Source organism: Mytilus trossulus, chromosome 2, assembly GCF_036588685.1.
Source record: "Mytilus trossulus isolate FHL-02 chromosome 2, PNRI_Mtr1.1.1.hap1, whole genome shotgun sequence".
Classification (NCBI taxonomy): domain Eukaryota; kingdom Metazoa; phylum Mollusca; class Bivalvia; order Mytilida; family Mytilidae; genus Mytilus; species Mytilus trossulus.
Genome location: NC_086374.1, coordinates 83,756,487 through 83,871,309, shown reverse-complemented (window position 1 = coordinate 83,871,309; position 114,823 = coordinate 83,756,487). Strand labels below are relative to the sequence as shown.

Genomic DNA, 114,823 nt, shown 5'->3' with positions numbered 1-114,823 from the left:
ACAAAAGTTATCTACAATGTCAATTTTCCAAGAAACCAAAAATTCTTAGATCTTCCTCCTTGCAAATCTTTAAACTTATGAAATAAGTATTTGACCAATAATGGTTTACTTGTACAAATTATGACTTGGATTGAGAGTTGTCTCATTGGCACTCATACTAAATTTTATATTGATGATCATTTAAATATGATATCAAAGATGGCAATGTTGATATATTTCAGCAGTGGACATCTACCTGAAGAATGAATAATTAATGTTTATCATATAACAGCTAAATGTAAATGGAATCTAGGAATGTTGAAGGATTGAAGGTGGGTCTCATTGGGGTCTAAGCCTGACGCGGGATTGCCGATTTTTCGTAAGCGTGACATGGGAAAGTCAAATAATTATGCCGTGAAAACGGGAAATAATGTCAAGCAGGACACGGGAAATTACAAAAAAATGAGAATTGCTTACATACATAGGACAAGCCGGATACAGGAATCTTACAAAACAGTAAGTGAGATCCGGGATCAGAACCCCCCAATGAGACCCCCTTCAAGTACTAAAATAGGAATTTTGCATATTTCACACTTCACACAAGACCAGTGCACTTGATAACAGTTCTTATTTATTTCTGTACTTGATACAACCTATGGAAATTAAAGAACCAGACATGGTAAAATCAATCTTAGCTGATAATGAGTGTTAAATACTTTGAAAAAATCCTGCACTCAGAAGCTGACCCCTTTTCAAAAATGTGTACTATCAATATAAAAGTTGACATCATGCTTAACTCCATACTAGATTATTGAACTAAATTTAAAAAAAAGTTTTCTGCTTAGTTTGGGTTGTCTCTGACTCATTCTAAATTCCCATTTTAAAATTATAAAACACACAAGATTAACCCATTAGTCAGATATGCAGATGTGCTAAAGTCATATGTTTAATGGATGTTCATTAATCAGGTGTTTAGAAGGTGTGCATGAATCAGGTGTTTAGTAGGTGTGCATGAATCAGGTGTTTAGTAGGTGTGCAAGAATCAGGTGTTTAGTAGGTGTACATAATTCTGGTGTTTAGAAGGTGTGCATGAATCAGGTGTTTAGTAGGGGTGTGCATGAATCAGATGTTTAGCAGTGTGCATGCATCAGATGTTTAAAAGGTGTGCATGAATCAGATGTTTAATAGGTGTGCATGAATCAGATGTTTAATAGGTGTGCATGAATCAGATGTTTAGTAGGTGTGCATGAATCTGGTGTTTAAAAGGTGTGCATGAATCATGTGTTTAGGTGTGCATGAATCAGGTATTTAGTATGTGTGTATGAATCAGATGTTTAGTAGGTGTGCATGAATCTGGTGTTTAAAAGGTGTGCATGAATCATGTGTTTAGGTGTGCATGCATCAGGTGTTTAGGTGTGCATGAATCAGATGTTTAGTAGGTGTGCATGCATCAGGTGTTTAGAAGGTGTGCATGTATCAGGTGTTTAGGTGTGCATGAATCAGGTGTTTAGTAGGTGTGCATGCATCAGATGTTTAGTAGGTGTGCATGCATCAGGTGTTTAGAAGGTGTGCATGCATCAGGTGTTTAGGTGTGCATGAATCAGGTGTTTAGTAGGTGTGCATGAATCTGGTGTTTAGAAGGTGTGCATGGATCAGATGTTTAATAGGTGTACATGAATCAGGTGTTTAGTAGGGTGTGATGAGTTAGGTGTTCAATAGATGTGCATGAGTTAGGTGTTCAATAGATGTGCACGAGTTAGGTGTTTAGTGAATGTACAGGAATCAGGTGTTAAATAAATGTGTATGCATTAGGTTTTTAGTAGATGTGCATATGTCAGGTGTTTAATAGATGTGTTTGAGTCAGGTGTTTAATAGATGTGTTTGAGTCAGGTGTTTAATAGATGTGTTGGAGTCGGGTATTAAATAAATGTGCATGAGTCAGGTGTTCAATAGATGTGCATGAGTCAGGTGTTTGGTAGATGTGCAAGAGTTAGGTGTCCAATAGATGTAAATGAGTTAGGTGCTTAGTAGATGTACAAGTAACATGTTTCACAGATATGCAGATTATGTCAGGTGTTAAACAGATGTGCATGAATCCTATGTTCAATAGATGTGCATGAGTTCAATGTTAAGTAGATGTACATGAGTCACATGTTAAACAGATAATGGTGAGTCAGGTGTTCAATAGACGTAAATGATTCCGGTGTTAAATAGATGTGCATGGGTCAGGTGTTCAATAGATGTAAATGATTCAGGTGTTTAATAGATGTGCAATAGTCCAGGTTGCAATAGATGTAAATGATTTAGGTGTTTCACAGATATGAATGAGTCAGGTGTTAAACAGATGTGAATGAATATCAGCATAAAAAGGTGGACATTAATAAATATAGACTAGACCAACGGAATTTGGTATAAACATATCTTTATCATATAACATAGCTAGACTGGAAGCCAATTTTACAATAGTAAAAAGATGAAGCAAACTTTACCATGATTACACAAAACTTTCTCCATTTTACATCCCTGTTGAAACAGCAGTTTTATAGCATAAAAAATAATCAACAATACATTTCTGTTCATCTAATAGACTCATGTCTATGACAGCAAGCTACCATTAAGGAACGACAATTCTCAATGTGCTGAATCAAATGTCTGCAAAATATCTTATGTCTGAAGAAAATTCAAGCTGATGCTCTAAAAAGTGAGCATAATAACACTAATGGATACTCTTTGTTATCTGTGAGGAGCTGATAAAGCTTCCACTATCCAGGGGTCAGATTTAGAACCTTCTCTAAACTCATCTTTAGTTAATCTACCATCTTTATTCTGAAAGGTAAAATAAACAAGTTTGATCAAATTTCTAAATGTAGTTGTCTCCCTTTGTCTATGCAATAATTATCAAATTGATTCATACAATCGAGGGAAAAATAATTATAAAGTTCTGACATAAAATTGAGAATGGAAATAGGGAATGTGTCAAAGAGACAACAACCTGACCATAGAAAAAACAACAGCAGAAGGTCACCCACAGGTCTTCAATATAGCGAGAAATTCCTGCACCCTGAGGCGTCCTTCAGCTGGCCCCATAACAAATATATTAGTTCAGTGATAATGAATACCATACTAATTTCCAAATTGTACACAAGAAACTAAAATTAAAAAAACATGCATTTTTATTGTAAATTGATAAATTGTGATTAAATTTCATAAAAATCTTTAAGCGTACCTGTATTCACAAGATCATGTAACTGTATGTAATATTTATCTTTGTTTCTTGAGCAATTTTATTTTATAAACATGTTAGAAATCCTCAAATAGACATAATTATCATAATTCCTGCACAAAAGTGGTTTTCATATGGATTTTTATCAAGTCAACACACCAAGTCACATTTTTTAAACTAAAGTTAGAGAACGGGAACAAAAAATTGAGCAATGTTTTCCTTTTGTAAAGAAGCATAACTCAATAGATATTCAATGGTTCTTTGGTTCTTATCAGTGAAAATGATTCTCCAAATTCAAACTTGATCTGAGTTTTGTTGTAATAAGCAAGCACTGTGTATAAGTTTTAAACATTTGGTTGAGGCAAACTAAAATAAGAGAACAGAAATGGAATAGAATTAGTAAAAGTGATGCCACCCAAATTCAAACTTGATCTGTGTTGGGTGGTAATGAGCACTGAGTACAAGTTTAAAAGCATTTGGTTGAGTCAAACTAAAATTCAAGAATGGAAAAAAATTGGGGAAGTACATATGAACAGAAAGTATGACTTTAAATGACCCACCCCAGGGGTGAGGGCATAACAATTTTGTTTGCAAATGAGTTAAATAAATGCATGTGCATCAAAGTGCATAGATATTTAAAGCCTGTCAAAAAAACAATTTTACAGACATTAATAAACAAAAAAAGAACTTGTAAGATGACTTTATTGTTTACATCTTTGTCCCTTGGTCTTTGGTCTCTAAGGATAGTTGTCTCAGAGGCAATCATACAATATCTCTTTATTTTGATATCTTAGGAGAATAAGTGAAACACAACACACTAAAAAAATATCGTGGAATTGCAACTGTCCATTATTGATAACTGGAACTTTGTTTATGATAAATATATAATACAGAGTTTATAGATGTCCCCTTACAATGATTACACGGAGGACGTTTTTCGTGACAATGATAATTCTAACAATTACTGTATAGAAATCATCTAATGGTCTGTACATCATTAGACAACTTAATGTAAGGGATCATTAGTAATTTAACCTTGTCAGGGATATACCATAATCAATCACGGTGCAGACGTGAGAATGGAATTATGTCAGATTTATTGAAAATTTGGCAACATTATTGATGAAGGCTTTTAGAGCTACACTTATTTTGCCATCAGATTACTATTTATAAATAATAAACTTTCAGTGGAGAGATATATCTCTTCTGCGTAACATGTAATCACAAACTTAACACATGACGGCGCCACCAAAGCAGGGAAAAAATCAGAAAAGTCTTGCTTCAGCATCTCTTATCTTGAATGAGACCAAAATTCAATTTTACTATATTTTACATAGTATTCTGTTACTAAATCTGGCTATTATATTTTCAAAACAAAAAAAGTATATGTGTTGTCTTCTTAAAAACTTATTGCAAGTCTGAAATACAATTTAATTTGTATGACCTTGACAATGCATCATTTCTTTGAAAGAAAATATAATGATAAAATAAAAACAAGTTTAACGGTGATTAAAGTTGTCTATATTTAGTACAGCATTGTTTTTTAATTACAAAAGGGGTGTGTCCCCAACCCCAACCCCCTTTATACAATCCCTCTTGATTTTAATGCAATGACCAAAAAAGGTTTTATTTTTATTCTTCATACATACCACATCCATCTGAGCAAAAATCTTCTCTACACGTTTTAGTGGTGTGTCTTCCTCTTCTGGAAGATCTATCAAATTACCAACCATACTATATATAGCATCAACAATGTTCACCATCTCGTCCTTGGTAATATAACCATCATTGTCAAGGTCGTACAAACTGAAAGCCCCTGCAAAATACACAATTAATACTGTTTTGATTTATTCACATATATATATAATAGACATAAGACAACTTAAAACTTGACCTGTGTCAATCCCTGAATGCTGTATTGTTGCCCTCAAGATCTTTTTTGGTTATTTTTGTTGTTAGATTGCTGTCTCATATACATATACTCCACGTCTTCTTTATTCGTAACCAACTCCGTGGTTTCATGGTAGCATGCTTGACTCGGTCTAAGTCAAACCAAAGGCAGTAAATTTGGTATTTGCTGCTTCTTCTTTCAGAAACAGTATCATACCTGCCAACTGTCACTATTTGCGGGGGATTTCCCCCATGGGGCTCCCAAATTGAAATTTTTAAAGAGCATTTTTGACCACAATTTTAATCAAAACATATAACTTTACAATGCCTGGATGCTTATAAAAGTATGAAGAAGCCAAAAAACAACATTAAAATATGTTTGAAGGCCCCCTTGAAGGTTTTGTAGAACTATGACAGCCATCTTGCACACAAAACCCCCATGGGCATTTTGAAAAGTTGGCAGGTATGCAGTATTGAGAGGTCAGGGCAAAGACTGTTAAGTTCAGAGTCAAAATAATGTGTCTGGGTAGGATGACATGTCATCTTTAGCAGACTGTTTTCTAGTGAACTAGAATATTAACAAGAATGTGTCCATAGTACACGGATGCCTCACTCACTCTTTCATTTTCTATGTTCAGTAATCTGTGAAATTGGGATAAAAACTTGTATTTCTCATTAAAATTAGAAACATCATTTAATAGGGAACATATATGTATTAAGTTTCAACTTGTTCATACTTCAACTTCATCAAAAACTACCTTGACCAAAAACTTAAACCTGAAGTGAGATGAAATAACGAAGGGATGGATGAATGAACGAACAAATGAACGGACAAACAAAGGGATGCACAGACCAGAAAACATAATGCCCCTCTACTATCGAAAACATAATGCCCCTCTACTATTGTTGGTGGGGCATACAAACCAGTGTGTTAGTCTAGTACAAAGCAGGGTTCATATTCATATTGAACTAACATTGTTCTTGTTCTGAATATGCATTTAACTGCCACTAAACTTTAAAACAGTCATCTATGTATCACCAACTTTTAACTACTGTAAACCAACTTATTTTTGCCGATACTTGATTGCATTTTACCCTTTTTAGACCACTTTGTGATTTTTTGAAGTTCAATAAGGAATGATCCATGTATAACATATTCGCCACGATTAATATTCGCGTTATTTTTCTATTCGCAAAAGTAAACCCCTATTGCTCGCAAAAATAAGTTGGTTTACAGTAATTCAAATCTACATCTATTAATTGTTTCCTTATTGTTCTTTTCACTTTACTTTAGAATAGAATCACTTTAAACAATTTTAAACATATTTCATAGAACAATACGCCCAAATTCATCTCACTAAAAAATAATGATGTCTATTTTCTTGAGAAAAAAACAACACAACTCTGTAGAACAAAGCATACAAAGTATCAGCCTGAAAATCTCTGTTGCAGTCCTTAGGCGGTCAATTATATTTTCTGTTTGAATTGGAAGAAAAATCTATTATGAAATGTCTGTACCTTAATTGTGTTTTAAGATGTATATAATTTTACTCGAGGCTGAATATCTGTTATAATGACATAGTCAATATAAACATATTTATAGCATCTTTTGAGATTTCAAACAGTGTGATTAGTGCAATCGGAAAATGTTCTTATAACAACCAGACCAAAGAAGCATGCAGTGTATTACATTTGATGCAAATAACATTTGTTGTTTTTTGATTTATTTTTGAAATTTTATTTGATAAGAGGAAAAAACACAAACATAATTGTTTGTGTCAAAGTAAATAGATTTTGTTTGAATTCATTTGTCGAAATATTTTTTGATTTTATGCAATAAAAACAAGAGGCTCTAAAGAGCCTGTGTCGCTCACCTTGGTCTATGTGCATATTAAACAAAGGACACATTTGGTCTCGTGACAAAATTGTGTTTTGGTGATGGTGATGTGTTTGTATATCTTACTTTACTAAACATTCTTGCTACTTACGATTTTCTCTATCTATAATAAACATTGCTCTTTAGATACAGAGGAAAATATTAACAACTTGTGAAAAATTGACTATAAAGGGCAATAACTCACTAAGGGGTCAACCTACCATTTTGGTCATGTTGACTTATTTGTAGATCTTACTTTGCTGAACATTATTGCTGTTTACAGTTTATCTCTATCTATAACAATATTCAAGATAATAACCAAAAACAGCAAAATTTCCTTAAAATGACCAATTCAGGGCAGCAACCCAACAACCGGTTGTCCAATTCATCTGAAAATTTCAGGGAAGATAAACAGTTTAACCCCATGTCAGATTTTCTCTAAATGCTTCGGTTTCAGAATTATAAGCCAAAATCTACATTTTACCCTTATGTTCTATTTCTAGCCATGGTAGCCATATGGTTAGGTCAGGTTTGGCCAGGTCACCAGACACATTTTCTAAACTAGATACCCCAAAGATGATTGTTGCAAAGTTTGGTTAAATTTGGCCCAGTAGTTTCAGAGTAGAAGATTTTTGTAAAAGTTAATGACGACGGACACCAAGTGATGAGAAAAGCTCACTATGCTCTTTGGGCCAGGTGAGCTAAAAATGAAATGAAGTGAAAACTAAAAATTTCTTAAAATCATATTTATTGCTATTTAAATTTTTGCCTTGATCTTTGTGACTATTTTCTCCTAGACTGTTGATTAACATCATGTCAAAGAACCTTGTCATCAAAGTCATTGAAACTGCTTAATGAAAATGGACATATAGATAAAGATTATCCATGGTTCTTTATACTTATTTTGTGTCAGTACAAAAGAACTTCACTTGAATGTGACATGAAGAACAGCTATACAAGTTTTTTGTGTTTTTTTGCTGTGTATTTGTTGATTTTATGTCATGAATCATTAACCCTTATCTTTTTTCTTCTTTTATACTTATATCTGATTTGTTTTTTGCTTGTTTGCTTTATATTAGGAGGAGGGGGAGGAGGGGGAGGGGTAAGGGTAGTATGTTTTATGTATAAGTTTCATAATATTTGGTTTTGGCAAAATTTGAGAGCAATTTTTCCATCTGTAAAGGGCCATAACTCTATAACAGTAAATGACAGTGACACCACCAAAATTCAAATTTGATCTGTATTTTGTGGTAAAAAGTTTGAATTATTCCATCTGCCATGAAAAGTGAAACATTGAAGGCTCTTTAAAGGCAATCCTGCTTTGCTGAATACTTCTAACATTATAAATCAATAGAACAATGTCTTCATGCTGAATCATCATTTATAATGGTCATATACAAGACACTCAAACATTTAAACTAAGATGTCACCATTAAGATTGACATTAGAAAGGAATCTCATTCTATAAGATATCAGAGTTACATATTAAAACTATTTCATTTTAGTACATTCTTCAAATTTATTTAAACTCATCATCCAAACATTTTTGTCCACAATCTTAAGGTCGATTTACAAAAAATAAAATGGAAAGTTTAATCAATAACATATTTTTTCAGGAGTAATCGACAATCATATAAGAAAAGCACAACCTTTCTGTTGTTTGTATAATTCTTTTAAAACCAATCATTAAAATACAGCAAATATGCATAATATAAGAATATAATCCTTCGCCAACAAATACTTGCTATCATTAAGCTGATGTAGAAAAATATTAAGATTAAAACAAATTCCTTCAAGAAATCAACCACTTTTACAAAGTTATTGATTTGACTTTTAATTTTTTCTGATTAAAGCTGGAATTATCTTCCACGCTATGCAAGGATTATGGGGAGAAACATTGGTGATAATGATGTTTTATCGTAGCGATGAGGTCGCTGAAACGAACAAGGACAACGTAATCAGGTGTAAATAGAAGATTTTATGACACTTCGCCATCACGATTCTCATCAATACTCATCTTCTGGCAAATTAAATGGTAAAAAGCAAGAATATATTTTTTTTCATAATGATCAAAAACCAAAAAAAAACAAATAATTTAATTTCCTCTGGGATGTAAAATTTTTCATCTTTTCTTAATGTCCTTTTATAACAAGGAAAAAAATTCTGACACAAAATTTCTTTTGATCATACATTTACTTGACCACATAAAATTTTATTTCTTCAACTAAGTGTCATTTTATATATACATTTAAAAAAATATATAACATGTTTAACCCTGCCACATTCTGTATGTATGTGCCTGTTCCGAGTCAGGAGCCTGTAATTAAGTTGAAGGCCCTACAGTGACCTATAGCTGTAAATTTCTGTGTCATTTTGGTCTCTAGTGGAGAAATGTCTCATTAACAATCATACCACATCTTCTTTTTTTTATAAAAATTCTAAATATGCTAAAGGTGTCTTATTGATATAAAGAGCCACCTCTAGTAAATGTCCAAGTCCATCAACACTTAACTCTATTACCCTGAGTATACAGACAGTTTTAGCCTGGGCTAGGAAGTTATATTAGTGCCTTAATCTAATTTTCTGACCGATAATGGATCCAGGAAATGAAATTTCCACACTCCATTCTATGAAATATGTAGTAATGGGAACAGTTATTAGTTTCTATAGAGTCGACAATCAGATTGTGTTAGACAACTAATTTTGTGGTCATATACAAATGTTCGGCTACGATTTTTACTTGTATAATCACAGTAATAACTAATCTAAAAGAGCAAGCTGCAAATATATGAAGTTTTAACATGGAAAATGATTCATGTAGATTATCTAATGAAAATTATGTAATATTTCATTGTAAATGACCTTTTTTTATTCGTTCTTGTACTAGCATGTGTTTTGCCTCTTTAAGATTGTACTTACAGTTTTCAGTTATAATTATAACTTACAACTATAGATTTTATTCTATAAGGTTTTTCTTTGCAATGTTATAGATGAAGGTTATTATTTGTTCTTTTTGCAAATAAGCCATTTTCACCTCAATCCATTAAAACATTGATCATTTGGCATAATAAATATTGTTTCAATTGATTTAAACAAGTTCTATTTTGAAAGATTGATCTAAAATATATATTCCTACAATTGTCAATTATATGATTGGTCACATTATTCTATAAGAAAAGACAGGCTATTATTTGAACTTGGAATTATTTTAAATTATGGAAATTGCTTGATTGTTATTGAAATTTTTAATAAATTCCATGTTTATTCTGTACTGAAATGTTCTGTGCTGCGCACAACACTTTCTGTTCCAAAGAAAATAGTATATTGTCTATAGAATGTACTGTGCCGCTCACGACACTATCTACCAAAATACATTGTATGGAAAGTGTTATTACTTACCTCTCAAAAGATTATAATTTACCAAATAAACATGGAATTTAAAAAAAAAAAAAATTCAAAACAAGAAATTATGCAAATTCCATAATTTAAAAAAATAATTCCATGTTCAAATAATAGCCTGTTATTTAAGGCAATTCCTGGTCTGGTCTATTGAACCTGGCCATTTGTACTCCCATATAATTTATCCTGATTTTTACAATGGAGAAAAGTAATGCTAAAATAATCCTTAGGTTCTAGTAATTTACATTACAACAATTTATCATATTGTCTATATATGTCTCACATTAATCACAAAGAAGGATGTTAGACGAGACTGCTATAGATACAGAACATAAAGAGATTTTGAAGGCCTTTTTGGTGGAGTGCTTCCTAAAGTGATGACCTCTAGATATGTGGCACAGCTGTCTTGCAAACCATGCTTCTCCTGCATTTCATCTTGTAGACATAACTTGGGAATGCTACCAGTATAATTATGAAATGAATAGTGGTGAAATTGAATTCCAAGAAAGACCCAAAGTGAAAGGAGCTGGGGTAGTAAAGAATTTTAGTATAAGTTTAACTCTAAAAAGTTTAAGCATATAAATGTTGAACAAAATTAACATACTGCACAGCTTTATCTTTTAACCATTTAAAAAATAGTAGTGCATGTCAACTTTCCATTCTAGGAAATATCTAAAACTTAAAGTCAAGTGACTCCTCTAACAAACCTCTTGTTTATGACTTCAGGAGTATATCTACTTCTTAGTCAAGTTTCCCTTTATGAACCTTTGGCTATATAAATAATGCCATCACAAGTATATCTAATACTTACAGTTAAGTTTCTCTTCTTTTGAACCTCTGAATAACGCCCTCAGGAGTATATCTAATACTTACAGTCAAGTTTCTCCTTTACTGAACATCTGACTAACGCCCTCAGGGGTATATCTAATACTTACAGTCAAGTTTTTGCTTTAAAAAACCTCGTTACTAAGGCCCTCAGGGGTATATCTAATACTTACAGTCAAGTTTTTGCTCTAATAAACCTCTTGACTAAGGCCCTCAGGGGTATATCTAATACTTACAGTCAAGTTTTTGCTCTAATAAACCTCGTGACTAAGGCCCTCAGGGGTATATCTAATACTTACAGTCAAGTTTTTGCTTTAAAAAACCTTGTGACTAAGGCCCTCAGGGGTATATCTAATACTTACAGTCAAGTTTTTGCTCTAATAAACCTTGTGACTAAAGCTTTTATATAATACTTAGTCAAGTTTCCCCTCTTATGAACCTCTGACTTATGCCCTCAGGAGTATATCTATTACTTAGTCAAGTTTCTCATCTAATGAACCTCTGACTTATGCCCTCAGGAGTATATCTAATACTTACAGTCAAGTTTCTCCTTTACTGAACCTCTGACTAACGCCCTCAGGGGTATATCTAATACTTACAGTCAAGTTTTTGCTTTAAAAAACCTCGTTACTAAGGCCCTCAGGGGTATATCTAATACTTAGTCAAGTTTTTGCTCTAATAAACCTCGTGACTAAGGCCCTCAGGGGTATATCTAATACTTACAGTCAAGTTTTTGCTCTAATAAACCTCTTGACTAAGGCCCTCAGGGGTATATCTAATACTTACAGTCAAGTTTTTGCTCTAATAAACCTCGTGACTAAGGCCCTCAGGGGTATATCTAATACTTACAGTCAAGTTTTTGCTCTAATAAACCTCGTGACTAAAGCTCATATATAATACTTAGTCAAGTTTCCCCTCTTATGAACCTCTGACTTATGCCCTCAGGAGTATATCTATTACTTAGTCAAGTTTCTCCTCTAATGAACCTCTGACTTATGCCCTCAGGAGTATATCTAATACTTAGAGTCAAGTTTCTCCTCTATTGAACCTCTGACTAAGGCCCCCAGGAGTATATATATTACTTAGTCAAGTTTCTCCTCTAATGAACCTCTGACTTATGCCCTCAGGAGTTACGAGTATATCAAATACTTACAGTCAAGTTTCTCCTCTATTGAACCTCTGACTAACGCCCTCAGGAGTATATCTTTTACTTACAGTCAAGTTTCTCCTCTAATGAATGTCTGACTAAAGCCCTCAGAAGTATATCTAATACTTACAGTCAAGTTTCTCCTCTATTGAACCTCTGACTAGCGCCCTCAGGAGTATATCTTTTACTTACAGTCAAGTTTCTCCTCTAATGAATGTCTGACTAATGCCCTCAGGAGTATATCTAATACTTACAGTCAAGTTTCTCCTCTAATAAACCTCTGACTAATGTCCTCAGGAGTATATCTAATACTTACTTTCAAGTTTCTTCTCTAATAAGCCTCTGACTAATGCCCTCAGGAGTATATCTTATACTTACAGTCAAGTTTCTCCTCTAATAAACCTCTGACTAATGCCCTCAGGAGTATATCTAACACTTACAGTCAAGTTTCTCCTCTAATGAACCTCTGACTAACACCCTCAGGAGTATTTCTTATACTTATAGTCAAGTTTCTCCTCTAATGAACCTCTGACTAACACCCTCAGGAGTATATCTAATACTTAGTCAAGTTTCTCCTCTAATGAACCTCTGACTAACACCCTCAGGAGTATATCTTATACTTACAGTCAAGTTTCTCCTCTAATGAACCTCTGACTAATGCCCTCAGGGATATATCTAATACTTACAGTCAAGTTTCTCCTCTAATGAACCTCTGACTAACACCCTAAGGAGTATATCTAATACTTACAGTCAAGTTTCTCCTCTAATGAACCTCTGACTTATGCCCTCAGCAGTATATCTAATACTTACAGTCAAGTTTCTCCTCTAATAAACCTCTGACTAACGCCCTCAGGAGTATATCTAATACTTACAGTCAAGTTTCTCCTCTAATGAACCTCTGACTTATGCCCTCAGGAGTATATCTAATACTTACAGTCAAGTTTCTCCTCTAATAAACCTCTGACTAACACCCTCATTGGTATATCTAATACTTACAGTCAAGTTTCTCCTCTAATGAACCTCTGACTAACACTCTCATGGATATATCTAATACTTACAGTCAAGTTTCTACTCTAATGAACCTCTGACTAACACTCTCAGGAATATATCTAATACTTACAGTCAAGTTTCTCCTCTAATGAACCTCTGACTAACGCCCTCATGGGTATATCTAATACTTACAGTCAAGTTTCTCCTCTAATAAACCTCTGACTAATGTCCTCAGGAGTATATCTAATACTTACTTTCAAGTTTCTTCTCTAATAAGCCTCTGACTAATGCCCTCAGGAGTATATCTTATACTTACAGTCAAGTTTCTCCTCTAATAAACCTCTGACTAATGCCCTCAGGAGTATATCTAACACTTACAGTCAAGTTTCTCCTCTAATGAACCTCTGACTAACACCCTCAGGAGTATTTCTTATACTTATAGTCAAGTTTCTCCTCTAATGAACCTCTGACTAACACCCTCAGGAGTATATCTAATACTTAGTCAAGTTTCTCCTCTAATGAACCTCTGACTAACACCCTCAGGAGTATATCTTATACTTACAGTCAAGTTTCTCCTCTAATGAACCTCTGACTAATGCCCTCAGGGATATATCTAATGTTTCTCCTCTAATGAACCTCTGACTAACACCCTCAGGAGTATATCTAATACTTAGTCAAGTTTCTCCTCTAATGAACCTCTGACTAACACCCTCAGGAGTATATCTTATACTTACAGTCAAGTTTCTCCTCTAATGAACCTCTGACTAATGCCCTCAGGGATATATCTAATGTTTCTCCTCTAATGAACCTCTGACTAACACTCTAAGGAGTATATCTAATACTTACAGTCAAGTTTCTCCTCTAATGAACCTCTGACTTATGCCCTCAGCAGTATATCTAATACTTACAGTCAAGTTTCTCCTCTAATAAACCTCTGACTAACGCCCTCAGGAGTATATCTAATACTTACAGTCAAGTTTCTCCTCTAATGAACCTCTGACTTATGCCCTCAGGAGTATATCTAATACTTACAGTCAAGTTTCTCCTCTAATAAACCTCTGACTAACACCCTCATTGGTATATCTAATACTTACAGTCAAGTTTCTCCTCTAATGAACCTCTGACTAACACTCTCATGGATATATCTAATACTTACAGTCAAGTTTCTACTCTAATGAACCTCTGACTAACACTCTCAGGAATATATCTAATACTTACAGTCAAGTTTCTCCTCTAATGAACCTCTGACTAACGCCCTCATGGGTATATCTAATACTTACAGTCAAGTTTCTCCTCTAATCAACCTCTGACTAATGCACTCATGGGTATATCTAATACTTACAGTCAAGTTTCTCCTCTAATGAACCTCTGACTAACACTCTCAGGAGTATATCTTATACTTACAGTCAAGTTTCTCCTCTAATGAACCTCTGACTTATGCCCTCAGGAGTATATTTAATACTTACAGTCAAGTTTCTCCTCTAATGAACCTCTGACTAACACTCTCAGGGATATATCTAATACTTACAGTCAAGTTTCTCCTCTAATGAACCTCTGACTAACACTCTCAGGGATATATCTAATACTTACAGTCAAGTTTCTCCTCTAATGAACCTCTGACTAACACCCTCACAGGTATATCATACTTACAGTCAAGTTTTTCCTCTAATAAACCTCTGACTAATGCCCTCAGGGGTATATCAAATACTTACAGTCAAGTTTCTCCTCTAATGAACCTCTGACTTATGCCCTCAGGAGTATATCTAATACTTACAGTCAAGTTTCTCCTCTAATAAACCTCTGACTAACACCCTCATTGGTATATCTAATACTTACAGTCAAGTTTCTCCTCTAATGAACCTCTGACTAACACTCTCATGGATATATCTAATACTTACAGTCAAGTTTCTACTCTAATGAACCTCTGACTAACACTCTCAGGAATATATCTAATACTTACAGTCAAGTTTCTCCTCTAATGAACCTCTGACTAACGCCCTCATGGGTATATCTAATACTTACAGTCAAGTTTCTCCTCTAATCAACCTCTGACTAATGCACTCATGGGTATATCTAATACTTACAGTCAAGTTTCTCCTCTAATGAACCTCTGACTAACACTCTCAGGAGTATATCTTATACTTACAGTCAAGTTTCTCCTCTAATGAACCTCTGACTTATGCCCTCAGGAGTATATTTAATACTTACAGTCAAGTTTCTCCTCTAATGAACCTCTGACTAACACTCTCAGGGATATATCTAATACTTACAGTCAAGTTTCTCCTCTAATGAACCTCTGACTAACACTCTCAGGGATATATCTAATACTTACAGTCAAGTTTCTCCTCTAATGAACCTCTGACTAACACCCTCACAGGTATATCATACTTACAGTCAAGTTTTTCCTCTAATAAACCTCTGACTAATGCCCTCAGGGGTATATCAAATACTTATAGTCAAGTTTCTCCTCTAATAAACCTCTGACTAACACCCTCACGGGTATATCATACTTACAGTCAAGTTTTTCCTCTAATAAACCTCTGACTAATGCCCTCAGGGGTATATCTAATACTTACAGTCAAGTTTCTCCTCTAATGAACCCCTGGATGTGATGGACAAAGCAGTAATAAATTCTCTGAATGATATATAACCATCCTGAAAAGTAAATAAATAGGAAGTAAATTCTGTTATGGTTTCATCAGTTATACCTGTCACTGATGACAGAGTATAATTGGTTATGCTATACTATTGTCTGAATAATCAGTTGTTTTCTTACCATGGGAAAAAACTGATTCTTTTGAGTCTAAAAATTTGCTGAAAAATGATACAATCATGAATCATGAGTTTTACTTAAACTGTTAATGACATATTTTATTACACTAAATCCATTGGAAGTTGTATGTGAACTAATTGATATTTTAGTCTTAACATACATGATCTTTTGCATAGTTGCAATTGGCATTGAACTAGCTTGTATTATATACCTATATATGAGTTATTTACTTTCAAAACAATAGGTCATTCTTTTGAAGAAACAACCCAGAAAATACCAAGTTTCAATGTAAACTGAAGTACTTCAGAGAATTAAATATTGACCTGTGTCAGATCATTTTTTTTTTATCCCAATTATAATGCAAACTGCATGTTGTTTAAACGTCATTTGATAGTAGTTATGTGTTGTTGACAATTGGATGAAACCGTTTTGTATCTTAATTATTCTTTTGAAGGTTTTAGGAAGAAAGAATCATTTTCACTATTCATAAGATTATAAACAGCTAGTACCAGAACAAATCTTTAGCGCACAATTATGTGAGATATATCATTCTATTCTGATTTCTCATTTTAAAAGAAAATTACATTGCCTGGCAAAAAAGATAAAACATTTTTTGTACAAGTTCCTGTTAAATTGTTGAAAATTTTTTTTCTCTGTAAAAATGCTGTAAAACTAGAGAAAAATGTTAGGTCTTTCATATGAATAAACCTTACACTCCTTGGTGTGTTATACAACAAGAAAACCCTTTAAATATGAGATATATATCAATAAATATGAGATATCAATGACATTACAAACATATCCTTATGTGTTTTGTTGTCTCTTTGACACATTCCCCATTTCCATTCTCAATTTTTAATTACTGTGGATTCATTTATTTACGTGGGTACCAATTTTCGTTGTAAGGAAAATTAGCATGTTCGTGGATATTGAATTTTGTGGTTTGAAGTCTGCATTATTAACACTCCTATAGAAAATTTGTTATTCATTGAACATTTAATTTCGTGGTTAGACTCTACCCACAAAAGCCACGAAATTGGTATCCAACGAATAATAATGAATCGACAGTATGCTTTGTTTCATCTCACAAGTCATTTTCCTCTGATTTATTTTTGATCTCATGTTTGCCCCAGGTGGAATGGAGGGTTGGCATACCCAAACAAGTATAACTACACCACAATCTGTATGTCCAAAGTCAGAGCCCGAAATTGAGTGCTTGTCGTTTACTGCTGTTGATCATATTTGCTTTTTGTTTATTATTTTTTGCATATATCACGCCGTTATTTATTTTTTTTTTGAATCGTTTTGCATTTGTCAATTTGTTTTTGTAGCATTCTATGTGGTATGGATTTTGTTCGTTGTATAAGGCTGTGTATTTGCTTACCGTCTTATCATAAAAGTTCAAGACTTACCTTGTTTGCATCAAAAACATTGAAAACAAAGTTTGCAAATTTGCTTGGGTCACCATTTGGAAAGAACTGCTTGTAAATTGTCTGAAATTCCTGAATTAGAAAATAAATATGTTAGCAAAGAATTACTCTTCTTCTTCTTCCACTATCCTGATATCCACTTAAAGTGGTACCTAACACTACAGGGAGATAACTCTGTAAAATCATCTTAACGTTTTAATTACGTTGTGTTGTAAAGGGAATAATAAGCTTTTCAATGATCAAAATTGGTGTCTGTCAAACTACTATATAACCAGTGTAATTTTTCTGACAAAACAGTAAGTTCAAATTTTTTGAAATTTTTATATTTCTGTTAAAGGGTGTAAATACTTTTGTCAAAATTTTATCAAAATTAAACGAGCCAAATTGATTTTAGTGAAAGTGTTAGGTACCACCTTAAGTTCAATCAGATGAAATTTTAAAGTATCAACTAATTTTTAACAGATTCAACAGTTATTTTTCAGACACATAAATTTTGCTATTTGAAAAATTATTAAGTCAAAAGTCAAAAGCCAAAGTCATATCAAATTGTTTTCACGGAAAGTGTCGTGCAAGAAGCATGTTCTCTTCCCTCCCTGATGTCGCCCCTGCATTTTTTTCGTGATCCATGTTTCTATTTAACTTTTGGTTTTCGGAGTTGATGGTCTATTGTTTGTACTTCTGTGTCTCGGGTTTCACGGTCTTTTGTTCTTTTATTTTCCTACTTTATGACTATAGTCTGAGTGTTGATTTTCATTTCTAAACGTGAGCAATGTTGCATGTCCACCAATGTCCAGATATTGTGCAGGAAAATATTTTAAGAATATGCTCTACGATGCTACTGGACACAGAAAAAAATTGTCTTTTCTGTATCGATAATTGAACTTGATATCAAAGATAACAAAACTGCCTTTTTTGTATATTAAACCTTAGGCCTTAGGCATATGATACAGATCTATTTTTTTCTCGTTGATTAAGATATTCAATTTTCTATATTAATAATGAATATATATCACTTTTGTGCATGTCTCACCTAGAACCTATCGCACACAAAGTCAATGCATAGAAAAAATACAAATGATCAATGGTCAAAATTTTTATTCCTGTTCTTCATCTTGATAGTTTCTGAAGGGTACTCAATAATAAAATAATCATTAATACTGTAAAAGAAGGTCAAGATGGTCCCTAGTGTCGAATTAAGCAGTACTAGTACTTAAGGTAAAATACTGCACTGTCACTATATTTAAATCTAGTCATAAAAAAAAATCATCAAAGTCAGAACAATACAAGACAAGAGCAGACAGACAGACCTGGTATTAATGATTATGAGAAATAGGAATTTTACTTTATCCTACATATCGGTCTTTTATAAATTTGCCCCTAAAACCTAAAAGTCTTAAATTATAATGAATCAATGTTTTTGCATTGAGACCAGAATATTGTCGAAAAAAATAGCTAAAGATTATTTGCGTTTCAATGTAAGAAAGAGTCCGTCGAACGCTCAGAATGCACGAATTTGCGTTATTTTACTCAAATTTCTCGGGGCCTCATTATTAAAAGGGGCTAGTTACGGCCCTGCAAGTTTAAAATTAAATAAAACTAGTGTTTCAAGGTTTCCAGTGTTGTGGAATAATGTCAAAAGATTTTGTTGGAGAAAACTTTATCAAAAACAATAAAAATAATTTTCAACTTTTAAAAATTGTTAATAAAAAAATACTCATTTCCTCCAAAATATCTGGGTCAAAAGCTTTTAAAACCCTTTTGGCATAAAATTTATTAATTCTCATTATCATCTATATTTAATTCAAATACGACCACAATTCAATTTTTAATAGAATCGATATTTTGAATGAGAATTATTTGCATGGTGTTATAGGTAGGCAATGCATCCAACATTTGAATTTAAATCTATATTGCTGAGACCTTATCAAAAACATGCTGTTAGTTCTGGTAAATCAAAAGCCAATAATCCTGTAGTTTACAAAAGCAACAATCTAGGGGCCAGCTGAAGGACGCCTCAGGGTGCAGGAATTTCTTGCTACATTGAAGACCTGTTGGTGACCTTCTGCTGTTGTTTTTTCTATGGTCGGGTTGTCGTCTCTTTGACAAATTCCCCATTTCCATTCTCAATTTTATTTACCTTTGGACAAATGAAAATATGGAAATTGATTTAGCAAACCTTTTTTAGAATATCTGTATACTTTCTTATAGGTTAAATTAACTATATACAGCAGCACTTTAAACAAAACAGATTATGACTAGAATTGATTGTTATGTTTTTTTTATGAAAAAGAGTCGCAGTTCATATCCACAATTTAATTGGAACAGTACACATCTTTTATCTATAAATTCATCATTTAAACGATCATAGATAATTTAGACATGTATTTAACAGATAAATTAAAACCTTGCTCCTATTATCTGATTTCAAGGTACATTGAAGATTATGTCGCATGTCTTTTCTTAATTAACCATACAAGTTCAAATTAAATTCTACAAATACTTGTCAATAACAAGATTAAATATAGGAAATGATAACAAATCAAACGCACCTTTAATATTACTGCCAAAAGAGTGTTTATGACCGAATTATAGATATGAAAAATTCAATATTAATAATTTAAAGTTCATGATCTTTGCATGAAAAATATTTGATCTAGTAATTGATTATAAAAAATACTATAGATTATATGATATAATGTATTATATGACTGAGCAAATATCCTCATAACAAACATCAGTCCATTGCCTCACCCAGTATCTTCATCAAATTTTATTATAAGCCTTAAAAACTAATGTACAAAAAAGCTTTACTTAAAAGAACATCAACTAATAGTAAAATAAAAAGTTTAACATAAACATGAAAACGCTGACAGCTAGAAAAGTAAAGCCTTCATTTATTATGGCATTCCATTTTCATGACAAAGTCATATGACTTTGGGGGATATTAGAAAGATGTCTCTATATAAAGACTGCTGTCAGAATGAATTATTAAGACCATGCAGTACTGTGTATTGACCTCACATTGTGTCTTGCAGTGCTGGTTAAATACAGTCTATATAGATACAATGTATATAAGCTTATAGATTGTACACTTTTCTAGTAAGAATTTTGTCAATTATTTCATTGTTAAAATTCTGTTAATTGTCATCCCTGCAACCAATCAAAATGCATGAATCTGGTTGTTCCCCTGGTAGGTTGAGAACATTCTCATTTTACTACTATAACTTTAATGTTATTGACCTATTATCTACAGAAATTAATGACAACATTACTATTGCATAAATCCTTGACCACTAGCAAAATGTAAATTAATTAATCTAACTAAATGAGATTACAAAACTTGAATGAAGGAAAGTCACTACCTAATTTATGAATGCTAGTTAGTTATTGTGCACCTGAAAGTCTCATTTTTTGCATACATAAATGCCATACTAAGTTTTGTCTTGAAGCCTTATAGAGTTTTTTTTCTAATTTACCATATATTTTATTTAAGTTAAAAAGCAATTTTGGTCTAAAGGTTGGTGTACGATGCAAAAACATTTTCCTAGTGGGTCTCATTGGGGTATAAGCGTGACGCTGGATTGCCGATTTTATTTAAGCGTGACATGTGAAAGTCAAATTATTGTGCCATGAAAATGGGAAATGAAGTATAATGGGACACGAGAAATTACAAAAAAAATGAAAACTGCTTACGTACATAGTGTAAGCGGGATGCGGGAATCTGTCAAAACAGTAAGCGGGATCCGGGATCAGAACCCCCCAATGAGACCCCCGTCCTAGTAATGGTAAATGAGCAAATAACAGACAAGTAAAATTACAGTGGACTTGCAACTCCATGTCCGTGAAGTGCATTTTTCTGTTAATTGATTAAGAATTCTAACCATAAAGCCATTTCCTATATCTTTTATGATGAGAAATATTCCTTAATTGAATAGATTAAAACCACTATTTCTGCTAATTGCAAACAGAAAGGCTAACCACAAAAATTATAGAAAGCCTACTATAATCTTACAAAAGATACAAGGAACCTTATACAATACATTTATTGAATAGTCTTTGTAGTGCTGTATAATTATATATACTATATGTAGAATAAATTGTTTAGTTGGAATCCAAGTAGTAAAGTACTTATGTAAATACAGTACCATAGGGTTAAGAGAATGAGAAAACTGCAAATAGCCAAAATAAAATTAAACAATGTGTAGAAGAGAGGCGAAAGGTACCAAAGGGATTTCAAACTCATAAGTGAATAACAGACTAACAACGCTAATGGCTATGGCAATAGACAAAAAGACAAACGAATAGTACACAAAAAACATCAAAGCCAACTAAAGACTAAGCAGCATGAACCATATCAAAAATCTCAGGTGCTCCTGAAGGGTTAGCAGATCCTGCTCCATATGTGTGTTGCCTCTGTAAGTGCAATCTTGGTCAGTGACAGTCTTATTTTGTTCACACATTTCAGGGAACAGAAGACAGGAGGGTTAGCAGATCCTGCTCCACATTTCACTCCTGTTGTGGTGCCTCTGTAAGTACAATCTTGGTCAGTGACAGTCTTATTTTGTTCACACATTTCAGGGAACAGACGACAGGAGGGTTAGCAGATCCTGCTCCACATGTCACTCCTGTTGTGGTGCCTCTGTAAGTACAATCTTGGTCAGTGACAGTCTTATTTTGTTCACACATTTCAGGGAACAGACGACAGGAGGGTTAGCAGATCCTGCTCCACATGTCACTCCTGTTGTGGTGCCTCTGTAAGTACAATCTTGGTCAGTGACAGTCTTATTTTGTTCACACATTTCAGGGAACAGACGACAGGAGGGTTAGCAGATCCTGCTCCACATGTCACTCCTGTTGTGGTGCCTCTGTAAGTACAATCTTGGTCAGTGACAAGTCTTATTCTATCCACACATTTCAGGGAACAGAAGACAGGAGGGTTAGCAGATCCTGCTCCACATGTCACTCCTGTTGTGGTGCCTCTGTAAGTACAATCTTGGTCAGTGACAAGTCTTATTCTATCCACACATTTCAGGGAACAGAAGACAGGAGGGTTAGCAGATCCTGCTCCACATGTCACTCCTGTTGTGGTGCATCTGTAAGTACAATCTTGGTCAGTGACAAGTATTACTCTGTCCACACATTTCAGGGAACAGAGGACAGGAGGGTTAGCAGATCCTGCTCCACATGTCACTCCTGTTGTGGTGCCTCTGTAAGTACAATCTTGGTCAGTGACAAGTATTACTCTGTCCACACATTTCAGGGAACAGAGGACAGGATTGGGGTTAAGTACAACAATAGGGACATATCAGTCATCATCTGTGAATCAGATTTTTCATATTTGGTCAATCAACTTGTAATGACTTCCATAAAATTTACAAACAGATGTATAGAATGTGACATCAAGGTTTATAGATGACTTAATTATCAAGAGAAACCTTATCTTCTTTTTTTGTTTTCCATTTATTGACAAGACACAATTTGTCTTTAGTAATTCATTAACTGCTGGCCATCAAGACACAATCTTCTATTTTATATGTGCTGGTTAAATATCTTTTGCCTGAATAGATGTGAAAATAAAGATGAAAGTAAACACACAAATTAACTGGTATTTGAGTTGCCAATATAACATCAAACAATCTTCATCGATTTCGATATTTACAATATGTGTTCACCAGCCCATGGATCAATAATATTGGAACAATCTCAGGAATATTTAAAAAATTCTAAATTCACCTCAAATAAAAGAATAATTTACTCTGCAATTTCATCTCATGTTTCATCAACAAAACAGTAACCTAGCTGAACATAATTTTAATAATTTACCATAAAATCTTTCGAAACCGCTGTGTCTACAACAGTCAGCAGGAAATATTCATATTCACATTCATGTTAATAAAATAAATTTAAGGAATGACTGCAATATTTTTTCTGTCTATGAAGAAATAACATAAAAAAATTTGGTGCACACTGAATAATGGGCATAGCGGGTTATTTAACAGTGAGCACCACATTTTTAATGTTATTTCGAAAAGACAAAAAAAATATTAGTCATTTCTTATAATTTAATTCTAAATTCCATTTTAAACCGTAGAAAACCATGAAAAAACATGATGACGTCACAGTCACATGACTGAATTATGTCTATGGGCTCATAACAAAATAACGTCAGCCAGATGCGTTAATTCAAAATTAAATTATTATGCAATATGAAGATACACTGCTTTTTACTAGACATTTATAAACAGAGGTAGACTTAATTTAAACCACCATTTGTTCTTACTCAGATGTCATGCATTGTGCATTGGCACATTATAATGCTCACGTCACAAAAACCTGAGTTTGAAGTCTTTCATGCATGAGATAAAATGTGCATTATGCATTAGCACATGATATAATGCTGCAAATTCCCAAGTTTTAAAAGTCTTAGATATTTTGGTTGCCAAGAATGGGCTACAAAATCTCCCCTTAGACGAGAATGCATCCATATGCCCACCTTTAAGGAATTTATCCAAATAAGATCTTTAATCATTTCTAATAATCATAAATATGACATTTAATTGTTTGTATATATAAGTTATCTATATATCTATAAGTATATCTGTCTTGTTGTGAAGCTTGAAAACTTAGGATGATTTATTCTGTAAATTTCTACCATTAAGTTAGATAAGACCCTGTTATCAATTAACAAGGCAAGGTAAAAATGGTCTTACATCCACAATTCATTTGAACACTGGTGGATAACTTATCATTGGTTATCATACCACATCTCTTTATTTTTTTATATAAAAGGGACCAGTTCCAAACAGTCTTACTAGTACAAAACTTATCCATCATTTTAATTAAGTCCCCTAAATAGAGGTGTGTTCTTGAAATGATCAATCAAAATAATGATTATGTCTTTGAATGATTGATTCAAGTACAATACCTTAATTACATGTTATGATGAATGCATTTGATGCTTTTTTTGTTTTAGTTACTGTTAATTCAGAAATTATTGCGTGCATTTATTATTGCGATTTTCTCATTTTTGACTAAAATGCGATTTTAATTTTTACGATTTTGAGAAAAATCCTGTTTACTTCATATAAAATATTTCAAAATGTGAGTTTAAATTATTGCGTTTCCAACTCTGTCGCATTTTTCGCAATAATAAAAACCTCGCAATAATTTCTGAATTTACAGTACCTGCAATCATCCTACACTGCAATCAATGGAGTATGTTCTTAATGAGAAGGACAGCGTTGATTGTTGTTGATTTACCGATTAAGGCATTAAATGAGAATAGAGGAATCAATTAATATTGATCATAATATATTCATTTCAAAGGGAACCACAAAAAGATTCACATAAATATTCGGTTTTATTATAAATTTTTCTATGATGAAAAGTTTTCTCTACTAAACCAGTGGCTTAGAAGGGTCATTGCTTACTTCAAATCTTCAACATATATAGTTAACATATATCCTCCAGAGTCTACGAATTGAACTGATTTATCTTATTTAAAAGGTCTAACCAGACAAACAGTAATAAATGCAAGTCAATTTCATGTAACCATTTCACATAAATGCAAAATGACTGTCAAATGTGAAAAGTAGGCAGAAATAATTGACATCGCTAGCATTTAAAATCCATTATTCGCTATTACGAGTGCATTACATGGAGACAATAAAATATCATTGTGAATAATTCCTAACCCATGGAAGACAAAGCAGCCATTAATGTGGTATAGAAACTGACAGTTTCAACTGAGAATTGCTAGATTATGTACCTGTATTAACTACTCATTAATCACTGGCTATGGACAGAGTTAAATACTCGGGAAAATACTCTGTATTAGTTATATCTCTTGGGATTTCATCTCCTGTGTTTCACAGCTAATATAAATCCCTTATGCTGAGTCAATTAATGAATGTATATGTTACAAAAGAGCTTTTAATTCATGGATGGTATGTTCAATAGTTTGCGAGATAAGTGGCAGTTCTTCAAAAGAAGGGAATGAGGGAGGCTCTTCCATCAGATGGTTTATTTAGTGAACTGCTTAAATGCCATGTTAATGTTAATGCTTTATAGAAATAAGATGTTTTATGATTTCCAGTGAGACAAATCTTCTACCAAATTACATTGAAGTAAGCATTGTAGATCATTGCACTATACAACCTTCAACAATGAGCAAAACAGTCCAATACCACATAGAAGCTATAAAAGATTTCAAAATGAAGTGGTAAAGAATTCATATGAGAAAGCGTTGTCGTAAATTATTTTTTTGGTTTTTACAAAGAGGAGATTCTCCCACTCAATTTTATCGGTTTGCAATATAAGCTTCTCTATGGGTTTTGTGGGTTGTTTTTAGTGTTCTATGGCATTTGTTTTTTTTCAAAATCACAGTAATCAACAGAACTCATCTTGTTGTTGTAATTTGTTGAATTCAGAAATTAAAAAGGAAAATGATAAATAGGGAAACCAAAAGGGGGTTCTGTGCAATTCACAATCTAGCAAAGAGACAGAGATCACCAAGAAAAAAAGACAATATCAGAAGAATTTACTTTGCTTAAAAAAAACAGTTTAATAGGCAATGGACATATGAAGGATTATAAAGATGACAAATGCCTGTTAATATTCTTGAAACATTTATGTCAAGTATAATGGAAACTATATATCGGTCTCTTATTAATATGTAGTTGACCTCATGAAGTCTTTTACTTTTTGTGTGTTGTTGTTTAAGTCTTTTACTTTTTGTGTGTTGTTGTTTATGTCTTTTACTTTTTGTGTGTTGCTGTTTAAGCCTTTTACTTTTTGTGTGTTGCTGTTTAAGTCTTTTACTTTTTGTGTGTTGTTGTTTATGTCTTTTACTTTTTGTGTGTTGCTGTTTAAGTCTTTTACTTTTTGTGTGTTGCTGTTTAAGTCTTTTACTTTTTGTGTGTTGCTGTTTAAGTCTTTTACTTACTGACCTTTACCCTTTATAGCCTTCTTTTTAAGGAATATTTTTGGCAAGCTGTATAAAGGACTTAAGAGCAGTGAACTTTATAAGCTGCCTCAAAACACAACAGAACATTTACTCTATAATGCGTTCATTCATATCACAAAACGTTGACCTTGATAGTTACTTTTCTTGATTGTTATGTTATGATAATAAACCTGGTATGAAACAAGACATCGGAAAGGGATGTTCTGACCAAATTTTCTTCATCTTATTCTGTGGTTTTAGATAGAAGATTTTGAGTACCCGAGTAGATATTATAAGACTCCCTATTATGATTCTACATAACTGGCTGTTTTAACTTTGAGGGACCAATGCATGACATATCTAAAGTGTAGAGTTCCATCAAATATACCGGATATGTTCATGACACTTTTAGAAAAATACTTTATTGCCTATATATATGATAAGTTTGAAAATTCAAAAGGCCATATTCTAAATCTATATGCCATATTTGGACAAGACACCAAGGAACATCATATCTTGTACAAAGGGAAATCAAAGTTTTTATCCCCCATGTTTTGTAGTCATATGGATGTAACGATAAATTGTTGTTTTCTATCCTAAATACATGCATGTTCTTCTTTTGCTAACTGAGACCCCACATGTAAATTCAACTGCAACAACACAGATGTGTTCTGGACTAAAATGACTTGGGCAAGATTCAAACCAAACTTTGTTCCAAATGGCCCAGCTTATGGACACTGACATGAAGATTATGAAAAAGATGTAGATCAGATGAAGACAGATGGTATATCATTCACAAGATCTAACAAGTGTTGCCAAATATTAAAAGGTGTCTTTTAAACCAAATTCTAAATATTCTTTGTCCTTCCACTATGGTACAGTTCTTAAACAATTTCATAAACAATACTGGAAGGCACGCGACCAAAAAATGCTTAAACTTTTAAATGACTGCTTTGTAAATGTTATATAATTCTTACATCATTCAATTAAATCATAACTACAGCTGGGCTCAGTTTAAATTGTTTGTTTATTTCAAAATTGTTTTACCTTATAAGGAATTAGGGCTTGTTTTTGTCTTTATTTTCAAATATATTTACATTTAAAGGAATTTATTGTTCTTATTGTACATATTTTAATCTATCCGATTAACTGCACGATAAAAATCATTCAATTTAAAACTATATCAATCCTTAATTATTACTTTTCAATATAAAAACATTATACATGTACAATCCTTAAATATTTTCTATGTAAAATACATGTATCCTGTAATCCTAAAGTAGAACTAAGAACAGTTCTGTCAGTTAGGAAATTTTATCTAACATAATTTGACATCCAAAATGTAAATTTAAGTAATCTGATTAAATCAATGAAACAATTATATAGCAACAAATACTTTATAAAACTTCCATCTTTAGAATATCATGAAATAAAGTGTAGTGATGTAATCTCTAACAAAATAAATGTCAATCAAAATCCATAAAAATATGTATCAAATAAGTTAATTAATTTCTCTCTATTTCAAAATAAATTTAAAACTGCAAAATATTTTTTTTCTTCATTTTAACAGATGATTTATATATTTAACTTTATATTGTACCATTTAATTATTTATAACACATATACAGAATAGAGGTAAAATACTATCCAACTACAGTGAGTAGAACAAAGGAATATTTGATTTTTCATTCTTTGGATTTATGTGGCAGGATAGTTTTCTATAATAAAATTAACTGATCTTAAATTGCATAGTATTTTCAATCAGTTCAAAAGACGGAAGGAATTTAATAAAAACTTTACTTAAGTCCACTTCATTTGAACTTTTAAATTAGTGGATTATAGTGTCTCATTGGCAATCATATACCACATCTCAAAGATAAAAATCTTGAAATCAAATAGAAGTTTTCCTATATAATATTTCAAATCCCTTATAAACTATAATCTGAGAAATGAAGGATTAACCAAGTATAAATTTTGTATTATACCATACTATGCCACATTGACAGAAATAAATCTCAAAATAATATGCCTGACCGAAACCAACTTTACTTTAAAAAAAAATACATATATAAAGTTTTAACATTTTTTTTTAGTAGAAATGATTATACATAATAGTGTAGTTTAAAACTTCTAGTTTTGACAATTTTTATGCAGCAGCAATTTGTTGATTGAAAGCAGGTCCATAGCACGCATCATCCACCCATACATGGGGATTTTTAGAATATTTTGCCTTGTATGCAGGTGTTAATCTATTTAATCGTTCAACAATTTCTTGCATCTCACTTGCGGACACCTTCCTTGTTTTCATTAAACGTTGCTGTTTCTTTTCCAAATTTGGAATCTTTGGATTAGTCTTAGTAATTGGAGGAGTTTTGTAAATGAATGGCCTCTTTGCAATAGGTGCTCCTCCTTCACTTGCAACTGTTGGCTTGGTTAAACGACTGATTATGTTTGAAAATTCTGTTTTTGTAACAGTTTTGTCCCCATAAACAAAGTCTGTATATTTCCTCTGAACTCCAGCGCCCCCTGTGCTGGCCACTGTTGGTTTTGTCACACGCGACACAATTTTATCTAAATCTGTAGACTTTACTTGTAATGATCCATACACATAATCCTTATTTTCAAATCTCTCTGCTATATCAACCCCTCCTCTACTAGATACTGTAGGTCTTGTCATACGCTTGACTATACCATCTACATCAAAAGATTTCAAACTTTGACCTGGATCTGTTGGGGTAGTGCTCCAACTATCATATCCATAATCCCCGCCATTTTTAACAACCTTTCTTGGAGCAGCAGAACTCCTTCCTGACAATGCCGTAGATCTGCCGTAATGTTCACCATTAGTTGTTGAACTACTATATCCTGTATCCGGTCGGCTCATTGCGTAAGAATAATACTGGTTGTCCTCAGAATATTTAGCGCCAACACTATGACCTCGACTGCATGGTCTAAGTGTTGGAGTAGCCAGTCTATTTGCTTGTTTGTTTAGATATTTCCCGTCCACATGGTGCCAAGGACCAACTGTGCGAAAATTGTCTAATTTGGCACCAAAAATATATAACTTTTCTGTCACTTGTAAGTTATCTTCCAGTTTAGATGAAGTTCTACTATCTTCTGTCCTGTTACTTCTTGCTGTTAGTTGTTTTGGTCTACCATGCAGATCATTTAACGGAACAGTCTCAATCTCAGAAGACGGAGCACTACTACTGAGTTCAATCAGGTTGGAATCCTCGTAACGGCCCTGTTTCGTCCCAGAATGTGACGGGTGTGGGTACGGCATTATAAATCTTTATATAATTTCCTCCAAAAGTATTCTATAATCTTAATCCACAGTCACAAACAGTTTTAATTTCCTTTCTTTGTAATTCCCTGTGAGAATTATTAACTTATAAATATCTTTTTATCCTTATTATCCTTTTGTGGTTAGAATGTAATCAATTTTTTTTTACAAAAGCACTTATATTTGCAATTGTAAAAAGTTCATCAATAATAAATGTTTAAGTCAATTAGGATATAACTAATTTCAACATAATTCCAGTTTATATTACATAACAGCGTGTCTTAACATTTTCCATACTATATTGACTAAGAAAGAATTATGGTCCAAAACCACTTCTAAAAATCTTATATAAATAAAGGTATAGTTGTCACGTCCAATGAAAATTAACGAATGGTCCAAACTGTTAAATTTGTATAAACAAATTTAATTCAGTTAGTTTCTGACCATTAATGGTCGCAGGTAAATTTTTAAAATCAAACAATAAATTAAAATTATTTAAATCTGTCAAACTGTTAGTATTTGAAAGATATCCATTTGTCAGTTTGTTAAAGTTGTTTAAATGCTAACACAAAACTATGAATATAAATTTGCTTAATTAAAAGTTTCAAGGCTTTGATGTCCAACACCTGTTCCCAGTTCTATTGATTGATTGATTGTCGCTTGTTTAATGTTCAGTGGCATTCACAGTTATAACAACTCTGTTAATCCTTAATAATCTATCAATCATGCCTTAATCAACTGTTGTTTTTTCACATATTTTATCCATTCTTAAAAATCACAGTTAATATTCCTGCCCATTATTTAAAATCACATTTTTTTTGGAATTTGTGAAATACAATGTTCTTTGAAGTTAAATATTTTAAACGTTCAAATGCTTCAAATCCACTGTTGTTTTTTCACATATTTTATCCATTCTTAAAAATCACAGTTAATATTCCTGCACATTATTTAAAATCACAATTTTTTGGGAATTTGTGAAATACAATGTTCGTTGAAGTTAAATATTTTAAACGTTCATTAACCACAAAGTTCTTAGGGCTAATCCTTTAGGAACAGAAATGACTTTAGGAACAGTCCACCTTGTCAATCAAGAATAAAACCCTATGAAAAGATTCTATTTATGCATAACTGATCTCTTAATCCATTACAGAAAGATTTTACAAAGTTGATTAAAATAGTCTCGTCATTAACTTTGAACATCTGACCCAGGTCATCTAAATCTTGAATACATCGCCCCGTGCCTAATAGATCAGATTTCTCTGATATTAAAATATTTAATTGTTTAAATTAAATCAAATAAGATCAATTTACCAATAGAACAGATTTAAAAGCTTAAAACCAATTTACAATTTTTTGCCTTTTCAGCATTATTTAAATTTTTGGATATGGCCGTAGTTTTAATAAGTCTAATGAAAAACTCCTATATCATCAAAATCAAATGAATCAGGTTGAATATATTGAAAAACAAGGATTACATTCACCAAACAAATGTTTCTCTTCTTATACAAATTCTCTAAAAATCTATTTTGGTGTTAATTTGGTTTCTTATTTTAAAGCTCTCCATTTAATGGAAGTGAAATCTGAAGGATTAGACATAGTGTTTCAAACAACATAAATCATTTCTACTGACAAAATAAAATTTATTGATATGTCTTTCTACCAAAAATCAACAGTAAGTTCAATAGAATATTGAAGCCTTCAAATAAACCTTTACAAGTGTCTTTAAGTGTTTAGTAAGACGTCAAAATTTTCCTTCGTCAAACTTACTAGATCAAATTGTCAGAAAATTTCTGCTCAAAAGAAACAATCCATTAAAAAAGAAATGTTCCATTATGATGGAGTGACATGTTAAAAAAGAGCAAAATCTTATCCAAACAAGGGGGAAAAGAATAACTAAAGAATGTGTTTTTAATTTGCAATTGTATTTTAAGAACTTTTCAAACATCTGAATATAAAAAGTAGTGTTTTGGTACATACACATTTTCATTAATCAATTGTACCCAAACTTTTTTTGGTTATTATTTGTGTTGACAAACTTGTTCATTTTTAAACAAGCTTTAATTCCAAACTACTTTTTAATTGTTCATATGTGTATATATAGTTTAAATTATTATAGCTAACAAATCGATTTTAGAGACTATATTAAATATAAAACTATATTAGGAAATCAAATTCATTTCCGTTATATAGTATTCAATTCTTCTCTATATTGTAATACAGAACAGATAAAACAACGACTACTAAGAGCTATTTTTCTATTCCGGAATCGTTCTCCAAAAAAATAGTTTTTACTATCAAAGAATTGATTGAGAGCGCAATCATTCAGTTTTATTACAGTATAAAATTTCATTGGCATTTAAGTTTAATAAAATTCAAAAACTCTCCAATTTTTTTCAGTACAATTAGAAATCATATTATTATAGTTCAAGAATGTATCATTTAATAAAAACAAGGAAATATTGTATGATTGCCAATGAGACAGCAGAGCCATCAAAAAAGGTTCAAAAAGTTAAAATTGCAGGCAATTAGAGGCAATTGCATGTCCATAAGCCATTTTTCTGGGTTTGTTTTGTAAGTTTTATGTCATTTCGTTATAAAATCCTAGGTTCTCAATATACTATAACTGCAGTTTAAATATATCAAAAACCTATCAACAAGCCTCTTATACCAACATTGTATATTAAAGGCAGACGATATATGCTAACCTTACCAGATATTTAACTCGCAACAGAATAAATTTTATTTTATTAGCCTATTCAGTCACATAGCTGTATTTATTAGATCCTTCAAATCAGATAATAAACCTTATATCAGATATTAAAACAGGTTAAGGACCAGCTACAATCAGTATAACGTCAACATTGAAAAAAAAAAATTACAGGATTTTTCAATTGGTGACTGGATAATAAACAACACAGCAACCCAAGGACAGAAAAAAACACAACACAACTAGAGGTTAACATATGACCTTCAACATTAGAATCATGGTAAATTCTCAGTCACAGAGAACATATCATGCATGTGAAACAACCAAAGGCAACAGAATTTCATTCTTTATTAAGGTGGTACACTTTCACTAAAATCAATTTGGCTCGTTTAATTTTCATAAAATTTTGAGAAAGTATTTACTTTGACCCTTTGACAAAAATATAAAAATTTCAAAAAATTTGAACCAACCATTATAACAGAAAAAATACACTGGTTATATAGCAGTTTGACAAACACTAATTTTGATCATTGAAAAGCTTAATATTCTCTTATCAACTAAACGTAATTAAAACGTTCATTTGATTTTTACAGTTATCTCCCTGTAGTGTTAGGTACCACCTAACAACTGTTTCAAAGTACATTAATCTTAATTCCTATGACAAGATTTCAATGTTATATATATACTTCTTGTATTTGAGTTTTAATAACGATGTTACTCGATGGAATATTCATACTGCTTTTATTTGTGTTTTATTTTGAACAGAAAATCAAAATACAAGATATTTCTGGAGTGAATTACTTTTATGTTCTTTAAAAATGCCATAATTTTACACTGTTTACAAGGTTTGTATGAATGACAAATAAATTAATTCATGCAAATTAAACTACGGTTCATTATCCTATATGAATATTTTCTTTTTGTCCTATAAAACACAGAATGTTATATCATATTTCAACAAAAGATTCAATTCAGAGAAACTGCAACTTAATATGAAAACAATGTATGGGTTTTTACTAACATGGCAGCATTCTATACATTTATGGATTTGTTTCACAAATGTTTAATTGATTGTAACTCTGGAAGTCCAAACGCTGCATTTCCAATTTTATATTTAGATGTAGCTTCACAATTTTTAAATGCCTACTATGGTTTTATTGCCAGTTAGATATCATTATACATGGGACAAAAGTGAGTTCCCAGTCAAAAAATGTCCTATCATTTCAACTAAAATCTATATTTTTCAAAAAATTATGACGAAGTTACTGTATGAGTGATTTTCATAATATAGATACCAAAAGATGTAAAAATGTCTAAAGTTTTATTGTTTATTTAGTCATAATATTCTGGAGTTTTGTTTTCATCATCTGATGAGTTAAACACAAATGCAAATTTTTACGATTTAAATTTGGTTAGAATAATAGCAATCTTTTCTAGAAATATTTTTCTTTGTGTTTATCTCGTCAGAAAATTAAAAGGAGCATGAATAATATTATAACCAAATAAACAATAAAACTTCAGACATTTCTACATCTTTTGGTATCTATATTATGAAAATCGCTCAAAGAATTACTTTGTAATATTTTTTTGAAAATATTGATTTTAGTTGAAATGATAAGACTTTTTTTGACTGGGAACTCACTTTTGTCCAATGACTATATATATATTGACACCATATGTTTAAGGCATAACATCGTGGCCACAAGTTAAATTTTATTTCTGTTTAGTATTAAATTTATATTAAGATCCATTTTGTTACATCTTGTGATCAATTTTATTTGGCAATCGCCAATGGCAGTCAGCAGGGTAAAAGAACATCAGTTGTTCGACCTGTTATAGTCAAATACGTTTCGATTAAATATACTTTTTCACTTTTTTGGTCATTTGGAAAATGTTGTTTGCGCTGTTTTTAGACACATTACAACGAAATTTGTTTTACATGCACACGTACAAAAATTGAAAAATTATCCAACGCAATCATAGGTTTGAATGTAGATTTCAATTTAGACTCGTATATATGAATGAACGGTCATCGTAGCGACTACCAATGCAAGCCAGACCTCCCTCTTAGTCGTCATTTGAGATCCCCTGGCCACACTAAGGCAGATCTCAATCGACTGACCATTACTATCATTGACCACAACTCTGCTTGGTCTAGGGAGGATAGACTTACTCGGGAAAGATTTTGGATAAGAAAATTAACAACTTTGGCACCAAATGGGATAAATGAAAAGATGTAATTCGACACCATGCAGTGCTTCACAACTGGGTTATATTACTTATTATTACAGTCCCCGTTTTTATTTCTATCCTTACTCATTTCTAAAATATATCTGTTGAATATAACAATCTAAATTGCTTAATTTTTTGAGGGATGCATAAGTACCAAGCCACGTCCAACTATTTTACTTTAGTCAAAATTTGTTATTTTTTGAAACGGCCGTTTGTTTTAAACATTGCAGACTCTAATGTTACTACACTACAGTTGTTAAATCTGAAATATTTAGAAATTTAAACCGTTCAGTGCTGTTTATTTAGAAATAAGACCGTTCAATGCTGTTTATTTGGAATTCTTATTGACGCAATCTTTCTTGTAACATCATAATTATCGACACTGTTAAAGCTTTAGAATTGTGCTAGTTCATATCGCACATTATTAATTTTATTTAAAACATTTATTTGAACTCTCTGATGTAATTAGTCATATAACCTATTTCATATTCAACATATTTTTGCAATGATGCAAGCGTCTTAACTGATGTTCGGTTTGCCTTTTTTATTGTATAAATTTCAAGATTTAGTAAAAGTTTATAATCTAAGAAGACTTAAAGATGATTCATTTAACATCAGAATCTGACTGACGAAGGATATCTGTTATCCGAAATATTTATAAATAATTACATTTATAGTTCCTTTTTGTGTTATTGGTGTTGTTATCATAACATATATATATATATATATAAAACGTCTGAATAATAGTCAACGATTTTTCCCACGAGGGCGCTGGATCGTTACAAGTAACGATACATGTACACAATACAATAAATTATATAAACGCCTAAAAAGTGTACATAATTATGCTGGATCGTTACAAGTAACGATACATGTACACAATACAATAAATTATATAAACGCCTAAAAAGTGTACATAATTTATGTACACTTTTTAGGCGTTTATATAATTTATTGTATTGTGTACATGTATCGTTACTTGTAACGATCCAGCGCCCTCGTGGGAAAAATCGTTGACTATTATTCAGACGTTTTATATATATATATATATATATACAACAAATAGAGTTGTAATTTTCCTTCTAGTTTATGATAAAAGGACCTGGCCAGTGGCGGATGTGCCTATGTTGGCTATCGAAACTTAACAATGAGAATGAACCATGAAAATGAGGTCAAGGTCAATAATAATACCCTGTACTTTAATCACTTTTTTTTAATATCTATTACAAATCTATAATTTCTCAATTATCAGGTCTTACTTCCAAGTTTGTTTACATTTCCTTTCATCATGGTTTTAATATCCTGGCACTAGAGCTGTGAGGTAACCAAAGTTATATAATGCATGAGATTTCTTTTGGTTTAAGTTCACAGCATACGGAAAAGATATTGTTGAATTAGAGTACTGGTAAACAATAATTCAATAACAGTACATTTCTGACTATTTTGATAAGTGGGTCTCATTGGGGTCTAAGCGTGACACGGGATTGCTGATTTTTTGAAGGCGTGACACGTGAAAGTCAAATTATTGTGCCGTGAAAACGGGAAATGAGGTCTTGCAAGACCTGGGAAATGACAAAAAATTAGAATTGCTTACGTACATAGTGTAAGCGGGATAGGGGAATCTGACAAAACAGTAAGCGGGATCCGGGATCGGAACCCCCAATGAGACCCCCTGATAAGATAAAGGATCTTGTTTTTAAAGAAAGTCAATGAACACATGCTGTATATAATATATCAACTTCCTCTTTTTTTCAAAATTTGAAGAATCACATGACTTTAAGTGACAGATGATAATTAGAGTCAAGCTTTTATATCACACTCCCAACTCTTGTTCACACAGTTTAAAACTAATCACTATCAAGCTGTTGACCAAATATGAACATTACTGTAGCCAGGGGGGTCAGAACCCCCCCTTGAAAACAAAAAAGCACTGTTATAGTCAAGGTTCTGTTCGAATTGTGACTGTAAAAGTTGAGTTTGTGAGTCCAAATTACCCCCCATTGGAAATTCCTGGCTACAGGCCTGATGAAGTCATTCTGTTCTGTTAAATATTAGAGAAATGTGATCAAATGTGAGACTGAAACCATTGTTAATGAAACAGACATATGGATGGACTGACAAGGTGCAATCAAATATAGCCCACTCCTTTAGTGGCCATAATAATTCTGACCAAATCTTTGTCTTGAAGACCTATAATGGTTTTCTTTTTACACATTGTGAGTAAGATGGAGTTGTCTCATTGTCATTCATGCCGCATCTTCTTATATCTATCTACTTATATGGAAATGGAATTACTTTTCATAATTTGCTACTTCATATAAAGGACAACTCTAAGAGCACTAAAAGCTATGTAGCTTAATTAACCCCTAGTACTATTTTCTTCATCGAATAATTTAAAGATGGCACAACTCAATAATATGTAAATGAGGTAGCTCTTTATTTATCCTGTATTAAGTTCATACCAGTATTAATTCTGCTATGAATCTGCCATCAAACATCTAAATAATGGATTAACTAGTCACCATTGTCACTTTACTGTTTCATAAAGCAATTTATTCCAATATTTATGGAAAAGACACAATTTGTACTTGCACAATCTAAGCAATCAGGCTGATTTAAAATTCATCAATCAATTTCTATTGTTTCTAACACATTTGTTCTGTTTTTCATTTAGGTTTTATTTCTGTATTTTATAAGTTCTATATAAACAATCAACTTTATATTTATTTTGATATAAGATTTTTTAAATAAGTTTAACCAAATTGGTGTTAACTTTTTCTTTTAAAAAGTAAACAAGCTTTAGGGTAGATTTGTTTTAAATATTGCTACCAGTCAAGAGCATTTGCAATCATGAACGGATGTTGCCTTTTCTTTTTTCTTTGAGGGTGCGGGGTGGGGGGGGGGGGGAGGGGGGAAATCTTCACATTATAACCCTGTATGATTGCTGTCTGCAAACCAAAACAATGCAATCCTTTGAAAACCTTAATTTTATTTAATTGTAATCAAAATAACATCGATACCAAAACATGAATTAAGTTCATAAAAATTAATCATATATATCTGATATTTGTACAAGAAATAAAAGGACGGATAGCAGTAGAATGCAAAGTCTGTTAAATAATCACAACCTTAGAATTTGAAGAAAAAAAGTTCAACTTCAATGAGAAAACAATCAACTTTGTATTGGAATAATTTAATGGAAATATATCCACTAAGTCAAAAAGGCACTTTTAGAGAATGATGTCACACGTCCGATGTATTTCATGTAGTCTGGATGTGTCTATGTAAAATCATGGTCAAAATCCAAATTTGCCATATACATCAGCAAGTTCAAATCACAATTAATATGTATACCAAGTTTCATGTTGATGAGACCACAATTTCATGGAAAACTAACTTGGTCAAAAACTTTAACCTTATTATAGAAACAGGTAACTAGCAAAAAGATCAATGGAGGAATAGACGAATCAAGAGAAGAAAAATCCTTACTGTCGAAATCACATCATAAAAATATAAACTTAATCAGACTGACCTTATAGTTTCACATATTTTTTTATTTTTTTTTTTTTATTTTTTGGAGGGGGGGGGGGGAGGTAATATCTAGTTGGGCTTTGATGCCTGTACAAACTTAAAATACTGTTACAGTACATGTATATCATTTTATCAACTACTTTAACTTTCACTTTTCCTGAATAAGCCCAAATATAAACATTGCAAAGATTTATTGTAACAAAGAGAATTTCTTATGTAATTTTCTACAATGTACACATATAATATAAGAACAACATAATTATAACTAATGTATTGTTAAATGTTTAAGAAATAAATTAAATGAACATTTACATTACAACAAAACTGAGCAACAATTGCAACCTAATAAAAGAGATTGAAATTTAACAATAAAAAGATAAAATAAATTTGTTTACACTACAAAGCAGTTATAGATGCCTTTACAAATGTAATAATTGGGTAATTGGTTTATTATTTGGACATATTCTATACTTGACAAATAAATTTAAGTTTCTGTAGCTTATAACTAAATGTTGTTAAAATCAATACATGAGTTACTAGTAACATTAATAAGTTAATGCTATATAAATTCCTTACAGCCACTATACACATGTTGCTTAGCAGTTGCCATATTGATTAGATGTTTTTTTAATCGGCTGTCCATTAAAACAAAATCTTTCTTACATTAGGAATGTCTTATATTGCAATCTCAGGTTATCAACTTTCGAACCTGGCGAAGCTTTATTTGAATAGATGAATTATTCAGGTCTGTCAATAGCAAGAAAGTGCAAGTCTTAAAAGCATGACATGGGTCTATACTGCCACATAATATAAGCTGAATTATGAAATCTTTGTTTTCGGTATGATACTTATCTTAAATAATCACACGAATTTTTTTTTAAAGAGCTCCGCTATAAGCGCATGATACACCCGTTGCAAAAACTGGGAAAATCCCCCTTATAAAAATTCATAAGCAGAAAATGTAAAATCTGAAATTTATATAAATCAAAAGGTAGCTTTTAAGTCAACAGATATAAACAATCCATTAAAGTTTCATAAGAATTTTTGAAAGTGTTTATGAGTAATTGTCCGAAAACTGGAAAAATCCCCCCTTTTTTAAGCATAAAAATTTAAAACACGGAAACCTAAAATATGAAACTTATAAAAATCAAAAGAGAGCATACGTCAATAAATATAAACAATTCACCAAAGTTAAATTAAAGTTAATCGAAGCATTTTTGAGTTATGGGACGAAAATTGGAAAATCCCCCTTTTTTAAGGATTATAAACTTCACAATATGAAAATGAAAAATATGAAATTTTTAAATCGAAAATGAGCTAGCTTACGTCAATAGATATAAACAATTCAACAAAGTTTAATAAAAGTTGGTCAAAGCGTTTATTAGTAATTGTCTGAAGTGTGGACAACAGATGGACGGACAACAGTATACTATATTATAGCAATCCCAATGCATAACTATATATCTCAGATAGATATTCAAGTCTCATTTTAATTCTTATGAGAACACACATGAGCCTTCTCGATGAGATTTTCAAAAATTTTATAAAACTTTGATCGAAATCAATTTTTCAGACCAGTTTTAAAAAACTGTATAGATAAGAAAAGGCATTGAGTACTGTCAACATTTTCTGACTCAGAAATTTGAAATTATCCATAATTCAAAATTCCACGATTTACAAGTCTGGGACGATAGTGGTCCATTTTGCACTGATATGTTTGTCAAATCTCATTTTTTCCGCTTTTAACATGTAACAGAAATAACAAAACAATATATCCGTCACAGTTTATAATCAAAATCAAATAAATTGCATTTCATATTTCTGATATCTCAAAGATATATACAGGTTAACGAGACAGGTAACAAAGTAAAAATCAAGCATGTCAACCTTCTAATTGATTTTTCTTCCTCATTGACAAGTTTATGCTTTTAACTTGCATTGTAAGACAAGAAATAACAATTTTATTTCATATTTTTTGCAAATTATTTTGCCATTAAAAATAAATTGATTGAAATAAGTGATGAGAAAATGAAGTAAATTATACAGATGATTAAGCCACAGAAATATACGGATAAATTGTGGGGGGATTTACTAGGCAAAACAACACATAGAGTATGCATGGTATATCAAAGTATAACAAGAATGTGTCCACAGTACACGGATGCCCCACTCGCACTATCATTTTCTATGTTTACTGGACCATGAAATTGGAATAAATTCTCTAATTTGGCATTAAAATAAGAATGCTCTTATCAAAGGGAACATGTATACTAAGTCTCAAGTTGATTGGACTTCAACTTCATCAAAAACTACCTTGACCAAAAACTTTAACCTGAAGTGTAACAGACGGACAAACAAACAGACGGACGGACGAACGAAAGGACGAATGGAAGCACAGACCATAAAACATAATGCCCCTCTACTATCGAAGGTGGGGCATAAAAATAAGATGTGGTATGATTGCCAATGAGGCAATACTCCATCTGAGACCACATGATAAAGAAGTCAACAACTACGTATGGCTTAAAAAATTAAGCAAATCTCATACCACATTGTAAGCTATAAAAGGCCCAGGGATGACAAATGTACGACTATTCAAAAGAGAAAAATGTACAGTCTGATCTAAGTTCAAAACAATAACAGAAATACAAATATGATATAAGTAGACAACAAAGGACAAGTTAACTGAATAAGACTGGAGACAGGCAAATAAAGTGGCTGGGTACAATTGATTTGCTGACACCAAATCTCATCCCAAACATAGCACAGTGCAGGTGTAACTGGGTAACATAAGACTACACTATAACAAGAGTGCACACTCTGAAATGTCTCACCTTCTTTATTTATCATTGTAATAATGTTGATAGTCCTTAACATAAAGCTTTATTACAACTGTCACATAAACTCAACATTAACCAAAAAAACTAAACATTGATCAATGAACCATGAAAATGAGGTCAAGGTCAGATGAACCATGCCAGGCAGACATGTACAGCTAACAATTCTTCCATACAAAAAAGAAAGTTGACCTATTGCTTATAAATTAAGAAAAACAGACTAAAACACAAATACTTGACACTTAGCAATGAACCGTGAAAATAAGGTCAAGGTAAAAAAAAAACTGTGTGACTGACATATAGATCAAAAATATTTCCATACACCAAAAAAAGTTGACCTATTGCATATAGTATTCAAAAAATAGACCCAAGCTAAAAAAAATAACTTTGATCACTGAAACATGAATGATGAAAATGAGGTCAAGGTCAGATGACACCTGTCAGCTCAACATGTACACCTTACAATCATTCCATACACCAAATACAGTAGACCAATTGCATATAGTACAAGAAAAACAGACAGAAACACAAAACCTTAACCATTGAACCATGAAAATGAGGTCAAGATCAGATGACACTTGCCAGTTGGACATGTACACCTTACAGTCCTTCCATACACCGAATATACTAGACCTATTGCTTATAGTATCTGAGATATGGACTTAATAACACCAAAACTTAACCTTGTTCACTGATCCATGAGGTCGAGGTCAAGTGAAAACTGTCTGACAGGCATGAGGACCTTGCAAGGTACACACATACCAAATATAGTAATCCTTTTACTTATAATAAGAGAGAATTTAACATTACAAAAAATCTGAACTTTTTTTTCAAGTAGTCACTGAACCATGAAAATGATGTCATGGACATTGGACATCTGACTAACGGAAAGTTCATAACATGAGGCATCTATATACAAAGTATGAAGCATTCAGGTTTGCCACCTTCTAAAATATATAGCTTTTAAGAAGATAGTTCACGCTGACCGATCACTAATCCTATGTCGAGCTTTCTGCAACAAAAGTTTCAGGCTCAATAAAAATCAATTGAAGAGGGCTGAACTCATCAGATCAATAAAAAGCAGAAAACCAACTAACAAAAACACAGAGCATATGAGGCAAGGTATTTATCATTACGGACAGCAATGTTTCTAGTGATATCTTTACCAAAGATCAGACTGAACAATTCTTTCTTTAGAAATATCAGTTAAAAAATCCTTTATCATTAACAGAAAGTTGAATTAGTTATATAACTTTGCACTTGAAATCAATAATTGTTGACTGTTTCATTTGTTTCCCATGAATTTCTCGTTTTTAATCATGAAATGTCATTTATTTAACTTAATGAGTTATGAATCATGGAATACAAGGGATTAGCTTAGAAAAAATTATCATTTATTTCAATGTGAATTTTGTTCAAAATATCGACAAGAATAACTGAAACTTTAGAAAACAGTTTTAAGAACAAATTTGGAGGCTCAATAGATGTAAACCATGAATAGACTAAAATTATATCATAGCTTCATATGATAAAATGCTCTGCAGAGCTAAAACTGATATGGTCGCAGAGGTTGGACCTTTAACAGTTACTACATTCAAGCATGATACAGGCTCTGAATTTTTTTTTGTGATCAAATATTTGAAACAGAAGACTAGAGTTTCTATTGCATTTAAATGAATGTGGTAAAAGAACAGAAAAAAATGAATTTGTGAACTATTTGGGTCAAATATCCCAAATCTGAATGCAGTTACTCTAGAGAGTCAGCATTTCCAAGTACCAAAATATTTTCATTCATTAATCATTTATTTATTTATGGACAATATTTAAGTTAAGTTTTAAAGGGTTTCCTTCATAAAAAAATATATATGTAGCATTTTGATACTTAATTCATACAGAATACAGTTTTACTTACTTTTCAAAAAGGACAAACAGAGTAGACACAAGTTTTTCAATTTAGTAACATGTTCTCTAAACTTTTTCTGTACACTAAATATAGTTCACCTCTTGCTTATTAATTAGCATCTGAGAAACAAACTTAACCATGGAATCATAACATTGTCATATGAACAATTACAATAAGGTCAAGGTAAGATGAACCCTTCCAGATACATGTGTACACCATATAAATCATTTCATATACTAAATATAAAAACATTTTTCTAATGTTGTCCGAGAAACGGACTAAAGCACAAATTGGTTGCGTAATACTGACCAATGAAACAATGAACTAAGGTCATGGTCATATGAAACCTTCCAGACAGACATTAATTTCCATGTCAATTTGGCCTCTTGTTGAGAGTTGTCTCATTGGCAATCATACCACATCTTCTTTTTTATATGTAAACATAATCATTCTAGGAAATGACTAGTTAAAAGTCAATTGACCTTAAAAACACATCTCTTGAGTCTTGACCCAAGAAGCAAATAAATAATTACTATCTACCTTCACAATTTTAATAACCATTGCATTTATAAACATAGAAGATTCAACCAAATTCCAGTATTTGGCCCAGTTATTGTAACAACAGAAAGCAAAGGCAATAACCAGTTTCTAAATCAAATTTTAACATTTTCTATCTCAAGTATTATTAATCTTTAATATTTTCCTTCATAACTGTGTGAAATAAAATCATTAGAAATCTTGTCCTAAATGATTAGATAATGAAAGCTAAACATTTCTGAAATTTCTTAATTTCATTATGTTCTCTAAAATTGCAAGATTTTTTAAAGTAAATATTGATTATGACATTTTTTTCATATCCATGTCAGAAATTTGAGATTCTGTTGGTCATCATTATGATCTTTGACATTACACATGTGTACTATTCTTTATTTTTCTTGGTGTATTTTTAATCCTCAATGCTCTTCAACTTTGTATTTTTTTGGCTTTATAAATATTTTGATATGAGCGTCACTGATGAGTCTTATGTAGACGAAACGCGCGTCTGGCGTACTAAATTATAATCCTGGTACCTTTGATAACTATTTAACTATTCTTTAATTTTTGTCAGCACTTTTTGCCCCATTTATATTCTCTTTTCTGTAAACCTCAATAAAACCCTAATAAAACATCTCTTTTTTGTACAGCACCAACATATTTCATACAAATGAGTGCAACAAAAATTTACTGTGCAAGAATTTATCATATTGCACTAGTGCAAATAAATAAGCTTCAAATTAGCGACATCATCTGACAGTGACAAAAATATGCTTGTATATAAACATAAAGAGATGTGGAATGATTGCCAACTATCCATCACTGTGACTAGAGTTAAAATAAAGTGGTTGTAAGCTGTGACTATCAAAGTACCAGTTGTTAGCAATAAAAGGCCACGTACCATATCTAACATGACAACATAAACCTTTTGCTATGAGAGTGATAACGCAGCCTCCTACAAGCTGAATTTGATTTCAGGGACCCTAAGTATAATATGGCATGTCTTCTTCCAATCCTTTCTACCAAATGGGCAAAAAAAGTACATCAACACGAAATTGTCTTAATCATGAAAAATTCTCATATTGGGACAAGCTTGCAAACAATTTGTTACAACATTTTTTTGTATTGACTCACTAATATAATGGATAATGTTTTAAATGACAATATTACCAAGTCACCTTGTTTTACTCAAAATGTTAACATTAAATTTTCATGGAGAGAAAAATTGTAAGAAACTACGGGAAATATTATAATGCTATGCAATAAATTACAATATCTAGCTTCTGTCTGATTAACATTATTCCTATATTATCACATCTTTTCTGAAAGATTCAAGAAATATTGACTTTTCTATTTCTATTTCCATTTATATGCGGATAATCCTTAGGGATTATGAAAGGATTATCTTTTGTGATTCTTCTGAGTTTTAATAAGAGATTTTGGTAACTTTAATGTAATTTGTAAAATATTGCCTTTAAAATTAAGTTAATTGCAATTTCTGATCGTAAAAATTGAAGTAAGATATTGATAATTTTTCATGCCTAAGATATTTTACAAAAACAAAGTAATGAGAATGTATAAGCTGTTTATTAAGTGTATTTGTTCAACTCTTTCTTCTGTAGTTTGAGACTTAAGAAAAACATTTTTTTTATTTTTTTAAAAATCATTTAATTTGAAGTTTTCTTATTAAAATATTGATTCAAAAAGAACTTAATTGCAATTGAGCAAACTTCTATTTAAGATTAAATTGAAAAAATAAGCATATAATTTATTACAATAATAATACCCCACATGAATTCTCTTCACAATGCATCTGGAAAATTTAATGAAAAAAGGAGAGGACGTATCAAATAAAGTCACAAAATCCTAAACATGTTTGATTTCGATGCAACTTTCATACAAGGAGAGATTTAGCTAGCTATAAAACCAGATTTAATCCACAGTTTTCTACATTAGAAAATGCCTGTACAATCTGACAGTTAATATTCATTTGTTTGATGTTTTTGAGCTTTGGATTTTGCCATTTGATTAGGAACTTTCAGTTTTGATGTTTCCTCAAGAGATCATTATTTTTGTAATCTTACTTTTTGATAAAATGAACTTAAAGTCATATGAAAAGAGTGACCGATGAAAAATAATGTTAATCCAATTATTGCACCAATGCATACATATATGATAAACTTTGTCTTCTGTGCTCGATTTTATCTTTTTTTTCGACTAAATTTTGTACATCATAAAAAAAAATTTCAATCGGTCAGTTTATTGTCAAAATATTGCAGCTAATTAATGGTCGTGTTTTAAAGCCGAAGTTTAAGGATTCTCACCTGTTTGTTAACAATCAACAAAGAAGCATGAATATTCAGGTAAGCACGTTTATAACAGGTATTACAAGATAGAGTTTATCTTGGTGCCAGAGCAATGTTTACGTTTGGTTTTCCATACGCACTTGCCTATAATTGCAATCACTGTTTTTTTTATGAGAAAGGTCAAGCTGCATACAGAATCACGTCAGGAAATTGATTGAAGCATTTAAAAAAAAGTAAACTGTTTTCTAAATTTAGACATATGATAGATTTTTTTTGGAAAAAAAAGTACATGTACATAAGTTTTATAATAAAAAGTAGCCATTTAGTTATAAAAAAAATATGCATATCTTTTTACAATTTGAAGTTTCATTTGACTTTAACTTTAACAGCTGTATTTCTTGTCAAAAGTGACAGTCAACACCTTTACACTGATTAAAAGCATACACAGTTTTAATATTCCCCCAGTAGTTTGAGCATAATTATCTTATTGCAGATAAAGCTTCATTTGTGTACTGAAGAACACAAATTCAAGTCACATCTATCAAATGCACCTTGAAACTTCCCCATCAGTCAAAAATAAAATATAGCTGGTTTACAAACATTTAAAACAACTAATTCATCACATCCAGATAAATGTTATAAAAATAGCAGAAACAGAGATTAGATATAATTCAGAAGGATTGGACTACAATTTGGATAAAGTTAAACAAAGACAATAAAGCTGCCTTTACACTTGACATTTATCTACTGATTTTATAGATGTGATGTCATTTGAATACAAATATATCATGTGGACATAAATATTTAATGTCTTTTAGTTATAAATAGACTCACATCCTATTTTTATCCAACAATTTAAAATTGTATCATGTTTTCATGTAAACAGAGAAACACCATACTGTTTTGACTACTATCATTATGATATGGGTGTCTGATTCTCTTCCAAATTATTTTGAGAAGTTAAATCTATGTGTATTAAAACATTACCAAATTACATGACATGAAGTTGCTTTCAAGCTTCCTGACCAAATCTTGAGTGTTACAAACTAGAGGCTCTAAAGAGCCTGTGTCGCTCACCTTGGTCTATGTGAATATTAAACAAAGGAAGCAGATGGATTCATGACAAAATTGTGTTTTGGTGATGGTGATATGTTTGTACATCTTACTTTACTGAACATTCTTGCTGCTTACAATTATCACTATCTATAATGAACTTGGCTCAGTAGTTTCTGTGGAAAATGTTACCAGTAGTAAAAATTTACAAATTTTATGAAAATTGTTTAAAATGGACTTTAAAGGACAATAACTCCTTAGGGGGTCAATTGACCATTTTGGTCATGTTGACTTATTTGTAAATCTTACTTTGCTGAACATTACTGCTGTTTACAGTTTATCTCTATCTATAATAATATTCAAGATAATAACCAAAAAACAGCAAAATTTCCTTAAAATTACCAATTCAGGAACAGCAACCCAACAACGGGTTGTCCGATTTATCTGAAAATTTCAGGGCAGATGGATCTTGACCAAAAAATTTTTTTACCTCGTGTCAGATTTGCTCTAAATGCTTTGGTTTTTGAGTTATGAGCCAAAAACTGCGTTTTACCCCTATGTTCTATTTTTAGCCATGACAGACATCTTGGTTGGTTTGGCGAGTCATGCCACACATTTTAAAAACTAGATACCCCAATGATGATTGTGGCCAAGTTTGCTTAAATTTGGCCAAGTAGTTTCAGAGAAGAAGATTTTTGTAAAAGATATATAAAATTTTGAAAAACGGTTAAAAATTGACTTAAAATGGCAATAACTCCTTAAGGGGTCAACTGACCATTTTGGTCATGTTGACTTATTTGTAAATCTTACTTTGCTGAACATAATTGTTGTTTACAGTTTATCTCTATCTATAATAATATTCAGGATAATAACCAAAAACAGCAAAATTTCCCTAAAATTACCAATTCAGGGGCAGCAACCCAACAACAGGTTGTCCAATTCATCTGAAAATTTCAGGGCAGATAGATCTTGACCTGATAAACAATTTAACTCCCTCAGATTTGCTCTAAATGCTTTAGTTTTTAAGTTATTAGCCAAAAACTGCATTTTACCCTCTATGTTCTATTTTTAGCCATGGCAGCCATCTTTGTTGGTTTGGCGGGTCACGCCACACATTTTTTAAACTAGATACCCCAATGATGATTGTGGCCAAGTTTGGATTAATTTGGCCCAGTAGTTTCAGAGGAGAAGATTTTTGTAAAAGATATATAAAATTTACGAAAAATGGTTAAAAATTGACTTAAAAGGGCAATAACTCCTAAAGGGGTCAACTGACCATTTTGGTCTTGTTGACTTATTTGTAAATCTTACTTTGCTGAACATTATTGCTGTTTACAGTTTATCTCTATGTATAATAATATTCAAGATAACCAAAAACAGCAAAATTTCCCTAAAATTACCAATTCAGGGGCAGCAACCCAACAACGGGTTGTCCGATTCATCTGAAAATTTCAGGGCAGATAGATCTTGACCTGATAAACAATTTTACCCTTGTCAGATTTGCTCTAAATGCTTTGGTTTTTGAATTATAAGCCCAAAACTGCATTTTACCCCTATGTTCTATTTTTAGCCATGGTGGCCATCTTGGATGGTTTGGCGGGTCACGCCACACATTTTTTGAACTAGATACCCTAATAATGATTGTGGTCAACTTTGGTTTAATTTGGCCCAGTAGTTTCAGAGGAGAAGATTTTTGTAAAAGTTAACGACGACGGACGACGACGTACGCCGGACACCAAGTGATGAGAAAAGCTCACTTGGCCCTTTGGGCCAGGCGAGCTAAAAATGTATGGTATGATTGCAAATGAGAAAATTATCTATCTATCAGAGACCTAATGATGTTGATGATATGAATCTTATCACCTATATCATGTATATCATGTATATCATGCATGTATATCATGTATATCACCTATATCATGTATATCATGTTTCTCTAATTCTATGGAAATTTATCCCTTTCCGAACCCATTGCATAAAAAAAAATAATCAACGTGTGGTTGCTGGTGATCTCAAAAGATCATTGGATGATTTTAAGGGTCATGACCTTTTTAGCTAACTGGATGAATCAACATTTGATACCAGGTGTTAATGAAATTGACAACTTCGTGCAATGTGAAAGGCACTTGAAGGGGATTTTCGGTTAACAAAAAAAAAGAAAATGTCTTTTTAATCATTAGAGAAACAGATTCTTACATAGTTACTCGTGGATTATCGGATTTATCCAATCTCGATAGTTAAATTATAAATTTTAAAGTCCTCGCCGAGGCGGCTCGGACTTTAAAATTGATAATTTAACTATCTCGATTGGATAAATACGATAATCCACTGGTACCAATGTAAGAATCTATATATATCATGTATATCACCTATATCATGTATATCACCTATATCATGTATATCATGTATATCACTTCAAATCCTTACTTTTTTTACCAACCTTTAGATTCACAAATAACTTATATGTACATCTAAAAAGAATTGTACTAAGGTATTTCATATTTGTGACACTTCCTAGGTTGTTGGACATCAATAATACAATTACCCACATCTGCTTGTCTATGGTTAGTTGATTATAAAGGGCTTCCATCTTTAAAACTTGAATAAGTAGCCAGAAAAACCCGATCAATTTAGATAACAACAAACCCTATTCTGCATATATGGTGTAGTAAGTTATATAGTATCTATAACTTTGTTCTATTTGAATCAAGAAGGTATACATAAGCTTTACTGACCTCTTTTTGAAGTACACCACTTGGACAATCTTTCATAAAATCTCTATACCTAAAATAAACAGATACATAACATAGATTTAGTTGAAGAACATCTTTTTGTTTTTGGGCTCTTTTAAAATTCAGTTTTGATACCAAGATTGTTAGTAATATAAAGATGTAAATTTGGTATTTTCAAATGAAAAGTACTCTTTAGGGATGACAACTCTTATTTTTTCTTACAAGTCTATCATTATGGGTAGACTTTACATAGATAAATTCAGCCGTATAAGAAAAGCAAAATGAGAATGTTAAATTAATGTATGCCTTTTTGTGCTTCTTTGTTACATTTGTTGTTTATGTAGAGATATTAAGATGATAACACAATATTGACTGTTGTACCCCTATTTTTGACATTTTTACTCTTTGAGTATGTTTGTTTTGTTCATGCATCGTTGACAATTTAATGGAATTTGATGCGACTGTCATATAAGTGAGAGGTTTAGCTAGCTATAAAACCAGGTTCAATCCACCATTTTCTACATTAGAAAATGCCTGTACCAAGTCAGGAATATGACAGTTGTTACCCATTCGTTTGATGTGTTTGGACTTTTGATTTTGCCTTTTGATTTTTGATTTTCCTTTTTGAATTTTCCTCGGAGTTCGGTATTTTTGTGTTTTTACTTTTTTCTACTTTTTAGTTATTTCTTCTTATATCAAGTATAAAATGTTTGTATACATAAAATTGAGAATGGAAATGGGGAATGTGTCAAAGAGACAACAATCCGACCGTAGAAAAAACAACAACAGAAGGTCACCAACAGGTCTTTAATTTAGCGAGAAATTCCCACACCCGGAGGCGTCCTTCAGCTGGCCCCTAAACAAATATATACTAGTTCAGTGATAATGATTGTGCAGTTTCAGATACTGGATAATGTCAAAATTGGAGCCAATTAACAAAGGTTGCAAATTAAAATTGTTCAGGTGGAGAAATCATCCATATACATGTATGCAGATGGTGCTGCCATCTTTTGCCTTGTCGCTTTAGAAAAGATGATATTCAACATAAGTGTGAGGAAATAAATGCGTTCTTAATCCGTTTCCTAGTCAATTCACAGAATGATTTGTCACACAAGTATATTTGTATTCTAATCCTGAATATGCTGAATTATATACACTGAATTATTAATCAAATTCTACTATGCAATTAGTGATGTAGAGGTTTAGAGTCAATTCATTTTTTTTAAGCATGCAAACAGGCAAACTGCTACCGACTTAATTATTGAACCCTTTGCAGAATAAAGGACATAATTAAGATTGACATCAAAACAATTTTTTAAAAAGCAAGTGAGATTAAATAGAGTCCTTGAGCTATAAATGTTTTACTATCCTGCAATATAGGTACTTGGCGACAGGACAAATTTTTTTTCTAACCCTCCCCCTTTTTTCCAAAATCCGTCATTTTATTTGGGGTGTTCTTTAAATTTCAATTATTTTCACATTTTCTGTATTTTATGAACATAAACTACAAATAACCTGTAGTTGCAATGTACTGCATGGATAAATACAGCCACTTAAAAATGAAAAGGGGGGGTCTCTAAAAAATAAATAATTTTTATGTGTATCTGTAACTCTACAGTATAAAAGATTACGGTAAATACGACGGTAATCACAACACGTGATGGGTCAGCTTCGCCTTATTGCAGTCTTCTCTATCACCCTGTCAGCTATTTCGTGCTTGTAATTTTGTGTATATAGACCAAAATTCGAAGAAAGTTAATAGTGACTAAAATAATGACGAAGAACCGGGGCTGTCCCTTATTGCAGTTCTTCGCAAGTCTTCGATTTATTATTTATTTATTGGACAGTAGAATGCTTCTGCTACATAGATATGGGCGGTTTTTGACAATACAATGCACACATATCGGGTACCAGCACCATTAAGTCATGCTAAATTACTCAGTGAAATCTTCGCAATTCTAGCATTTTGTTTAAACTTTAGACGGCTTCCGTGTAAAACGAAAGTGGTCGCATTCGTGTTCCCTAATATTGACATGTAAGTTGTATTTGATGCTAATACATAACATATATAAAGGTTGAGGATGAACACGGATGCGGCCACTTTCATTTTTGACAAAAAAACATCTGAAAAGTGACATTTTTCGGTATATTTGGTAGATTTTTCATATTTGAGCTTGAATCGGGTCGTTTTTAATGACTAAATCAGTTAAAAGCTTTCACATAAATTTATTGAAACAAATAAAATAGACACTTAAGTGTGTAAAAAGTGGTCAAAATCTTTCGTCAGATGAACCTGAAATTTGAGGCCAAAATCGGTCCTTACCGGACCTACCGTAAGTCCTTTGTGAATTGACATGATAATTTTAAAAATATTTTTTTCGTAAACCGGTTATTGACTCCGTACATTCGAAAGCGTGCAGGCCGCAGTTACAGGCCATTCATTTCTAAAATGTAAAAACATATCTAGATCCAATGCGATCATTAAAGTTTTTTAAGAAGAAACAAATTGTGGACCCTCATCTCCAGAAATCCTGAATCCGTTTCTCACTGCCCTTCAAATGCAAGTTTTTACTCGGTTTTAATATACAGAAAAAATATACAAAAGATTTACAGCAATAGGTGCTACAGAATGTTCATTTGCATCCTGTCTTGGCCCAGATTCTTTTTTTTAAGGCAGGATATGAATTTCTCAAAATCTTCCTGTCTCCCTCTCTTCAAATAATCGCTCCCGCGTAGACCATACAAAAAAATCATATCTTTTATAATAGATAAAAATGTAAAGCTGAGTCAAAAAGGCACTACTTTATAAGAAACTAATTAGGTTGGGTTGAGGAAAAAAATCTTGAAATCTATACAAAAACACTTCCTGTATCCACTACTTATACTATATGGCTCAAGGCAAGCATTCTCATACTCACCATTGCTGCAACTCTTTCTTGTCAACTGAAACAAGATACAATGTCTGTATTAAAGAAAGGTATTATGCACATCACAGTCTATATATAGTGCATTCGAGTAATTAACATGTATAAGATGCAGTCTTCTCATTTCTAAGGGGAGTCAGCCCCGAAGTTATGAGATGACTACATGGTTTATTCACATAGAAGTAATAAAATAATTATTTTATTTTTTCTCTTGTTCTTGACAGAGCAATTACTTTTCATAAAACAGAAATAGTGTCATTATCTTAAATTTTCCAGATGCAGTAACACTTTCAAACGATGTTCCATAGTTATGGCTTTGGAATGAAATCTTAATTGCGTCTATTTTTCCGTCATCAAATTGATGCCTTATCACTTCTGTTGTAAGACAATGCGAATCGCTGAACAATTTTGTCTTTTTCTGGTTTAATTGTCAAAATCTAAACTTGCTGATAAATGATAAAACTTCTAAGTAAATTGAGAGACAGAAAATACATCCACCAAAAAAATAGGACTAAAACGAATATAACGTATATATATATATATATAATATACAACTCGTCTAAACATCAACCCAACAATGTTAGATCTGTAAATTTGCTTTCGCAAATTTTTGGATCTTCCCTCGCCGGGATTCGAACCCATGCTACTGTGATATCGTGACACCAAATCGCCTGCACTGCAGCCGTCCCGCTAGACCACACGACCACCTGGGCTCTACATATAATAAAGCTTTCGGTGGCCGTGTGTTACCTTTCCGTTTCGGTCGTAGAATCATCTCTCTACTACGATAAAATACCCACACTGAATGACATTCTCATTCATGTCAGTCTATGATACTATAGACTAATGACTATCGTCAGCTAGACATAATGTGATGTGGTATGCGTGAGTGCCAATGAGACAGCTCTCCATCCAAGTAACAATTTATAAAAATAAACCATTATAGGTCAAGGTACGGTCTTCAACACGGAGCATTGGCTCAAACTGAACAGCAAGCTATAAAGGACCCCAAAAAATACAAGTGTAAAACCATTCAAACGGGGAAACCAACGGTCTAATCTATATAAAATCGAGAAACGAGAAACACGTATGAACTACAAAAACAGACAACTGTACACCAAGTTCCTGACTAAGGACAGGTGCAAACATTATATTTCACTGCATACTTATATTATAGGTTTTACTCCATGGAAAGATGGTCTTCGGAAGATACATACAAGACAACGTGAAAGTGAAAGTGAATTTTTTTAAAGGTTGACAACTTTTGAGTTATTTGGCAACTACATGCATCCTTACATTCGATTGAACCACTTACAATTCCTTAATGGCTACCAGAATAGTTTCAAATGTATCTTTTGCACTAAAACTCAGAACTTAAGACTTTGTTCTTTGGACATGTTGAACATGTGTTCTTTGAACTTTGTCTTTGAACTTTGTCTTTCCTAGCGTAGTAATATCTTACTTATTGGTTCTATAATACTTACTGACTGTTAAAGAAAAACGGATATATTACTTTGTGAAACACTACCAGTCAGGCCCATAATACGATTGAAATATATGTGTAACCTTTTGACCCTGACTCTAGCCTGGACATAGCCGCTGTATCACTTAAATAATTGAACAGACGAGTCGTAAAATAACCAGACTGTTTGTATAGATCACGCTTTCCTATCCTCAATTAGCTGGAATAGAATAAGCGTTAAAACCGTCATTAACTGTGCAAGAAAAGCATTACCAAGTGAAGTGCAAAGTCTATAATTGGCAAGATATATGGTCATATAGCACCGGGGGTGTAAACTGTAAAAATCTATACAACTAAAAGAACGAGCCAAATTGTCAGCAAAAAAACCCGCATGGCTTAAACTGAAAGAGATGTTCTTAAAATGGTACATGTTTTCTCGATTTGCAAGGAAAAGGATCACTTATGATATAGAATGGTTAAACACGATTCTTTTTGTAATTTCATAGGATTGTAAAAGCATTGACCGTGCGCACAGTTTAGAATAAAGCGCAAAATGTACTTCGGTCAACGCTTTTACACCCCAATGAAGTTACAAAAAGAAGCATTCAATTCTTAAGTAAACTTCATGATTTATAAGAATAACTTTATTCATAGGACCAATATGTTAGCATGGATTGTATATATATCTTAAGTTTACGCGTATTGTGTTTTCGGTTATGTGTTAAGCAGTAAATAAAACGCAATATTTGAACTAAAGAACTCAGCATTTAAAGAATCATGTATAACCCCAAAAAAGTTCGTATTGATGTCCTTTTTAGATAAGATTCCATGAAGGATCGAATATAATATCATTTATCTTTTCCTAATTCAGAGCTCGCATGTGTTCAAGTACTTATACATCCATGGCCTTTAAATTTTGGAGTTTGCCGGAGCTTTAATTGTAAAGGTAACAAGAGTGCACACACTGAAATGTCTCGCCTTCTTTACTAATCCTTGATACTATCTTGATAGACCTAAATATAAAGCTTTATTACAACTGTCACATAAACTCAACATTAACCAAGAAAATGAAACATTGAGCACTGAACCATGAAAATGAGGTCAAGGTCAGATGAACCATGCCAGGTAGACATGTACAGTTCTTCAATACAACAAATATAGTTGACTTATTGCTTATAAATAAGGAAAAACAGACCAAATCACAAACACTTAAAACTTAGCAATGGACCGTGAAAATGAGGTCAAGGTCAAATAAAACCTACGTAACCGACATATAGATCATAAAATATTTCCATACACCAAATATAGTTGACCTAATGTATAAAGTATTAAAAAAATAGACCAAAACTAAAAAACTTAACTTTGACCACTGAACCATGAAAATGAGGTCAAGGTCAAATGACACCTGTCAGCTAGACATGCACACCTTACAATCATTCCATACACCAATTATAGTAGACCTATTGCATATAGTATAAGAAAAACAGACCAAAACACAAAAACTTAACTAAAACCACTGAACCATGAAAATGAGGTCAAGGTCAGATGACACCTGCCAGCTAGACATGCACACCTTACAATCATTCCATACACCAAATATAGAAGACCTATTGCATACAGTGTAAGAAAAACAGACCAAAACACAAAAAACTTAACTATAACCACTGAACCATAAAAATAAGGTCAAGGTCAGATCACACTTGCCAGTTGGACATGTACACCTTACAGTCCTTCCATACACCAAATATACAAGACCTATTGCTTATAGTATCTGAGTTATTGACATGACCACGAAAACTTAACCTTGTTCACTGATCCATGAAATGAGGTCGAGGTCAAGTGAAAACGGTCTGACAGGCATGAGGACCTTGCAAGGTACACACATACCAAATATAGTTATCCAGTTAATTATAATAAGAGAGAATTTAACATTACAAAAAATCTGAACTTTTTTTTCAAGTAGTCACTGAACCATGAAAATGAGGTCAAGGACATTGGACATGTGACTGACGGAAAGTTCGTAACATGAGGCATCTATATACAAAGTATGAAGCATCCAGGTCTTCTTCCTTCTAAAATATAAAGTTTTTAAGAAGTGAGCTAACACCGCCGCCGCCGCCGTAGCCGCCGCCGCCGGATCACTATCCCTATGTCGAGCTTTCTGCAAAAAAAGTTGCAGGCTCGACAAAAAAGCGCTACGTACGCACCAAATTATTTGACTGTTTTTTTTCACCGAAAAAAATCTTGAAAAAAAGAACCTAGTCATGAGATCAGTTAGAAATTAATCCTAATGTTCATCTTTTACGAACTACTGAAACATTTCTATATGTCAATGAAATTACACGACCCTATAGCTTTATTCTCGTATACATATAGTATTGTGACATTAAGATCGACTGTCAATTCAAAAATAAAATTACTCAACACGCATACCATATTCCTTGTGGGTAATATAAATATGACTGATAAAAAGTACATTACTATGTAAAACCGGATTGCACCATTATTCATACTCGGAAATTCCATAGCATTTAACTTATTCAAAATTGTAAAAATTTCTTATTTTCAGTTTTCCTCCATGTTGGAATTGGTGATGATTGTTGAAACCAGCTTTCTGGTTGCTTTTTAACAAGCCACAAAATCAGATTTCTGCTTGCTTTTTAACAAGCCACGCAATAAGCTTTCTGATTGCTTTTTAACCAGCTACGAAATCAGCTTTCTGGTAGCCTTTTAACAAGCCATGAAATCAGCTTTCTGTTTGCTTTTTAATAATCCATGAAATCAGCTTTCTGGTTGCTTTGTAAGAAGCCACGAAATCAGCTTTCTGGTTGCTTTTTGACAAGCCACGAAATTAGCTTTCTTGTTGCTTTTTTTTAAAACAAGCACGTCTTCGCTGGCAATTTTTCTACTTTCCCTAACAGTCCTCGTCTATTGCATGTTCTTCATATCTTTAGGGTTTTTATTTTTATTTTTACTAGCGTTCCTATAATTTCTACATTACTTTTTTAAAAGCATATCTTCAGTTATTATAAAATTTAACGTTAAACGTTACGGTTTTTTTCTTTCAAATATGCTAATTTTAAAGTTTGAAAATAATTCAGTCGCATTAGATCTTAGATGGATCAGTTTACTTTTATTATAAAGCTACTTTGGATTCTTAGCTTTAGTTTGTCTAAAGTCTTTTAAATACGATTGCTTCAAAACATTTAATCCGAAAATTTTAATTTGTTATACGGTATCGAATATTCAAGTCATCATCTAAACTAGAATTTTCAATTTGACAATTTACTTATACTTCAATCAAAAATTTCTTGTGATTATAACTTCTGATACTTCTTTGAGTCATAAATGAATTAACTCTTCCTAACCTTTCGAACAAAATGAAAAAAAAATATTTTGAATTAATATCGAATATCAATATTAACAACTGGCGTTTCTAGATGTCAATTGTTCTTCAAAGTTTATCGGAAAAACTCAATTTTTGTTTTTTAGTTAGTGTTTTAAATGCTAAGAAAAAAATATCAATAAAATCGTTTAAGAAATAAAAGAAACCATAAGTTTAGTAACTTACAATATGTGCAATCTAACAATTCCTTTAATTCATCAGCTGCAAGTTTACTCCCTTTCTTTCCCATCCCCATGCATCATTTAGAATCTCAGGTGTGTCACACTTATCTCTTAATCCTAATCCGTAAGTTATATTTTACTATGGAACTCCGCCATGTTTACAAATTTTCAACTTGTCACATGTCGCTCAAATACATCACGTGTGTGAAATCAGCATCAGATACAGTTAATACAATTAATTGAATTAATTACGAGTTGTGAGACATCATGTTCTAGACTAAACCTGTTCAGATTGATTGGAAATCAACTGTGATTTTTAATGGAAATTTAACCATATTTTGCCTTTCTGAAGAATATCAGAAGCTCTATAAAAGCTGATAGCGTAATCAACTAGAAACAATTATCGAACTTCTACATATACAGGCTAGCAGATTAGAAAGACATTCCATAAACGACACCTGAAAGTCTCTCTAAAGGAAGTGGCGGGATAACCTACAATTAAAAACCTGTATAACTTCAGTTTTTACTGTGAACAGTGGGCGTGGTTGCATTTGTATCCGCTACAACTGAAACTACGATGCTTTGAAGTAGTCTAGGGCTACAAGGGAAAAAAGGAAACAAATTCAGACAAAATTAATCAACCAACATTTCATTCTTAAAATGTCAATACATATATACCAAGTATTAAGCTGATTTTTTTTCAGATAAAGAACTGAAAAACGGAGCCAAATCTGTCTTTACTAAAGAAGCAAAAATATAAGACAAATAAGATTACAGTAGAAAGTATCTATAGAACCATTGACAGAAAACAATTTTGTTTTGCATTGGACATATCAGTCGACTATATTTGTGTTTTGTGGAGCAATTTATGGTATATTATGCACAAACATTTTTAAGAAATTTTACCAATTGATTTTTCTAATTTGCCGATTGCTCACTAACGTATATATTTTTTTTTTAAATAAGGGTGCACACACTGAAATGGATCGCCTTCTTTCCTAACCAATGATATTATGTTGATAGTCCTAAATAAAAAGCTTTACTACAATTACCACATTATCATAAACTGAACCTGATCCAAGAAAATGAGGCCAAGGTCATATAAACCAAACGAGAAATACATGTTCATCTTACCATCATGTGGCTCGTGGGTACAAAAATTTCAGCCAAAAAATAAACCGTTATTTTTTTATTACAAATTTTATTTATTACAACACTGATTACACTATTAGTTATTACTTTATTATATGGTACAAAAAATCATTAACCCAAAAAATTGATTCGGTTTGGCCGCAGATGACTTTTAAAATGTTTGTATCAATGAAAAAGATCCAAATTATCTCCCTTTGGTGCAAAAATGCCATTTTTTGGCATTAAATTTGAAATTTCTTTTTTAACTAATCGTTGACCTATATTTTTTATTATTGTTATCAAATAAGCTGTACATAAACTAAATAATTGTAAAATTCAAGCGATTTCTGTAATTAGGTTATTTTTGTTAATTTCGATATTACCTTTATTTCTCCTATTAGGGAGCTACCATTTGATTTTTATGGGGGGGCTAGGATGAAAAATTTTGTCCTGCTTTTTTTTAGTTGTAATCTCTGTCCTGCCTTTTTATTTTTTACTCTATTCGGTCCTGCCTTTTTTTTTACTAGTTTATCCTGACTTTTTTTACCCATATTGTCATCCTGCCTTTTTTTTTGCCAAGATGCTCATCCTGCCTTTTTTTTTTTACTCAAACTTCTGTCCTGCCTATTTTTTTCAAATTTCATCCTAGCCCCCCCCCCATAAAAATCAAATGGTAGCTCCCTTAGTTCAACAGAAAAAAGGACATAATGAACATGGAAATGAGGTCACGGTTAGAAGAACAATTCCAGGCGGACATGTTCAGCTTACAACCCTTCCATACAACCAATACAGTTGACATATTGCTTATAGTTCAAGCAAAACAGACCAAAACGTAACACTGAGCAATGAACCATGAAAATGAGGTCACGGTTAAATAAAACCTGCAAAGACTGACATGTACATCATACAATATTTGCATTCACCAAATATGGTTTACTTATTGCATATTTTGTTATAAAAAAAGACCAAAACTAAAAAACTTTACTTTGACTACTGAACCATGAAAATGAGACCAAGGTCAGATTTCAACTGCAAGTTTGACATCTGCATCTTACAATCAATCATACACCACTTAGTAGACCTATTGCATGCAGTATATAACAAGAGTGCACACGCTGAAATGTCTCGCCTTCTTTACTAATTATTGATCAGTATTAATTTGATATTCCTAAATATAAAGCTTTATTACAACTATCACATAAACTTATTAAAATTAACAAAAAAAAAACTACACATTGACCAATTAACCATGTAAACTGAGGTCAAGGTCAGATGAATCATGCAAGGCAGACATGTACAGCTAACAATTTTCCCATACAACAAATTAAGTTGATCTATTGCTTATAGTTTAAGAAAAACAAACCAAAGCACAAACACTTAACACTGAGCAATAAACAATGAAAATAAGGTAAAGGTCAAATAAAACCTGCGCGACTAACATATAGATCATAAACTATTCCCATTCACCAAATAAAGTTGACTTATTGCATATAATATTAGAAAAAAAGACCAAAACTCAAAAACTTAATTTTGACAACTGAATCATGAAAATGAGTTCAGGATCAGATGACGCCTGCCAGCTAGATATGTACACCTTACATGCAAGTCTTACTATCATTTTATACATTAAAAATAGTAGATATATTGCATACAGTACAACACTAACGAAAATTGTTAACAAAAATGACTATAAAGGGCAATACCTCTTTAAGAGGTCAATTGACCATTTTGATCATTTGTCTTATTTGTAGATCTTACTTTGCTTTGTATTATTGCTGTTTACAGTTTATCTCTATCTATAATAATATTGAAGATAATAATAAAAAAAATGCGAAATGCAAAATTACCAATTCAGGGGTAGCATAAGCCAACAACAGGTTGCCTGAAATGTCTGCAAATTTACAGGCAGATATATCATTATCTAATGAACAATTTTACAACACCAGATTTGCTCTAAATGCTTTGGTTTCAGAGATATGAGACAAAAACTGCATTTTACCCCTATGTACTATTTTAAGCCATATAGGCCATCTTGGTTAGCCGGCGAGGTCATCGGACACTAGATACCCTAATAATGATTGTGGCTAAGTTTGGTTAAATTTGACAAGGTAGTTTCAGAGGAGAAGATTTTTTTGTAACGGATTACAAAAATTTACTAAAAACTGTTAAAAGTTTACTATAAAGGACAATAACTCCTTTAGGGGTCAATTGACAATTTTGATCATGCTGACTTATTTGTAGATCTTACTTTGCCGAACATTATTGCTGTTGTCGCTATACATAATAATATTCAAGATAATAACCCAAAAACTGGAAAATGTCCTTAAAATAACCAATTCAGGGGCAGCAACCCAGGAAGTGCTTGTCTGATTCATCTGAAAATTTCTAGAGGCTCCAAAGACTTTGAGCATATGTCGCTAACATATCCTCTTCTTTTTTTTGGCGAGACCAAAAAGGGTCTATATATATTCGTCATTTTACCATGTTTACGGGGAAACTCCCATAAAAAAACATCTAACGAGTTCATTTATGCTGATTTAGTTGCAGATTTTGTCTTGATGATCATGTTTTTTGTTTGAATTTTCTATGTTTTCAGGATTGCAATATAAAAGATAAAGACGCTAATCAAATTGGTAAATAATAATCGTCAGTAAAGGGCAATAACTCTCATTCCTTTACAATTTAGCAATATCGTAAAATGACTGTACACCTTATTAACAAACCACACACACACCAAAATTAGTCTGTTTCTTGTAGTGTTTGAGAAACAGACCTACAAAAACACTTAACAATCATACAATACACCAAATAAAGATTCCCGATTGCTTACAGCGTCTGATAAATGAACAAAAGTTTAAAACTCAACATTGATAAATCAAATCATGAACATAATGTCAAGGTCAGATGTAAACTGCTAGACAAACATATGCACTTTAAAATCATTCCATACACCAAATAGTCAACATATTGCTTCATATTTATCTGGGATACGTTCTTATTACTGATCCATACAACAAGGTCGAGGTCAGGTGAACATTGTCAAACGGACATGTCGGACATGAAGACCTTGCCAGGATCCCATAGACCTAATATAGTTATCATATTACTCATAGTAAAAGGTAAAAATAAAACTAAATTCAAAACTCCGATGACCTTTTAAACTTTTTTTCGAGCGTCACTGATGAATCTTTTATAGCTAACAAAAGCGCGTCAGTCGTACAAAATTTTAATCCTGGTATTTTTTTATGAGTTATAATCTATCTACTCTGTATACTGCCCTACTACGGGGCGCCGAATGGGACTCTTGTGGTTTTGTACTCAAAATTCAATTTTGTACGGACAAAAGTGACTTTTGTTCAACAAAAATGAGTTCAGTTTAACAAAATTTGTATCATACTACTAATTTAAAATTTTGTCATACAAAATTATCTATCAGCGGACAAAAGTCACTTTTGTCATGACAAAATTCATTTATGTTACACAGACTTGACTTTTGTTACCTAATTTGAAAATTGACCAACAAAAGTGAATTTTGTATTCAAATTAGTTTAGTTTGGTTTCTGTGAACTAATTTGCATACAAAATCGACTTTTGTTACACAAAATTGACTTTTGTTACACAAAATTGACTTTTGTTACACAAAATTGACTTTTGTTACACAAAATTGACTTTTGTTACACAAAATTGACTTTTGTTACACAAAATTGAGTTTTGTTACACAAAATTGACTTTTGTTACACAAAATTGACTTTTGTCTCAACAAAATTGACAAAATTGACTCTTGTCTCAACAAAATTGACAAAATTGACTTTTGTCTCTACAAAATTGACAAAATTGACTTTTGTCTCAACAAAATTGACTAATGTGAGACAAAATTGACTTTTGTCTCAACAAAATTGACAAAATTGAATTTTGTCTTAACAAAATTGACAAAATTGAATTTTGTCTCAACAAAATTGACAAAATTGAATTTTGTCTCAACAAAATTGACAAAATTGAATTTTGTCTAAACAAAATTGATTTTTGTCTCACGAAAGTCAATTTTGTCTCACGAAAGTCAATTTTGTCTCATAAAAGTCAATTTTGTTGTTACAAAATTGAATTTTGTCGTCACAAAAATGAATTTTGTCGTCACAAAAATGAATTTTGTCGTCACAAAATTGACTTTTGACTCAACAAAATTGACAAAATTGACTTTTGTCTCAACAAAATTAACAAAATTGACTTTTGTCTCAACAAAATTGACAAAATTGATTTTTGTCTCAACAAAATTGACAAAATTGACTTTTGTCTCAACAAAATTGACAAAATTGAATTTTGTCTCAACAAAATTGATTTTTGTCTCAACAAAATTGATTTTTGTCTCAACAAAATTGACAAAATTGACTTTTGTCTCAACAAAATTAACAAAATTGACTTTTGTCTCAACAAAATTGACAAAATTGAATTTTGTCTCACAAAAGTTAATTTTGTCTCACAAAATTGAATCTTACCTCACACAATTGACTTTTGTGATTCAATTTCCATATTAGGTAACAAAAGTCAATTTTGTATGCAAATATGTTTATATTTGCATACCTTTAAGACAAAATTGACTTTTGTTATGACAAATATGAATTTTGTCTACAAAAATGAATTTTGTCATGACAAAAATGAATTTTGTCTACACAAATGAATTTTGTCATCACTAAATTGAAGTTCTCACAAAACAAGTCTGTAGCACATAGTTTTGTAAGACAAAAATGATTTTGTTATGACAAAATTGAATTTTGTACAAAACCATAAGAGTCCCATTCGGCGCCCCGTACCTACTGCATGTCTATTACAACAAATTTTATAGAATTTATAGTTGTCATTTATCTCCTGCAGTCGTAACAATTTCCTTTTAGAAATAAATTTAACTTGTATGAAAACACAAAAAACCCAAGCACGTATCGAACATGAAAGAGACATGATTCAAACGCCATTAGTGATTTACTGATAATATTTATGTTCGTTTTGTAGATAAAATATGTCGAGTTAATAGTATTCCAATAGGAAATAAATGTGCACTTCTTATCGCAGAGTTGTTTTTATTCTCTCTTCAATGAATCACATTTTTTTATGAATTTCTAAGAGACACAACGAAACATGTTGAAGTTCCAAGAAGTATTTTCTCCATATAATCTGAGTCTTTGAAGAAATGGATTTCCACCTGAAGTCACTAGCTCTTAACATCTCCAACGCTAAAAGTTTTGTTTTCTTTGATATCAGAATTTCTAGAGGTAATGATCACACCATCTTGTTTGACCACTATCCTAAGTTCCGTGATTCTTTTTGTACATGTCCCGAGTCACGGGCCTGAAATTCATTGGTTGTCGTTAGTTCGTTTTGTCACATTGTTTTTCGTACATTGCTGTTGTTTTCTCAATTGCATTGTTTCATATTGTTCATGACAGGGCCCTTTATAGCCGACTATATGGTTTTTCACATTGCTGAAGGATAACATCCACTTCATAATTATGGTGGACAGTTGTCTCATTGGGAATCATACCACAACGTCTTTAATATTTATTTATAGGAAATTTAGAAATTTAACATTGACAGATTGCTTTCAGCAGTCAATTGACAATTTTAGCCATGTTGATTTATTTGAAATACTTATTTACTGAACAATTTTTTATTTTACAATTTCTATCTATTATAGATTTTATAGCAAATCGTTTAGTAAAATAAGTCTTTCAAGTGCAATAACTCCTATTAGGGGCCAATTCAGGATTTGTCCATGTTGACTTATTTGTAGATCATATTTATCGAATATATTTTGTTTTATATAAAAAGAAGACCAGCGAGACACTTCACAATAGACCAAATGGCACAGAAAAGTCGGATCCAGAGAGGACCCCTTTTTGAGGGACAAATTTGGTTGATTATATAGGGAATCTCTGAAGCATGACTGGAACAACACCCCTCCCCCTCTTAGGTTAGTCAATGGGCCCAACTTATAAAAAGTTCTGGATCTGCCGCTGACAACTATAGGTCATTGTACGGCCTTTATCAGCAATAAAAAGCCAAAAATGACAAATGAAAAACAATTCAAATAAGAAAAAAAACAGCCTAATTTATATACAAGTGTCAAATTAAATACAGCGCACAGGCGTGCTTCAGAAATATTCTCTCTATCAATAAAATTGAGAATGGAAATGGGGAATGTGTCAAAGAGACAACAACCCGACCATAGAAAAAAACAACCGCAGAAGGTCACCAACAGGTCTTCAATGTAGCGAGAAATTCCTGCACCCAGAGGAGTCCTTCATCTGGCCTCTAAACAAATATATACTAGTTCAGTGATAAAAGTTTCCTGAAAAGAATAAAAAAGCAAAATGGCAATAAGAGGGAGTAGCGGATACAAAATGGGTACCTCAAAGAAAAACAATTCATGCTGAAGTTTGTGCATTACTATGGAAAAAAACCAAAAAAAAACCAAATAGGTCACAATTGCATAATGTACACAGGCATTTTTCTCATCTCACTTTTTTAGTCAAATTTTTCAAGAGACAAATACCTGTTAAATGTATATGTAAAGATTGTGAAAAAAAATCAATAAATTGCAATAAGGGAGTAAGGAAGAGTTGCTTCGGAAAATAAATTTTTCAGGACTTGCCATTAATATTAAGATATAGTTACTTAGTTGCCACTGCTCCAATGTATTTTACACACTATAAATTTTTCACTTAAAAATATCAGAAGCTTATATTATAACATCATGATCTTGTAGCACTAATGGAATAACAGAGACAAAGTTGCCGAAATACAGTTTTCATTATTTTGTTAATTTCAAAATGTCAAACGTGTGTTTTTAATTTGTTGGTCCTCTGCATACATGTACCTGATAAAGATGACTCCAGAAGCATGTGTGATCAGAAAATATGATTACAAAAGGGCAATTATTTGTTAGAGGGCAACCATTTCACTTCAAAGGGAGAGGGGTGTTATGTTTTATTTTTGGAGTAAGAAAATATTGGACACCATATAGAAATTTTTTATTCATTTTTTTCGACGCTATCAATCAAATTAATTTTTTGGGCAAATTTAACACTATAAGGTATGTGTGAAATATCTGGAATCAGAATATTTGTTTTTTTGTCATCTGCTAGACCAAAACATTTTTTTTTATCAAAAAGGGGATCAGAATATTGTTTTGGGGAAAAAAAAACCATAGCCCTTCATGGGAAAGACTTACTTTTTTAGTTCCTTTCAGTAGTTTATACATTTACATTAAATATACATGTACAGTACATGTACATGTAGTTTTTACACTTTATTAAGTATGAATTTCATTTTCTGGGATTTATAAGCTTTCAATAAAAGAAAAATTCAAAACTCCAAATTCCAGTACTATCGTGGGGTAAAAAATAGTAGTTTGTAAATCGTTAACAAATAATTGCACTATTATAACCATAAATAATATACCAGTACATTGTATTTAAAACAAGATAGCACAAAGGGAAATAACTCTTAAGTTATAATAATTTATTTTGAGCATATACATTCAAAACTTTAGTTAGTCACTCTAACAATGCACTTTTTGAAAATGAATACAATATTGGTAAAGTGATGATTTGTCATAAAAATAGTGAATAGTGTGCAGCCATTAATCTTCAATAACAAAGCATATCAATCCTGTTTTAAACTATTCAAGCATGTTCTTAATCGTACAAGCCACTCAACAACTCAACAATCAAACAATAATATATAAACAGCACCGTTTCTACATGTTTAACATATAACAGCAAACTTACAAAAACCTACATACACATTTTTCATACTATAGTACTGTATACAGCTTAAATCTTTCATCAAATCACAAAAACAACAGAATAATTTACTCAATAGTATATAAACCTATTTACAATCATCCTATTTATAATCATGATATATAGAACCAAATACAAATACACGATGAAATCCAGTAAGAAGAAGTCATAGTTAAAAACAATTGTTAACTTTATATAAAAATAAAATAATATTATAGGATTGCAAATGAGACAATCAGAACTTTCAACCTGGCATCATTTTATTCATTCTCTCTAGATTATTTACTGGTATGTGTGAATTAGTGGATTTTCCGAAACAAAGTGCTTTAAGAAGTAAGTGTGTTTTTTTTTTAAATATTTCAGTTTTAAAAAGGTCGGATCAAATACAATTACATGTAAATTTTATTGTTCTAATACAACAAATGATCAAATTCCAGTATCACCAATAGTTAAGATATTATAGAAGATATTGTACAGGAATTCGAACCAAATGCAAGTAAAAAGCCAAGAAAATTGTATTACAAATGACCACCATCATAAGACCCTAATCCCTTTATAATTACATAACTATTTGAAGTATTAACCATTTCCCTTTAACATCATTGTATAATGTTAACATACATGTATTCAAGCATAAAATATATATACATGATATAATATCAAAAATATTAAGAACAGATATCCATGAAGCAAGAAAGCAATTTGCTAATTCTCAGCACTACTCAACTTCACTATCATGACTATGGCACAAACATGTGTAGAAGAATTGAAGAATTGATACTAAGTGTTATAAATTATCAGTGGCGGATCCAGAAATTATAATTTTTTCATTAGTGGGGGACCACTGACTAATAGGGGGGGCTAAATATGCCTCCGATTATTTTTTAATTTCTGAAAGACAAAAGTGACCTGTTGACACAGAGACGTGTCTCATCTGTATGTGATTTGATAGCATAATGCAAAAGTAAAATTAAAATACTTTAATTATAATCATGAAATCATACTTTCATCTGGAAAATATAGAATCATACAGCTATCAAAATATAATTAATTGATGGGGTGGGGCTATATTTTCCAGATGAAATTATGCTGGCTTTTTCTGCTGCATACCAAATATCATTGACATACCAGTATTGATTATTGTAAACTGACTCTTGTGGATAGTTGTCTTATTAGTGTCATTAGATCATACCAAGGAATTGTATATTTAAATATACAATTCCTTGATCATACATTGTACCACAACTTCTCATATTTTTTTTTACTAATCACAAACTATTAACATGTACATTGTAAACTATGCACACTAATGGTTCCACTTGAACTGACCTCAACACAAAATAATACATTGTCGACTTGATATCTTGATGCTGCCACCAGAAACAGCACACATTAGTTTATCCTCCCCAACTTCATTGAGGAGAGACAAAAAAGGCATTTCACCTGAGAACTAACCAATATAATATCGTTTTAATTTATAATAGCTAAGCTGCTATATATTATATGACTATGTTATTTGAAGGATGTAAGAACCAGCAATATGATAAAAAGACAAAAGTAAAAGTCAATGAAATGAATGATGCATTGAGTGGGATTATGGACATTATAAATAGAACACTATGGCATAGAAAATATAAAGAATATACACTAAAAGTAATGAAAGAATAAACCAAACATATTACTTTAACAATATACTGTAGAAACATTAATTTTCGTGGGGTTAAAATTTCGTGGTTTTGTCTCTATATGAGATTTCAGGGGGATTTAATTTCGTGGTTTTCTGTTTAATTCAGTAAATGGAAGTGATATAATTATATATGTAGGTTAAATTTTCGTGGGTTTTTTAATTTCGTGGATATATTCTTTCCACGAAATAAATGAAATTAAATCCTCCACGAAAATTTCTGCTCTTACAGTAGGTCCTTGTACTAAGGTATGAACTTTGATCATATGAATTGCAAACACCCATCGATTTTATTCATGTGAGATCAGTGGGGAAAAAAGCACTTAATTTTGCCACATGTACATTGTATATATTCAAAACAGTTCTTTCATTCACAGTTTTTAATAATCAAACTGACCATAGTCATGTTTACTAAGTCTTATTTACTAATTATGGTGAAATTTCATACAAAAAAGTATACCAACCAAAACATGTCATGTGCTTATACAAATCAAATCAAATCATGTGCTTATACATACATTTGTACATGTACATCATCATGATCATGTACATGTACACAGATACATACATGTACAACATGTACAAGTTTTATACATTAAACATAGATGGTTATATAAATATGCTACTTTATTATTAAAATCTATCTTGATCTAATTATGTGCTGTAATGATAATCACTAACGAATGTGAACAATATTAATTGACAAATGCAACTGCATACAAAAGAAAACCATGCTATACTATGTATAGACATTCATAATTGTTACAATTCTCACCCTACAAAGAGGACATACTCTCCGATCAACATTTCTTAATCTTGCAATTGTATTTCCACAACTCAGACACAGACACAAATGTCTACATGGTAAAATTAAAACAGATTTATCATTGTCCTGACACACAACACACTTCAGTTTCTCCTTCTCCTTTTCAATTTCTTTTTGGAAATCTTCTGATGTATGTACGCCTCCATTACACGGAGTGGTTGATCTACGTAAGTTATAACTAGCACTATTTACAGGAGGCAACTGAATATCAATTGATGAATTAGAATCACTGTCTGACAACTCTTCATCGTCTGTTGTGAGGTCATCAACCTCATACTCTTCCACCTCTTCATCGTCGGCCTCAGATGATGCCACTGTGATGTCACTTTCATCTTCATTTTGTCCATCAGAATCATCAGAATCATTGTCTGAGAAATCAAATCCAAAAGTAGGTCTTACTCTTGCATATTGAGCGTCAAAGTTTTCCTGAATTCCAGGGAAGGTCATACCACGTTGCTTTAAAGATCTGACCACATTGGCAAGTATCCAAATCACAAGAAGGCAAAATATAAGGCCTATGTATGTTTCTCTCTTCAGGTAAATCAAGTCAATCATACTGTAATATATCGAATCAGTGACATATCTTACACCCTCAGCGAACCCCATCATTCCACTGTCTATGTTCAACCATAATGATGATAAACACCATTTCAATGTTTTAAATAAGGTAACCATGCCTTCAGAGCCACTTGTTCCAATCGTAGATATTCCAGCAGTTATTTGATTGAAGGTTATAACTGCATAATATGACGTTAAGTTATATATCTTTATAAGGATTTCTTTAAAACTAAATGCACCACTGGTACATAAGCGGAAGAGCCAAACTGCATTAATTGCAATAAAGTGCATCAAAATCTCAATGCATTGATATATTGAGTACAGAACAGACCCAAGGAAAACCATAAACTTCCATAGTACTAAAACTAGCGCATGCAGGAGTCCAAAAATTTCTACCAAAAAGTCGAATGCAGAGGATACGACGTTTGAGAGGATGCTGTTAATAACTTTAAAAATGTTCACTGTCGTTGTAATAATATCTTTGAAAGTTTCAACAGTAACTGTCACAGCCTTGAAGTTAAATTCCACTAAATTAATGATAAATGTATAAACATACAATGCAAAGCTTCCCAAGGAATCATAAATAGTTTGAATGTATGCCAATATACTCATCTTCAAACCTGAGGTCACGGATTCGGTGTTTAAATATGTTTACTTCATTATTTTGTACTAATTTGAAAGTGCCTTCATTTATTGACAGTTTGTTCTCGAGATCGGATTGGTTTATGCATTCTTTTTAGTATAGTGAGCAGTTTTCTGTTGTTTATACTTGCAAAGTTTTTCCATTTCTAACCGGAAACGTAAAATAAGAAGGATGAGTTTAAATAATGTCTGACTAAACCCGGACAGAATAGAATAGAATAGAATATTTTTATTTCCCAAATTACAGGGCCCATAAAGGGCATAAAATCAGATACAATTGATTTACATAATTAGTAACAACAGCAATAATAGAGGCATATACATATATAATTGGAATATAAGCATTGGTCAGAATCAAGCTAAAAACCACATATATATTGTGAATAAAAGAATAATAAAATTACATTATATATGCATATGTATATTTATTTTCAAATTATTTACTTGACTAAATGTCAGTGTTCATGCCTGATCTCCTTAATTCAAAACAGTCACAAATATAACAACCCAGTTTTTACATATGAGTAACATTTTCTTGGGTCAAGAGCCATAAAAATTAGAAGATTTATTTAAGTTTATAAAATTATAACAATTGTTAGAAATGTCTTTAAAAAAATCCATTTGTCGGCGTTTCGAAATTTTCAGACTAAATATGTTGAATGTATAAATTTGAAGTTACATTTCATTCGGTGCTTAGTGTTTTGTTTACCCATGAAAAGACCCACTTAACGATATTTCATGGAGAGATAAAAAAAAATATAGACTGATGCATTTTAAGACCGTGGTTTTGAAACAAATGAACCAAATAATTTTTCGGCTTTTCCTTTAGGAAATGAATAAAGCTGTGACAAACTCAAAATATATTTGTTCATTTAACAACCAGTGCAATTATTTTTCTGGATAGGTTGAGATTAGATGATGTGGCTTTATTCTAAGATACAATTAATCATAACATTTGTATACTTTTAATTTGTTTTATGTTTTATGTATGTATATATATATATGTAAATGTATATACCATTTTTTATAGTCTCTCATAACTCTTTTTAGAGTGGCTCTTGTTTTATATTGTAATATGTAAACTGTAATATTATGTAAATGTTTTAGAAGAGGTGAGACTCAAATAAAATATTGTCTTGTCTTGTCTTGTATAAACAATACAGCCCGCAAAATAAAAATAGCGCCAATAGCGCGTGTCCCCCATTAATTAAAGTGCTATAATTACACCCAATCAACATGTTTAACGTATAGCCAATACACACGCCCTAATATACATGCACACACGCCCTAATATACATACACACAAGCGCCAGAATATATATATATATATCTTTATTCTCAATAAACCATATACATAGGTATAGAGAAGACATGCAATTATGTACAATATTTACAAGACAGAGCAAACAAAATAGTTGCTAATAAAATATCTGAAGTCCATTTTAGCCAGGAGCACATACACCTGTGTTAATAATCTTTATGAATTTACATAATTTAATCAATACTGATTTGTTTTTTGAAGACATAATCTCTTTGTATTTGACAATATTTGCATTTTGTAAATAATAATGTGACAGATAATGTTTCCTGTTTTCTATAAAGTATTTACATTCTAATATATAATGCATTTCATCACCAATATCATTTTTATTACATAGAAGACAAATTCTATTGTTTCTGACTATATTGTTCCATCTACCCTGTTCAATAGGGAGCTTGTGATTTGTGGTCCTAAATCTACACAAATCAATAGACAGTTTGTTCCCAAGAATTTCAAAATAATCTTCTTTTCCAAAAAAATCTTTAAAAAGTTTGTAATTTAGTGCTTTTGGTGAGTTTTCTAGTAAAGAATGCCAGACTTGTACATACTGATCTTTAAGTCTAAGTTTGATGAATGAAACTAACCACTTGCAATTTATAAAAGATTGCGTTTCCCATACATTTGGGATACCACATTCGTTCAGAATAGTCTTTATTCTGTTTAACCATGAAAAATTCACATTGTCATTAATAGACATGTGATAACACAATTTATATAAAATATATGATAGTTTTGTCTCTTTACCAGAGTTTAATCTTCCCCAAAATGAAATCAATCTAGTTTTTATGTCCAAGTCTATAGGATATCTTCCAAGCTCCCCATAAATCATATAAGAGGGTGTAGATGTTTTCAGACTTAATAACAATTTACAAAATTTTAGATGTACCCTTTCAATCATGTCGTTATTGCCAATACCCCATACTTCACAACCGTACAGTAGTATTGGCTTTACCATTTTATCAAATAAATCTAGCTGGCTATATATAGAAAGACTATGTAGACGACCTAGTCTTAACACTTCGTAAAGACCCTTGGTAGCTTTTTCTACATTAAACTGTTTTGTTTTATTAAAATTGCCTGTTCTTGTTAGAACTATTCCTAAGTAGTTAAATTCATCAACAATATCAAGTTTGTTGCCATTAAATAAAAATTGAAAATCACATGATGGTCGTCTCCTTGAAAAAACCACGACCTTTGTTTTATCAACATTAACTTTAAGTTTCCATACATCTGTGTAATCTTGGAAACAATCTAAAAGTTTTTGGAGTTCAGTTTCTGATTCGGCCATCAAAACAGTATCATCAGCGTACAGAATGATAAAAAGTTTTAAAAAAATATCAAGTTTTTCCTCAAGCTCTTTTGACACTGATTTAAGGCCCTCAAGGTTACAGTTTTGCAAAAAAGAATCAAGATCATTTAAAAATAAAGAAAAAAGAAAAGGCGATAAATTTTCGCCTTGTCTAACCCCGTTACTACATGGGAAGAAATCAGATAAGGCATTGTTATATGAAATACATGACTTTGTACCTTGATACATATTTACAATTACATTATACATACATCCATTCATATTATTTAAAAGCATTTTGTACCATAGTGCATCTCGCCATATCGTGTCAAAAGCCTTTTCGAAATCGACGAATGCACAAAATAGTTTTTTCTTTTTTAACTTTAAAATTTCAAACAATGTATGAATCACAAATAAATTATCGGTGGTTGAATAACCCTTTCTAAAACCACATTGGTTTTCGTTTAAAATCATGAATTCTTCAGAGAAAAGATTTAGTCTCTCGCATAAAATTGCGGTAAAAAGTTTCCCCATACAACTTAAAATGGTAATTGGTCTAAAATTTTTGGGGTCCAACTTGCTACCTAGACATATACACGCGCCATGATAAACATATACACGCGGCCCGACTGTACATATACCCGCCCCAGAATATACTCATCCACGCGCCGGATTAATGAATGAATGAATAATTAATTCAATATTTTATTTTACTTGCAAAAGCCTAAATAACATGCTATCATGTATGTCAATAAACAGACAAGTATAAACAATAAGGTACAATTAATTAATTTACAATATTTATACACAGCCGGAATATATCAGCTTCGCCTTTATACAAGATGACAATTCTTTAAATTGATTTCTCTCTGAATTTGACATTTTGACAATCTTTTATAATTTCTTTTTTGTTTAGACCTAATTTGCTTAAAAATCATATTAAAAGAGGGACGAACGATACCAAAGGGACAGTCAAACTCATAAACCAGTCTTTAAAAATAATGATGTCAGTCTGTAATTTTTGACTGAGATTACTATCTTAATTTGAGTTCAGTTCAATCAGGTCAAAGCCGGTTGAAAAATTGACTTTAATATTTTTACTTAGTGATGCTGAGACCAAGATTTTCACTTTTTATGTAATTTCTTGAAACCAATTATAAATTTAATTGTAACTAACAAGTTGTCTTTAACGTCTCATCAGTGTTTTGTTTTACCGACGAATCTAACACTTTTTAAAAGAAAATTTTGTTGCGAGTGTAATAAGATAAACTGCAGGTGTTCGTCTACTAAGACCGTCATCACTTTTTGAATTTAAACATTGATAAATAATTACAATCTGAAATTTTATATATCTTTTACCAAATTCTTAAATAGAGCGGTCTATGAACAGTCGGACACTGAATACTTAATTTATACATTTTTATGTTTTGTTGACAAACTTCGAAAGCTGCATGTTGATGTATTGTACATAAATCAAAGCTATTCGTAAAGGAAACTGACCAACTGCAAAGAATTAATAACTGAGTTAAGCATGTGAATACTGAGCGAGAAAGTTCGTATCTATATATAGACTGCTATGGCATTATGTCAGAGACGTTTTGGACTGTACTGAGCCTGTAGGACAATCAGAAGTCTGAGAAGATGCTGACTTTATGTTTTCTTTATTGTATTTTTTCACTAGTTTCAATATTTGGATTTTTATTTTTTACACTAGAGATACATGAACTGATTTTCTGGTGTTATCAGCTTATTCCAGCTGGCATTGCACTGGTTCCAATTTTTAAACAGGTCATCAAATTCTTTTTATCATGGATTCATTTTATGTTCCACATATGTGAAATATGTGTTTACTTAGCAATTCATATATTTTCCTTTCTGGTGACACTGATTTCTATTTGCATGCCATATTTGAGCAAACCAATTTACATTCTGTGTTCTTTTTTTAAATGGATGTATTCAGAGATATGGAGAGGAATTTACATGCGAGGAAACCCATTTTTAACACTTTTGAGCTGGATTATGATTATGTGCACTTTTTTGTTGTGTGTTGTCAATATTTTTCTTCAAAGGACAGTTCCTAGAAATGTTCAGAACAGACAGAGGCATGGTCATAATAGAAATGAAGAAGATCAAAATGATCAGGAAAATGAAAACATGGAAAATAGACTCATTGAAGTTCGACAATTAAACAGACAACATCATTTACCAGTAATTAGGACCAATCAAAATGAACCAACACATGCTGAAGATAATCCTGAGACTATAAACTTAGATGAAAATCAACAACTTTGTATTATATGCATAGAAAATGTACGAAACTTTGCAGTGTTCCCATGTGGACATTTACACTTTTGTAGACTTTGTGTTGAAAATTTGTTCAGATCAAGGACCAATGTGAAATGCCCAGTGTGTAATATTCATATTGAAGATTACAGACGAATTTATGTTTGAATTTGTTATGAGATTCTCAAAGTTATCATGGTTATATACATGCATGAAGTCAAAATGTAAGGTTTTTAAAATCTATTCATCATCATGTATTAAAAATTATAAAAACATGTACAGAAGTAAAGTGTTCATTTATTTGTATTAGTAAGTACCAATCATTTATTTACATGATTTAAAACAACATTTGCAAATAAAAATATAAATTATTTTGTCTTGTTACAGTTGTATACCGCCATGTTAAAATATATGTACCAGCTTGAAATGTAGTAAAAGGTTTTCAAGGTTTTATTTATGAGGCAACCAAGGCAGTTGCATTGTGGAAAGTTACAAATGATACATTTTATATACACATATATGTCATGTATATAGATAATACTTCTGCATAGAATTGGATACATTATTTCTCCACTTGAGACTGTTAAATTTTATATTTATATAAAAGATATACATGTATACATTAACATGGGGATTGTTGCTAAACAATCATTGACAATGTTCAACCTGTATAGCCTGCAAATGTGGTATGCTTGTCAATGAGACTATTAACCTCAAATATAAAAAAGAAGATGTGGTATGATTGCCAATGAGACAACTGTCCACAAGAGACCAAAATGACACAAACATTAACAACTATAGCCTAGGTCACATATGATGCAAATGTAAATCAAATCAAATAATTTCAAATTAAATGTATGAAAGCAACTATAGGTCTTGGTACAGCCTTCAACAATGAGCAAAAAGCTCATACAATGTACTTTATTGTTGCTTATAACATGCCCTGATTATGATATGACAAAATGTTTAACAATTTAAATGACAAGACCAAGTCTCTGATTTACAGCACAACAGGAAACAAATAAAGCACATAGCAACCAACGTCAAACACGGAATTTTCTCAGAGTTCAGTATTTTTGTGATTTTACTTTTTACAGGCACATGATATGGGATAGGCACATACAGAATGTGGTGGTGTTAATTCTCACCATATTTAACCTAGGACAGTGGTGTGACAACACAACATACAAGTAAAATAAGAACACACTGTAAAATCAGTTGAAATACAATACTTGTGTAATAAGTGCTGAGCAACACGATTTGTTGAATCAACAGTAATTTGTAAAAAAAAACCAACCCAAATACTATACCATACTAGTATGTGTTTTGCTCATTGTTGAAAGCTGTATATTGACCTACAGATATTAACTTTGGTTTCTGTTGGTGTGTTGTGTCTTTGGCAATCATACCACATTTTCTTATTTTTATATTGGAAGATATAGCTATTGAGCCAGTTACATAAAAGTGTTGAATGCATTCATACAATCTTAGCCCCCAAAATGTGGTTTTGATTCAAAATATGTGGCCAAACATCTTCGCTAGCCAAGGGTTACGATCCACTCCCGCTCTCTTCACCCTTGGCGGATTGAGATATAATTTCGGAGACACAAGGTAAGGATTTTTATTGGTTGCAGTCAAAACTCGCTGCATCCAATCAAAAAGTGCCTATAACATGATCACCTGTAAATGTAGAAAGTGTTTGTAAACAATAACGGTAAACCAAGTGTTTATGGTGCAACAAGTCTTAACATCCCTAAACATACGACTATTTAGTGACAACTTGAATGTTTTTAATCAACCAATAGAAGTTCCTGTGTATGTTTCATGCACAAATGCATGAATGTTGACGTATATTTTCATTTCTGGCTTTACCAAGTGTGTAGAATCTAGACGCTACCGTGTTTTTACCTCCAATTTGAAGAGTTCAAGTGCTACCATTGGTCAATAATGATGTATTCAGAATGGGCGTGATTTTTATCTTCCAACAGATGGCGCAACATTGTTATCACAACTGTTTGCTCAATCCGTCAAGGGTGATGAGAGCGGTAGTGGATCGTAACCCTTGGCTAGCGAAGATGGTGGCCAAAGGGCAAGTACTGGACATACAGAAGAGTCAGTCTGATTAACTTGATGGAAAGAGTTGCAACTATTGTTTCAGGAGTTGAAATTAAGGATTAACATGACCAAGCAGACTGCAACCTAACAACTAAAGTTGACAAGAGTAGACATCAGGAAGTCAACATTATGCCACAAATGACAGGAAGAGCACACCATCAAATGACAATTTTTCTTTTCTTGCAAGAAGATATACTGGTACAATTTAGTAGGTGTTTTTGGTACATGTATCATATGTAGCTACCGGTATTTGATAGGCAAAAGAATTGAATAAGGACTTGTAAAGAGAAAATAAAAATGTGTATTACTGTCTTTTTAATTTTGTCTTTTTTACTTTTTTCAAATTTTTCTGTTTATGAATATTTCCTGATGAGAGTCCACTGCTGAATTCAGATAATTTTCCTGAAGTTTCACGTCTACTCAACTCTTTCTGCTTCCTAAAATTTAAAAAAAAATTAAAAATGTTATGCACATTCTAACACTTATAACAAGGCATAAAACTGTTACAGCTAATTATGGCAATCTATATCAAGTCAAGAGTATGTATAAAATCTTTACCTAATGGTGACAGCAGGTTAAATTGATTTACAAGGTAATCACCCTCCCAAATAATTAAGGTGTTTTTTCTAGACAAATTTGGATTCTGTGAATGCAAAGTTTATCTGTATAACATTTATAGCTGCTAGCATTCATTTTGTTTTGCTTCCTTATAATCTGGGACATAATATGGTATACTATTCAAAGTTACATGAGCAACACAACAGGTGCTACATATGAACCAGAATCTGTTTAACCTTCTGAATATAAATTAATGCAATCAAACAAGGTTTTTTGGTTTGGTTTTGTGCTGCTCAGTCTTTAGTTTTCTATGTTGTGTTTTGTGTTGCTCAGTCTTTAGTTTTCTATGTTGTGTTTTGTGCTGCTCAGTCTTTAGTTTTCTATGTTGTGTTTTGTGTTGCTCAGTCTTTAGTTTTCTATGTTATGTTTTGTGTTGCTCAGACTTTAGTTTTCTATGTTGTGTTTTGTGCTGCTCAGTCTTTAGTTTTCTATGTTGTGTTTTGTGTTGCTCAATCTTTAGTTTTCTATGTTGTGTTTTGTATACTGTTGTTTGACTTATGTTCTCTTTTATTTTTTGCATACCTGCCAACTTATGAAAATGCCCATGGGGGTTTTACATGAAAGATGGCTCATATAGTCCTTCAAAAACTTCAAGGGGGCTTTCAAATATATTTTAGTGTGATTTTTTGGCTTCTTTATCCTTTTACTAGGCTACAGCCATTTAAAATTAATTGTTTTGTTTTAAATTGTGGACAAAACTGCTCTTTCAAAATTTCCATTTGGTAGCCTCCATGCGGGAAATCCCCCGCAAATAGTGACAGTTGGCAGGAATGTTTTTGCCATGTTGTCATGGTGTTGTAAGTTTTGTTTTCAACTTCGAATGTCTCTTTGGTGTCTTTAGCCTCTCTCTCATAATATAGTTTTAAGGTTTCATTTTGTTAGGTCCTCGTTTGATCTAATTGGGGTTAATATCTTTATTACCTTTTTTCCATATTTTCAACTTACTTTTTTTCTTTCCATTTCTTTATCTGGTCACCGTGGTGACTGACAGTAATTGAAGTTGGTGCTTCTCGTAAGGCAAAACTTTTAGCAAGATGTCCCAGATGAATGTTCTTTATGTGAAATATGTGTTTCAGACTAGATGGATATGTGCTGTATGCTCTCACAAATGATTGAAATGCTGAAAAAAATTTAGACAATTTCAGTACAATTGGTACCGCTAATTAAGCAAAAATAAAATTGTTAGACAGTACTTCAATATAATTATAGATTATCGTTGATCATCTCAACGAGATTGATTTTCTCGCTTGAGCTGGTACAGCGAAAGTGAAAAAAGCAATCCAGTTGAGATGACCAATGATAATCTGTTTATCGCTATTTTACCTATGACGACGTTGTCAATTTCATGTCAATTTCGTTAGCAACGCCACATGGCCTCCTTAGTTTCTAGCGATAATTTTTCCATCTCAAGCGAGAAGCATGATATGAAAATTATCACAAAAAAAGATCAAAGGAAAAATGCACAAAATAGCGATAACATGTTTTATTTAAATAACCATACCTTTCTTTGCCGATTCCCCACAGGATTTATTTTGTAAAATATAATTTTCAAAACACATCTGTAAATATGTTGCGGTCTCCTCTACTGTGTGTGGTATAGATCTCTACAATAAATAATCAACATTGTAGTAAGCCCAGTATATATTGGAATTACTGTCAAACATAAATGAAAAGTGAACGATTAATGCATTGGGATTGTTGGTTGTTGGTTAATGCATTGGGATATTGTTTATTAACAAGGTTAAATAAATTATAAAATCTTTATAAATGTGTCAAAAATTCATTAATAATAAGTACTTTGTAAGTGTAACAGGATTGTCTTAAATCCAACAAAAACTTTGTGAGGTCCTAATTAGTAATTCAGTTAATTTGTTTCTGATATGCCAGTTCTTTGGAGATCATAAACTGACACTCATAACAGTATCTGTAAGGAGAATCCATCAGTTATTTTGAATAATTCATTGAACTTGAAAAACATGAAACATCATCCAATAAATATATTTAAATTTTTACAGGTACCACTGTAACATGTGTAAATTCAGAAATTATTGCGTGCATTTGTTATTGTGATTTTTTCCTTTTAGACCTAAATGCAATTTCATTTCTTTGATTTTCAAAAAAGATCCTTTTTAATTCATATAAATATTTCAAAATGTGAGTTTAAGTTATTGCATTTACAACTCTGTTGCATTTTTCACATTAATAAAAACCTCACAATAATTTCAGAATTTACAGTAAATCTAAATATGGGTTTGAGGTATGGGTCAGTCAGACAAAAAATCAAAAGAAAGTTATCTTCTTAAACCAATCATATTTGACAGCCTAAATTAAACTATCAAACTAAAATCAATTTATCAAATCTTTTATCAATCTTACTTTTGTACTATGGTCAAGACTCATCTGTAAAACTGTACTTTTTAGGTTCTTTAAAACTTCTTTCATCTCCATTTCATTTAAACTACAATAAAAATGTAAAAATACTATCTTTAAGAAAACATATTAATTTTGGTTAACTTATATTCTAATGTAACTAGACATCATTGAGATGGGAGACATCTAAAACGATTAAAAGTAACACCACTCAAATTCAAACTTGATCTGTGCTTTGTGGTAATAAGAATTGTGTACAAGTTTCATAACATGTGGTTGAGGCAAACTAAACAGAAACCATGTTTAGGATGTACAGACAGGCAAGTGTAAACTTAATGCCCCGTATATCTTTGTCATTGCATTATTTGTTACATGTGTCATTCTTCCTTACTGGAAGGTTCCATAAATTGCACCCAGACCCAGAAATACATCCAAGCGGTGCGGTCATGTTTATACTATTGGTGATAGCAGTCTTACTCTCACTAAACGATCACTGAGTAAGCTCGCAACCCCAGATAAAGACGGTTAAATTATGGACAATTTCATAACTGTCCTTACACTATTTTGATATTTCACAATTTTGGTATTATTTTTGAAAGATATCAACAAATTTTATATCAATTAATGCAATTATCACTAGGGAATGATAAATTTGTATAAATTTTGACTTATCATACCAAATGTATATACAGATTTGTGATTTACATGATACTTGCAGAAATGCTGTAAAAAAACTGATTTTCATATTTTTGCAAGGGAAGCAATTCATGTGTTCTTAATAAAACGTTTGTAATACGTTCTTGAATACTGAAAGAGAGATAACTCCACTTGAATTCAAAAATCTTCTTTGAGACTAGTTCAAATCAAATCAAATCAAATATTTTATTGGACAAAGCACATATGATACAATGCGTATTCCAAGATATAAACACATTAAACATGACAATTTATGCAAATACAACATAAAGAAAACATTTGAAGTACCAATTATATATATAATATCACAGTATTACATAGTATTATACTTATGGTAGACCAACTGACATTAGATTATTATTAAGTTAGTCCTGGATTGACCATAATTTTTCAATAGATCACTAGATAGACTTGCCAAATGTATAAATGAGTGGTGGCTAATTTTGAACTAAAATCTAGAACATCTGATGAAAGGTTTTTGACATTTTAAGTGTCTCCTTCAGTTGATTCAATTAGTTTTTGTGAAAGATTTGAGTAAATGATGCTAGTACCATACCTGACAACATTCAAAATTCCCATCAGGGTTTTCATGTGCAAGATGGCTCTCAAAGTCCAACAAAACCTATAAATTGGTCTTATTTTCATTTTCATGATGTTCATTTGCTTCTTCATACTTTAAGAATACACCTTATTGCTATTTGTGTGCCATTACTGGATATTACACAGGTCCCTGTAAAATTTTGACATCATAAAACCAAACATCTGACACCACAAAGGAAAAGTGATTGTTGAATGCCGACAAAAGTTTAAGCGGTCGGGTCTGCCAGATTACCGATAAGGTGTATCATTTCCCCATGGTGAATTTGATTATTTTTTTTTTAATTGTGAACAAAATTGCTCTTTTAAAATTTCAAATGGGAGCCTTCATGAGAGAATTCTGTTTCATTAACTATGGTGTTTATCCCTTGCCCGATCTTAAGTAAAGATTTACTGCTTCTAGAAAAAGTATGAAGCATTTCAGAATGAGATAAAAAAGACAGATCAGCACTTGAAGAATTATGCATTTGGGTAGTCTATGTGGTCTTTTGTAACTTTTTGAACAAGCAGATACAAAATCTGGCAGGTTCAAAGCAATGTTCATCTATTTAACATATTATAGTCCTGAATATGCATGTTATATTTTCTGATCGACAATATATATCCGTCAATCAATCAAACATTGAAATGTACATCACAACTCAGTTGTGATTAATCAATTACTAACCTTATATTGTCTTTATTGAGAATTGGTATATATTCTGATTCAGTCGGCATGAGAAACAAGAGTGACTGCCCTTGTTTTCCAGCTCTAGCTGTTCTACCCACTCTATGAATATAATCAGTGGCTCCACCTGGTGTTGTATACTGTACTATCCATTGTATAGAGGGTAAATCTAAACCTCTAGCGGCCACATCCTGAAATAGAAAATTAGATTTTAAATGATTACGACTATATTATAACATGGAAGTCTGAAATAAGTTATATTTCTACTCATACTGAAATGAGCAGTCCATTGATTATATGAGGCTGGGATCTACACTGTCACCCAACATATTGTATTTAACTCATTGAAATTTAGTCAACCATTGGTCCATGTTTTCATCAGTTGTAACACCTTATCAGCTTTTCCAGCTTGGGGCAAATAGTCTGTATATAAGGATATTTAGGCTGCACTAATGTTTTTTTTAACTGGTTGATTTCACCATTTTTCGTTTATATTTTTATTTGGAGCAGTTTTATGACTTGAAGTAAAATTCATGGATGAATTAAATCTCGATTAAATGAAAATAAATAAGTTAAATAAATAAGAGTCCATCACTTTATTGACATACAATGATACATATAGCTATCTTTACTCACAGTACAAAACAAAACACCAGTATCTGTCTGAGAAAAATCCTGAAAAGCTTTTGTTCTGTCCTGAAACATACAAACAATAGATATTGAAACTCATAAATTAATTAATATTAAAACATATAAATTATAGATATTGAAACATACAAACATTACATATTGAAACATGTAAAATAAATGGGGAATGTGTCAATGGGACACAGACAATACCCCTGCTTGCATATCATATAAAGTTATACAAGGTTCCGTGTTGAAGACTGTACTTTCACCTATAATGGTTTACTTTTATAATTTATGACTTGGATGGAGAGTTTTCTCATTGGCACTCATACAACATCGTCTTATATTTACATAACTGAATAATGTTAAAAGAAGCTTCTATTAAATTTTTGGAAATGTTGGATTGCCATTTTTCACTCCTGAAAGGTTATATAGCAGGATAGACGAAAACCATAGAGACAGAGAGCTATCAATCAAGAAAATCAAGGGAATTACAGGCTCCTGAATTGAGATCGGCAAATAATGTTGCGGGAATAGACATGTTTGTGTTTCTCAACTCTATTCTAAACAAACACAAGTTTACAAAATATAAAACCGTTGGTTTTTCCCATTTGAATGATTTTACACTAGTTATTTTGGGGCCCTTTATAGCTTGTTGTTCGGTGTGAGCCAAGGCTCTGTGTTGAAGGCTGTATATTGACCTATAATGGTTTACGTTTTTATAAATTGTTATTTGGGCGGAGAGTTGTCTCATTGGCACTCATACCACATCTTCCTATATCTACAAACCTTATCAAATCTATGATGACCAAGAGTTATACCATTTTCAAGCACTTACTTTTTGTTGCATATCTCCGTGAAGTTTAAAGAAGAGTATATTAATGGAATTTCCATCCATCTCGTCATCAGGGTCATCCGACACACCAAAGAAATGTTGGAACAAGTCATAATGGAACTCTACAAGATCTTGTGTTGACATGAAAACAATCATTTTACATTTATTGCTTTTTATCTGAAACAAAAATCAAATAAATCAGAAAAGAAATTTAAATTTTTCATATGTTAATACAAGTGTAGTTAACAACTTTTTTAAATGGAAGATAATCAAAATTCAACTCCATAAAAATGACTACCAACTTCCTAGAAAACTTGGTAAAGGCTCATGATTTAAAAGTAGCTAAGAATAGACATGTCAGGGCCTTTTATAGACGACCATATGGTAAAGGCCATATTGTTGCTTTTCATCATAATCAAGCTTCTGTTCAAGTTTCTTACAAATCCAGGGTAGTTTAAGAAAGTTATTAAATTTTAAAAACTTTATCCACAGAGTGATGTAATGATGTGGCAACAAAACTAAGTCCATTTATAAGAAAATACTGAAAAAATGGATTTTTTTTACAAAATTTACTTTTGGATACTACATATCATTTGATCATAAACAAGCTTCTGTCCAAGTTTCGTAGAAATCCAGGATAGTTTCAGAAAGTTATTAAAATTTCAAAAACTTAGACCAAAGAGTGAATATTTGTTAACGCCACAGACAAAATGTTGGATCGCTTTCTCTCGATTTTCGACAAAAGTCGTGTTTTCAGCTGTCAGTTTGCTTAAAATGACAGAGCATGCTGGACAAGTGAAGTGCTTAAATCCACATTGTAATGTGAAATAGCTTGTATGTAAAGTTTTAAAATGTTTTTGGCATCAAAACCTTCAGATCGATGAATAATAAACATTTGTAAATATTGTACATTGTAATAATTACGCGGGAAAATGTACAGTTCATTCATGAAATATTCATGAATGAAACAATGTCTCAAGAAGATTTCTTTTGAATTTCTCTTCAGCGAATGGAACACCTGCAAAGTTTTGTGATACTCATTATCAAAATGAAGTTAAATTGGTGAACATTCATTTCTTTTTTATTCCAGCTGTAATCTTTTCAAAGGACTAAAAATTTCAAAAGCATCTTCCTTAAATCAGTATTCAAACACTATTACTATATTATCTTGGAGCAGAAATTTGCAATAGTCTGTCACTGGAAGTTAAAGGCCAACGCCTAAGGAAAGTATTGCTAAAGCAAACTTCCCATTTAGGTCTTATCAGCTACATGCCCCTCAAGCAAATGTTGCATTCATATTTTACATGTGCATAGAGTATGACACTCTCCTGACACAGAAAACAGAATTAAAAGCCTCCATTTGAACAGAAAAAAAATAAAAACCTGCAAATAAGTTTTTAAAAATTTCTTACCTTACAATGCCACGTAATAAATGCTGCCAGGGTTACAAGTCTTAATTTAGGTGGTGTTATTACAAAATGCTGTTTCAGATTTTGCGGTAGAGTAAACTTGGACTCAGTGCTGTCCTTTGATTCTGTGTTCTCCTTTGACCCTGTGCCTGGGGACTGTTTTGGCAAATCTGACTGTGAAATATCTACATGGACTGGATCATCTAATGTTATACCGGCAAGTCTTTCCACACCTAGTCATTATGAACAAAAAAATACTAAAATCATTAGATTAATGTCTACATGCTTTTTGCTTCAACTTTATATCACTTTCTGTGAAACAAGTATTTAAATCTGTGCTAAAGCTATTTTCTTTTCTTATTTTTACAATGTGTTTTTTTAATGACAAAGTGTAAATATAAACTTCCTTTTAAACAAAAAAGGTAATCTTGAACTGTTTTTTTTTGTATGACACAATATAAACTTCAACTTCTTTTCTGTGACAACATGTACTAATAAACTTTGTTGTTTTTTTCAAGACAGTGTAATTCTAAACTTCTTTTTTTTTTATTACACAGTGTAAAAGAGGGACAGTCAAACTCATAAATCGAAAATAAACTGACAACGCCATGGCTAAACATGAAAAAGACAAACAATAGTACACACGACACAAAATAGAAAACTAAAGAATAGGTCTTTTCTATGAAACAGTGTAGATTTCAACTTCTTATCTATGACATAGGTTTAATTCCAACTTTTTTATTTTAAGACCTTACCTCCAGTTAATGTAGCAGATAACATAATTGTTTGTCTCTGTGTTGTAGCCTCATTTAAGTAATTAATTATATCTGCAACACCTTTCTCATAGCCCAATTCTAACAATCTGAAAGTAAGATGGTACATGTAAGTTTTTAAAACTATTTGTCATTAGTAAGACGGATATTATTCATTGCTGATAAATTCTTTTAATATCATAAATGTGAAACCTAAGATGCCCTGGTGTCCCTTAGAAAGTGTGCATTGCTTATATCTCGGTCTAGTGTAAAGAATTAAACTTCTGATACATGTCATTGTGAAACACAAGCCATGGAGGGCACCATTTGCAATTCTAATCTGTTTCACTATATGAATAACTCATAGCTCAGAGTGCGATAAAGCAGATTGTTATCTAGAGAAAACATAGTCAACATTGTTAACCAATTTGGTACGCCAGACACACATTTCATCGATCTCCATAAAACTCATTAGTAGAACTGGTTTCAAAACAGATGGAAGATCAAACAAATATTTGTACAATATGGTCAAGTATTAAACCTTATCCATGGTGATGACCATCTTTGTTTGAATCACCACAAAATTCTTTGTTTTGAAATAACTATCACAAATCCTCCTCCATTTTCATAATAATTTAAACCTGTCCAGCAGTTTTAAAAATTAAAAAAATTAATATACTGTTGATCATTTATTATCGTGGGTACCAATTTTCATGGATTGAGAAAAATTTACATGTTCGTTGATATTCAATTCGTGGTTTTGCCAAAATCTGCATACAAGCCTATAGAAAATTCGGTGTTTGTTGAACATTTAATTTCATGGTTCACCTGTTGCCACGAAATCCACGAAAATTGGTATAAACGAATAAAAATGAATTCACAGTATATTTTGTTCTACAACGTATAATTCAATGTCTAGACTTCCCAAAATATATTTCTGTGATGGCATGGCATCAAATCTCTTCTACACTAATGTAGAGACTCAAAAACATTCTTTCATATCTTGTGATAAATATAAAGATATAAGGCAAAAAAAAAATCCAATCTTATGGTTTAGATTTAAAAGAATTGTGTAATGACTATTTTTCAGTTTCAAAACTTTTAAATCCACAAAATATTACTGAATGTAATTATTTATTCAAATTTATTAAAGATGCGTGAGAAATAAGAAACAATTCTTGAAAATATGGTTACAATTATATTATTATTTCTCTAATTCTATGGAAATTTATCCCTTTCCGAACCCATTGTATAAAAAAATTTAATCAACGTGTGTTTGCTGGTGATCTCAAAAGATCATTGAATGATTTTAAGGGTCATGACCTTTTTAGCTACCGTAGATACTCGCTTATAAGTCGATCCGACTATAAGTTGAATGCCCTTTTCAGCTCCAAATTCTGAGGATTCAGTCTTGACCCTCGTATAAGTCGGACGAAATTGGGACATTTTTTTTGCAGCTGACAGTTACTGAACGCCGGTAAAACCAATGCAAATACAGGAATACTATTCATTTTCTGCATGAATGTTTGTTTGATTTGAATTTAGTTGATGTTGATTTTGATAATTTATATAGCTTTTAATAATAAAGATGTATTTATTCCTGTTGTTTTGTTCACTGTTTGATTACAGATTGGCCATGTGTTGTTTACGTAATGCATCAATGATTTTGTAGGGTATGACTAACAACCTATTGTTTGAGAAAAGCGAACATAAACCAATATGAACCTACATCTTTTTAAAGTCAATCAATATTTTTCCCAGCACAAATAACTCAGTGTTAAAGAAGCATGTAGACTTCATAATTCTTTTTATATTGTGATGATTAAAGGATTAAAAAAAATTAAGTGAAGCTAATCAACTTTATATTAAAATAACTCCCAACTCATTAGTGTCATCTGTTCACCTATCACTGATATTTTTCACACCTTTAGTGAATACAACTCTTTGTCTCTTAATTAGGGGTTATCAATGGATTATATTGGCTGGCCTATTAATTTTGTAATCTTTGTGTTTACCTGAGACATTTTAATGAATAATATTTTGATCTTAGGAATGACTATCAAAATTATTTTTTATTATTGTATGATTTATAAGTATTGAATTGATATCATTATATCACAACAATGACACAATAACACAACTGAATACATCCTTTTACATAGTTGGTACATTGTAATCTCGTTTACATTTTTGGTTCTTGGCTCTTTCTTTTGGGTTTATGCACAAACCATTTGACCATGAAAATCAATACACAAACCGGAAACAGTCGGCAATTCAACACAAATTGTCAGAAAAAGGTTAACAGAGAACAAATAAAACACAAAGACAGTATTGTAGTCATTTATTTTCGCCAAAAACTTTCAATTTAGGGATTTATGTAGGTTTGGTAATCACCAACGTAGTTTGGACCAGGAAATTCACTCCTGACCACTTTTCTCGAGCTTGGATTTTTCCTCTGGTCTCTAGATCTCGCTTATAAGTTGGTACCCCTCTCTGGGTTCTGAATTTTACTCCCAAACTTCCGACTTATAAGCGAGTATCTACGGTAACTGGAAGAATCAAAAAAGGCTTACAGGTGTTAATGAAATCGACAACTTCATGCAATGTGAAAGGCACATGAAGGGGATTTTCGATCAAAAAAAAAAAAATATATTGTTTAATCATTAGAGAAACAGATCCTTACATAGTGACTCGTGGATTATCAGATTTATCCAATCTGGATAGTTAGATTATAAATTTTAAAGTCCTCGCCAAGATGGCTTGGACTTTAAAATTGATAATTTAACTATCTCGATAGAATAAATTCCGATAATCCACTGGTATCAATGTAAAAATACCACTGCATCGAGTGTAATACGATATTTATCCACTTAAGACAGTTAAATTTTCAAATTTAAAACGAGAGGCTTGCCCAAGCGTTTTAAATATTTAAAATTTAACTGTCAAGAGTGGATAAATATCGTAATACACGAAATTTGGTGGTGGAATCTGTTTCTCTAATGATTTTCTAACATTATGCAGGCAAACTTATTCCTTCTTTTCGAATGATCTGCAAAAAGATGTGTTCTTTCTATGTGACGTCATCAGGCATGGTCACCTTTTTTCATGCCGTCACAATAGGAATTTCAGAGAGAAGCAAGAAAATTCGACGTCATATTTGGATTTTAACCAATGAAGTACTGAGATCAAATGAACGGCACATTGATTAATTTTTTTTATGAAATGGATGCAGAAGGAGATAAATTGACGAAGAATTAGAGAAATACATAAATATTACATGTGAAACTTTGAAATGTTGTTTTGTATATTATCATATGATTTGTAATGGAGAACCCTTATGTAATATTAGTTACGGAATAAAGAATCTGAATCACTAAGGGCAAAAACTTATTTTGAGGGGAATGGGAGGCACTCATATTTCTAATATGGGTAGTTGCATTATTCTTATTTGAAATATCCTGTACCAAATGATTATGGCTGTTTTCACAAGAAATTTTACAGAACTCATCACATTAAATAGCCTACCTATCAGCCTCATCTAAAACCAACCATCTGACTTTAGACATAGATAAACTATCAGTGTGTTGTAAATGGTCCAACAATCTTCCAGGTGTCGCCACTAAAATGTTTATACCTTTACGTAATCTGCAAATAGAATAACAGTGATTTTTCTTCTTCTGGAAAACAAGATATTTGTACTAAAAATAATCAAAATGATATGTAACATAAAGTTAAACATTGATGGAGGATTTTGATATTAAAATGCAACAAAATTGTTCACTTAAAAATTGGAAAACTTGGAAATAAAGGAAAACAGTTACTTAACAAAAGCTTTATACATTAGTGACAGTTCCATTGCAAACTTGTGTTATTACTAGTGATCAAATTATGTGATAATACTCGAATTGTGTGTAAAAAAAAAGTAAAATCACAAAAAACTGAACTTAGAGGAAAATCGAATCGGAAAGTCCCTAATCACATGGCAAAATCATATGACAAAACACATCAAAAACGAATGGACAACAACTTATATAGACGCTTATATAAAGGTTAATCTTTTCCTCTTCAATGTTTACATGTAATCGTGATAAGAGTTTGTTCGTTCTTTTGTTGTGTTATCCCACATTAAGAGGGGGATTCAGCATTCACAATCAGGTTTTGTTATTTATGTGTCAGTACCAATACAATAAACTGTACTCCACTGGTTGTTTTCTCTTATAATTGTTTTTTTTTATTCATTGTTGTAAGGTAATTTTTCTCCTTTGATTTAATTTACATTTTATCCTCCAGGGGCATTTTATAACTTACTACTGTGGATTCATTTATTTTCATGGGTACCAATTTTCGTGGATAGAGGAAAACTTGCATATTCGTGGATATTTAAATTCGTGGTTCTGACGAAGTTCACATGCATTCCTTAAGAAAATTTGCACTTCGTTGAACATTTAAATTCGTTGTTTCCCTGTACCCACGAAATCCACGAAAATTGGTATCCAACGAATATTAATGAATCCACAGTATATAGTACTGGTTTAGTTTTACAGTGACCTGTAGTGCCTCATTTGGTCTTATAATACTGACATTCAGGACTTAAGTTCATTTCTGAAATTACTCTTGATGCATATTCTTCCATATTCATATACATTAAAATTTGAAGAAATTTTCTTTGAAGTAAAAAAACTGTAAAAAAATGAAAATAAAATTGAAAGTCCTAGCCATATTTTAAATTATAAGTTAATTTATAGGAAAAGATATTTTTCCCAAAAGTTTCAAATTTCAAAACAAAAGCCTAATTGATTGTAACCTTGCTTTTTCTGCTTTTCTCTTCTCTCCACCCATAAGACAACCAGGTACTACCCAGGTGAAAGGCTGAAATACAATTAAAAATTTTATAACACATGAAACAGAAAATTTTTACCTTGAACCTGCCTTTTCTATGTTTATTTAATTATTATTATGTGTTTAACATTTGAGTTTTGTAGAAAGTTCAAGAATTTAAAAAAAAGGCAAAACAGGAGGTAATTTAACAGAGTATTATCAGATCCTTGTATATCATTCTATTCTACTATTATGATAATAGTGCACTGCAAGTGAATGGTGCACAGTCTGTAATAATAAGATTTTTCTAATAGATTTGATTTGAGGAGGCATTCATACTTTCCCGTAAAAATTTCTTGAGATATTCTACTGCGTGAGTATTCATTGAAGGCATAAATTTATAACAAGTGTTAAAGAACGTTATTTTGCTCTTGATAATGTCAATGTTAATATACCAGTTACCAGTCAAAAATGTAAGTTATGTACATGTAAGTAGAAAAGTCATCACTATGTTAAAAGGAAAAGTGAAATCAAAAAGCAGATTGCTCTGAGGGATACAATTGCCATTGTTTTCATTGATACATGTATTAGTAATATTTTCAAAAATAATTCAACTGCATGTGTAAAGTGCTCATAATATACAATTTACGTACCGGTAATTTGAATAGTTAATCAACTTTAAAAATAGCCAATCCTCGATACAAGTGTATGAACAATGTACTTATTGTGTTGCCATGGTAACTAGTTCAATGTCCAAAATTGTTTTGTTTTTCTGAATACCTTGTACCTTAGATACTGTACAGTAATTTAAAACTATGTTTGATAACTTTTAAATTTGCAGTAATTTTTGGGCCAAATAAGAGGCTTATTGTCCCTACTCCTTTCTCTTTAAATGATAAATTACAAATATCAATTTTCAATTTTTCAAATGGACATTGATAATTTGAGTATAGGATAAAATGGGTTGTAAATCTTCCTTAGCCATAATTTTTTTGAATATGCTAGTACATGTATCTAAATATTATTGACCAGGTCTAAAAAGAGGCTTTTTGACAGGTTTTGCAGTTTTGAACTTTGTGTAAATGTTAGAAGTTTGATCCCTTTATGCTAATATGTAAGACAAAATAAATACTCACATTTACCAATTTTTGAAAAGTATTAAAACTTTGTGTGGCCAGCTGAAAATAAAGAATGTAAATCATTTATCAAAATTTAGTGCATGTAATTCATTCAATAACTGAAGTTTTGGTTTAAAAAATACTAATATGTAAAAGACATGATTGATTGAGGTAACATGTAAAATTAAGCGTTACTGATGAGAATGTTTCTAAAAAACAATGTTCAATTGGACTTGATTGATTAAAACTTTCCTCTACAGGAAAGTGGTAAATTGAACAGCCAATATACAAGTTTCGTACATGCTTCAGCTTAACATAAATGATTGATATCAAGCTACAGACCAAATATTAACTCATTCCACTTCCAAAGAAAATATTGATGAACATTTCAGTATTTTTCTTTTGTTATGATATTGTAATTATTATGTTTATTTATGTTGGCCTAATTTGTGTTGTATGGCCTGATAGTTGTTTACCAAATAATCTTATAACTATCCAGTTTAGGAATCACTGGAACAATTACAGAATGATTGGAACTTTCTAGAATGATCCTTATAAAAGATGCGTAATTTAAACTTCTACGTTATACCAGAAACTTCCGTTATAGTTCTCTAGAACTTTCCATTTATAGAATGTTCTAGAGTTTTCTGTGACAACTATATATATACAGACACTAAAGTTAAACTCTCATAATTATAATTAAACATGGACATAGACATTGATAGACATTAGTATTCACAGCATTTGGATTGACACTTTTATTCTACACACAACATCATACTGGATTGTGACCTTAGTAGTGAACGTAATATTCAGATTGGATTCCGAAAGATTTCCGGATACAGATAAAGATAAAAGATTGGACTCATATTCTAACAGTTAAGTTGACAGTAATATTTGTGTAATACCACTTGTAAACTTTTGTATAATAAATATTGTTAATTTTTATTATTGATTTGTGTCTTTTGTTAAAGGTGATTTCTGGCCGTAACTATTTTCAATCTAAAATCAATTAGATTTGAGAAATACTTTATGCTAAATTATATTTGTTTATCAAACTGGAATGAATTAACTGAACCCAAAGGTTGGTAGCAATTAAAACATGATTTTTAAATGTTTTCACTAAAATAGTCAAAGTCTATTAGCTCTGTGAAGGATTTTCAAATCAACTGAACATGGTGACAAGATACTCTACTAGGTATACTGGTGACAAGATACTCTACTAGGTATACTGGTGACAAGATACTCTACTAGGTATACTGGTGACAAGATACTCTTCTAGGTATACTGGTGACAAGATACTCTACTAGGTATACTGGTGACAAGATACTCTACTAGGTATACTGGTGACAAGATACTCTACTAGGTATACTGGTGACAAGATACTCTACTAGGTATACTGGTGACAAGATACTCTACTAGGTATACTGGTGACAAGATACTCTACTAGGTATACTGGTGACAAGATACTCTACTAGGTATACTGGTGACAAGATACTCTTCTAGGTATACTGGTGACAAGATACTCTACTAGGTATACTGGTGACAAGATACTCTACTAGGTATACTGGTGACAAGATACTCTACTAGGTATACTGGTGACAAGATACTCTACCAGGTATACTGGTGACAAGATACTCTACTAGGTATACTGGTGACAAGATACTCTACCAGGTATACTGGTGACAAGATACTCTACTAGGTATACTGGTGACAAGATACTCTACTAGGTATACTGGTGACAAGATACTCTACCAGGTATACTGGTGACAAGATACTCTACTAGGTATACTGGTGACAAGATACTCTACCAGGTATACTGGTGACAAGATACTCTACTAGGTATACTGGTGACAAGATACTCTACTAGGTATACTGGTGACAAGATACTCTACTAGGTATACTGGTGACAAGATACTCTACCAGGTATACTGGTGACAAGATACTCTACTAGGTATACTGGTGACAAGATACTCTACCAGGTATACTTAATTTTGAGAAAAAAAAGTCTCCAGTTGTGTACTGTAAATTCAGAAATTGTTGTGTGAATTCATTATTGCGATTTTGTCATTTTAAACAAAATGCGATTTAAATTTTTACGATTTTGAGAAAAATACTGTTTAATTCATGTATAAAAATATTTCAAAATTATGAGTTTAAATTATTGCAATTACAACTCTGTCGCATTTAAAAATAAAAACCTCACAATAATTTCTGAATTTACAGTATTCAAAGTTTTACAGATGAAGAGAAGGAGGGAAACCATTGCTATATCTTTCTGTTTCACATTCAATAAATTTCAATAAGTTCCTACCTCTCTGGTGGGAACAATGACTATAGCATATGGTCCATGTACTCTTTGAATCTTTGGACTAATACTCTGTAAAGCCTGTACAATAGGAATGGCAAACGCCAAAGTCTTTCCTAAAATATTGTAAAACAGGAATAAATTTACATAGAAAGTCTTTCACATATATAAACGTTTCAACTTGCAATAAAATGGGGGTAAAACACTGATACAAAAAGGTTGTGATAAGAAAAGAGTTTTCAACCTTGCAATTGATTGATAGTTGCTTATTTAATGTCCAGTGGCAAATATTTCTTGCATTTTCAGGACAGGAATAGATTAACATTGCATATAATAGATTGGTTTTGTAAGGGATGTCAACCAGGATGAATGGCAAGAGAATTGGACTGCAACTGGAAAACATAGGCTCCTTTGATTATCAATTTATAGCCGCACAACTTTTGTGAAATCTGCTGCAACATCAATTCTGCTGTGAAATATAGTACAGTAAATGCCAAAACTTTGGCTTCTCTTAACAATATTCATGTCACATCCGATCTGAGTTTTTAAATTGTGCTTATATTTTATATGAATAATGATGAATAGGACAACTCAAAACTGAAAGATTGTAAAATTGTACTTTTGTTGTGTTTGTTTAAATGGATCTGATCGTGACCCAATAATACTGACCATGATTTTTAAAATTATTTGTCAATAAGCAATCTATTCAATAATTTTATCATTTTGTCTCCTTTTACCTGAGCCTGTCTGAGACTTGACCAGAACATCTCTACCCTGCATAATATACGGTATTGTTTGTTTCTGAACAGCAGTCATTGTCTTATGGCCAATTTTTTCCTCCAAATTTGATACCTGCAAAATCAAAAACATTAATGTGTCCATACATGTAGTACATGGATGCCCCAATCACACTATCATTTTTTAGGTTCAGTGGACTGTGAAACTGGGGTAAAAACTCTGATTTTGCATTAAAATTAGAAAGATCATATCATAGGAAACATATGTGTACTAAGATTTAATTTGATTGGACTTTAACTTTGTCAAAAAACTACCTTCAACTAAAACCTTAACCTGAAGCAGCACAGATGGACAAACGAACTTACAGACAGAAAAACATAAAACCCCAAGGTTGGTCATAAAAAAGGGTTTGTTGCAAACAATGCATTACTGTGTGGTATGTACAAATGTACACTAGACTCCTTTGCATGGAAAGATATACAAATACACTGCAATAGTCTGATGAGAGTAGAGTAACCTGTTCCTTTTAAAAAGAAAAACTGAAGGATGACAAAATACAGGAAATTAATAAAGTATGTGTTTTCCCATACTCACACACAAATGCACATGTTGTTGTGATAAGCAATTAGAATACCACCCCTCAAGAAATATAAAGTATCAGATAACACAAAGTAGTTGTCTGACAGATCTGAAAAGCACCCACCAATAACTACTCATAAATTTTCAAAGGTGTAGGACACCTCAAAGTGGGGTTCAATTCTGTCTAGTGTAAACAGTGGGGATCAATTCTGACTAGTGTAAACAGTGGGTTTCAATTCTGACTAGTGTTAACAGTGGGATTCAATTCTGACTAGTGTAAACAGTGGGGATCAATTTGGTTAACAATCTTGAGTTGGACAGTTTTAATCGTGTTAATAGCACAAACATGGTACATGTATAAATATTTCTTTCTTTATAATTTCTGAAATTTATCAACAAGAACGTTGGAAAAGAGACTGCTACAGATTCGGTCAGCAAATTTATAAATGATTTCAATCAAACTTTTAAAATAAAATAAGATGTCATATAATTGCCCCAACTCTTCACAAAAGACAAAATGATATAGAAGTTACTGGCATTCAGAAATGAGAACAAAGTTAAAATAAGTATAGTTACTTACCATATATGGATGAAGAGGCAAATCTCTAAAATGTTCTGATGAGAATACATCTTCTTTAACAAAGTCCACTTTCAAACTGAAAAGTTAAACAAAAATACTGAAGAATGTGAGGAACGTGTCTCAAGGTAACCATGCTACATCACCATGTATGTTGTACAAGTGTATTTTCATGAGCAAAATACATCAATAAATTGTCAATCAACTAGGTTTTGGCTAGAGGTATAGGGGGAGGGTTGAGATCTCATAAACATGTTTAACCCCGCTGCAATTTAACGCCTGTCCCAAGTCAGGAGCCTCTGGCCTTTGTTAGTCTTGTATGATTTTAAATTTTAGTTTCTTGTGTATAATTCAGAGTTTAGTATGACGTCCATTATCACTGTACTATTATGCATATTTTTAGGGGCCAGCTGAAGGACACCTACGGGTGCGGGAATTCTCACTACATTGAAGACCCATTGGTTGCCTTCGGCTGTTGTCTGCTCTATGGTCGGGTGGTTGTCGCTTTGACATATTCACCATTTCCTTTCTCAATTTTATTTGTTTTATTAAAAAATATTTAAATAATTTATTTTACAGTTTACTTCTTTATTAATACCTTACAAACTTATATATGTTCAAATATACATGTATAAAGATGAAAAACATTTCTATTAAAACTTCAAGTATGTTTTATATTTTTAGAATCCAAAGTAATTTATGATTTAGATTAAACATATATATACAGAAGAGCATTCTAGAAACACAAATTTCAATCACAAATGTTTAACTGCATTTAAAATTCAAATTATTCACCAAAAAGTAAATTATCAAACCTTTTAACTTTAGGAATCTCTGGGTTAAACCTGAACAAAGAGGAGATAACTTGTCCTGTTGATTTTCCACCTTCCTTGATGAAGGGAGATAATTCATCATGCTTTCTTTTTCTAGTGCCTTGAAATTTATCACTTTGGGTATTAGTTTTTTCTTTATATTCAGTGACCTTTGAATATTCAGAATCACCCTGTGATTGTTTAACTGACTCAGTTAGAAGTCTGGATTTTTCTTGTCTTCTAGCTCTAATCCTCTGGCCCTGAAAAAAAGATTATAAAGTAATATAAATGTAATTCATAATTATATATGATATGCATTTGACTTGTCAGACTGCAAAACAGACATTCTACATTTTCTAAAGAACTCTTTTTTTTCCAAAAACAATAGTAGAGTGGAACCATCTGGATGAGGAATCTGCATGTCAAAAGACAGTTGAGGGTTTCACAGCTGAACTAACCAACCAGCTCTCTTTCCAGTCCACATATATCTGCAATCGGATCCTGCACTGTGTAACATACAGATACAGAGAATCACATCTTTAATAATTAAACATAGATTTTGACTTTGAAAAATTACAGAAAAATCTTTCTAAATATATAATATGGAAACTAATGAAATAGCATAGATCTGAAGATCAAAGGAAACCCAAACATCACTTAAATACTTGATAATTGAATTGATCAAATCACTGAAATACTGTCGGGGATAATGAAATCACTTGCAAGTTAAAGGTCTAAACTGTCTAAAGTAGTACCCTGGCTGGCAGATGGGTATTATGTACTGTAGCTTTGAAACGGTTCTGCAGCTAAGTGTCTCACTAAACATGGAAAATGATAAACAAACAGATATTAAGGTCATGTATTTTTCTAAAGCATTCGATAAAGTTTCACATTCTTTTCTAACTAATAAGCTTCATCATTACGGGATACAGGGGGAATTAAATTACTGGTTACAAAATTTTCTTAGCAATCTCAAACAGGCAGTAATTCTAGAGGGGGAAAAATCGAGTATGTTGCAGTTATGTCAGGGGTTCCACAGGGGTCAGTTCTTGGACCAAGTCTCTTCTTGTACTATATCAATGACATTCCAACTGGTCTAACATCTACAGTACGTTTATTTGCAGACGACACAACAGTTTATTTGGCAATAAAATCAAACTCTGATGCATTAACACTACAAAAAGATTTTGACAAACTGGCATCGTGGGAAACTACCTGGAAAATGGCATTCCACCCAGATAAGTGTAATGTAATTTCAGTCACCAGAAATAAAAAAAACAATCACATTTAATTACATTTTACACAATCATTCATTAGAACATGTAACAACAGCAAAATATCTGGGGGTCACTATCAGTTCCAACCTTAAATGGGATGTGCATATTAACAACATACATTGTATGCAAGAAAGCTAATAGCACACTAGGCTTTCTAAGGAGGAACCTGAACATAAGTCCAACATCCATTAAAGAGCAAGCATATAAGTCCCTAGTAAGACCATCACTAGAGCATGTAGAGTATGCTTGCTCTGTTTGGAATCCATACTTACAACAAGACATAGATAGCATTGAAAAAGTTCAAAGGAGGGCTGCATGTTTTGTTATCAACAAATACAGAAACACCTAAAGCGTTGGTAACATGTTGGCGCAGTCTCTCTGATAGAAGAAAAGACTCCAGATTGGTAATGCTTTACAAAATTGAACACGAAAAGGTTGCAATTCCCTAAAAATTAGGAGATAGCTGTATTGTATTTTAAGCTTGGCCTTCGTAAAACGTAGATTTTACTGTCGCAAATTGAGTTTACCTAGCGACGCGGAGCGGAGATAGGTAAACGGATATTTGCGACAGTAAAATCAAGTTTTACGAAGGCCAAGCTTAAAATACAATACAGTTATCTCCATTCTAATGCCGCATCTTAAAATAAATGTTATTTTTTGGCTTAAAAATGGCATTAATGAAAAAGTCCACGAAACTGTCGCATTGTTTTTAGCATCTTAACAGTGTGACGTCATGTGTTTAATCTGGATGTCAAACATGAATTCTAAACGTATTTTTACTTTTCGTACGCTTCATAATGGTTTCAATATAGACAAAAAGAAGATTTTGAGGCTCAAAATGAGAATATCTTGTTAATTTTTTGAGAAATTACATATCCAAAAAAAATCGGAATTCAAAATGGTGGCTTTTTTAGTTACGGACTGGTAGAACGTGGAATCTAACCCCTCAAAATATTTATCAACGTCCAATGAAAATTATCGTTACAAACTAATTGCATTAGAATAATAAATTAATTCCACAAAAAAGACAAACAAGACATTTTAATTCGAACAGCTTCCAAATTCCGTCCTGCAAAACACAGTACAGAAAAGAATCATATTTTCCAAGAACTATTACCGACTGGAACAAACTACCGGATAACATTGTAAATTGCACTTCAGTAGACTCTTCAATTTCAAAGCATCAATATTAACTCAATTACAACATCTTACTTTATTATACAAAACATTTGATATTTATAATTTTTCGTATTTTAAAAAAAATGGTACATTTTTTCAATCTATGTCTTGTTGTAAGTTTCCTCCTGCGACATAATCTTCAATTTGTTGAAGGCAGTCACTATATGGTAGAATATAGAATAGAATAGAATAAGTGTTTTCACAGGAGTTTGAAATCCTATCAACATGATCAATAAGGGAGTAAAAATATATCAAAGTCGACTATCACAGTTGAGCTTCTCTTCAAGTCAACTTTGTTATATTTTTACCCCCTTATTGATAGGATATCAAACTCCTGCAGGCACTTGTTTCTATCCATTGGAAGACCCACTATCAACGTAAATATACGTTGATAGTGGGTCTACCAATGGATATAAACAAGTGCCTGTGCTCCTGTGGTGTTTTGTTAAATTTTATACCCTATTTCCACGGGGCTTTGTCTTTGATTCTTGATTTCTTTCTGGTCCTTGGATGAGATTTAACTGAATGTCTGACATTTTAGTCTAACGATATTATAAGAGGTTGAACATAGATCAAATCATGTAACTTTGTAACTCATAATTTGACGAGAAGCACATCCATGTGCGGTTTATTTACTTCCGGTGAGAAAATAATCCACGTACCAAGTCGGAGATATTTGAAGAATTTCCGGAAAGATATTTCAACATTTTTATTTACTCGATTATATCAGAGACATATATACACATATGTGTATATATGTCTCTGATTATATTAGCCATGCATTTATCATAGTCTATGGTATTGTTTCTCCATCTTGCTTGATTTCATTTACTCCTATACTTTAGTGACATCTTTGGGACATGGACCCCTTATTTTATTTTTTCCTTTTCTTTGTGTGTGAGGTTTTTATTTAAAATCTTACAATTCACCGATATATATATATATATATATTAAATGTTAAAGAAACATGAAACCGTATGATTGAGAAACATGAATGATGAACTGCTTATTTCTTCAGTATTGTGTGAATAAGGGAACACCATAAATTTATAATTGTAATCAATAATATGTATTAGGAATATCCAGGGACTTTCTATACATGTGTATTAAAAGTCCTGGAATATCTTTAACAAAAAAATGGGAAAAAGGAGTAAATCAAAATAAGTAAATAAGTAAGTACACTTACTGGGTCGTGAACACTAATCACCTGCCCCACCCCCTCCTCAATTGTATACTGTTATAATTCATTCTTTTTCTGAAAAGGAGTTTGAAGAACAAAATCAAATAAAGATAAACTTTAAGTAACACCAGAGACATATAATACATTATATGTCTCTGGTAACACAAAACAGGATGTATTACAATTATACATCAAAGATAAGTGACCAAAATAAGTTATGAAGAGTATTTTAAAAAAGATACAATCACAAAGAAAAGTCGAATTTTAATAATGGTACATGTACCCCAAGGGCCTGTAAAACTAATCACATGCCCAACACCTCTCTAATGTTATCCATTTGAAATCTATTCCCTTTTGAATGATAAGAATTTCGAAAAATAATAGAATAAGCCAAAATACCACAACAGCCTGACGATTATCCAAAAACATTATAAGTTAAAAAAGACCTATCGATTTCACATAAAAAAAAACCATTACTATGTACGTACAATAATTATCATTGACATTGGAGAATAAATCTACAGCAATGAAATGTTTAATTATAAAGATAGAGATTTTTAAATATAAAAGCCTATAGATATAATTTTGTTATTTGTATAGTATAGACTGAATGTTATATAAACAGATTAAGTTAAGTTAACATTTCCAGTAGCATTTCTACATTGAGTAAAGATTTCTATTACAAAATAATTATATCAAAGCCTATCTAAATAAACGAGAGAGAGAAACACAAATTAAGGTTTGTTGTTGGTAAATAAGTAAACTAAAAAAATAAATGATAATAAATAGACGTCTCAAAATAAATATGAATTGCTCAGACAAGATCAGACATTCTAATAGGATCGATAACCCACACCAATCACTTTGTTTGTTTTCCGTTAACACGTGTAATCGACCCGTCAAAGAACATCAATAGACAAGTGATCACAACAAACATACAAACAAAGAAACACGCGACCCTCCACATGTTATCACCAATTAACCTAATTATCAGAAGTTATTGTTAAATAAACACCGGAAGGAGTCGTTTGTTTATGTCTAGTTTTGGTCAAGACTTTTATCAGGCCAGACAGATAATTTGTAATTATTCCGTCGGATTTCAGATAAATCAGACAAATAAAAATACTTGAGGTATTATAAACGTAGCTCATCCCAGAGACATCTCATATTATCATAACTATTAAACTAAGTCACATTGACATTTATTACTTTGAAAAATAGGTATAATATTAGGAAAATTTAAAATCATTATTGAACGAAATATAATAAACAATCAGTTATTTGATGCTAGTCGGTTGAACTAGTCGAAATTTTATAAAATGGAATATTCGTCTCCGAACACGTCCGGTACAGCTTCAGACCCAGAGAATATTGATTCATGGAAAGGTGGTATGTACAAATATTTTAAAAGCATTAAGTGTCGCAACAAATAACATGTGGAAATGAAGTCAAAGTCTGAATGCCATCCTTTAATTTTTTTTTAAACGAAGGTCGGTGATCGAAGAATTTTAAAGTGTACTACTCAATGTCAACCGTAAAAAAATATTATTGAGTTTTTTTAAATATAAGTTCTTATTTTTTTCTTTCATCACTAATCCAAATAACTCGTTACCATTGCACCATCACCAGCAAACTTATAGATGATGTTTTTTAATTGTGTTTTTTTTTGTTGCTTTTGTTAACTGTTGTTTTAGTGCTTGTCAGAAGTTTCAGTATTTTGTTGTTTTTTTCTCTCAATGGTAGTGTTTTGAATTAGTTTTCTGTAATGAATCACTGTTGCTTTAATTAATACAAAAGTATCAGTAAATGCTTAGTTACGCGAAGGCTTGCATTTACCCTAAGAATAAATCTTTAATTTCTTTTTCACAACTTTTAAATCTTGCCTTCATAACCTTTATAATGTACGTTCTGTTCGATAACAGGCGCTTTTTGACATATCATTCAAAGATACAGCTATACCTTACAGAACTACACGATGAAGGAAATCCTTTTCATTTACATATATACGAAAGCTGAAAGCAATATGTCGTCAGCAAACTATATAGACAATAATAGTGCATTGACTAAGTCACTTGTCATATCAACGACATAAGGATGAGGCTTAGAAACGGGGAAATGCGAGGCTGTGCCGAGCTATTTCCCCGTCTCGGGCCGAATCCTTATATTGTTGATATGTCAAGTCAATGCACTATTATTGTCTTTATAATGCAATCTAAAATGAAATATTCTTAATTGTTGTTTAATGCGTTAAGGTTATTTATTTGATTTAAATATGGGGGAAACCCACTAAAAAAGCCTCATATCATGCTCGCGGAGAAATGTACATCACAATGAAATGTACCGTGATTTACCTGTTGAAACCCACACTCGATGGTGAACGAAATTGTTTAAGTATGGACTTAAATATCAATCAAAAGCATAAAACATAATGATTTATAGGTTACAAACAAAAAATTTTAACAAATGAAATATGTTTTCCCATTACTAATTGCAAAAGAAACAAGGCTGAGTCGTTCCACGCATCGTTGTATGCATTGGATACAAGAACACGTTGGAGAGGTCGTATTCATGATTTCGGCAACTTCCTTATTAAATATTCATGAGGAAAAGTGATATCGGATCAGTGACTGTATATGACAAAGAAATATACAGGCAACACACTTTAACTGCTCTAATAGAACGAGTGCATTATAAATCAGTTTAACTGAATATAAAATATGTAGATATTCGAACGAAGAAGATATGAACTAAATCAGAAGTCGGACTTTTAATAAATCGCAAAGGGTATGTTTATTCCAAAAAGCAATAAACCTCAAAGTCCACATTGATTGATGGTTGTTTTTTTAATCAACGTCCAATTCCAGATTTTCCTAATGTTTTATGCAACTTCAGGAAGAGAACAATATATCAACAAGAAATCCGTATGATTTAGGTTCTAAAATCTCAAAAATGTAGGTCGACGAGGATGAAGGACATGCACATCAAACTTGCTGGATAGTGACAGTAACTCTCCCTTATGATAGCTAAAGATAACGTACAGACTTCTGAAAAAGTTGCTGTAAGGCTTCATTAACACACAGAAATCTATGAACCATGACACGAGGCATTTGATTCAATGCCACTAATCCGACCAATTGAAACTATGCAATAAGGCCGTTATTTTTGTCCCTTAAATTGTTTTGCATTGTCTTATTGGGGCCTTTTATAGCTGACTATATGCGGTATGGGCTTTGCTCATTTTTGAAGGCCGTACGGTGACCTATAATTATTAATGTTTGTGTCATTTTGGTCTTTTGTGGATAGTTGTCTCATTGGCAATCATACCACATCTTCTTTTTTATATATTGCAATCTAACACAGCCGAACAGACTTTCCTCTTGGATTCTACTTCGAGATGAGAGAAATAACAGTAATTATATACAAAGAACAACCTGAGAAGTACTAAACAAAACATTTTGAAATCAACATGCTATCCTAAGTAATATTGAACATCAACACACCATCAATTTTATTGTAGAAGCATAAACTACTAAACACAATACGGGAAAGTGAATATAAAAGAGCGTCTTTTGCATGTTCATTGAAATATCTTGAATATCAATTTCTTCTTTTTTACAAGCCGGTCATTGTACAATGAAAAATATAACTTATAAGAGGTCATTCATGTTTCCAATAATTTGTAAACATACTATACAAATTCGAATGTTTCCTTCATCTGCACACTAATATAAGTACATTACATTTTTTTTCTCCTTAGGTGTTCCAGGGTGTGCTCGATGTGGTAACATTATATACGACAAATCATTACTACGTATCCATGACAAAGTATGGCACCCGTCATGTTTACAATGTTCTATGTGTGACAAACCGCTAGGAAACATTTGCTATGGTAACGGTAGTAATTTGTTGTGTTATGAAGATTATATAAGGTAAGTTAACTGAAGCAACAAACTGAAAAATTAAAATGAATTTTAAGATCAGCAATTCTGAAATGTCTTCGTATTTGTCTAGTAGAGCATGTAACAATATATTAAACATTTTGCCCTGTATCATAAAACACCTATGCTTTTGGTTTCTATGGTTTAATGGCCATATAAAGTCATACGGTCTTCATCAATGAGCAATAGTGACTTTTAGTCATTCACCTTCAAACGTAGTCAAGCAATATAGTCTTTGATTTTTAATTTGAGTTTGAGCATTCGTATTGGAAGTAAAGCCAGAAAAGCGCTACTGACGTTTATTTGTTTGTATCCCTTAGTTTTGTTTTTGATTTTGTTTGTTTTTCTTTTAAGTTATTCTTTATATGATTTACCTTTAATATACCATCATAAAATATCATTTAAATATGGGGGGGGGGGGGGAGGCATTTATTGTTTAAATATGTACATAATGATGTGTCTATATATTTTTATATTTTGTATTCATTTGCATGTTTTACCTAATGTCTATATTCTTATTCAGATCACACCCGTTCCGATGCTCAAGCTGTAAAGTGGTTCTATCCGATAACGAGTATGTACAAAGAGTTCAGAAAAACGTCTATCATCAGACGTGTTTCAAGTGTGTCGTCTGCTATCGCCCATTACAGACGGGAGAACAATTTTACCTTTCAGACGACAACAAACTCGTATGTGGTGATGATTACCGAGCCTTGCGGACAAACGGTAAGTTAAGCAACTCTTAATTTAATATTGACTGGTTACATTTCATCTCAGTTCATTTTAATTAATTATAAGCAGTTTCGCTATTTCAGAAACAAAAGTCTTTCAGTTTCGCTATTTCAGAAACAAAAGTCTTTCAGTTTCGCTATTTCAGAAACAAAAGTCTTTCTATGTAACACTGTATCATATTAGACCTCGTTATGTATGTTTATTTCATTCGTCGTTCAATGGTTAATTAATTAGTTTGTTACTGCTTTTGTTTCATAGATATAGGAAGATGTGGTGTGAGTGCCAATGAGACAACTCTCCATCCAAATAACAATTTAAAAAGTAAATGTTTGCATATGAGGTCTGCTTTATTGATGTATACTCACCGTTTCTTCAATTCTTAAAATGAAAGTAAAAGGTCGAAGTTAGTTGCCAACTTCCCAAACAAAAATTTTCGATGAGACTGTCATCAAAATGAGAGGGTTAGCGCTATAAAACCAGTCTAAATCCACCATTTTCTACATTTGTAAATGCCTGTACCAAGCTAGGAATATGACAGTTCTTGTCTATTCGTTTTGTAATTTGATTTTTCCATGTGATTATGGACTTTTCGAATTGATTTTCCTCTAACATGTCTAAGCTCAGTATTTTTGTGATTTTACTTTTTAAAACGTAATGGCTTGTCTTTTTTTTTTAGCTGAATATTGGTTTTATAGTCAGATATCTTCGTGTATTGAGATATGCAATCATCGTACTTAGATCGGAGTCGACTTATTGTTTCTGGCTATTAAAAATAAAATTTGCAATTTTCTTGTCTTTAGATTCGCAAGACGACAGTGATTCAGAATGTTCTACCGGAAGTGGCAAACGACACAGAACCAGCATTAGTCCACAACAGTTACAATGCTTGACAAAGGCTTACAGCAAAAATCCAAAACCAACCCGTGAAGCGCGAAGACGATTGAGCCGAGATTTATGTCTAGACTATAGAGTAATACAAGTGTGGTTCCAAAATAAAAGAGCAAAGGACAAAAAGTCATCACCCAATAATCATGCTGTGGAAACCAGTTACGACGAACCTGAAGTCCACAGCAGCAGATTTTCACAAGGTATAACGTAGATATTAAAAAACGAGTGTAACATTTTCTGTTGTTTGAAAATGTTTAACAAGACCCACTGTTGCAAGCTTGGTACAAAAATAAAGATCTTGATTGATCAGCATGAAACAAGACTTTTAATTAACTGTAAATCATTTGGAATTGTTATAATGATGATTTGTTTAAAAGATTGCTATAAAATGTAGCATGATTACATCTGACACACAAAAGCTTAAAAATGTAGGATCAAGACATCTCTAAAGCATTTTTGACTTTTTACTACTTCAAATACCAAAAAATAAAATGAAACGGGATAATGATTTTAATGTGAAATTTTTTTTTACTGTTACAAAAGTGTTTTACAGAAAACTGTGAATAATAACACTTTTAAGCTGACAATTTGGGACTCTTTTGGTTTGCGGGAATCACCAGTAAAGATGATATTTTGGTCCGCTGTATGATGTATTTCTAATGAGTTTTATTTTTGTTTGATAATTCTTATTTTTTACCATTTGGTATGTTTTAGATTTGAATAAAATGGGAGCATTATGCATTGCCATTTAGATTAATATTATCTTATGACCAAATATCAATTCGGGAATTCATGGTATTATATGATGAGCGGACTTCCATAACTAGCTCTAAATGGTTCAATAAGACACATCATGGAAACTTATTTTTACACAAAAAAAAAAGGGAAGGCAACAACCAGGTATACCATTAAACCGAAAAGATATTTATTATTAGTTCTTTACGCTTATCATGTCTTGAAAGTAAAACTAACATATTTCTTGTTTGACTCTTTAGATGTTTCCAGAATCCCATCGCAGCCAGTTTTTCACGAGCGTTTGTATAACCAATCTACAGGACGAATGAACAGCAACGATTGGCTAACAGCAGTTCTCGCACATGATAGTGTTCCTCCAAACATCGACCTGTCTCCCGTGGATATTATAAATGGCGAGATTTTACACAAACGTAGAACTGAGTCCGACATAGACAATAGACATTCGTCTGATCCCAGGTCTAGAATCAACTGCAAATGGCAAAACATTGGTTAATATCATAATTAATGTATTTGATTTGCTGTTTAAATTTTAAATAAAGGATTTTGATTTGTAAATTTGTATTTTCAAACGTTTTGTTGTGATCGTACCTGATAAACCTGGCGATTCGCATGCAGCAAGACATTTGCCACTTGTAAAACAGGATATGTTTACCCTTCCGGAGCACATTAAACCTCGCCAGATTTTGGTATTCGTGTTGGAAACTCTTCAGTTAGTTTTCTGTGAACTGTTATTTTGAGAGTTGTTTGTCTTTTTATTTTTGTCTTATCTCGTTTTTGCTATGACATTGGTGGCGGTTTTTCTTTGACTTATGTTTTAAATTATTCCTTTAATAAATAGTTTTCGATGAAGCTGAAGTCCAACCTACTTAAAACTTAGTACATATGTTCCTTATGATATGATGTTTCTAATTTTTAAGCCAAATAAGATTTTTTACCCATTTTCACGGTCCATTGAACATGGAAAATGATCGTGCGAGTGGGGCATCTATGTACTTTGGACACATTCTTGTTCTTTATTGTTTTATGTTCACCAAAAATGTACTATCCCAAAGTTTTGATCTCGCGCATACCAAATGTCTGCTTTTCCAGTAACATTTGCATGTGGTGGCGAAATCGTTGATTTACAGTTCGAACGTAATTGGCTTTCCTAACAGCACGATTTTCAAAATTAGGAACATAGAATACTTTCATCGCAAACTAACTGTCATTGTGCTAATGTGCTATAGTAAATGGCGTATTATTGTCTTTCGTGTTTGCTAATATGGTTTGTCTATTATGTCTTTTAGTGTATCTTTGTTGACATATTTTTTTTTTACAGTGATTAAGATTATAACAAAACGTTGACTGCTGTACACCTATTTTTGACATTCCAACTATTATGTCGGTTTGTTTTATCCACACAATGTATTGGATATGATATATGAAAACAGTCTCATTGGATATGAGATTGTTTTATCAGTGAGAGCTTGTGCTAGCTATAAAACCAGGTTTAATCAACAATTTTCTACATAATAAAATGACGGTTCCAAGTCAGGAATATGACAGTTGTTGTCCATTCGTTTGGTGTGTTTGAGCTTTTATTTTTTTCCATTTTAATGAGCGACTTTCCGTTTTGAATTTTTCTCGGAGTTCGGATTTTTAGTTATTTCACTTTTTATGATCGTCAAAGTATTATAATGGATATTTCTTTATATTAAAAGTTCAAGTGTGATTAAAAAAAACAGGTTGAGCGCGGCGGTCTATAGTAAGGTAAGCAGGGTCCATCTATAATTCTATAAAAAAAAACAACAAGTAACTTGTTCTAACAACACCATTCGTCTGGTAACATAACCGTTTTTAAGAAATAAAAAAACACCAAGTAAATACATGCTTGACTTTAAGTGAGATATGACGCATGTTCAGTCAAAATTTCCAGAATATGCAGCTTCTCCGATGAGCAGCAGAAATGGAAAAGTACACCAAATAGGGACCATTCGAGCATAATCCTTTGCAAAAAAATGGTTAGCCCATATAAAGGCTTATAATTGAGGTAAGTCTGCCAATTGATATTTTATCGTATGTTTTTCAATGTTGTGATGTTATGCTACTGTTTCAGAAAAAGGGAGAAGGTTTGGATCCATTAAAACGTTTAATCCCGCTGCAAATGTTTGCACCTGTCCTAAGTCAGGAATCTGATGTACAGTAGTTGTCGTTTGTTTATGTAATATATACGTGTTTCTCGTTGCTCGTTTTGTTTATATAGATTAGACCGTTGGTTTTCCCGTTTGAATGGTTTTACACTAGTAATTTTTGGGCCCTTTATAGCTTGTTGTTCGGTGTGAGCCAAGGCTCCGTGTCGAAGGCCGTACTTTAACCTATAATGGTTTACTTTTTAAATTGTTATTTGGATGGAGAGTTGTCTCATTGGCACTCACACCACATCTTCCTATATCTATTATATAATTGTTTAGCGGCTTTGTTCCCCATCATTTGCTTTCTTTCTTACTTTTACATATTTGTGAAACCTTCAGGTCCGGCTCTCCAAACTACATGTTCGGGAGTTGAATTGTTCTTTCTTTCTGTGTCCTTACCTTTGTACGCATGAAACCTTCATATTCATAATATAGTTATCTTGCCTACGAATCAATTTTGTCTTATAACGTTATATTTGAAAACGTCACAATATCCAAACTTCAAACCAAGCCATAGCACTTCAGCGAAAGGACCATCGAACTTCGGCGTAGACCATCGCACTTCGACGTGAACATCACACTCCACCGTTCCAATCGAAACTCCGAGGCCTAAATACACGGCCGACACTCGGCTAACCGAGAGATAGGTCGGTTAATCTATATTGAGTATGCGGCTATATCGGCGGTGGGTCTGTTAATCGGGTTGGCTAAAGTCTGTTAATCAGTTGTTATCGTGAAAATCAGTGCAAGGTCAGCATGTTTCATTGTATAACTTTTTAATTATAGTTATATCATAAAAACTATTCATGTCTGACAAAATGATTTGGAGTACTGAATCCAGTGGTGTAATTATTTTTTTTCTAGCTTCAATAAACGATCTATAAAATGAAAAGGCGAGTTACTCATCAGTAAATTTATACACATTTTACACACACAAAATGTACACAAAAATGAAAAGTTGGTTGAGTTTACTTGCATGCAATCTTTTAAACATCGAAAATAGACTGGTATTATGTTTGTTTACCATATTAACATCAATATGTGAAAAATCTACACGAAAAACTGTATTTTGGTGACATAAATCAATTTTTGATAAAAATATGGTCTGTTAATGGGTCGGATGTATAAAACTCTGTCTGTTAATTGGTCTGTCAAGAGTTATGTATGACATTACAAGTATAATATAATTGCTTTATGGGGTGTTATCTGAATAAAGAGATAGGCCCAATATTAGAGGCTAGAATAAATGGAAACAACACATGAACAATGAAACATAAGTTTAGACAATGGAATCTGAAAATTGATAGAAATGATTTAAAAAAAGTGTAAAATCAAAGTAATATTAATTTCATCAAAGAATGGTCGCATATATCATAAGGATTCTGTTTCATTGATATGAATTGCATCAATTTGTCATTTACATAGTTAACAAGTATATAAATCAGAGATAAACTTCCTAATGTTTTGATTTTTTTTATCAAATGAACTGAAATATGTTTATAATGCAAACAAATATAGACAAACCTTTCAACATCAACCTTTCTCTACACCACCTTGAAGGTCACTCGATAGAAAAACAAGCACGTTTGCGGATTGCGAGTCGGCTAAATGACTTACGATATCATAGGAATACATCATTACTCGAAAAATAAAATTAATATTATGCATTTATTGTGATTTACAGGAATATAACACATTAAATCAGCACCCAACACCAATATATAAAAAAAACTTACTTATGTCTATTTCTTGTTTAGAACCACGGTTTAGAACTTGGTACAGACATTTTCTTAGGCGGCAGAAAATGAGAATGATGACTCGGTACAAAGGAAAATACATACCGGAAATAAACTCCTCATGTATACCAGGATTGAAATTTGATATTTGCGCCTTATATTTACGCCAGAAACGCGTTTCGTCTACGAAAAACTTATCAGTGACGCTCGAAAAAAAATGTTTTAAAGGCCAAAAACAAAGTTGAAAAGCAATGAGGAAATACAACTAATACAGGCGTCACACATCAGCGTATAGCTCCGGCGTGTTAAAAATCATTTAAGCTGCCAATATGCTTTAAGCGTGTAATGGGCGTACTAGAAGCGTACCTAAGGCTAAGCGTTTATCCGTCGTTCAAGAAACGTATGTTGGCGTATGTTGTATGTTTTTTAAGCTGCATAAAAATGACACAAACATTAACAACTATAGGTCACCGTACGGCCTTCAACAATAAGCAAAGCCCATACCGCATAGTCAGTTATGAAAGGCCCCGATAAGACAATGTAAAACAATTCAAACGAGAAAACTAACGGCCTTATTTATGTAAAAAAAAAAAATGAACGATAAACCAATATGTTACACATAAACAAACGACAACCACTGAATTACAGGCTCCTGACTTGGGACAGGCACATACATAAATAATGTGGGGGGGGGGGGGGGGGGTTAAACATGTAAGCGGGATCCCAACCCTCCCCTAACCTGGAACAGTAGTATAACAGTACAACATAAGAACGAACTATAACTGAAATCAGTTGAAAAAGGCTTAACTCATCAGATAGACAAAAAATACAAGTGGACGTGGCCGGGTACTTATACATCCCGACACAAAAAGACAAAATGAACAGATCTGAGAGTACTCGCAGTTATCTGACAGCTAGTTCAAAGCCACTAACAACTAATAAAAAATTTATGCCTCTACGACTAAACACTCAATCCGTACACATCCAACACACAATAGATTTATTGTAAAGACGTCATAAACAGCCAGAGAAAAATATGACAAGTTACAAGTATCGACATATTGTAGATCCATGAAGATGTTTATTTATATAACATACTACTAATATTTAGTTAGCTTTTGATCTACTGATAATAAAATCAATATTTATACCAATAAAAACAATATTCAATGATCTTACTACAGCGTTGAATAGGTAACCTTTTAGAATAAGTTTATTTAAAGGAGCAACAAGTTTACATGGATCATTTCTAAATTACCGGGCACGGTTAACAACATTTCCGAAACATTTCTATCCCCTCGCAATTTTGCGCCTGTCCCAAGTCAGGAGCCTCTTGCCTTTGTTAGACTTATATGATTTTTAATTTTAGTTTCTTGTGTATAATTCGGAGTTTATTATGACGTCCATTATCACTGTACTAGTATGCATATTTTTTAAGGGGCCATCTGAAGGACACCTACGGGTTAGGGAGGTTCTCTCTACATTGAAGACCCATTGGTGGCCTTTGTCTGTTGCCTGTTCTATGGTCGGGTTGTTGTCGCTTTGACACATTCTCCATTTCCTTTCTCAACTTTACCTTTGTATTTCGACGTACTTCAAACTCATGCAACGCGCTTTGACCGATTGCTAAGCGTTCCTATGGCGTGCAACTAACGTATACCGACTTTGTAAGTTTTCTCTGTACGTTTGGTGCACGCTGGTCTATCCGCCAATGTGTGACGCCGGCATAAGGTAATATATTCCTGAGGTAGAAAAGCCTTAGTATTCCAAAGAAAACGCATGGAATTTAACCAGCTGAATTGCAACACATTCATAGATGTTACAGACTTTGTTCAGACAAAAAAATAAGGCTGATTGATAACTTGGCGTAAATAATAAATTCGTGCGAATTCGAGCGGCCAATCAGTCCATATAGCGCTAATTTGAAGAACCACACCCTCTTAATGAAATGCAGAGAAAAAAAATCTAAAATAAAAGTGCTCTTTCTATAAGGATACTGATGCACCGTATTGTAATTTTTTCGTCATAAGTACATCTTATTTTTTTCAATGTGAAAATATAAACTCAAGGTAGTAAGACTATTGTCGTGGCTAAATAACTCAACTTATATAACAATTATGAAATATTTATCAATGACAATTGATTTTTCAGAACCAAAGTACTACTTTGTGTCTTTTAAATCATAGCTCAAAATGTTTTTTTGGCCTTTTATCTAAAATATTGCTATGCGTACAAGCATAAAAACCACATACTTGCGCGACGCCTTTTCGTTTTACTTAAAATTGCGCAGGCTACGCATTTTTTTTAATGGTGGAAAATGTTCTATGATAGATATCATTTTGTCAGACACTTTTCTTTTTTTGATGTGATTCTCATAATGTGCCAAAAAATCTGTATATTTAACAGAGTTTAACATTAAATTGTGAGTTTTACTCTTAACAGACGTATAACCAACCCGATTAACAGACCCACTGCCGATATAGCCGCATACTCAATATAGATTAACCGACCTATCTCTCGGTTAGCCGAGTGTCGGCCGTGAAATAGCTACTAAGATATTTATATAACTTTTAAAATATTTTATTCATAAGATATCTCAAGTACTTGTAAGATATATTGGAAATTGAATAAATAAAAAAAAAAAGAATTGCCGTAGATCAATCTAGATATACATAACATATATATATTTCACTTTTAACTTCCTTCATAATTACTGGTTTAATTGTCATTCGTCTATACTTTAGAGTTATTTTTAGAAAACGACTCGGGACTGTTACACCATGTACACGTAGATAACAATATTGCAATCTTTGTTAAATGAAATATCTATAGAAAGTCATTGACTGTTATATATACACGTGTTGCTCGCATTCACATAACGACGACTTGGGTCATGTTTAGAAATGTTACTTTCTTTTTCACAAAGAAGTTTAAGAAGTATTATAAAACAATACAAAGTGACCAATGTCCGAGTCATCTAGGACATGTAAGAGTAGTTAGTTCTATAATTTGACACGTATGTGCGGGAACTCTGGACGTATGATGTGCAATAAGTGCTGTGGACATTGAATATATGGATACACATATTAATGATTTCTGTGAAAATATATCAATTAAAGAAATAAACAATGTTTCTCGGGACTAAATGTTGCAAAATTCAAATTTATACTGTCTTGTTAGAAATTAAAACCGCTGCAAATCGTATTTCCACATAAGTGATAACATATTGAATTGAAAGAGCTCTTTAACATGTTTAAGAAAGAAAATGACTTAACAAAATTTTTTTTTGACGAAAACGACAAACTTTACGTCAATATGACGGAGGACATTAACCAATCACATGACAAAATGAGGTTGGAAGGGAGGGAACTAGATAACTTTGTAAAAGATTCGCAATCGCAATTGGAAGAGCCGAAATCTGCTGACATGCCAAGAGAATTCTTATATGAAACACTGAAGAAAGTAAGAAATCAAAACAGAGAAGAGAAAGAAAGGCGTAAGAAGGAAACGAAAAGACTTAAAGAAGTTCAAAAAGAAAGGGAACATTACTTTGCTAATTTAGAAAAAGATTTCAGAGAGTTACAAGAAAACTATGAAAAGTTACTCAGTGAAAGGAAGGAAAACAGACTCAATCTGAAAGAGGAACCGAAAGGATGTACTGAAAGTTCAGAGGATTATGTACATCTACTACAAAAGAGACTTCAACACAACGAGATCGAAACCACTCGGATCCGTTACCTCCTCAAGGAGAGAGAAGACACCATAGAAAAATTAAGAATAGAAAAAGACGACCTTCAAACAAGGTTAAGTAGTGTTGCTGGAGAAAAACTAGTTAAGGGTAACCCGTCTATTACCGATCTTGGAGATCCAAATCGTCCAATAAAAATTGGTGAAAAATATGGAGAGTTATATGATAATGAATGGACAGATGCTATGGAATGCATCAATGACATAAAACCGTTCTACAGGGACAGTGTACACCCAAATTTTGAGGAAATACTCGTACTTCATCTTTGTAGATTGTTAAAAAGTTGTTACCTAGAATGCGTATTACTAGCAGAGGAACAGATGGATAAGATTGGCAAAACAATTGCAGAAACATTGTGTCTCAATATCAGTTCTAGAGAGGACATTTGCGATTTATCTCTTTGCAAAGATGTCGCAATTCAGAGACGATTAAGGCAGGACTACTTTGCAAATTATCTATTCAAAAATCAGATTATTGGCAAAACAGCGATGAATGCCTGGGAT

At 32.1% G+C, this 114,823-nt stretch overlaps 5 protein-coding genes and 1 non-coding gene across 7 annotated transcripts in view; 2 read left to right on the top strand and 4 right to left on the bottom strand.

Annotated features, from left to right (window-relative positions):
• Positions 1-1,449: 1,449 nt before the first annotated feature.
• LOC134708185 (neuronal calcium sensor 1-like) lies at positions 1,450-57,993 on the bottom strand. Of its 2 annotated transcripts, XM_063568519.1 has the most exons (7): positions 57,552-57,993; positions 52,513-52,537; positions 49,598-49,646; positions 17,515-17,604; positions 15,906-15,984; positions 4,852-5,018; positions 1,450-2,805 (listed from the first exon to the last, which is right to left on the bottom strand). In XM_063568519.1, exons 1-7 carry the CDS (start codon positions 57,619-57,621, stop codon positions 2,713-2,715), a joined length of 573 nt encoding a protein of 190 aa, XP_063424589.1. In that variant the 5' UTR covers positions 57,622-57,993; the 3' UTR covers positions 1,450-2,712. The 2 variants fall into 2 exon arrangements, with proteins under 2 accessions (XP_063424589.1, XP_063424591.1); XM_063568521.1 differs by lacking the exons at positions 52,513-52,537; positions 57,552-57,993 and adding an exon at positions 51,226-51,342.
• A 9,851-nt stretch (positions 57,994-67,844) lies between these two features.
• LOC134708184 (uncharacterized) lies at positions 67,845-70,332 on the bottom strand. Its single transcript, XM_063568518.1, has one exon. It carries the CDS (start codon positions 70,152-70,154, stop codon positions 68,898-68,900), a length of 1,257 nt encoding a protein of 418 aa, XP_063424588.1. The 5' UTR covers positions 70,155-70,332; the 3' UTR covers positions 67,845-68,897.
• A 7,157-nt stretch (positions 70,333-77,489) lies between these two features.
• Positions 77,490-99,801, bottom strand: LOC134708183 (probable ATP-dependent RNA helicase DDX31). Its single transcript, XM_063568517.1, has 17 exons — positions 99,630-99,801; positions 96,719-96,975; positions 95,907-95,982; positions 94,747-94,861; positions 94,016-94,125; positions 91,720-91,761; positions 90,570-90,634; positions 89,291-89,410; positions 85,769-85,875; positions 85,017-85,246; positions 83,608-83,781; positions 82,776-82,835; positions 82,140-82,330; positions 80,186-80,267; positions 79,311-79,413; positions 78,755-78,929; positions 77,490-77,628 (listed from the first exon to the last, which is right to left on the bottom strand). The coding sequence occupies exons 1-17, from the start codon at positions 99,705-99,707 to the stop codon at positions 77,496-77,498; spliced, it is 2,118 nt and encodes a 705-aa protein (XP_063424587.1). The 5' UTR covers positions 99,708-99,801; the 3' UTR covers positions 77,490-77,495.
• LOC134708694 (U4atac minor spliceosomal RNA) lies at positions 80,576-80,705 on the bottom strand. The gene has a single exon (XR_010105890.1). It is a non-coding gene; the product is annotated as a U4atac minor spliceosomal RNA (small nuclear RNA).
• A 1,670-nt stretch (positions 99,802-101,471) lies between the features above and the next one.
• Positions 101,472-107,183, top strand: LOC134708182 (LIM/homeobox protein Lhx4-like). Its single transcript, XM_063568516.1, has 5 exons — positions 101,472-101,740; positions 104,109-104,280; positions 104,813-105,015; positions 105,822-106,109; positions 106,905-107,183. The coding sequence occupies exons 1-5, from the start codon at positions 101,671-101,673 to the stop codon at positions 107,156-107,158; spliced, it is 987 nt and encodes a 328-aa protein (XP_063424586.1). The 5' UTR covers positions 101,472-101,670; the 3' UTR covers positions 107,159-107,183.
• Positions 107,184-113,786: 6,603 nt separating this feature from the next.
• LOC134708181 (uncharacterized) overlaps positions 113,787-114,823 on the top strand; it is a 1,462-nt gene continuing 425 nt past the window's right edge. Inside the window, exon 1 of the mRNA XM_063568515.1 lies at positions 113,787-114,823. This exon is cut by the window's right edge and continues 425 nt beyond it. Coding sequence (XP_063424585.1) covers positions 113,822-114,823 — 1,002 coding nt within the window. The 5' untranslated portion in view covers positions 113,787-113,821.

What these genes read in the sequence shown, in the direction of transcription:
- LOC134708185 (XM_063568519.1), bottom strand. Translation starts at nt 57,621, where the DNA reads ATGGGGATGGGAAAGAAAGGGAGTAAACTTGCAGCTGATGAATTAAAG. An exon ending in AAGAAAGAGTTGCAGCAATG is followed by an intron (nt 49,647 to 52,512) that starts GTGAGTATGAGA and finishes TGTTTATTTTAG; the next exon opens with GTATAGAGATTTTATGAAAG. An exon ending in TTTTTGCTCAGATGGATGTG is followed by an intron (nt 2,806 to 4,851) that starts GTATGTATGAAG and finishes TTTACCTTTCAG; the next exon opens with AATAAAGATGGTAGATTAAC.
- LOC134708184 (XM_063568518.1), bottom strand. Translation starts at nt 70,154, where the DNA reads ATGAGTATATTGGCATACATTCAAACTATTTATGATTCCTTGGGAAGC.
- LOC134708183 (XM_063568517.1), bottom strand. Translation starts at nt 99,707, where the DNA reads ATGTCAGACATTCAGTTAAATCTCATCCAAGGACCAGAAAGAAATCAA. An exon ending in CAAGTCTCAGACAGGCTCAG is followed by an intron (nt 94,126 to 94,746) that starts GTAAAAGGAGAC and finishes ACAATATTTTAG; the next exon opens with GAAAGACTTTGGCGTTTGCC. An exon ending in AAGAAATGGAAAGAAAAAAA is followed by an intron (nt 77,629 to 78,754) that starts GTAAGTTGAAAA and finishes TTTAAATTTTAG; the next exon opens with GAAGCAGAAAGAGTTGAGTA.
- LOC134708182 (XM_063568516.1), top strand. Translation starts at nt 101,671, where the DNA reads ATGGAATATTCGTCTCCGAACACGTCCGGTACAGCTTCAGACCCAGAG. An exon ending in CCGAGCCTTGCGGACAAACG is followed by an intron (nt 105,016 to 105,821) that starts GTAAGTTAAGCA and finishes TCTTGTCTTTAG; the next exon opens with ATTCGCAAGACGACAGTGAT. An exon ending in CAGCAGCAGATTTTCACAAG is followed by an intron (nt 106,110 to 106,904) that starts GTATAACGTAGA and finishes TTGACTCTTTAG; the next exon opens with ATGTTTCCAGAATCCCATCG.